We start from the raw sequence: 125,136 nt of genomic DNA, 5'->3' as shown, positions 1-125,136 counted from the left end.
GGAAAGGGCAGCGTGTGGAGCCTCCCTGGCCACCCCATGCACCTAGGGGCCGCAGGGACCTGGCGGCTGCTTCTGGGAGCCGCACGGGCCCTCACTGCGCCGCTACTCGGACTTTTAACGGCCCGGTCGGCGATGCTGACTGGAGCCACCAGGGTCCTTTTTCGAGTGGGCGGGTGGCACCCCTGGCAGACAGGCCTGCTGCAGGCTCTCTTCCCTTCCTGGACACCTGCGCGAGGTGCCAGCCGGGCAACCAGGAGGAAGAAATGGATGGGGGGGGGCCTTCAGACGGCCCTGGAATGGCCGTCCCAGCAGCTTGCAGTGTGTTTGGGAAACAAGAGGGGCCCTTGCCCGGGGAACGCGGGCCCCAGCAGCTGGGGTAAATTCCAGTCAGATCCCCGCAGCTCAGACACCCCAAGCAGCATTGGCGGACAAGGCTGTCAGAGACAACCCAGCCCCAACCCCTAACTCCCCCACACACACGTCTTGTCCCCCCTAACTTCTGTGCTGCCCTGAGGGGGAGGGAGGCTGATCCAGCGGCCAGGCCTCATCGAGCTCTCCGGAGCTGCAGCCAAATTCTGGGCCTGCCCCTCCCCGGGGGGCTAGTGCCTGGGATAAGATGAGATGCAGGGGGCAGAGAACTGACATTAAAATCCTCTCCACAGGCTGAGTCAGCAGCAAGATCAGCTCCACAGTTGCTTGGAACACAAAATGAAAGTGTGTGTGTGTGTGTGTGTGTGTGTGTGTGTGTGTGTGTGTGTGTGAAGGACAGTGGAAGTGTGTGCATGCATGTGTCTGCAGTGTGTGTGTGTACACACATGACTGCACTGTTTGTGTGCACGTGCGTGCATGCGTCTGCAGTGTGTGCACGTGTGTACGTGTCTGCAGAGTGTGTGTGTGTGTGTGTACACACGTGACTGCACTGTTTGTGTGCACATGCGTGCATGCGTCTGCAGTGTGTGCACGTGTGTACGTGTCTGCAGAGTCTGTGTGTGTGCGCGTGCACACGTCTGGGGTGTGCTAGGGTTGCCAGGTGTCCGGTCAGTACTACTGACCGGACACCAAAAGTCTAGTTACCGCAGTAACCGGCCTCTGCTGCCGAAGGGCGTAAAGAGCAGCGGCTGCTGGAGGCGCTCAGCTGAGGGAGAGAAGCTTGCTCTCAGGGACTGGCTCCGGGCTCTGGCGGAGAGATAGGTACCGGTGCCGCCAGGGGGACGGACCCTGACACACGCAGCTTTTGAGGAGCAGGGCTGGCAGCCGGGCTCGCTGCCCGTGATAGCCTGGCAGGGCTTCTCAGCCTCCCAGGGCCCCGACTCCCTCCAGCCCCTGGCTCCGGGGATCGACCCTGACCCCCCCTGCTCCCCACTGTGCCCCAATTGGGCAGGCGGGCTCCGTGTCAGCTCCTCCCAGCCTGACTCTTCAGGCAGCAGGTGAGTCCCGGGGGGAGAGGGGAGCGAGTGATGGAGCTGTGGGTTAGGGGCTGTAATGTCCGGTTTTGGCAAATTGGGAACCCTAGTGTGTGCTGTGTGGGAAGGCCCGTAGCACTGCACATGCATGTGTGTGAACACACATCTGTAGTGTGTGCACGTATGTTTGTAGCTGCAGAGTGTGTTTGTGTGTGTGCATGTCTGGGTGTGTGCTGTGTGGGAATGCCCATGGCACTGCACATGCATGTGTGTGAACACACATCTGTAGTGTGTGCACATGGGTATGTAGCTGCAGAGTGCGTGTGTGTGTGCACACATCTGGGTGTGTGCTTGTGACAAAGTGGGACTGGTCTTAATGTTTCCTCTGAATACTGTGTGGGTGCCTCAGGTTCCCCTAGGCATTTCTTAAGTCTCCTAGCAACAAATGGCCAGGGCCTTTCCCCCCTGCAAGGGGATAGCTAAAGGTGAACAAAGAGATCAGGTGACCTCCTGGCCCGGGAAAGAGACAAAGGCCAGAGAGGAGGGGCTGGAGGGCATTTCAGTTTGGAGCTGGCTGGGGACGGGAAGTGAGTGCAGACGGGGTTGTCTGGCTCGCTGGGCCCCAGAATGGACCCAGCTGAGGGGTCCTGTTCTCTGTACCTACAAGCTCTGTTTTAGACCGTGTTCCTGTCATCTAATAAACCTCTGTTTTACTGGCAGCTAAGAGTCACGTCTGACTGCAAAGTGGGGGTGCAAGACCCTCTGGCTTCCCCGCCTGGGCGGACTCGCTGTGGGAAGCACACGGAGGGGCAGAGGATGCTAAATGCTCCAAGGAGAGACCCAGGAAGGTGAAGCCATGTGAGTTTCTTGCCCTGAAGATAGTCTGCTCTGAGGGAGAGAAGGCTCCCCAGAGTCCTGACTGGGTTTGTGGGGAGCAGTTCCAGAGCATTGCCCGGGGGACTCCCTGACAGTGCTGTGTGGGAATCCCCGTGACATTGCACGGGCGTGCATGGGGTGAGCGTCGGCAGCAGAGAGCTGTGTGGCAGAGCATGAGCGTGCACATTTCTTCCAACACCTCAGCCAACTGATTCCGGCCCAGCCGTGCCGGGGCCAGCGGTTGGAATCTATGCAGCTGTTTCAAGGGGCCTCCCTCACTCTGCGGCAGAGAAGTACCGAGTTGGTTTCGGTGCCCGCCAGTGGCTGACCAGCGCAGCCCAGGGGACGCCAGGAGGGAAGCAGTGCACGGGAAAGATGACAGCTCTGGGGCCCAGACAGTGTTCTCAGGATTCAAACCGAAACCCAAACCAAAGTGGTCCCGTTTCCCAGCGCTGGTTCAGATGCAGCTGAGGAGCTCAGCCCATTTCCGGCCTGACTGGATAGTGAGGCATGATGGGGGCCGACTCCCACAGCCCTGGCTGAGAACCAAACCCAAACCTGCATCTGGCTCAGCTGTGCTCTGCTCTCCCGCAAACCTGGCCTCCTTGCCCAGCTGTCCACCAGGCAGCCAGGGCAGAACTGGGCAGCATAACCCCATACACGGTGCTCCAGTGTGGGGCAGGCCGGGGAGTGGGAGGGGTACCCTGCTCAGGTTGGCCTGGCTAATCCCAGGAAGAGTCCCCAACCACCCGCTCAAGTGCCCCAGATGGAGCCTTGTTGTTTTGAGGCCTGGGGATCCAACGGTCTTTGTGCCAAGCTTTATTGACCAAAATGTTCTCCCCAAGAGCGGATTTTGTTCCCCCAAACCCAACACGGTCACTGAGAATTGGGTGACACGTCACTTACATTTGCTGATTCTTTGACATTAAAACCATAAAACTAACGAAAGAGGGAGAATGGAGGGGGGGCAGGGAATGTTTAGCTTTCGCTTGATCTAAACCAGGGGCTCTCAAACTTTTGTCCTGGTGACCCCTTTCATGTAGCAAGCCTCTGAGTGCAACCCCCCTTATCCATTCAAAACACTTCTTAATATATTTAACACCATTGTAAATGCTGGAGGCAAAGCGGGATTTGGGGTGGAGGCTGACAGCTCGCGACCCCCCCATGTAATAACCTCGCGACCCCCTGAGGGGTCCTGACCCCCAGTTTGAGAACCCTTGCTCTAAACATTGGAAAAATCCACAAAGATTTCCAACCCCCCGTTTTGTATTTGTTTCTTTTCCCTTTTGGTGGGAAATGCACAGCATTTGCTGGGCCGCTCTGAGTGCAGGGGAGCCCGCCGCAGAGAGCAGCTGACTCTGGCCGGGCAGCACTGAGCCCACTGGCTAACTGGCCCTGGCCTCCCCTCCCCAGAGCCATGGGGAGTGTGTGGCAGTTCTCGGGGGTGCCTGGGCTTGGGAGCCACCTTGCTACCCCCAGCATGAAGGAGTCTTGCCGGGGTAAGCGGGTGGGAGTTAACACCACCAGCCTTTCAGCCGCTTGCCCTCTTCTGCGGGCTGTGCCACCTGCCTTTCCTTGCAGGTTAACGCTGGGTGCACCCTCATCCCCAAGGCCTTCTGTAGCATTCCCCTGTGATCCCCCTGACACTGGCTACTCACGGATGTCCAGAGCCTCTGCCCACAAAGGGAGCAGTTTGCCTCAGTTTTCTAGTGTCCCTGTAACCCCCCTGCTCCTGTACAACGCCCAGCACCTGGCACGAAACCAAAGCAGATGTATCTAGGAAAGAGCAGAGGGACCACTAGAAGCCAGAGAATGTGTTGGACACAAATGGTTAGCACACACAGCAGAATCACATATGGAGAACCAGGGCCTGCACTTGTGACCTGCTCCCTGTCCTATTGAACACAGTGGGTGTCCCCCCAGCTCCTGCCGCTTCAGAGCCGGCGTCACAGGAACCGGGAGCCACCCGTCCACGAATCTTCCGCCGAACACGCCATCTCCTCAGCGAGTGGGTGTGGAGTCTCTCCGGGTCCCAGGCAGGGCGACCCCCTGGCTGTTACACTGGTCCCGGTTTACCCCAGCGGTTTCGATAGTTTGCGGCTGTTTGGGGTGGGTTTCCATTGACTGTTCTGGGCTGGTGCAAGGGGGGAGAACTGAGCCGTGCATTACAGCGCTGGGTAACCGGGGAGGGCTGGCCGCTCCGGCATCGCTGTATCCTGTATCGCCGCCGGGCGCTGCTTTTAACCTTAACCCATATGGGCATAAGCTCCAGTGTGGTTACATTATTCCCACGCCGGGAGTCTGACCAGCACTAGGGCGCCAGCTTTCGAGAGAGCGCTCCCCCGCTCCCCTGTAGGGGGGTTGGTGTAACGAGTTTGTCCGGCCTGAGACGGGAGCCGCTTGTCGAGAGCAGTGAACCCTTCTGCCCTGGCACCGGCAGCCCAGCGCGGGCAGTGGGCACAGTGAAGCGCGGGTCGAGCGGCTCCTTCTCTGCCTGCCGGACGGTCTTGATCCCGGCTTTGGGCCTTGGTGGGCGGGAACCTGGCCTGAGCAGGCCCCTCTGCCGGGAAGTCTGAATCTGCTCGGCCCCACAGGCCCACGCTGGCAGCTGGAGCTGAGGGGCCAAGTTGCCCTGCCAGCCCCATGGAGCCACTGCCCCCTAGTGGACAGTGGAGGCCCCTCTACCCCTCTGAGGAGGCGAGACGGATGCTAAGTACTTTAGAGACCCCAATACCCCCAGCCTCGCATCCCCCCAGCTCCCCTCCGTCCCACTGTCCCCCTGGGTTTACGACGAGTCAATGGCCCAGCCAGGATCAGACTTGGGTGCCTTGGTCCCAGTGCCATCTGTAGGCAAAATCCTGCCCTTGCGTAGACAGTGAAAGCCCCAGGGGCCTGGCACTGCCCATTAGGCCTCGCTGCCATGGCAACAGCACTGAGATCAGCACAGAGCGAGCGGACCCAGAGGGGCCGTGGGGGGACTGTCAGCATAAGGGAGACAATGCGTGGGCCAGGCCCCCTTGGGGCCCCTATCCTCCCCATAGGGGAGCGGGGAAGGAGAGAGGGGCTGGACCTGGGAGCCAGGACTCAGCTCTTCTAGGGGGCCCAGCCCAGACCCCAGAGAGCACTGGCCCAGGGTGCGGGGATTGGAGTCCGGAGCCGGATCTGCCTTTTCCAGCTCACATCCCACCCTGGCTAAGGGGGCGTGTGCTATGGGCCCTGCTGCCACTGCCTCTGGCCCCCTCCTCGGCCTGCTGCCGGCAATCCCTGCTTCGCAAGCCCCAGAGCGTGCTCTGCCAACCCCAGCACCCACTCCACCAGCCCTTCTGCTCCCACTGCCCCCAGCACCCACTCTACCAGCCCCAGTGCTCACTCCGCCGGCCCCACTGCCCCCAGCGCTCGCTCCGCCAGCCCCAGTGCTCATTCTGCCGGCCCCACTGCCCCCAGCGCCCCCAGCGCCCACTCCGCCAGCCCCAGTGCCTGCTCTGCCAACCCCAGCACCCACTCCACCAGCATCCATTCCACCAGCCCTTCTGTCCCCATTGCCCCCAGCACCCCCTTTGCCAGCCCCAGTGCTCACTCTGCCGGCCCCACTACCCCCAGCGCCCCCAGTGCCTGCTTCGAGCTGCGCCTTAGAAGAACTTCTTCTGGTGAGAGTCTATGGAGGTGATGGAACTGCGGGGGGCGATGGGGGGCAGTGCCAGGGGGGCTTCCATCCCAGGCAGAGTGCAGGGAGCTTGGCAGCCCTGTCCCTCCATGGCAGTCTCCTCCTCTCGCCTCTCCTGCACCCCCATCGCTTTCCCCGCAGCAGCCCCCCCGCCGGCCTCCAGCTGCTCCTCTGGTTTCAGCCCAAAGGCCCAGTCTAAACACAGAGACAGAGAGATGAGATGGGGCATCGTCCTCCCCCTGCCCTGAAATAACGCCCAGGGCAGCCCAAGGGCCTGACCTGGAAATAGCCTGCGCGCTAGGCCGCCTTGTGGCTGGGCCCAGCCCGGGGTCCTGGGCAGCGGAGGCTGAGGGGTCACTGGGCCGCCCTGACACTTGTTCTCATGAAGGATCTCTGGGGCTTTTCCTAGCAGTGGATCTGGTAACCGCAGCGTCCTGCCTAAATTCCCCCAACAGCCCAGCCTCGTTCTGCCCTGCCCCAAACCGCTGCTCTTCGTAGCTCTGCACCGCTAACAGCAGCTCTGTCCCACCCCAGAGGGGGCTGCACCGCATTGGCGCTGGGTGCTGTCCGTTCAGAGCTGGGGCGTCAGCCAATGGGAGACGGGCTGGGAGCCAACCACGGTGGGTTGAGATCAGCTACCCCTGGCACCCCCTCCTCAACCACAGCAAGCCTGGCATTGGCACTGAGGCTACAAGCACAGGGATCAGTGAATGCAGCCTCATCCCTCAAGGCCCCCAATTCCCTGGGCAGAGGCTGCCTGGCAGCCACGAGACGGGAACAATGTCCAGCCAGTGCTGACGCAGGGTGGCTGGAGCAGCTGATCTCGAGCTGAGATGGTCCATGTCTCATTCACCATCTCTGAGCCACCCGATCCATGTCCCAGGCCCGGGTCCCTGCCACTGAATGCTCACACCCACCTGCCCCGTGGGCATTGCCCGGCGAGCCCTGCGCATCCCTGCCCGCTGACTACTCACACCCACCCACCCCGCCGTGGGCACTGCCCAGAGAGCCCTACGCATCCCTGCCACTGACTACTCACACCCACCCGCCCCGCCATGGGCACTGCCCAGAGAGCCCTACGCATCCCTGCCACTGACTGCTCACACTCACCCGCCCCGTGGGCACTGCCCAGAGAGCCCTGCGCATCCCTGCCCGCTGACTACTCACACCCACCCGCCCCGCCGTGGGCACTGCCCAGAGAGCCCTACGCATCCCTGCCACTGACTACTCACACCCACCCGCCCCGCCATGGGCACTGCCCAGAGAGCCCTACGCATCCCTGCCACTGACTGCTCACACTCACCCGCCCCGTGGGCACTGCCCAGAGAGCCCTGCGCATCCCTGCCCGCTGACTACTCACACCCACCCGCCCCGCCGTGGGCACTGCCCAGAGAGCCCTACGCGTCCCTGCCACTGACTGCTCACACTCACCCGCCCCGTGGGCACTGCCCAGAGAGCCCTGCGCATCCCTGCCCGCTGACTACTCACACCCACCCGCCCCGCCGTGGGCACTGCCCAGAGAGCCCTACGCGTCCCTGCCACTGACTGCTCACACCCACCTGCCCCGCCATGGGCACTGCCCAGTACATCTCTGCCACTGACTGCTCACACCCACCCACCCCGTGGGCACTTCCCAGTGAACCCTGCATGTCACTGTGTGACGAACTGGCACTGTTCTTAATGTGGTCTTTGAATGCTGAGTGGGGAGTGTTGGCCTGGGAAGGTGGCAGGGGAGTTTGGTTGGGACGGTCTGCATTGGGGGATGGGAGACTGGCCTTGAGGGAAGATACCTGAGCATGTAACATGAGAACCCAGGAAGGGGGCTGGAGCCAGGTGACAAAGGCTGGGGGAGGAGGCGGGGGAGGCTGGGTGAGAGGCGCTGGAGGGAGTGGGAGGTTTCAGGAGCTGGCTGATAATGGAGGGAGCCCAGACAGGGCTCTGCCCGCCCCCCCCCCCCCCCATGGGGCTGTGGTGCCACTGGGACTCCAAGATGGACCTAACTGAGGGGGTCCTGTTGTCTGTGCCTGCAAGACCTGTCTTGGACTGTGTTCCTGTTATCTAAATAAACCTTCTGCTTTACTGGCTGGCTGAGAGTCATGGTGAATTGCAGGAAATCGGGGGTGCAGGGCCCTGTGTCCCCCGCCACACTCCGTGACACCCTGCCACTGACTCTTCACACCCACCCGCCCCGTGGGCACTGCCCGGTGAACCCTGCATGTCCCTGCCACTGACTGGTCACACCCACCCGCCCCGTGGGCACTGCCCGGCGAGCCCTACGCATCCCTGCCACTGATTGCTCACACCCACCCGCCCCGTGGGCACTGCCCGGTGAACCCTGCATGTCCCTGCCACTGACAGTTCACACCTACCCGCCCCGTGGGCACTGCCCAGCGAGCCCTGTGCATCCCTGCCCTCTGATTGCTCACACCCACCCGCCCCATGGGCTCTGCCGGCACGTCCCAGGGACACTCACCAGCGAAGTCGTGCACCAGGTCCTTGATCAAGTGGCCCACGATGGCATAGGCAACGAGCCCCACGATCAGCGCTGCCATCAGCAGGTACAGGACGTAGCAGGGCAGGCGGATGGCATCCAGGGCTGGAGGCTTGTAGTCCGTGTACAGGGCCTCCTCCCGCTCCGGGGTGTCCTGCAGCAAGTGCCGCATCCCCAGCGTGCCACCAGCCGCGCTCCCGCTGCTGCCCGAAAAGGCCTTCTCCAGAAGAGCCTGGCGAGCCATGTCAGCCCCCATCTGCCCTCTGAGTCCGTGCAGCCCTCCGAGACGTCCCACACGGCCCGATGCTGCCAGCCCAGCTCCTGCTGGCTGGCCCCTGGGCCCAGTTCCAGAGGCAGTGCCAGGCAGTGGCTCTGCACTCGGTTCCTAGGTGCTGCTGCCCATGAGATCTTGCCAGGTGGAGATGAGCGTCCGTGAACAGCCTACGCCCGACTCCCCGGCCCCGTCACTAGGCCCGACAGGACTCACAGCTCTTGCGACGGGGCAGGCAGGCGAAGAGCCGCGGGGTGCAGCTGGAGCGTGGGGCGCGACCCCTGCTAGGTCAGTGGTGACTCAGATTCGGGGGCCCCAGTGTTGTGGAAGGAGGGGGTCCCATCTGCCCCCGGCACCCCAACTTCTGCTCAGCAAGCCCCATGCATGGAGGAAGAACAAAACTGGGGGGCATGAACCCCCCTCTCAGACAGGATCTGCAAGTTGTGCCCGGGCAGGGGGAGCCCAGGCCGGCTCCAGGGCCCTCCCAGGCCTTTCTCTGCCCCCCACAGGGTCCGGAGGGACCGGACGGCCGGGACCCAGCAGGCTAAGCTGAGTGTGGCCATACGAGGGAGGCAGTCAGGGGCACTGTCCAGATTGTACCGACCCTTCCCTCCTGGGTGCCAGGCATGTCCCAACACCCCCCAGCCCACAGGCCACTAGGGGACGAGGGGATGAGCTCCCCCCAGTGGCTCCCAGCACCCAGTTGGGGCAGGAAGAGGAGGATGTGCACGGAGAGCAGCTGGGCAGGATTGAGCCACGTCCCCGACCCCTTAGTCCGCCTCTGGCTGTGCCAGGCTAGGAACCGCTGGAAATCTTACCCCTGGGAGCGGCCGAGATGCTGCAGGGCTCCCAGGTGCCAGGCACATCTGCCCCGTTCCCTCGGGGGGCGGCTGCAGCAGGCTGGATGGGGGCTCTGCTGCTGCCCTGCGGGAGCTCACACAGCCAGCGACAAGCGCTTAGCGGCTGGGGTGGGCAGACTGGCCCTGGGCTGGCGGGTGAAAGCCAAGTGCCCACAGCTTTGGGGAGGGACGGCTCCCCCCAGGCGGAGCTAATCCCTCCCAGGCTGGAATTTCCTGGACAGATGGTCTGAGACCAGCAAGGGACGTCCCCACACAGGAGCCTGCAGCTCTGCTCCTGGCACTGGGCTGGTGGGGGAGCACAGGGGGCTCCTTTGGGGGGGTTGGGGAGGCAGCTCTGGGGCCAGCCCACCAGGTTTGGGGCCCTGGAACCAGCTGGTGTCCTGCTGTTGAGAAAACACACACACACACACACACACACCCCTCTCTCTCTCTGTTCCCAGCGCAGATGCTAGTTTCATGTCCAAGGCTGGCTCAGGACACTCACAGCAGGGGAGGGGGATCCATGATCTCCAATATCATTGGCTAACCATTAATACTCTAATTTGCATATGCATATTAATATGGCATTGCCCACTGTCCTCCCTGCCCATCCCACTTGGAGAAATCGCCCCACAAGCCTGCTGCGAGGTGGATGCCTGGGAGTCAGCCTGGCTAGTACAGGAGTGCAGCCACCTCTGGGGTGGAGCATGGCAGCTGTACGGTAAGGAGATACGTTGCCGCAGACCTCAACACCCCCCCATGGAAACCACTGGAGTTTAGGGAGCCAGGCTGGAGTTTGGCTGGGGCACAGGGCCGGCTCTTGCCCTGTCTTCCGGGGGTGGTAGCTTTACAGCTCAGCTGAAATGACACTAACTCAGGGTGTTTGGGAGGCAGCATTTGCCAAAGGGCCAGGACCCAGCCGGGCAGATAATAGGGGGTGGGTGGCTCTCCCAGGTTCTCTTCTAGGGCTTCAGTGTCTCTGCCCTGGGACTTCCGGCAGCAGCGGACTCTCCACTTCCCTCCCCCCACAAAAAGTTCAGCGGGCCAGGACTCCTGGGTTCTATTCCCAGCTCTGCCCTTGACTCACCCCGTGACCTTGAGTGAGTCACTGCCTCTTTGTGCCTCAGTTTCCCCCAGCTGTATGAGTCGATACTGAGAGCTCTAACAGCTAAACCATCCGAGTCGTATCAGCCTCCAGCACTAACGCAGGGAGCTACCAGCCCAGCTCAAGGGCTGCGCTGAACATTGCCAGCAAAGTGACGTTGCCAACATGTGCTCTGTGTCGAAGCCCAAACCATCCGTGGAGACGTGTTGTTTTCCCAGATGTGGGAGACCCAGGTTCAAGTCCCCAGGCCTTCCCTAGCCAGGCAGGGACCCAGCTCCCAGGGCAAGAGAGGGTCAGAATCTCCCCTCGCCCCCGGAAGCCAAAATGCTCAGCGACACAGTCTGGGTCACAGAAACAGTCAAAGGGTTTCGGCCCCATCCCCCTGCTGAACACCACCACGGACCCAAACTTGGAAATGGCCATAACAGAACTGTCCCCTTCAGCTGGCCCCCGAGCGCCCCAGGACCCTCGGCCCTACTGGACACCAGCTCCATCCAGCCCACCCCCAATATATGCCCTCCCACGCCCAATACCCAGCAACCTCCATGGCCACACCACATTCCTTTGCCAGTCTCTTGCCCATCCGCTGCATGGTACTGGCATGGCTCTCCCAGCCCCCCTCTGCCCACTCAGTGCATTGGCCCCTGGGGGTCACACGTCACCTCCCGGGAGCACAGACAGGAGCTGGGCTGGCTGCAGGTCTTTGCCCCCCTCCCACCCCAGCGAAAAGCTGCAGCCGCATAAGAGGGTTTAGGAAATAAGAGGATTGAGGGAGAGTGACTCAGAAAGGGCTTTTGCTGAGGAAAAAGCATCTGTGAACAAACCGGACACAGCTGCTGGCCTCCGGCCCCGGCTGGGAGCAGCCGGGAAAGAACAAGTGGAAAGCAAGGCCGAAGCCATCCCGGCTGCTGGGCCCTGCTGCCACACAAACCACCAGGCTCACATGTCCAAGAGTGGCTGGTGACCCCAGCGACCTGGCGTCACAGCCCAGCGCCCCTTCGGCCCCTGAAAGCAGAGTGCCCTGTGGAGCTGCTGGCCCGGCCTGGTGCCCCCAGTTCGAGGGCGTTGATAATTGGAGAGGGTCAGAGGGGAGCCGTGAGGATGTTAGAAAACCTGCCCTGTAGCGAGACTCAGAGCACGACCCATTTAGCTTAACCCAACACTCTCCTTCCTGGTGTCCCTCCCCCAAGCCCCCATGGCAGTAACATGCCCTTTGCCCCCTTGGTGCTGTTCACTCTGCTTGTGCCTTATAACACCTCCCCCGCACCTCGGCAAATCAAGGCAGGGATCCTCACTTACACTGATCAGTGCCCAGCACAGCAGAGCCCAGATCTCAGCTGGGGCTGCTAGGTGCTATTGTTATACCAGCCCAGAGCTGACTGGCACGGCTCCCGTGCCCAGGGTGAGTCCTCCCTCGCCACGCCAGAATAGTGTTCACACCTCCTTCTTTCCAAAAGCCACATGGTCCTTTGTGTCGGGGGGTGAGACAGCTTCGTGAACCTTGACCGCATGGCTGCTGGCCCGGGGCTTAGGCCCAGCGGATGAGGCAGCGGGAACCCTGGGCGGGGCGCTCAGGCCCAGCGGGAACCCCGGGCACGGGGCTGCTGGCCGGGGGCTAAGGCCCAGTGGGTGAGACAGCAGGAACCCAGCTGCAGGGCTGCTGGTGGGGGGCTAAGGCCCAGCGGGTGAGACAGCAGGAACCCTGGGTGCGGGGCTGCTAGCCAGGGGTTCAGGCCCAGCGGGTGAGGCAGCGGGAACCCTGGCCGCGGGGCTGCTGGCTGGGGGCTAAGGCCCAGCGGAGGCAGAGGCACCCCCGGTCCAGTGCTGAAAAGAGGCAGGTCGAGGCCAGACGTTCCACCATTCCATTTATTCCCCGCAAGCCCTTCCCAGCCCCAGTACAAGTGAACGGCTGTACCCGACAGGCCCCGTCTGCTGCAAGACGGCCCCATCCGCGCAGAGAGACTAGCCCAGCTCTGCCTTTGGCATTGCGCCCTGCCCGCTGCGAGGGCTCCCCCTACTCCAGCCCCATTGGATCCCATTCCTGTTGGGAACTCGCTGGCACACGGCTACAAAGCTCCCACCTCCAGCCCCTACACCCCTGCCCTCCGATGTGCCCACAGTGCTACAGGCCGGCTGTGACCCATGGGGAGGGAGACCCCAGAACAGTGCCACCAGAGCCCCCCCACTCCTCTGCCCACCGGCCAGCGCTCAGAGAAGGCAGCTGTGGCCAGGGTTTGTGTTGCCCTGGGAGGTCTGCTCCCTGGCTGGCACCAGAGGGGAGCTCTGGGGCAATGCGGCTTCCCTCTCTGCCATGACCCGGGCAAGAGGGAAATTGAAGGGCAGATTTTCAGAGCGGGCACCCAGCCTCACTGCATAGCAGCCACCCCCGGACAGCACTGGGAGTACAAAGCCAGGCCTGCAAAGACCGGGGGACAGGTTGAAAACCCAGGTGCTCTCCGGCTGTCTGAGCCGCACCCCTGGGACAGAGGCTCTCCCAACGGTGCTGTGGGCGAGGCTTTGGCTGGTGTTTGCTCCTGGTGCGAGGTGCAGGCTCTGCCGGGCTGCTGCAGCCCCCGCCACGAGGCACCACCCGGCTGCGTTGAGCAGCGCGTCGCCTCCTGAAACGCCTGCCCACGGCGCTGCAGAGCGCAGGGCTTTGCCCAACGCATTAGGCCCCGCAGCAGCAGTGAAGCTGGAGCACAGATGTGGACAAGGGAGCCTCTGTGGGCACAGCCCGAGCCGCTAAGTGACAGAACCTTGTGCCCACCCACAGCCCGTGATTTGAGAGACGAGCCCTGCTCTCCCGATGGGCTGACCCTGGCTCCCCGGCAGGCTCCCCCACGGAGAGCTGCTGGGTCACGCTCCAGCAGTTCAGCCTGTTTGAAACCTCTGCCCTGGGACCCCAGCACGGAGCCTGACCCCCAACCTCACAGGGGCTGGATCTAGGGTGCTGGCCCATCCCGGGGACTCAAAGAAACAAGCCAGCGCTAGAGGCGTGCTGCCATCCCCACGGGACACGGAGCGCACAGGACTATGCAGATCCGGCTTCCCACCCACTCAGCCCTGGTGCAAGCAGTCGTGCAGGGGTGAATCCGGCCTCGGCTCCCCTGCCTTGGGGCTGCCTCCGGCAGCCACCCAGCTCCCCGCAGAGGCCGGGGCAGGCTCCCTGCTCAGCCTGAGGCCTGCAGCTTGCTCAGCCCGTCGGCATACTGGAATTCGGGGCCGTTGGCGTAGTCGTACATGTCCAGGGCCACCTCACAGCTCTCCCTCACCACCCGCTCCCCATCCTGGGCGAACGCCCGCAGCGTCTCCAGGCAGGACTCCTTGGCGATGGAGCCCAGCGCCTCCGCACACTCGTGCCGCACCATGGGGTTCTCCGCCACGCTCTCCAGTGCCGCCGTCAGCTGGGGCACGCAGGCCTCGTGCTGCATCTGGCCTAGGACGAAGCCAATCTCATGGCGGAAGAGGGCGCTGCCGCACACCAGACCTGGGGGGAGCAGGGGGAGAGAAGGGTTGGAGCAGGCAGAGCGAGGAGGTGACCCAAAGCACTCTGGGATGTTGGGCCACAGATCTGAAGGGAGGGACCCCCACTGCTCTGCTGTGACTGCTCTTGGGCCGGCTGGGAGCGAGTTGCTGGGGGCTCAGACGCTCGGGGGTTTAATAGCAGCAGGTGCAGCCTGGGGGAATGAGTGGGGTCAGCCAGGGTCCGCCTGCACCCGACCCACCAGACGCCCTGTCGGCCACGGAGACTCAGCGGCCCCATAAGGGTCCCTCCGGGCAGGGCTGAGGCACCAGGGCTGGGGGTGGGAGGAGGCTCTTGCCCTGCCCCGTAGCTGTCTGCCCGACACAGGCCTGGGCCCTCTGCACTGAGCAGCACCCATCCAGCAGGGAGGCAGAAGACCCTATGGGGGCAGGGAAAGTGACTGTGAGCCCTGACGGACTTTGCAGTGGGGCTGGATTTTGCTCCAGATGGGCCCACACAGCTCTGCTCATCCCTAACTGGGTCAGACCTGCCTGGGGGCCAGAACCGGCCTGGCCCCAGGGGGTTCTCAGGCTCCGCAGGTCGGTCCCTCCCAAGGGGCTGGATCTGCAGAACCACCCACAGCACTGGAGCCGTTGCTCGCCCGCAGCCGGACTGGGGTGACCGGCCCCCTCTGGTGGGGGCAGCAGGATGCCCAGAGAGCGCAAATGGAAATGCTCTGAATGTCTCCAATTGCACCTCCCCCCTCCCACTCCGGGACAGGGGCTGGGCCAGGGGGCTCCGCGCTCAGCTGGGGGGCTGGGGGGACCCTCCCCCTAGAACAGTAGTTCTCAGTAAGGACCGCTCCAACACAGGAAGGGCACGGGGGTCCCCCACACACACACTGGGAGCCCCTGCTCTGGCCTGCCCCAGGGAATTCTCATGCCCACCAGAGGGGGCAGAGCACGAGCGGCTGGTCCCCTTTCAGGGAGCCGAGATTCCAGGTGATTCCTGGGGAGGGGGGGGGAGGGGGGGCTTGGCCCTGCCGAGGGCAGTAGGGCAGAGGCTCTGCTGTCTGCCCGCCCCCAGCTCTGGATTCCCGCGGCACAGGGCCAGCCCGTTGCCATGGAGGATCCTGAACTCGGGCATGACGCCCCGGAGGGTTCCTGGAGGGGGCGGGGGAGACACATGCTGTGGGCTCTCGCACCCAGCAGGCATGGGACGGGGCATGCTCGTCCCAGGGGGTAAGTGGATTACAAAACATGGGGGGGACACAGGGGGGCATGTCGTCCCATCCCTGGCCCAGGCTGGGGAGGAGGGTGCTGCTGAAACCGTGCCCTGTGCCCAGGTAGGTGAGGCACGCCCTAGGCTGACCCCTGGTGGAGGGTGCTGGGAATAGCAGGGATACAACCCAGCCGGGGAGCCCAGCTGCTCAGACAGGGATGGGTCCCAGGGACAGCACAGCAGTGGGGCCCCCCACTGGGGATCTCTGGACTCAGCTTGGGCCAGGGGAGAGGGCGAGGAGAAGCCACAGCATCGGCCATCCAGGGCTCTCTCACCGTCAGCCAGCGCCAGCGCCGCGGCCTCGCCCCCCACGTTCCTCAGGGCGAACATGGCGCGGTACCGATCGAACAGCGGGCGCGACTCATCCAGCAGGGTCTCCCGCAGCTTGGCGACGTCCTTCTCCTCGTCAGGGGGAGCCGGGTCCACAGACAGGTAGGGGCCGGCGCCAGGTGCTTCCTTGTTCTTCTGCAGCCATTCGAGCCTCTTGACCGCCAGTTGGCAGGTCTCGGCTACCTGCAGCAGAACGGGACAGAGACACCTTCACTGGGATCCCTTGGGGAGAGCAGGGTCCCACCAGCCAGGCAGCAGCGTCTAGTGGTCAGAACGTGGGACTGGGAGTCACAGCTCCTGGCTCCAGTCCCAGCTCTGCCACCGACGCACTGCGACACCACCAAGTCACGTCCACCTCTGTGACTCAGTTTCCCCATTGGCACAACAGGGCTCGTACCCAGTTCTGTCACGCCTCACCCGAAAGGAGATATGGACCGGCCAATAGTCAGACATGCAGCTCTGACATTCCACTTCTCGGGGTCCGGCTGTCCAGTGAGGTTTACAAGGGCAGGAAACTTTCTGTGCAGGGTGACTGGGCCTTCTGGGGTATAAATAACCCCCTTACTGGGACCAGTTCAGTTCCTGGTCAGCAGGAATCCCAAAGGCAGCAGGTATCAAATGGGGCTGCACAGACTGACTCCCCCAGACAGGGGACAGCATGGGGAAAAGTGGCACTGCCAGCAGGACTAGGGCTGTTATCTGCATGAGAAAAAACTCACAGACAAGAGGCGTGTAAGCCCATCAGCATAATATCCCCAACGACTGCCCTACTCACTGCCACCTGGGGACCCCTGCATCAGTGCCAGGGTTACAGCAGATCCTGCAGGTCCCAGCGGAGATCAGGCTCCCGCTGGGCCAGGCGCTGACCAGACAAATAGGAAGAGAGTCTCGTCTCAACAGACCAACCTGGGAGGGGAAACTGAGGCACAGAGCAGGGAAAGGATTTACCCAAGTCGCTCAGCAGGTGAGTGGCAGGGCTGGGAATAGAGCCCAGATCTCTGCAGTCCCAGTGCGGAGCTCTGCCCACTGGCCCAGGCTGCCGGGCGGTATGATCAGTGCTGATGGCTGCCCCTGGCAGGGGAATGCAGGGAAAGCTTTACCTCGATCACCGGGTCTTCCGAATAACGTCTCAGAACATCCAGCACCTGGGGGCTCCCGATCGCTCCCAAAGCTTCCCCTGGAACACAGACCGAAGGCACCGGTGCCAGTGAACAAACTGGAAGCTCCCATACTGCTGCCGTCACCTTTAATGAGGCCTAGCCCCTCCCCTGGGGCCAGGGGGACACAGCCCTGCCACACGCCTGGCTGCAACAGCCGAGCTACGGAAAGCGGGAGGGAAACGCAGCAAGTGGCACCGGGGCAGAGACGAGCTGGCATTTTGCGGGGACGGGAAGCAGCTTCGGCCTGGCGTTGAGGAGACGTCCGCAACATCACACCCCAGTGAGCTTGGATTCACTGTACACGCAGCACCACGTGGGGTCTGCTCCAGCAGCCCGGGAGCTCCGTCGGGGGGCTGTAGAGGGGAGTTAGGAGCCGCCTTGCTCCTCACATCGCCAGCCACTGCTCGGGGGGAGCCAGCAATGTGGAGTGGAGCACTGGCTCTGCCCCCTGAGGTGCCAGCCAGCACAGAGCTGGAAATAAGACACACCAGGAAAAGGTTGGCACATGTGCCTGCCCCCCAGGAACAAGCTACAATTCCATCCATCCCTGCCCTGCCCGGCTACGTCAACCCCTGGCAAGGGCTGGACTGGCAAGGGCCTCTGTGCCAGAGGGACCAGGACAGACCCCCGCTCAAGCACTGAGCTCTTGTACCTGCTTCATGGCGCACCATGGGCTCCTGGCTGGTGTCCTGCAGTACCCGGACCAGGCAGGGGATGGCACGCTCATCCTGCATCTGCCCCAGGCAGTACGCCAGCTCGTGTTTCAGAAGGGCAGACTCATCCCCGAACGCCTGGCTGATCCAGTCGATGGCGGCATGGCCGCCCACGTTGCGCAGGGTGAAGAGGGCTCGGAAACGAGCCTTCAGGGGCTGCATTGTGTCCACCAGCGTCCGGCCGATGGCCTCGACTTCCTCCTCAGTCACCATGGCGCCTGGGTGGAGAGAGCCGGGGGTCTCCAGATAGAGGCAGCTTCTCTTACTCTAAAGCCAGCAGCTCCCACAAACCAGGCACCGCAAGAACCTGGGCATGAGAAAGAGAGGTCAGGTCTCCGATACTCCGAGGTAGCTCCAACTCCACAGTCACGTTTTAACACACTCACTAACAGGATTGAAAATTCTGGTGTGGACAGGACACAACCGCTTGTTGCTAGTCATGTTTAACCCTAGTTTGTGTCTGGGGGCCTCTCTGTAGCATCCTCTGCAATTTACAGTCACGTTAGTTAACATGTGTTAAAGCCCAACCACAAATTCAAGAGCAGACCTAGGCCGTTTGGAGACACCTGACAGCAGGTGCCAGTCTGAGAGCTAAGGTAGAAAGCAAAGGTGTAGACCCGCAGCAAGTATAAATACAAGGTAGCTGTGGTCTTCATCTCCACATGCGAGAGTCACAGTTTGGTTCATGGGGAGGCATGCAGGGAAATCAGAAGGGGAACTTATTACACAGCTCGGGTGAGAGAGATTTTTTTCATACCCAGGCAGAGCACCAGGCACGGCTCAGCACTGCTCCAGCCACAACCACAAGGGCTCAGGATTACACGGACTCTTGGGCCTCGTCTTCCCTACCAACAACCCATTTTTAAAAACCTGGCCTCTGCTGGCGACAGGGGGCCAGAATTTCCAAAGAAGTCAGGGCCAGTTATTCTAGCGCTCCCTGTCCATCTCTGGAGCTCGATTTTCACCTCCCATTTAGGCCCCCAGCATGTGGAGCCCTGGCCCTGAGTGTCCACACTCGAATTTACAATCCTGCTAGCGAGTGTGTTAAACACGACTGAAAAGGGAAGCGCACACGTAGCAATTAGTGCTGGCCTGGACGAGCAGTCCGAGGGCCCGCGTGGGAAGCCCCTGGAGAGGAAAGATGCTCTCTGTATCTGTGAATGCCGCCTTGCCCCCTACGGCACCTTTCACCCAAGCATCTCAAAGCGCTTTACAACCGCTCAGCCTCCTACCTGCCTTATTAGCACCCTCCCCAGGACAAAGAGCTGAGCCCCTTGTAGCCCAGCTAGGGAGCTGATGCCTTTACTCGGGGGGGTCACTGGCTCAATTCCCAGGTGGTGGGTAAGCCAAGATGCAGGCTGGGCTGTCACCGTGGCCTGCTTTGGGATTCGGTTAGCAGCAGGAGCCCAATGAAAGCCCCCCAATGTTCACTAGCGAACAGTCCGTGCCCTCTCCTCGCTTTTCCCACCCCAGGAAGGGGACAACGCCTCTGTGGGGAAGGAGGTTCACTGCCCAAGGGCTTACAGCTGTAGCCCAGCCCTTACTGCCCCTTGCAGAAGTTGGGGAGCTCCTGCCCGGCATCGCATCCCCCGGGGATGGGGCCACATGCTGGGTCCAGGCAGGAACCTGTTTTCCCCCCCCATGTTCCCAGCAGGGCCAGGAACCAGCTCACGCACAAACACGAAACACCGATAGCTCGGGCCAAGCGCACACGTGGGAAGCTCCTGGCGTTCACTGGCAATCAAGCGGATCGGGGTGGGGAGGGAGGGACCCTCAGCCTGGCCCTGCCGCTCACAGGTCCCAACGCCGGACACTAGCGCGGCCCAGCCCCCGTCCCGGCTGCCCCACGGTCCGGGGACCGAACCAGCCACCTCCGGAGCTAAATGCACCGAGGGGCGCCTCGCTCCTCCCCGCTCCCGGCCCCGGCATGCAGCCGCCTCTGGGGTGGAGCCGGCCCCGCAGCGGCGCGGGACGGGGGCGCCGGGCAGGCTCTGGTCCCCGCAGGGCGCCGCCGGGCCCGACCCCGCACTCACCCGCCGGCTCAGGGCGCAGCCATCGCTCCACGGCCCCGCCCCCACCGCGCGACGGGCCCCGCCCGGGCGGATCGTACCACTCCCGACTCGTGCGGGGGGAGCCGCCTCTTCCCAGCAGCGCTTTGCAGGAGGCGGCCCTGACCCCCGGGACACCGGCTGCGGGGGGGCGGCCCAGCTCCCCGCCTCCCTCCCCCCCGCCGCTGCAGTGGAGGAGCCAGGCGGCCGCACGTGGCCTGTGTGCGGAGCAGGCTTGAGCCTGCCCGGACCGTGAGACTGGCGGGGATCGAGGTCGGGGGGGTCCTGAGCCCCGGCCAGCCACGCCTGGTACAGAGAGCAGCTGGGCTCTCCACTCCCTGGGACTTGGGGGCCACCCGCCTGGGCTCGGCCAGCTGATCCCAGGACTCCAGGAGCTGGAGATGTCCCAGGGGCCCCCAATATCCCGGGCAAGTCACTGGAGCTGGCAACGCCGAAAGAGGAAATTCAGCTTTAAACGTACGCAGAAAACAACGTGGGTCTCCCTGCCAGCTGCGGGGGGTCGCTCTTATCATGGGGGGACTGTCACTCCATCCCTCCCCAACCCCTCCCTTAGCCCTGCTCCAACACCCCAGTCTCCTTTACCCGCCCTCTCTGCACCTTCATATCCCACTGCACCCCCATATCCCACTCTGTACTCACATTCCCTCTGCACCCTCACATTCCCCCCTTCAACCCCATATCCCCCCTGCACCCTCACATTCCCCCTTCACCCCCATATCCCCCTGCACCCTCATATCCCACTGCATCCCTGTATGTTTGTGTCCCTCCTGCATCCTCACATTCCCCTGCACCCTCATATCCCACTGCACCCTCACATTCCCTTCTGCCTTCAGCAATCTCCTGTCATCACCTCCCCCTACATTTTCCTGCCCAGCTCCCTAATCATGGAGGGCAGAGGATGGCCATCTTCCCTAAGGGCAGCCTGGCTTCAGTCCCATTGGAAATGATGGAAGTTCCCTGCAACTGGAACAGGGAAATGGCAGCCATCTTAACTGAGGGCAGGCTGTGGCTTTGGGCCTACTGAAAGTAAAGGGAACTGGCCACTTTGACTAAATGCATAATTCATGGAGTTTGACGGAGGAAATCAGGGGGTCATGAGAAACTTAAAATATTCCGACCCTCACAGTGATATTGCAGGAGCTGGTAGTTCTGAGCTCGTCTGGGTGATTTCTGTGCCCTCGGCACGTCTGTAAACTGTTGGCCAAACCTATGGTCTGTAGAAATACGTCCTGATTTTTCATCTGTAATCCTCATAGAAACAGTTTTATTACAAACAAATAACCAATAAGAAGTAGCCTGCGAGCTCTGTGGGGCAGGACTTCTCTGTTACTCTGTCTGAACCACTCACCCCAACAATCCCTGATCCGGATCGGGGCCTGTGAGCACTGCTGGATCAAGCCCAAGGTAGACGATCCAGGGCTCTAGGCATACTCCACATAGCGTACCCCCTGTGCATACTGCCAGAGCAGCCAGTTTCAGAGTTAAGGTTAATGGGGTAGTGCAAAGGTCCCCAAACCGTGGGGCGAACTGCCCCCCCATGGGGGCCTGGAGGAACATTCGCGGGAGTGGGGCAGGGAGGGAGCTCCACCCAGCCCTGCTCCAAGTCTGGGCCCCTGACCACGGTTCCGCACCTGGCCCCAGTCCTACCCCCAGCTAGGGTTGCCAAGCGTCCGGTTTTCAAACACCCGGTCGAAAAGGGACCCTGGCGGCTCCTGTCAGCACCGCCGAGTGGGCTGTTAAAAGTCCGATCAGCGGCACAGCGGGGGCCCAGAGCTAAGGCAGGTTCCCTGGCTCCGTGTGGCTCCCAGAAGTGGCCGCCAGGTCCCTGCAGCCCCTAGGCGCGTGGGCAGCCAGGGAAGCGCTGCACGCTGCCCCCGCCCTGAGTGCCAGCCCCGCAGCTCCCATTGGCCAGGAACTGTGCCCAATGGGAGCTGCAGAGGCGGAGCCTGCGGGCGCGAGGGCAGCGCGTGGAGTCTCCCTGGCCGCCCATGTGCCTAGGGGCTGCAGGGACCTGGTGACCGCTTCCTCGGCGCTGTGGTAAGTGCCGCTGGGCCTCCGCACTCTGAACCCACAGCCCTGAGCTCCCTCCTGCACTCCAAACCCCTCATCCCGGGCCCCACCCTGGAGCCCACACCCCCAGCCAGAGCCCTCACCCCCCTACTGCACCCCAACCCCCTGCCTCAGCCCAGTGAAAATGAGTGAGGGTGTGGGAGAGCGAGCAATGGAGGGGGGATGGAGCGAGCAGGGGATGGGGCCTTGGGGAAAGGGCGAGGCAGGGGTGTTCGGTTTTGTGCGATTAGAAAGTTGGCAACCGTATCCCAACTGTGGCCCCTTCTGTGGCGATGCGTGGGGACGAAATGGGGGGTCAAGTCTCCCCCAGATTGGCCTGCCGGTGGCGGGGAGGGAGAGGGGCTCCACCTTCTCTCCCTGCGCCTGCCTACCCCCTACCTTTGGCTAAATTGGCTGCTCTTCGGGGCAGCCGGGCGGGGAGGAGGACCGAGCTCCATCTGCCTGAGAGAGCCTGGCTGGGAGGCAGTGGCGGCCTGCTCCCTGCCTGGGCTCGGCTGCAGGGGGAGAGGGGACTCCAGCTCACTCAGCCGCTGTCGCTGCAGCAGGTCCCGGGCGAGAGGGCAGCCTGCTGCCGCCCCAGCTGCCAGGGACGGGCTGAGCGAGCCAGAAACATGCTGGGGGTGGGGAGAGGAGACTCTGGCTCGCTCAGGCTCTCAGGCAGACGCGGAGTGACACATGCACACCCCGCCAAGCCTGGGGCTGCCGCCCCACGTTACCTGCGGGTTCTGTCCTTCTCCCCCTGTGCCTCCTCCCTCCCCCAAGCAAATTCGACCCACTCTCCCTGGCAGCTGGGCAGGGAGCGGGACAGAGCCGCTCTGCCTGAGAGAGACAGAGGCCTTGTCTCCCCTCCCGCGGCCGCTGAGCCCAGGCAGGGAGCAGGCCGCCCTGCCTCCCAGCCAACCTCTCTCAGGCAGATGAGACTCTGTCCTGCTCCCTCCCCGCCCAGCGTCCAGGGAGAGCAGCCAATTTAGTCAGAGGTACTGGGGGTGGGGGCGCAGGGAGAGAAGGTAGAACCCCTCTTCCTCCCCACCCCCGGCAGGCCAATCTGGGGGAGCACTTAACCCCCTTCCCCCCCCATTCACCAGTGGTTTTCAACCTCATTTCATTTGTGGACCCCTAAAAACGTTTGAATGGGCATGCGTACCCCTTTGGAAATCTTAGAATCACAGAATCATAGCATTAGAAGGTACCGCAAGGATCATCTAGTCTAACCCCCTGCCAAGAGGCAGGATTTGTTGTGTCTAAGGCCCCAGCTACGCTGGCAAGTTTGTGCGCAGTAAAGCAGCTTTGAGCGCTGTAACTCCTGAGGTTACACACTGCCCAGCCACTTAGTGTGCGGAAACTGCGCAGATGCAGCGCTCTAAAAAACCCACCCTGACGAGAGGCGTAGAGCTTTCTGCGCCGGGACTACTGCACTGGAGTGCCAGTGTAGACACCGTGGTGATTACAGCGCTGCCATTGTCCTCCGGGACGTGTCCCACAATGCCTGTTCTCGCCTCTCTGGCCATCGGTTTGAACTCTACTGCCCTGCCCTCAGGTGACCAACCAGCAGCCCCACCCCGTACATTCCTTTGCAAATTTGAAAGTCCCCTTCCTGTTTGCTAGGTGATGCATGCAGTGGTCTCAGCCTATCTTTCCAAGTGGCCATGCCTGTTCCATGCACCAGGCGATCCCCCGCTTGGAGCAATGCCGAGCTGCTGGACCTCATCGGCATTTGGGGAGAGGAGGCTGTCCAGTCCCCACTGTGCTCCAGCCATAGGAATTATGATACCTCCTGACAGATTTGACGATTCATGACAGAAAGGGGCCATGACCGGGACACACTGCAGTGCAGGGTCAAAGTGAAGCAGCTGCGGAACACCTACCACAAGGCGTGGGAGGTAAATTGCCGCTCCGGTGCTGCGCCCACGAGTTGCCGGTTTTACAAAGAGCTGGACGCAATACTCGGTGGTGACCCTACTTCCACTGCAAAGGCCCCGGTGGATACTTCGTTGGCTCGCGTGCCAGTCGAGAGTGGACCGAGCCAGGAGAAGGCAATCTTGGACGAAGAGGGGGAGGGGAACCCAGAGTCAGAGGATGACTGAGAGGCCAGAGACGCATGCGGTCAGGAGCTCTTTTCTACCCCGGAGGAGCCTACCCAGTCACAGCAGTCGGATCTTGGCGAAGTGCAAACAGGAGAGCAGGCCCCTGGTAAGTGGATCTGATTTTGGGAATTGCTGAAGCGCGTTGTTGGGGGCAGGAGGGTTGCAGAAATCAGGCTTGTCTCCCACCTCATGCCTAGCCTGAGCAGTGGAACAGGCTGTTGATACACTCCCTCACGTCACGGGAATCTCCCTCAGAGATCTCCAGGAAACTCGCCTGGAAATACTGGGCAATCCGCTGCCGCAGGTTCCTCCGCAGAGCTGCTTTGTTTCTTGACCCATTAAGGGTAACTTTCCCGCACCACTGTGCCGTCACAGCGGGGGGACCATTGCTGCACACAGGCGAGCCGCATAGGGGCCAGGGCAGAAGCTGCAGGCTTGGAGAAGACCCTCCCTTGATTCCCTGCTCACCCTCAGCAGTGAGGTATCTTCCATAATGATCACATCCTGTGGGAAGTGCAGGGACAGGAATGATTATCAGGCCCCCCCACAGTGCTGGCTGTCCCCAAGAGCCACGTGCCCAGTGTACAGCAGGGTCCGGGAACAGTGATTTACCCTGCCCCTGCGGCTACTCACCATTTTGGGGGTCTTGTGGCTCATGTGTGCTTGCCTGGGGTCAGCCACTTAGTGACAAGTGTGAGAGTACTGGCTGTGTATTAAATCACTCAATCAGTGTTCTCTATGTTGCAAACAATACTGCTTCTGTAAAATGTTGCATTTAAACTTCACAGAGATGACCTTGGGAGCCCAGCCTCCCTCTTTGTTATCGGCAGCAGAACGGTTGTGAAGAATTAGAAAGTGGCCACGAAGAACTAAGGAGGACTTTCTGCGTGAGGTTATGATGCACTCCGCCGCCGAGAAAAAGGAATCAAAGGAGTGGCGGGACAGCAAAAAGAGGGAACAAAAGGAGAACGCGGCACATCAGAAAGAAGCCATGGAGTGGCTCTTAACAGTTATGGAGCGCCAAGCGGACACACTCCAGGCAATACTAGCTCTTCAAACCGAGCAGCTCCACGCCCGCCTCCCCTGCAGCCGCTGTCGTAAACTTCTTTCCCATGCGCCACACACACACACACACACACTCTCTCTCTCTCTCTCATCAACCTCCTGGCTCCATTCTCTACCTGCAGCATTCCACTCCTCCCTCCTCACGGTCCAGCAGTGGGGACTCCCACTGCACTCAACACCCATCCCTCTGCAGTTTGGCCCTGCTGAAGTACAGCAAAGGAGAAGGTTGGGGATGATCCCTGGACATACACAAATCTGTAACCGTCCCAGGACCCCTCCTCCTCCTCTTGAGACCTTCCATTCCGCCATCCCCCTCCCTGCTGAGGACTTTTTTTCATTTGACTCTTTCCTCTGGTTGTTGTCTTTCAATAAAAGAATTGTTTGTTTGAAATCAGTCTTTATTCTATTAAGTGAAAGCAAAAAGAGCACTGCAAAGCAACATATAACTATGTTAAGGCCCCTTCTTGCATCATGTGCACCAGTCACCTCCTAGCATTACAAGCACTGCAATCCCGAGCATAGCAACAAATATTAGTGGCTTTCAGCTTCAAATTGCTGCCTCAAGGCATCCTTGATCCTTACGGCCCCGCGCTGCGCCCCTCTAATAGCCCTGGTCTCTGACTGTTCAAACTAAGCCACCTGGCACTGAGCCCCTGAGTGAAGCTTTCACCCTTCCCTTCACATATATTATGGAGCGTACAGCATGCGGCTATAAGCACAGGAATATTGTCATCGGCCAAGTCCAGCTTCCCATACAGGCATCACCAGCGGGCTTTTAAACGGCCAAATGCACACTCCACAGTCATTCTGCACTTCCTCAGCCTGTTGTTGAACCGCTTCTTGCTGCTGTGAAGTTGCCCCATGTATGGCTTCATGGGCCACGGCATTAAGGGGTAGACAGGGCCTCCCAGGATCACAATGGGCATTTCGACTTCCCCTAGGGTGATCTTCTGGTCTGGGAAGAAAGTCCTGGTTTGCAGCTTCTTGAACAGGCCAGTGTTCCGAAAGATGCGTGCATCATGCACCTTTCCGGACCAGCCTGTGTTTAATGTCTGTGAAACGCCCACGGTGATTCACAAGCGACTGGAGAACCATTGAGAAATACCCCTTGTGATTAATGTACTCGATGGCTAGGTTGTCTGGTGCCAGAATTGGAATGTGTGCGCCATCTATCGCTCCTCCGCAGTTAGGGAAGCCCATTTGTGCAAAGCCAACCACAATGTCATGCACGTTGCCCAGAGTCACGGTCTTTCAGAGCAGGATGCAATTAATGGCCCTGCACACTTCCATCAACACGACTCCAACAGTCGACTTTCCCACTCCAAACTGCTTAGTGACCGATCGGTAGCAGTCTGGAGTAGCCAGCTTCCACAGTGCAATCGCCACACACTTCTCCAGTGACAGGGCAGCTCTCATTTTCATGTCCTTGCGTCGCAGGGCTGGGGCAAGCTCATCACACTGTCCCATGAATGTGGCTTTCCTCATCCGAAAGTTCTGCAGCCCAGACGTGCATGACGATGTGATCCCACCACTCAGTGTTTGCTTCCCGAGCCCAAAAGCGGCGTTCCACTATGGTCAGCACCTCCGTGAATGCCACAAGCCATCTCATGTCGTAGCTACTATGTGTGGCGAGATCAATGTCGAACTCCTCTTGCCTTTGTAGCTTAAGGAATAAATCCACTGCCACTCGTGACGTGTTGGTCAGTGTGAGCAGCATTCTGGTCAGCAGTTCGGGATCCATTCCTGCAGCCAGAAAGAGGCAGGGCAGGGTGCGCTGTACACAAACCGTTGAAAGATGGCACCAAATGCGGACGGAAGCACAGGGACTGCTGGGATGCGAAGCAATGCATCACGGGGTATTGGGACAGGACCCAGGATGCCCCACGACCCCTTCCGCCTTCCCACAAGTCTTAGCGGCAAAAGAGAAAGAGGTGCTCTGTGAGATAGCTGCCCAGAGTGCACTGCTCCGAATATCGCCGTGAGTGCCGCAAGTGTGATCATGCTATTGCACAGGCAGCTCTCAGCGTGAACACACAACAGTGGTTTTCCTTCGGCGCTCTCTGAGCAGCGCTGTAACTTTGCAAGTGTAGACGTGCCCTAAACCATCCAAGACAGGTGGCTTAGACATAGACTGGGGGTCCAAGGGGTCCACAGACCACAGGTTATAAACCACAGCTCTAGAGGTTCCCAAAGGCAGCCTCATAGCCTGAGAGCCTGAAAGTGAAAACTGACCACAGACCCAAGTGAAACGGACTAATCTGTTTTCACTGCCCAAGCCAAGAGAAAAGGAAATAAACAGCAAGCAGTGCAAAGTAAATTGTTTAATGTTCAGTTTTAATACTCTGAGCTGTTGTTATTAACACAGGAAAAGAAATGTATTTTCATTATAATGTTTAACTCACTGGCATTTGTGAAACAAAGGCAATGTAACAAAAGAATAACAATCTTATTAAAGTTGCTCCTGGAGGATCCCAAAGCTACATACAGCATCTGCCACTGCAGTTCACCACACAGCAGTTTAAGACGGGAAGTGAAGAAAAGAGCAGCTGTAGACCCCAAATTGTTATGCACATACTTAACTTTAAGCACAAATTGTTCCACTGAAGTTAACTGACCTGCTCACCTACTTAAGTGTGTACGGACATATTTGCTGGATCAGGGCCAGAGCCCTACTGATATGATGAATTCTTCAGCTGCTTCAAATGAGGGGAAACAATCCAATTGTGCATTAGGGCCCCGATTCTGGTCTCGGTGACCCTGATTTTACATTGATGCAATTGACTTTAGTAGAATTAGTCCCGATTCCCACCAGCGTAATGGAGATCAGACTCCAGCTCTGTGAACTACAGTAACATATTGCAATCTATGTGGCATGCTCTGATATGGGCGGTATGTAAAGGGGATGCTTTTAATAGTCTCAGCCTTAAGGTGGAAATACCGTACTGGTACCTAACCTACCTGGCTGCAACCACAGCTTCAAATCCCTGCTGCTTTGACTCAGCCCTTTATCCCTCCCGAGGCAGTCACATCTGTTTCTACACAATTTACTGCACGTGTCTGTGTCTTTCAGAGACCTTACAAAATTAGGTCCTATCTGCTCTGTTTGGGCATTGGAGATCCCCTGGCACCATTTGCAAAATTAACAGCTATACTTACCTACATGCCTCCAGCTTTCATCCAGACCACATCACACGATCCATTGTCTACAGCCAAGCTCTAAGATACAACCGCATTTGCTCCAATCCCTCAGACAGAGACAAACACCTACAGAATCTCTATCGTGCGTTCTTAAATCTGCAATACCCACGTGGTGAAGTGAAGAAACAGATTGACAGAGCCAGAAGAGTACTCAGAAGTCACCTACTACAAGACAGGCCCAACAAAGAAAGTAACAGAACGCCACTAGCTGTCACCTAGAGCCCCCAACTAAAACCTCTCCAGCGCATCATCAGGGATCTACAACCTATCCTGAAGGACGATCCCTCACTCTCACAGATCTTGGGGGACAGGCCAGTCCTCACCTACAGACGCCCCCCCCAACCTGAAGCAAATACTCACGAGCAACTACACACCACACAACAAAAACATCAACCCAAGAACCAAACCCTGCTACAAACCCCGGTGCCATCTCTGTCTACATATCTATTCAAGGGACACCATCATAGGACCTAACCACATCAGCCACACCATCCGGGGCTCGTTCACCTGCACATCTACCAATGTGATCTATGCCATCACGTGCCAGCAATGCTCCTCTGCCTTGTACATTGGCCAAACCGGACAGTCTCTACGCAAAAGAATGGACACAAATCTGACATCAGGAATCATAACATTCAAAAACCAGTAGAACACTTCAGTCTCTCTGGTCACTCAATAACAGACCTCAAAGTGGCAATTCTTCAACAATAAAACTTCAAAAACAGACTCCAACATGAAGCTGCAGAACTGGAATTAATTTGCAAACTGGATACCATTAGATTAGGCCTGAATAAAGACTGGGAGTGGTTGGGTCATTACAAAACCTAAACTTAATTTCTCCCTACTGTTATTCACACCTTCTTGTCAACTGTCTGTAATGGGCCACTCTCATTACCACTTCAAAAGTTGTTTTTCCTCCCTTGGTATCCTGATGTTAATTGATTTATATCATTAGACTGAACCCACACTTGGTAAAGCAACCCCCATCTTTTCATGTATTTATACCTGCTCCTGTATTTTTCACTTCATTCATCTGATGAAGTGGGTTCTAGCCCACGAAAGCTTATGCCCAAATAAATTTGTTAGTGTCTAAGGTGTCACAAGGATTCCTTGTTGTTTTTCCCCTCCTCCAAGTGCTTCAAAATGGATTTCTTTAGGACCTGCTGCATGGTTTTTCTGGGGACAGAGGTGAGGCTGACTGGTCTGTAGTTCCCTGGCTTCTCCTTCTTCCCTTTCTTAAAGATGGGCACTATATTTGCCTTTTTTCAATCGTCTGGGACCTCCCCCGATTGCTATGAGTTTTCAAAGATAATGGCCAACGGCTCTGAAATCACATCAGCCAACTCCCTCAGCACCCTCGGAGCATTGCATCCGGCCCCATGGACTTGTACATATCCAGCTTTTCTAAACGGTCCTTAACTTGTTCTTTCACCACTGAGGGCTGCTCACTTCCTCCCCATACTGTGTTGCCCAGTGCAGCAGTCTAGGAGCTGACCTTGTCTCTTTAGACTGAGGCAAAAAAAGCATTGAGTACTTCAGCTTTTTCCACATCATCTGTCACTAGGTTGCCTCCCCCATTCAGTAAGGGGCCCACGCATTCCCTGACCACCTTCTTGTTGCTAACATACCTGTAGAAACCCTTCTTGTTGCCCTTCACAAGCTTATCTCCCACCGGGTGAGTCTTCCTGAGAATGTTACAGACAGCCTGAGTGACGGCTGCTATGTCTCTACAAGGACATGTGACCAGACCACATAATGCTGGACTCCATCTTGGGATGTCAGTATTTTTTCACCAAGCTTTGGAACAAAGGGTTCCCGCCCTACGCTAAAGCTATATAAGGCAGGAAGTGACGTCATCTATGGTTCTTCACTCCTCACACAAGAAGACTCTGGGAAACACCTGAGGAACAAAGACTGAACTGGGTGAAGTGCTGGACCGAGGCTAAAGGGATTTCTAGCCTGTGAATGAGATACCTGGGGATTGCAAGCTGTAAAGTAAGTGCAGCTTGCCCCTTAAGATCCAGCAACCTGTTTGTATCATCTCTTAGGGTGAGAATCTACTAATTCATGTCCAATCTATCTAGTATATTAAGCGTAGTTTGCATTTTTTGTTTATCTGCTAGGTAATCTGCTTTGCTCTGTTTGCTATCCCGTATAATCACTTAAAACCTATCTTTTGCAGTTAAACTTGTTTTTGTTTTAATCTAAACCAGTGAGCTTTGACTGGAGTGCTTGGGGAAATCTCAGCTTGGTTACCACAAGTGTGCATTGTTCTCTTCACATTGAGGGAGAGGCAGATCGGGTATCAAAGCCATATACTAGCCAGGTTTGACCAGGGCAGGACGGTACTGCTCTGGGGTGCAGAGCTGGTGGTTAGAGAGCCTGTGTGTAACTGCAGCTGGGTGTGTCCCTACCTGTGTGAATGCTGGTGAAAATGCAGGCTGGAGGGCTTTGCAGCTTGTCACAGCAGTACAGTGTGAGAGGGAGCCCAGGCTGGTGGGTCAGGGAGCTCAGAGGTACCCCAATTCCAGGTGGCACCCCAGGGGAAACCTGTCACACAGTGTATCTAAAGCACTCATGGGACAGGCAGGGCTTTGAGGAGACTTTAGGGAGCCATTCACCCAGCCCCAAGAGAAGTCCTCTCACCTGCTGACGCAGGGCTGGCAGGTTTAAGTGGAGGGTTAAAGCCGCTGAACCATCGCTGCTGTGCGACAGCCAGGAGCCTGGGGAAGGAAGTAAAGTGCGGAGGGAGTGCTGGAGTTTTCCCCAAACTGAACATTCCAGAGATTCGTAGAGTTAAAAGCCAAAGGGACCATTAGCTCATCTGAACTCCTGTACGTCACAGGCCGTGGAATTCCCTGTTACCCCTACATTGAACCCACTCATCTGTATTAAGCTAAAGCATCTCTTCCAGAGAGGCATCCAGTTAAGGCTTCTTTGATTCAAAGGCAGTAAGTTCCCAGGTTCATAAAGAACTGGTCAGACTCCTGGATTCTTCCACCCTACGTAACGCAAGGGCCAGACTTTGCTAACCACATCACCGGCCATTCTAATAGCGTGCACTTCAGTAACTCAGCCAGAGCTAAGGGGCCTATTTCAGGAGTGGGCGGGTGAGGTTCTGTGGCCTGAAATATGCAGGACATGGGACTAGATGATCTTGATGGTTCTTTCTGACCTTCAAGTCTATGAGCAGACAAATATCCGGCCATGTTTTAAAAATCAAAAAGACTCCAATCCTGGAGGCTTAAGGCTTGGACTCAGTGGGTCTGTCCATGCAGGTAGGGTTAAGCATATGTGTAACTCTTTGCAGGCTCAGGGCCACAGATAGGCAGAATGCAGTTACCTACATTGGAATTTGTCTGGATTCTCAGGTTAACGCCCCTGCTACATCCACAGCCCTTCAGACACAGATATTGCTAAAGTCCCAAATTCTTGTTTTCAGATTGTAGGAGTAAAACACTAGATTTCCACAAAACAAGTGAGTTCTGGACAGCAGGCACAAGCGTGGGGGTATGGAAACGACTGATTCTATTAGTGTGTCCCCAGGATTGATGATGCTAGGCAGCGTGACTGGCAAAACGGGAGAGGGGTGTCAGCAGAAGCAGAACCACAGATGTGTGCGGCTAAACTCAGCCCTGATGCAAATGGGAGTCACTCTGCTGAAGGCAATGAAGTCGTACTCGCTGGAGCCCCAATTGAATCTGGACCATGATGTTGAGTTTGTTGTTATTTCCTTCATCCCGTGATTTCACCTGGAGGCAGCATCTCTGAAGAGGTTCCGCCATGCCAGGCAGATACCTTTGTGGAAAACCACAGACCTCCTAAAGCAGGGGTAGGCAACCTATGGCACATGTGCCGAAGGCGGCACACAAGCTGATTTTCAGTGGCACTCACACTGCCCGGGACCTGGCCATCGGTCCGGGGGGCTCTGCATTTTAATTTAATTTTCAATGAAGCTTCTTAAACATTTCAAAAACCTTACTTACTTTACATACATTAATAGTTTAGTTATATATTATAGACTTAGAGAAAGTGACCTTCTAAAAATGTTAAAATGTAAGACTGGCACGCGAAACCTTAAATCAGAGTGAATAAATGAAGACTCGGCACACCACTTCTGAAAGGTTGCCCACCCCTGTCCTAAAGTGACCCCAGGGATTTTCCCACCCACCACTGTCTCAGCTTCTGTGCTCCTGAAAGGGGCCAGCCTGGAGAGCTGCAATGACTCACCGAGACACCACGTGCACAGGCAGCCCCAGCACAGCTCTGCCAACGTTCCTCAGCATTAGCCAGGAACTTCAGCCTCAGGCTGGAAAGGTAATTCAGCCACCTGAGGGACGTGGAGGTAGTGCAGTCTAGTGGGTAGGGTGCTAGCTGGGAATCCTTGACTCCTGGATTCTTATCCCAGCTCTGCTGCTGGCCTCAGGCAAGTCACTTCCCCTCCCACCTTGTGTGCATCTTGCCTGTTCAGACAGTGAGCTCATCAGGGCAGGGACTGGCATCTCTGGGTCAGGACCCAGCACAATGGGGCCCTGTCCTCGGCTGGGGCCTCCAGATGCTATTGTGAATCAGACAATAGTACCTATTCCATCCTTTGGCCTTTCTGCTGATGTGTTTCTGGAGCACCCATCACCGCGGCATCTAGGCACTTGCTGCTGAGGCTGCCCATGCAGGTGACACTGTGCCAACAGTAACAGTAGCACTGGGTGAAGGACACCTGTCTGCTGAACCGAGATCCACCCACCTTTTCCCACAGGCCACTGAGAACTCATCAGCTGGTAACTCACTGACTGCCAGCCTGCAGCCTAGGCTGGTTTCATACCAGGGACCAAGACATGACAGGCTCTGTGTCCCTTTTCCAATCGCCCTGAGCTACTGAGCCTTATTTATTCGTAAAGAAAGCAAAAAAAATATGCACTGCTCTTTTTGTCCAAACCTAGACCCCCTGTTTTATTTACATCTCACAGACCACGACACAAGATCGTCTAAACCCTGGCAGATTACAAAGGCATGAAATCCATCCCATTGCCTGACAGCACCAAGGCAAAGACTGCTTTAGCAAACACGGCCGACCTCCTCTGGACTGGAACTGGTGGCTGAGCTGGGAAGGGCTGACTCCTTACCAATCCCCCAAGCCACCTTTATTCCACGGAAAAGGCTTTGCAGTATGTGACAGCGCGCAGTCCCCATTCAGTAGCCTTTGATTGCTGGGGCAACGTTAGGTGTACTAGAGTTACTGAAAGTTTGAGAGCTGGAGAGCATGCGGCATTGCTTTGTAGCAATCAGCCTTCTCCGTAGCTTTCAAAGTATTCACACATCAGCTCTCGCACTTCCTCGGCGCTGCTGTCGTCCATGGACATGGGCGCAGGCTGGCAGGGCTTTGAGAACTCGGCGGGCTCTATCACCTCTAGCCACTCCTCATTGAAGGGGCTGTCATGGGCCTCACACACGTTGTGCAGGGTGCAACAGGCGAGTATGACCGTGGGCAGCAGGTCCAGGCTGCAGTCGTCACATTTCAGGAGGAACTGCCACCGGGCCTTGAGGCGCAGGAAGGCATTCTCGATCACGCTGTGGGCTCGCTTCAGGCGATAGTTGAACTGGAGCTGCTGTGGGGTGAGGGTGCCGTCTTCTGGGTAAGGCTTGAGGATCCATTCCCGCAGCGGGTAAGAGGCATCTCCCAACAGGACGTACTTTTGTGCCCTCCCCATGAAATGTTTCAGAGGGGTTGGGAAGAGGCGGCCCTCCCTGGCTAACACCCACAAGCTGGAGTTTTCCAGGACGGTGCTGTTCTCCATGCTGCCAGGGAAGCCGGCGCAGATGTCCCAGAACTGACCCAGCCCATCCACCGTCGCCTGCGTGAGGACAGAATGCCAGCCCTGGCTGTTGCAGTAGTCGGCACCGAGGTGCGCAGGGGCGTGGATGGGGACATGGAGGCTGTCCAAGGCACCGATGCAGTGTGGGAATCCCCAGCGGGCACTGAAGATCCGCACCATGTTCTCCAGCTCCTGCTCGCTGGGCAGCCGGAGGTAGAGCGGCTTCAGCAGCAGCACAATGGCATAGCTGACCTCCTTGACGCAGTTCTGCACAGTGGAGGGACCCACCCCAAAGAGGGGGCTGATTGTCTGGTACTCGACATTGGTGGCCAGGTGCCAAATGGCCACGGCTACCCGCTGCTCCAGAGGCAGCACTGGTTGGGGCTGGGTACTCGGGTGGGACAGCTTGGGTCGCAGCTGGTTGCAGACATAGAAGAACGTCTCCTTGGACATTCGGAATTTCTCCAGCCAGTCCCGAGGCTGGAAGTCTTTCAGGACCACCCGTTCCCACCAGTCAGCGTTCCGGAAGCTGGGCCATGCGCGTGGGTGGAAGTAACAGCTGGATCTCCTTCGACGGGCAATCAGGAGCTGAAATTGGACAATTCCAGGCATGAGGCAGCATTTCCTTCTAGACATGTAGGACACTGCTCGGCACTTCTACAGCCCTGCATCTCCAAACAACCAACGTGCTGCACAGACAATCCACTGGGGATTGGGTCAGCATCATCCTTATTGGACACAGGGGGAAAACTGACACAAAAAGGTGTTAAGTGACTTGCCCAAGGCCACCCAGTTAGTCACTGAGTTGGCTTTGGAGCTCAGTCATCCCTGGCACTCAGCCCAGCCCCCTGCATCAGGCTGTCTACATGAATGCCAAGCTAATACTGAATGGAATGAGTGTCTGGCCTAGTGGGTGGTGCATTGGTCTGGGACTCAGGACACCTGGGTTCTCTTCCTGGGTCTACCACTGACCTACTGGGTGACTTTGAGCAAGTCATTTTGCCGATTGGTGCCTCAGTTTCCCCACCTGTAAAATGAGGACGATACTGATCTCCTTTGTAAAGCACTTTGAGATCTATGGATGAGACGTGCTAGATAAGAGTGGGGTATTATTACAGCCTATACCAACTTTCACCCAATGAGTGTCGAAAGCCTATGAGATATTATACATACCCTGCCTCTTGAGTAACTCCCTTAGCCCTGCCCCCTTTGGGATGCACCACAGCCGCTGTTTACCAGCACACAGCAATAATACACACAGGTGAGGCCAGGGTGTGAAACACAACACTGCAGCCAACTGAGAGCTCTAGGCTGGCAGAATGTCATCGCTACAGCTGGGTGATGCTTGGAATTTCTCTTCTGCAGAAAATTCGAAAACATTTCATTCCGAATGGGGCTGAAAAGTCAAAGTGGCCCACAAAACGAACTTTCTGGGGCAAAAGCCCATTTCAGGTCAATTGCAATGTTCCAATTTCAACTTTTCCCACATTTTGTACCTTTTATTTTTGTTTTAACATTCAGGTTTAATCATTATTTTTAAATTGGATGATAAAACAAAACAATCATTGGTGATAGGGTGACCAGACAGCAAGTGTGAAAAATCGGGACAGGGGGTGGGGGGTAATAGGAGCCTATATAAGAAAAAGACCCAACAATTAGGACTGTCCCTATAAAATTGGGACATCTGGTCACCCTCATTGGTGATTGGTATGTTGGTTGGGTTGGTTTGCTCGTTGACGGTAACCAGCATTAGACCTGGCCTTTCCAACTGACAGCTGGGTTGGTGATTAGTAACAAAGGAGACAGAAAGTCTTTATTCAGCCCCATGGTCCTGGCTGAGTTTATGGATGGGAATGAAAGGAGAATTAAAGTAGACTATAACAATGAAGGGGCTTTATTTTGCCTGCAGTGGTTGGTCCCCTCAGCCCAAGATTTCTAGCTGGGGGTGGGGGTTTAAAAGTGTTAAATTATTACCCCCCTCCCAGCTTTTCCTCCATTCTCCCTGTGCCCGCTCTGCACCCCCATTTCCTTGCTCATAGCTTCGTACTCCCTGTCCCCCCCACTTCCACCCCCAATCCTTGTACAGCCCCTGGCCTGTTCTCCTTCCACCCCCCAGGGCCTGTCCGCGTGATCGGTCCAGCACTCAGTGCGAGCCCCGCCCCCCGCGCCAGATGCTGCACACCTGGATTCTCCCTGTTGCCGCGGGGCCCTGCGCCCTGGCACCCCGTCCCCGTCCCTCCGCCCAGGGGTTACCGTCATCAGCCGCTTCTGCCGCTGCGTGTAGTACTGCCGGAGCCAGGCTGCCCGCTGCGCCTCGTCCCCCCGGGCAGCCATCTCCCGCTGGGGGCCGGCCCTCCTTTTCCTCCCCAGGTACAACAGCAGCACCAACGACTCCTGCATTTTCAAATTCAGAGCCCGACCTCCGCAGGAAGTGAACTGGCGGAGCGGCTTGCGGGGTCACAGCGCCGGCGAGGGAAGGAAAAGGTGTCTCGCAAGCTGAGCTCCATCTGCTGGTTCTCGGTCACAGCCACCTCCCAGGGACCCGGGCAGCGCCGGCAGAAAGTCAAGGGACACTGTTCAGACACAAGGACTTTCCTTGCCTGGGCCCCTAGTCAGTTTCCCCTTCTGGTTTTCAGACACTCCGCTGCAATGTTGGGGTTGCAAAGGCTGCAGGGAAGTTGATTCCCCCCCCCCCCCATGTACAGACAAATATTTCTCCGGATGCTCCTTGGTAAATATATATTTACAAAACCTAACTGGAGGCCTGAGCTCTCTGACTGCTCCCAGTTTAACATGGAGGCGATTTGTTTTTAAAAATCTTAGGGCTGGAGAGATGGACTTTGCAAGGCCTCTCCCAGCACAGAAGCGAGAGCTCAGTTGTAAAGCACACTGGGGGGTTGCTCCTGGACCAGCTAGATGCAGACAGACCCTGTGGTTCTCTCTGACTTCCAAACTGACTCATACAGCCAGGGCTGCTTATAGACATTGGACAGGATTTACCTAAATCCTGGCCTGAACGTAGGACTAATGGAATGGATGGCTGACAACTCTACAGCCTCAGTCTTAGGCAGCGCTCCTGCAAAGGTTTATGCATGTGCTTAATTTTAAGCATGCAAGTAATCCTGACAACTATGGCAGTTGCCTGAAATATCTTTGGGAGATCTCACTGTATTGAGTATATGTACCATGGATGCCCGGAGACAGTATGTAATTTCATGGGGAAGGGTGACCAGAGCCCTCCAGGAACTAAGAACAGTTTTTGTGTGTGTGTGTGGGGGGGGGAGGCGGAGGGGGAGGGTTATTGATTAGCCAAATTCACTCAGGTTGTAACACCTCCAGAGAGGTCCCATCACCTGGAGAGGCTGCATGGACTGGTCCAAACTGGATTCTCCAGAGACCAACAGACAAAGAAAGGACTTTTGGATAAACAGCCTGAGTTTAAACTGACTCAGGACAGGACCTTTTGTACATGGGGGGCCCTAATCCTTCCTAGAAAGGGTTGGAAGGCCTTCCATGGTGATGTCTGGGAAGCTTATTAGCAGGTTTGGGGGTTCGTCTATTGTTTTAATGTTTTCTTTGTAATGCTTTCACCTTAAGAATAAATGTGCTTGCTTAGAAAGGGCTGAGTGAACCTTATAACTAACTGTGGGCAATTAGAACTGTTCACAGACTCTGAGAAGAAAGCAAAGTGCAAACTACCTGCCTAAGCAGCGTGGCTTGCTGGGGAACTCACAGTGAATGCAGGAAGTGTGCAGCCTGGAAAAACCCAGGTCAGGAGAGAGAGGCAGGTTTCTGCCCAACAGAGATGATGGCTGAGGAGCCAGGAGCCTCGAGTGGGTGCCCTTGCTGGACCATGGATTGGGAATACAAGTGCAGTTGCCCTGAACTGTGACGATCCCATTAAACTCAGTGGATCTGTTCTGAACTTCGTGGGTCTACTCATGTGCTTAAAGTTAATAACAAGAGTCTTTACAGGATTGGGGCTTAAGATGCCTGTCTTGTATATTTCTGTTTTACTTCACATCTGCACAACCAGCATCTGGATAAACTGTGAAATGCTAAAAACTGGTCATTGGCTGAATCCTGATTAACGGAAGGGTTTAATTTTCAGCACAGCCTGAGAGAATTGTGTAAAAGAGAACATGGCACGTTTTCATTAATATTAGTTTGGACAATGAACTTTTCCTCACCAGCCAATTCTGAATTCTAACAAATGAACAAGATCCAGTGTCTTGGAAGCGCGTATTTCTGGATGACCAGAAGAGCAAGTTGCAGTCCCAATTTTTTCCCCAGTGCAGCGTAATATAATGCAGTGTCCATGGACATAGTGTCCTTCCCAAGTGCTTCAGGGTATGTTGTAAACTACACATACTTTTATCATGTCTTTCATCTTCCAGGGGGTTTACAAAGATTAAAGCAAAACAGTCAATTTTTTAAAAATGTGAGTAAAAGTAGTTTCTAGTCTCATCCCTCCCAATGTGCGTGGCTTTGACATTTATTTTCCTCCCCCCATTCGCTTCACGTTTTTCTCTCCCCAGCTGCTTTGTGAAAACCTCACACAAATAAAAGGAGAATCTGACAAAGGCTCCAATTCTGCACGTGGATCCCCACCACGCTTATGCAGAACCCAGCTGATTTCAGCAGGACTTCTCCCATGCAGGGCCGGCTCCAGGCACCAGCTTACCAAGCAGGTGCTTGGGGTGGCCACTTTGGAGAGGGGCGGCACGTCCAGCTGTTCGGCAGCAATTCAGCGGACGGTCCCTCACTCCTGCTCGGAGCAAAGGACCTCCTGCCGAATTGCCGCCGCAGATCGCGATCGTGGCTTTTTTTTTTTTGGTTTGGCTGCTTGGGGCGGCCAAAACCCTGGAGCCGGTCCTGCTCCCATGTTTGAGAATGTATGTCCTGTGCACCTAAATCTCCTGCCTAATCAGTGGAAGTCAGGGCTTCCTTGCCGCCTACTCCTTCAAGGGACTGGGCTGGGCCACGCAAAGAGGAGGAAGGAATGCCTGTCTGATTTTTGATCTTCTGGCCCTTGCTGCTAAGCTCATTCACCTTTGTTTTCAGCTGGCCTCAGGGTGCCTAGGCAGCCAACGGGCCCTGCAGTGCTACCCAGGATAGAAGGAGATGAGAACACACTGCAACTGGAACTTAGATCCTGATTTCCCCCCCACCTCATCAACCAGAGCTCAGATAGCGATCCCTTTCCCTCCCCTGACCTGCACACAGAATGCACACCCTAAATTTCCTCTTGATCTGCACCGAGAATTCATATCCCAGATCCCCTTCGGCCTGTACCCAGAACTTGGATTTTGATTCCTCCCAACTGGCTTGCCTCCCCTGAAACGTACATGCAGAACCAGATCCAAATTACCTCCCACCTCATGGCTTGCACGGAACCCAGACCCTAATCCCCACTCAGAATTTGGATATCAACCTTCTCCACTCCTCTCTCTAATGCACCCAGAATTTGGGAAAGAGTGGGGTTGAGTGCGACAGCATCAGATCATGCAGCTGTACATATTAGGGACTGGAACATCATGGTGGTTCTAAGTCACATGAATTATTTTAAATGAATAAACATAGTTTTCTCTGATTTATTAACCATCAAGGCTGAGGCATTGGCTGGCTTTTGGGTCTTGAATAAGGATCTGAATTTGAGTAACTGCTAGAGCTTGGGTGTCAGTCCTTTATTAAATATGGAAACCATAATGGTTCAGTTTATTGATCAGAGCAATAAAAAGAACTCAAGCAAAACCAAAATGATTTCCAACGCATCTTCTGTAGTCAGTGTAATGCTAGCATATGGCAGAGACTATTGGCCAACAACAGCTACTCTGCTATAAAAGAATGTAGGTGTTACAGATATACATTGCTTGTGCATATAAAACATTTCACCTCTTTTCACTCACATACATTTTCCAAACCCAGCCTGAGCCATCTTGACACAACAGGTCACTGGCTCTTTTGATCCTGAAATTCATCACCTGGCTCACAGCTGGGAACTGTGAGGAATCCTGGCTGAGCTCAGCCCTGGACCTTGTGCATTGACTCCTGCTGGAAGAGGCTAATACTTGAGGAGCTAAGAGCTTTCACTACAGTCACTACTCTTATACCCTCCCTTTTAGCACCCACTGCTGGCAATGTCTGCAAACCACTGCTGTGAGTTCCCTCACAGGCAGCACTTTTACCGCATTCCCTACGAGGCCTCCTGCAGGAAAAGGATAGTGGTCCAGTAGCTGTCCCTCACTGCCTTCACACCAACTCCATCCCCATACGGTGCCTCTTGATGGGGGAGGTGGAGACAACTAATTGTGAGCTTCCCTAGCTGCCACCCTGCTCTGGGATCAGACCAGCAGCCTCTGCTGGCTACAGAATGTATGACAGAAAGCTAAGCCCAAATTCCCGAGCTGCAGGCTATTCCAGGTATGACTGGGAGCATCACGGGAAAGCAGCTAATAATCTCTTAAATTCACTATAAAATTGCCAGTGTTGGCAGTCCTGAAATTCTTATCGGATTCTGAGCCCTCAGGAAAACTTGCTTTGACACCAGAAGCCAAAACCGTGTCAATATGAACTTTCAGAGCACACGGCATGAAGATGCATGCACCATCCCTCTCATTTTAGATCATTAGATAGGCATTCACCATCTAATAAATTTGTTAGTCTCTAAGGTGCCACAAGTACTCAAAAACTTTTGCGGATACAGACTAACACGGCTGCTACTCTGAAACCTTAAAGAGAGACAGAGGTTTTCATGGATGTCATGCAGATGTGACTGGAGGGACTTTTTGCTACATTGCACTGAGCACCAACATGGGGTTTCCCCACAGATCGCATACAGCCAAAGAAGATGGCAGCATCTTGCAGAATTGCCAATCCCAAAGCATTCAAAAATCATGAGTCATGTCCCAACCCATCATGAGATTGGCTCAAAATTCATGAGATTTTAATAATAAATATAAATATTGGGTTCTTTTTATTTGTTTTCAGGTTTCTGAGTCTTTTAGGTTCACTCAGGTCACATCTCCCACTTTTTCCTCTATAACCCTGATCACTATAAACTTACTGCAAAAAAATAAATAAATACAGCTGAGATTTTCATGTAATCATGTGACTGCAGAAGCGGGCCCTTTAGGAAACAAATCAAATATTGGTGAGTTGCAATTAAATCATAAGAGCTGGTAACACTGGATATACCAAGCAAAGCTAGATCTTCTGGAGCCTCCCTGAACATATACATCAGGTACTGGTATATGCCATGGCTGGGCTGTAGAGTAACCATTACCCCAGGCTGTAGAGTAACCACTACCCTCAGGGAGCCATGCACCCACCAGTGCCAGCCGCTGTGAAAGGCCAGTTGACAATGCCAGGGAGGGAGACTGGGTGGTAGAATACAACCCCTGCTCTCAGACCTCTACTATGTCCACACGAGGCCTGGCTCTGCTTTTATAAATTGGGCCCAGCCAGCAACATGACCAGAGGACATCACCTGGCGGTACTCATTACTATCTTGCAGGCACTATGGCAACAGCGCCATGGAGATGATGACGAATTGTGTAATAGTTCTCAATGGGACACCCCCCATCCCTGCCAGGCCCCAAATCCAGTCATGGGCCCACAACCCCCCACCAGGCCCCAAAGCCCCTATCCCCCACCCTGCTGAACCCACCCCCCAGTCCCACAACACCCCAACCCCCCTCTAGCCCCCCAAACCCACCCCAGGGCACAAGAACTCCCTGCCAGCCCCCCAAATAAACCCCCAGTCCCCTGAACCCACCCCCGGCCCTACAACCCCCCAAACCCACCCTGGGGCCCACAACCTCCGCCAGCCCCCCAACTTCCCGCCAGGCCCCAAACCCAGGCCCGACCGACTCCCAGACTCCAGCCCAGGCCCGAACCCATCCCCCAGAAACTCCCCCGTCTCCTCCTGCCCCCGGACGGAAAGTCTTTAAATAGAGGCCCTGCCCCTGTCTCAGCCCGGCGCCGCTAGGCCTCCGTGGTTGCTATGGGCAACGAGCGTATCTCCTCCTTCCTGTATTGATTCGAATGGGGCGAGGAGGAGGAGGCTCCCGTGATGCACCGCGCGGGGAGGGGGCGGAGCCGTGGGGAGCGCAGGGGCCGGGCAGGAGCGGCCGCCATATTGGGGAGCGCTGAGGCCGGCGGAGAGTGACAGGAGGAGGCGGAGCAGGAGCCGGGCTGGCTGGGTAGGTAGGTGAGGGGCTGCGTCCGGCTGTCTCCGGGGGAGGCCTCTCTCCCAGGGCGGGGGGCTCAGGCCTTGGGGGGCGGAGGGGCACGGGCCCCCTTACCGTGGGGGCGAGGGGCTCAGGCCTTGGGGGGCGGAGGGGCCCGGGCCCCCTTACCGTGGGGGCGAGGGGCTCAGGCCTTGGGGGGCGGAGGGTGCAGGGCTCTTTGATCTGTGTGCTGGGGGGGTAGATCCAGGTTAGCCCCTCTCCCCACTTATATCACGGTTCAGCCTGGGGGGAGCGAAGGGGGTCACGAGCCAGTGCCCTGAGCTCAGGGGCCCCAGGAATGGCTGTAAGGGAGGTGAAATGGATGGAGTGGGGCCCCAGTAAACATGATGTAGGGGGCCCACACATTTATTTTAAGGGGCCTAGCCAACCCTCCCCTCGAGCTGACTCTGGGCACTGTTTGGCTGGCAGATGTGCACAGGGCCTCCTTATTCAGGTTGGCTTTACACAGATCTGCTCCAGCGGAGCTAATGCAGTGCCCTGTAGTACTTTGGGGATATTTTATTTAAGATTTAAAATTTACAGAAGCAGTTCTCATCTCTTTAAGGTAGGGCTGTCAAGCGATTAAAAAAAATTAATTGCGATTAAGTGTATTGTTAATAATAGAATACCATTATTTAAAATATTTTTGGATGTTTTCTACATTTTCAAATATTGATTTCTATTACAACACAGAATATAAAGTGTACAGTGTTCACTTTATATTTATTTTTGATTACGAATGTTTGTGCTGTAAAAAACTAAAGAAATAGTATTTTTAATTTACTTCATAAAAGTACTGTAGTGCAATCTCTTTATCGTGAAAGTTGAACTTACAAATGTAGAATTATGTACCAAAAAACTGCATTCAAAAATAAAACAATATAAAACTTTAGAGTCTACAAGTCCACTCAGTCCTACTTCTTGTTCAGCCAGTCAGACAAACAAGTTTGTTTACATTTGCAGGAGATAATGCTGCCCACTTCTTCTTTACAATGTCACCTGAAAGTGAGAACAGGCATTCGCATGGCACTGTTTTAGCTGGCGTTGCAAGATAATTATGTGCCAGATGTGCTAAAGCTTCATATGTCCCTTCATCTTCAGCCACCATTCCAGAGGACATGCGTCCATGCTGATGACAGGTTCTGCTCGATAACGATTCTGACGCATGTTCACTTTCATCATCTTGAGTCTGATGCCACCAGCAGAAGGTTGATTTTCTTTTTTGGCGGTTTGGATTCTGTAGTTTCTGTATCACAGTGTTGCTCTTTTAAGACTTCTGAAAGCATGCTCCACATCTCACCCCTCTCAGATTTTGAAAGGCACTTCAGATTCTTAAACCTTGGGTCGAGTGCTATAGCTATCTTTAGAAATCTCACATTGGTACCGTCTTTGCGTTTTGTCAAATCTGTGTGAAAGTGTTCTTAAAACGAACGGCATGTGCTGGGTCATCATCCGAGACTGCTATAACGTGAAATATATGGCAGAATGGGTGTAAAACAGAGCAGGAGACGTACTATTCTCCCCCGAGGAGTTCAGTCAAAATTTAATTAACGCTTTATTTTTTTTTTTTTTTAACAAGCCTCATCAGCATGGAAACATGTCCTGTGGAATGGTGGCCAAAGCATGAAGGGGCATATGAATGTTTATCATATCTGGCACATAAATACCTTGCAATACTGGCTACAAAAGTGCCTTGCAAACACCTGTTCTCACTTTCAGGTGACATTGTAAATAAGAAGCGGGCAGCATTATCTCCCATAAATGTAAACAAACTTGTTTGTCTTAGTGATTGGCTGAATAAAAAGTAGGACTGAGTGGACTTGTAGGCTCTGAAGTTGTACATTGTTTTGAGTGCAGTTATGTAACCAAAAAAATCTACATTTGTAAGTTGCACTTTCACCATAACGAGATTGCACTACAGTACTTGTATGAGGTGAATATACTATTTCTTTTGTTTGTCATTTTTACAGCGCAAATATTTGTAATAAAAATAATAATATAAAGTGAGCACTGTACACTTTGTATTCTGTATTGTAATTTAAATCCATATATTTGAAAATGTAGAAAAACATCCAAAATATTTAATAAATTTCAATTGGTATTCTGTTGTTTAACAGTGCGACTCAGACTGCGATTAATCGCACTCAATTTTTATAATCACCATTAATTTTTTTGAGTTAATCGCATGAGTTAACTGCGATTAATTGACATCCCTACTTAAAGGTAATCAACAAGACTTTTCTATAACGTTGCAGGATGTATCGGAATGTTTTCTTTAACTGCGCTTATTTCCTATACACATCAACTGCTTGTGAATGTGTTTTTGGAAGTGGTTTGGTGTCAATGGTAGTCAAACCGAGTTTAAGAAGGAGGTGATTTTGACTAGTGTGTCAACACTTTTCAAACACGGATCCTTCTGTATTGAGCCTGGGAGCCAAAAATCGCTTTCTTGCATTTTCAGTATCCTTTGTGAAATGAATTTGTCCAGGTGCTGGTGTGACAAGTGTCCCTGTTATGAAAAATATCAACACATTTGGCACCAGCTGTCAGTTCAGTTGGCCATCTTGGCAGAAAGACCAAGACTGGACTGGGCCATTGGGGACTGAATTTGCTCCTTAGACCTAGAGATGGGGCAGTGTGAGGGGAAACTTGTGTTACTGCTGCCTGTACTGTATCAATTCTACAAATAGAGGATTCTACTCTCCAAGAGTATCAAGCCAGCACCATTCAGTAACACAAAACTATTTCCTTTTTTATAGGGATGCTGTCAAAGTGGATGGATAGGCTCAAAATTTTTAATCTTGCTTAAAAACAGCTGTTAAAAATTGTCACACTCGAATATCTATTAGTCTCCATAACAAGAGCAGCACACTTAGGGTATGTCTTCACTAGCAACGTTAAAATGCTGCCGCAGCAGCGGTTTAACATGGCTGTGTAGTTGCGGCACCAGTGCTGGGAGAGAGCTCTCCCAGCGCTGTAAAAAACCCACTCCTATGAGGGGAATAGCTCCCAGCACTGGGAGCACGGCTCCCAGCACTGCTGCACTGTCTACACTACCACTTTATAGCACTGAAATTTGCAGCGCGCAGGGTTTTTGTTTTCTTTTTTTCACACCCCTGAGTGAGAAAGTTTCAGCGCTGGAATGTGGCAGTGTAGATGAGGCCTTAATGTGTTGGATTTGCTTGACTGCATGCATGTGTCTTCTGCTGTTCTCATTTCTACCCTAATCAGTCCTTGTGAACAATGGTGATGATCTTGAAACGTACTACAAGAATCCAGACAGATCCTTAAGCAGATGTATGGCTCATCCATGTTACTAAGGGAATGAAGTGTGGTATATGTACATCTAAACCAAAACAAAGCTGATAGACTTCTATTTTGAGACCTCCCTACTCAGCCAATGTACCTCAACCTGATTTGGAAAGAGTCACTGTTAGACGCGAAAAGGGTAATTCAGTTTCTGTGGCCTCTTCAATCCTTGGTTTCATTGCCAAAACTGCTAACAATGGTGGTAATTGTGATGGTGGTTTTCATGAGGTGAACACTTGTCAGCTGGGGACTAGACCCAAATTCAGTTCCCATAAACCACTGGACAGCCATCAGAAGACAACAACACGGTGTCATTAGCCCCTAGGCTGTATATAAACAAGCAACCTAGAGGTAAAAGGCTCTAGAGCTTTTCCAGAGCTGAAGAAGAGCTCTGTGTAAGTTTGACAGCTTGCCTCTTTCACCAGCGGAGGATATTACTTCACCCACCTGGTCTCTCCAGCTTATTGTCAGTCTCCTTACTAACCATTTTCCCCCTTTTCATTTGTTTTAAGATTAGAATGTCTTTTTTTTTTTTTTTTTTTTTTTTTTTAAAGGAGGTGGTGCACAAGTTCTGTAATTCATGGGTCTAGAAATCCTAAACCCAGCTTCTTTTCTTTTACAGTAGATGGAGAATCATCCTTTGGAATAGTCATTAAAACTAAATGAAACCTCTTAGATAGTTTTGGAGGAATTTGACAAAGCCCCAATCTTAACATTTTATCATTTAAATGAATTTTACTTGATCTGTAGCTCTCTGAAGGCACTGTGCTCATTTTCCTGGGGAGAAGTGCTGAATCTTATTGAAATAGTGTGTTTGATGCTAGCACAGTGCTTCATGCTTAAGAGTTCATCACTAATAGTAATTCCCATGCCGATAAGTTTCTCATATTTAAAAATAGTGTTTTATGTATAAATAGAATTTGGTGAAGTTGTGGGCTGGGGCTGGTGCATTTATATAAATGCTGTGATTTGTTTTTCTTTATGGCTGGGACTGGATTGTATTCTAAGTAGTTAAAACATCAGGTGTGTTCTGTTTTTTGTTTTGTTTAATGGCTTGCTTTTCAGCAAAATTCTACAAGAATTAGAGACTTAGTGCATTTTACAATTTTGGTTTAGATTTGCGGGTGTCTGGAAAGATTCAATTACAATACAGCAGACCTGGTTTCTTAGGTTAGCACTGTTAACAGTTCCATGTACTTTTTCTCATGAGGCTTTAGAAAACAATAAGTACAAAATAGAATTGTCTGAGTAAAAACTCTTGTAGCGCCTTCATGGAGCTCATCTTTTATAGTATCTGCGTGTGAGTATTTGGGATAACAGTACTATTAGACACATGGGGCTTGTACATAAAACTGCATGTGGGAGCTGTGGCGTAAAAGAAACATAGATCAGGGGAGAGTCCAATAAAGCAAGGTAATGTAGTCCTGGAATGTACAGGCCAGGAGATAATGTTTCCTTCAAAACATGGCATCTCTAGGATGCATGGTTATCCATGTAGTAACTGTTTTTTCCCGCAACCTCTGTCAAAGTGCTACTTGAGTATTAGTACACGCAATCAGCCAAATCCCCTTGGATAAATGGGATTCTACTGTATACAGTAGAACCTCAGAGTTACGAACACATCAGGAATGGAGGTCGTTTGTAACTCTGAACAAAATGTTATGGTCTTTTAAAAGTTTAGAACAGAAGAACGGCCATACTGGGTCAGACCAAAGGTCCATCTAGCCCAGTATCTTGTCTTCCGACAGTGGCCAATGCCAGGTGCCCCAGAGGGATGAACAGAACAGGTAATCACCAAGTGATCCATCCCCTGTCACCCATTCCCAGCTTCTGGCAAACAGAGACTAAGGACACCATCTGCCCATCCTGTCCTCCATGAATTTATCTAGTTCTTTTTTGAACCCTGTCATAGTCTTGGCCTTCACAACATCCGCTGTCAAGGAGTTCCACAGGTTGACTGTGCGTGGTGTGAAAAAATACTTCCTTTTGTTTGTTTTAAATCTGCTCCCTATTAGTTTCATTTGGTGTTATGAGATGAAGTAAATAACATTTCCTTATTTACTTTCTCCACACCAGTCATGATTTTATAGACCGTTATCACATCCCCCCTTAGTTGTCCCTTTTCCAAGCTGAAACGTCCCAGTCTTATTAATCTCTCCTCATACGGAAGCCATTCCATACCCCTAATCATTTTTGTTGCCCTCTTCTGAATCTTTTCCAAGTACAATATATCTTTTTTGAGATGGGGCGACCACATCTGCATGCAGTATTCAAGATGTGGGCGAACCATGGATTTATATAGAGGCGATATGATATTTTTTGTCTTATTATCCATCCCTTTCTTAATGATTCCCAACATTCTGTTCGCTTTTTTGACTGCTGCTGCACTGAACATTGACTTAATACAGCTTTGAAACTTTACTATGCAGAAGAAAAATGCTGCTTTTAACCATCTTAATTTAAATGAAAGAAATACAGAAACAGTTCCCTTACCTTGTCAAATCTTTTTTTTTAAATTTTCCCTTTATTTTTTTAGTAGTTTACGTTTAAGACTGTACAGTATTTGTAGTAGGTTTTTTTTTTTTTTTTTGTCTCTGCTGCCTGATTGAATACTTCCAGTTCCAAATGAGGTGTGTGGTTAACCAGTCAGTTTGTAAGTCTGGTGTTCGTAACTCTGAGTTTCTACTGTACAACAAACACAAATTCTGTAGAGTTTGGTGGTCTATGACCAAAAAAGAACCACATCATCAGTTTGTTTTTACTCGCCTTGTGTCATTACTCACAAAACTTTCGTTTCCTTTTTTCTGTCCAGTGGCTTATGCAAAATGTGTTTGTGTGGGAGGTATTTAAGTCCATTTCCTAGTGGATAGGTGTCAATATCAGTAAAAAACATTGCTGTCACGTTTGGCACCTCACTTCCTAGGCTGGCAGTCTCAACAAGGCCAAGGATTGAAGGGACATAGAAACTGCACTATAGAGGTACCGTGGTGGAGCAGCACAAGAGGTGCTTGGATTGTCATTGCCCATGTTTTATCTCTTTTATAGGACTTACCAGTCTGGCTGCATTTACTTATGACATGGGTGGAGAGGCATTTTTAGGTACTGATGCTACTTAGCTGAGCTTAGTGAGGAGTCAGACAGGACCCTGAGGCTCTATGCCACTTTGATGAATGGGGGCTGTGAGACTTCAACGGAAAGTGGAGACACTTGGCTAGTTCTTCGAGGTGTTTCCCCTTTCAGACCAGCATTGCTTTGATCTTTGCTGAGTTCAGCTTGAGCCAGCAGCTCATCATGTAAGAGGTGATTTCTTGTAGGCACTGCAGTGTTTTAGTGGTGGTTCATTCCTCAGTTGAGAATGAGATGTGTAGTTGAGTGTCATCTGTGTACTGTTGACACCTGAGCCCATGGCATCTCGCTCATGGATCTTGTGGGTAGAGCCCTGAAAATCTGCAAATATCCACTTTATATCCATGGACCATGTTTGCAGATCGCAGATTGGATGCGGATACAAATTTTGTATCCATGCAGGGCTCTACTTGTAGGACTCAGCAGGCGAGGGCCTTTGGAGAGGAGGAGCAGTTACCTATCCATGCTGAGCTCTGCTGGAGAGTGATGATTGGAATCATGGTAGTGCAGGACCACCTACTCCTGTTGTGTTCTGTAGGTGGGGTAGCTGTACCTTTTGGTGCAGTGTGTCAGAGGCTACAGAGAGCAGGGAAATATTGCCTGTGCCCATGGCTATAAAAAGGCTGTCTCTTCTGCCCCACTAGAGCTGTCTCTCTGCTGTGCCCTGGTTCTGAGGCATCCAGGATGTTAGCTGATGTCACATGTGGCTGAAGCTTGTTGTTATTACGTCTCTTTTCAAATATGCTGTTATAGATCATTTAATTTATGCTGAAGTCGGGGGTATTTCTTTAGAGCAGCATTTTTCAAACTTTGGGTTGGGTCGTGGCATGTCAGATGTTAAAAGTCCTGTTGGTGGTGCTGCCCGGCTAAGACAGGCTAGTGCCTACCTGTTCCGCCACCGCGCTGCACTCCGAAAGCAGCCAGCAGCAGGTCCGGCTTCTAGGCAGGAGGGCCATGGGGCCTGTGGGCGAGAGTCACGCGAAGCCGCTTGTGCACCTCCGCCCAGGAGCTGGACCTGCTGCTCGCCGCTTCCAGGGCGCAGCGCAGTCCGTGGCACCAGGCCAGGCGGGAAGCCTGCCTCTGCACCCCGGCTGCGCCACTGACCAGGAGCTGCCGGAGGTAACTCTGTGCCCCAATCCCCTGCCTCAGTCCTGAGCCCCCCAAACCTGGAACCCCTTCCTGCACCCCAAACCCTTCATCTCCAGCCCAGAGCCCTGACTCCTTCCCGCACTGCAGCCCTGAGCCCCCTCCCCCCCCAAACCTGGAGCCCCTCCTGCTCCCCAAACTCCTCATTCCCGGCCCCACCCCAGAGCCTGTACCCCCCCAGCCCAGAGCCTTGACTCCCGCCCTGTCCCAGCCCAGAGCCCCCTCCCACACCCTGAACCCCTCATCCCCAGCTCCGTTGGGTCGCAGGCATCAACAATTTTCTTCAACTGGGTCCCCAGGAAAAAAGTTTTAAAACCACTGCTTTAGAATATCAATTATTAAGACACACAAGTGTAATGAGCCAATTTCAGATTTAAGCCAGAATGATAAAAGAAGAATATCTCCATTAACTAGTGTAAATCCAATATATGTTGTTAGCAGAATTTCTCTTTTCTTATAAAACTTGGTTTTAACAATTTGGAGCCAGTTTTCAGTTAAACATAACTTTGTACCTTTATTATTAATAATATTTTATTAAATCACTTACTGGTTGAGATCTTGTTGGCTGTATCTAGCCTATGCTGACTTTTTATGTCCAGTTTCTAAAAATATAAGAGACAGGAGTCAGTAATGACCCGATACAATCTAACACCACTCTTACTAAAGTATGCAGTTTAGCCTAATTATTCCAGTTACTTTGCTACACCTTCTTTCATTTTGTTGTCTGGTAATAGTCTTGATTGTAATAGCATTGTCTAGTGATTTAAAACCTAGGATTGGGAGCCCGGAGACTTGAGTTGAACTCTGCTTTGCGTGACCTTGGGCAAATCACTTAACCTCTTTCTTACTCCATTTTCCTCAGTAAAATATGGGAATCATATTTTGTTGTAAAGCTCTTTGAGAGCTTCAGATGATATTTTGAATTTCTTACTATTATTCAAAGATTTATACTAAAATATAATTAAACACACTAATCCAAGCCAAGAGCAGCTTTTCTGATTTTTTTTTTTTTTTTTTTTTTAACTTTAAAAAAAGCTCTGTTTTTGTTATAAAAATTCTTAGGATGTAAATTGTAAAACATGTTTCACTTGAAGATTTAAAAGTGTAATCTGAAGAACAGTGCATGTTGGTATATACTCTAATGGGCTGGAGTATTTATTTTTACTAATTAAGCAACTGTTAACTTGTACCCAGGCTGACCAGCGCTGCATATGAAAAATAAGTATTGAATTCACTGGTGGCATTATTATAACTTTTTCTCTAGTGGCAAAAAGAAAGCATAAACTGAAGTTAAAACAGACAGCTTCAACTATTTGAAAAGGCTCTTTCTTAACCTAAAATCTGACTGCAATTTCATCTTCACTTTCTTCAGCAAGAAATATAATGTTTAATAATATGTTCTATAGTCAAAGACATTGAATTATGATCCTTTTTCATTAGTATGAAGATCACTTAAAAAATTCTAGATCAGGAAAGAGCATATCCATGCATTTAAAACTTTTTCCAGTGGTATTCTGAATGCCAGTTTAACTAGTTGACAAAATAATTGCATTTGTTTTAATGTTGTTCTAATTATAGTAGAACTTCAGAGTTACGAACACCTTGGGAATGGAGGTGGTTCATAATTCTGAACAAAGCATTATGGTTATTTTTTCAAAAGTTTGCAGCTGAACATTGACTTAATACAGCTTTTAAACTTTACTATGCAGAAGAAAAACACTGCTTTCCCTTTATATTTTTAGTAGCTTACTTTTAACACAGTACTGTATTTATTTATTTTTCTCTCTCTCTCTACTGCTGTCTGATTGTGTAGTTGCAGTTCCAAATGGGATGTGTGGTTGACTAGTTAGTTCATAACTCTGGTGTTCGTATCTACTGTACATGCCTTGCTGCCTTGTGGAATATATATCCTGACACATGGGTTGTATCTACCCTGGACTCTTTACTCCTGGAGGAATTCTGCGCCGCTGCATGTGCGCAGAATTCATGTCCCCCACTGATTTCTTTGCTTCCCTGCAGAAAAATGACTTTCTGACGGAAGCAAAGGGAAGCTGCAAGAGCAGTCACGCACCACTCCTAAGCAGTGCAGGGACATTGTTTAAGGCATCTGGAGCATCCAGCAGAGAGGTAAATCACTGTGTGGCTGGGGACACCCCAGCCAGTGGTTCTTACCCTGAGCCATGATCACCTGCTAGTCTCATCTGGGCTGGAGGCAGGAGAGGACGGGACTTTCTCTTCCCCTGCAAGAAGTTGCTGGGGCTATGTCAGATCCACCCCACCAGAAACCTCCACCAGCTGCAGGAAGCTCAGATCCTCCTGTTTCCTGTCCCTATTGCTCCTTAGCTGTGGGGGGAGGGGTCACTGGACGTGGAGCTGCTCCCCCATCCACCCAACCCCTGTGCATCCGGACCTCCCATGCTCAGACACCCCTGCCAAGCCTCTCCCGGTACATCCAGAACTCCCCATGCCCTCTACACCTGAACCCCAGCCAGTGACCCTCAACCCCCGCATCTGGAGCCCCCCTGCACCCAGGCTCCCCTTCCTCTGGACTCCCACTCCTGCACCCAGACCGCCTCCCACTTCCTGCACTCAAACCGTTACTCTGATGCCCCACCCCCTGCCCCACCCTGAGCACCCACATACAGATCCCCATGCCACTGACCCCCAACTAGCTGCACCCAGACCCCTCAGCTGAGCTCAAGCCCCTGTGGAGTCCCATTGCACCTGGAACTTCTCGCCCAACGAACCTCTATGCATCCAGATCGCCCTACACCTAGACCCCTCACCCTTGGATCCTGTCTGGTTGAGTCTGCTTGATCCACACCTGGTGTGCCTGGTGCAGAGGGGCAGGGCCCCAGGGTGTTTCTGGGGCAGGCCCAGGCCTTGTGCTGTGTCAGGGTTGGGTGCAGCCTCACCGCAGAGTCAGTGTCCCGGGGTGGAGGGTCTGCAGGGAGATCTCCCACTTTTGTGCAGCCATTAGCCTGTGCTCCCCACTGTCATGCTGCAGCCTCTGCATTTATTTACTGACAAATAAAACTTGTAGAATTTTAAAATATTGTGTGTAGAATTTTTAATTTTTTGGCGCAGAATTCCTTCAGGAGTAACTCTTTAGCAGTGTTGACATTGGGTATCAAACACAAGTTTCTCCACCCCCTCAACCACAGTTGAACTCTCTTGACCCTGATCACACCAGCAGGGCAAGAGAGTTGAACATTTGGCTTTAACAAACCCTGCCTATCCATTTCATTCATATAGAAGTTGGTGGTGATCCTTTTAAAATGGGTGCTAAACTGTTTATGTAGGTTCCAAACACAGGTTATAGTTATGCTATACTTGACACTAGGACTATCAAAGCCAGTGGAATTCATAAACTGCACAAGCAGTCTGTCTCTATTTATTGTTCTCTTCATAATTAAAAAAAATTCTAGACAATTAAATGCAAACATCTAGTGTTAAAATAATGTTATGGTTTTGGTTTCAAGCACACGCAAGCTGGCAAGTTAGATAGCTGATTGAGCACCATTAGCACTTCTTGCCCTGATGCTCCTGTGCAGTATTTTCTCTTCTCCCTTCCTTGTTAAATGGGTTAAAGCTACTCTTTTTGTTATTAAAAAGTATCATAAAATATACAAGATGCGAAGTGTGGATGAGGTACTGTTGTCACACAACCTTAATTTTGTGAACTTCTTCACTGAGGTCTTGCAAACTTAAGTTTACTTTTTGTATTTAACTTGTTATACAACTGACACATCTTGTGTGTAACAGTGATTTGGATTAAAATACTGAACAGTTTTAGTAGCATGATTAAAAGTAGATGCAGTATTCTTATGTTGGATTACTCTAATTTTATTGATACATATACAGATGAAAAGGAGTCTGGTGGCACCTTAAAGACTAACAGATTTATTTGGGCATAAGCTTTCGTGAGTAAAAACCTCACTTCTTCTTTACTCACGAAAGCTTATGCCCAAATAAATCTGTTAGTCTTTAAGGTGCCACCAGACTCCTTGTTTTTGTAGATACAGACTAACACGGCTACCCCCTGATACTTGATATACAGATGATGGTCTCCTGAGTAGTGTGGAAAAGTGAATGTTTTTCCTGAAATTCTGGTTTTGAGACTAGTGACTGTCATGGGTGTCACGTGGCTATCCTAGTGAAATGTTGGTACTTAGTAGCAGTAAGACGTTGTGGTTTTATTTTTTTAAAGCTTTCAGAAGTTGTTAGTGACTCTTAATTTTGCAAAACGTAGGGCCTCTTCCAAAGTTTTGTGAAGTCCATTGGAGTCTTTCCACTGACTTCAAAGGGTTTTGAATCAGGTCCTGAGGGTCATATTTTCAAGAGTTCAGCCCCAAGTTGCTGCCACTGAGAACAATGTACCATTTTACCTGCTTTTACTAAAATAAATTCCTTAAATTTCGGGAAGGTTAAAAAGAAATACACAAACTTCTTATTGCTACTGAAAGTAGCAACGCATTTTACGAGGCTAATGTTTTCTGGCGATTTTCTGGGATCACACAATCTTGAAATGAAAATTACTATAATGTTATGAATCTAATGCAATGCTTAGTTATGTGCTCAGAGAGTTACAATACATGCTGCTGAGTGAACTCAAAAATCCGGCTATATGTTTAAAGGTTTTGGTGTGTTCTGTTAGGCAAACTGTCTCGGTTTTAGAAAAACGATGTGTATCCATGATCAAAAATCTCTTCCCTTGAATAGCTTTTGTTTATATATGTTACAAGTTGAGCACTGTAAATTGGGACATTGCTGATTTCAACAGCAGTGATTGGTTTAAAGTTTTAAATTAACCATGTTGATGCACATGCATGAGGAAACATGGGTTTATATTCTCAGACCATTCTCATTTATATTACATTCACTTGACACCAATCTAGGAGTATTTTTTGATCTGTTTTAAGCAAAGGATAGTAAGTGTGTTAACATTCCCAAATGAAAACCTTCATCTTTCCGTGATTAACTGAAATCATGTTTTCTGCAAAACGTCAACATCTCAAAATCTGTATGTGATGAGATTTGTCAGTGTATATCGTGTACAAACAGGATTTCCAGTTTTTGCTTTGGTCAGGATTTAACCTAAAACAAGACACCCTGTATATTCCCAACAAACTGCTGTTGCCATTTTCTGTATATTGTAGCCACAGAGTCCTAAAATGCATCCTTTAGGAAGCTACATTAGAGTGACAATGCAGTAGATGAGAAAAGTTTGTCAGATGACTGATGTCTTTAGTTGTCCTTTCTCATGCCTGAAAGAAAAGGGAGTTCTGTTTAAAGTGTGATCTGGTAATCTAATGGTATAAGTTCTGTAAGTAGCTGAAAAGCTGTAAGACTGTGAGACTAGAACTTGAAAGATAATGTTTAATTATGTTTAATTTTGTATGACACATTTCCTAAAATCTTACCAACCCAATGTAAATGAATATCTGTTGTGAAATCACATCATCCTGGATCTTATAACTGAAAGATAATCAGGGCGTGGCTACTCTACTGCAGCTACAGCTGTAGCACTGTAGTGTAGATACTCCCTCATCGACAGGTGAGGTTTTTCCATCAATGTAGTTTAATACATTTCTCTGAGAGGTGGTAGCTAGATCGACTGAGAAGTTATTCCACTGACCTAGCTGTGTCTATACTGGGGATAAGGGTAACCTAACTGGTTTTCAGGGTGTGAAATTTTTCACAGCACTGAACAGCATAGCTAGGTAGATCGAATTTTTAAGCATAAACCAGGTCTCAGTGGAGACTAGGACCAACTGTCCACCCAGCACTGTAGCGCTGGGTGGTATCAGCAGCCATGAGGATAATAGTGTGGTGTAATATAATACATTCCATGGGTGGTGTACCCGAGTCCACTTATCCACTGATGCTTTAAAACTCCCACCCCCCAATCTGGGTCTATGCTGGTTATGTGATCTGTATGCATCTCGTGATCTTTGTAACCGATACCTATAATTCCTCATAACTCAAGCCTGACTCCGGATGTACAGTACCTTCCCTCTTAACTTGTGTATATTTAATTTTAAACATTAACTTTAATAAAATTCCTAACCAGCTAGTGCACTGACTCTGTGCTATGCTTTACCAATTGAAATTCTGAATACTGTGCGACAGAGAGGCAAAATGGTCCTGTGTCTAAAGCACAAGATTTGAGTTGGGACTTCTAGCTTCCATTTGTGATCCTGCTACTCACTTAGCCTCTCTGTGCTTCGCTTCACAGATTGTGGGAGAAATTTTGTGTACTTCTCATGCTGGTTGGGTGGCTTAATTCATTAATGTCTGTAAAGTGCTTTGAGCATCTCCCATGGGCAGTGGTATAGAAATGAAATTTGGTGGTGGCAGTGGGTTTGTATATGGGGCTGTGCACCATTTGTTGACTTTCTTCCTGTTTTGTTGCAGCAGACTGATTACTGGCTAGACTTCATGAATAGAAAGTCCTGGGACTGTTAGACTCCCCAGCCCCCACCCTTTCCACCATGGACCAGGATTATGAGAGACGTCTCCTGCGCCAGATCAACATCCAGAATGAAAACACAATGCCTTGTGTAAGTCAGCACATTTCCACTGTGCCTAATGATTCTCCTAGTGACTTACCCAGGTGCCCCTGCCCCTCCCCGCATCCCCAACAAAGAACAGACTTTATTCTGTGAGCTGTAATGTGCTTTCTCTACTGTCCTTCAGACAGGCTATCTAGCGTCCTATATGAGCTACTTACTAGCATAGAGGCCTTTAGTTATAAACTAAACCAAACCTTTGACTGAAATGCTCTACTGTCTAAGTTTCTGAATTGTCCTGGGAAACAATTACTCAAACAACTTCTTAACTTGGCCAGTTTTTATCCGCTAAAATTTGTTAAATCTCTGTATGTAGGTAATACTCAGAAGCCTAAGGGTGTTCTAACATCTTTATATAGTTTCCTGATGTCAAGTACTGAATAATAATCTCATTAGGTACTACTGGAATATAGACAGTTGAATTTTTTTAAGCTAGCAAATCTTCTGAATGTTGGGGGTATACGATAGGTGGACTTTAGATGCACACTGATCTTCCAGCTTTTTTGCGGTGTTTTACGTCATAAGAGCATAATAATGGCCATACTTGGTCAGATCAGTGGTCCCTCTAGCCCAGTATCCGGTCTTCTGAAGCATCTGGCCTTAGCCAGCATCAGAGGGAATAATCCGAACAGGGCAATTATCGAGTGATTCATCCCCAGTCAGAGGCTTACAGCCATATAGAACATAGGGTTGCATCCCTGACCAGCTTGGCTAATAGGTCCATTCTTGGCTATCTTCCATCAACGTATCTAATTGAACCCAGTTATAGTTTTGGGCTTCACAGCATCTCGTGACAGTGACTTCCACACGTTAACTGTGTGTTATGTGAAGTAATTCCCTTTTTTTAAAACAAACAAACAAACCTGCTGCCTATTAATTTTTGTCGGGTGACCCTTAGTTCTTGAATTATGTGAAAGGGTAAATAACGCTTCCGTATTCACTTTCTCCACACCAGTCATGATTTTATAGACCTCTAGCCTATCCCTCTTTAGTCATCTTTTCTAAGATAAACAGTCCCAGTCGTCTTAATCTCTCCTCATATGGAAACTGATCCATATCCGTAATCATTTGTATTGCTCTTCTCTGTACATTTTCCAGTTGTAATATATCTTTGAGCTAGGCCAACTAGAACCACACTCAGTATTCAAGGTGTGGGGGTACCATGGATTTATATAGTGGCATTATGATCTTATCGATCCCTTTCCTTAATGGTTCTGAACATTCTGTTAGCTTTTTTGACTGCCACTGCAAACTGAGCAGGTGTTTTCAGCGAACTATCAATGATTTGATTACTCCAAGATCTTTCTTGATTGGTAACAGCTAATTTAGACCCCATCGTTTTGTATGTATAGTTGGGATTGTTTTCCAGTGTGCATTACTTCTCATTTATCAACATTGAATTTCATCTGCCATTTTGTTGCCCCGTCACCCAGTTTTGTGAGGTCCCTTAGTTAAATCCAAAGAAAACTGTGAAGAATTACAATCTTGCGTAATTTTGTATAATCTGAAAACTTCGCCACCTCACTGTTTTGTTAAGATCATTTATGAATATGGTGATCAGCACTGATCCCAGTACGGTTCCTTGGGTGACCCCTCTGTTTACCTCTCTCCACTCTGAAAAGTGACCGTTTATTCCTACCCTCCGTTTCCTATATTTTAACCAGTTACTGAGCCATGAGAGCCTCTTGTCCCATGACAGCTTACTTTGCTTAAGAGCTTCTGGTGAGGGACCTTGTCAAAGGCTTTCTGAAAGTCCAAGTACACTATATCCATTGGTTCACCCTTGTCCACATGTTTGTTGACCCCCTCAAACAATTCTAATAGATTGGTGAGGCAAGTAAAATATTCTTCTGAAATCCTTTGGGAGAGACTGTGTTGTACCCCTTAGAGGCGTGGCCCAAGCACTGCATTCCAGTGGAAGGGGGTCAAAGGTTACTTTCATCCACCTTTGTGCGTCCCAGATTTGGGGTGCCTCTGGGGCCTAAAATGGCAGCTGGGGTAAGTTAGGCTCAGCAGCTGGACCCAAGGGGCACTGTAGGCTGTGGTGCCACCCTAGATCGCCATAGTGCTATGCCATGGTGCCCAGTATTGCCAGTTCTTGTAATTTTATTGTGAGACTTGTGATATTTGATGTGTTACTTAACACCCCTGCTCCTGGAGACAAGTGATTACATTAATCTTGGCTCATGTTTTTAAAAAGTAAGTTTCTCACTCTCGTGTTTGCAGAGAAAAGCTTGAACACATGTCTCAAATGCATCCAGAAGCACAAATTTTAATTTTATCAGATTTTTAAACCAATCTCATAACTTTTGGACAGTTGGGGTTGGCAATACTTCCCCCTGTGGTGGGTCTTACAGGGAGGCCTGTAGCTTCCTTACACAACACCTGTGCTGAGAGAATTGTCCTCCAGCTAGCCCCGAGTGTGTTAAGGTCCTTGTATACTGTGACATGGCCCTAAATTGCACCCGCTGTCTCTATGTGGATATGCCTTCAAATCGTTACAAGTCTGTGATACAGTCTAATCCAGGGATCGGCAACCTTTGGCCCTCTGCTCGCCAGGGTAAGCACCCTGGTGGGCCGGGCCGGTTTGTTTTCCTGCCGCGTCCACAGGTTCGGCTGATCGCAGCTCCCACTGGGCGCGGTTCACTGCTCCAGGCCAATGGGGGCTGCGGAAGCAGTGGCTAGCACATCCCTCGTCCCGCACCGCTTCCCGCAGCCCCTATTGGCCTGGAGCGATGAACCGCGGCCAGTGGGAGCCGCGATCGGCCGAACCTGAAGATATGGCAGGTAAACAAACCGGCCCAGCCCGCCTGGGTGCTTACCCTGGCGAGCCGCGTGCCAAAGGTTGCCGATCTCTGGTCTAATCCATGTCATCCACTTATGTTGGTATTTCACTGTTCTTGCTTTCTTTGCCTTAGGTAAAGTGTGTAAATAGTCTAAAGACCGTGGTCTCGATCTCCATATCTTACTGAGTCTTGGAACGTGTCCTCAGCTGACATGATGCACGTAAATGGCTTTTAACTGAAATAAAATTCCCACAGGAGGATTCGTATATTAGTTCAGGTCATATCTGCTACGAACTCCATAATATCTTTTGCCATTACTAAGATCTTAAAATACACACTTAACTGTAGTCCTGCAGAGATTCTACTTGATGTAATTGATTTAGGTTCAATGCTGAATTTAAATGACAGTTGATGCTGAATGCACACGATATCTCTAGTAAAACCAAGAAATATAAAAGAGGTCCCTTTATTCACCCCCTACAAGAACATTAGCATTATGGAGAAAACAAACAAATGTTAGAAAATTAGGAAGTAGTGTTAAGGTGACATTTTCCCACACAACACGGCAGCCATGACTCTGCTCCCATAGGAATGCCAAGAGGACTTGGAAGCGTTGCTGTACTTATCTGACCTTAATAAAACCTGCTGTCTTCAGTGCGCACACACCCACTCCAAACTCCTGTTCGTACGCTGCGGCGCCCTTGGCATACACGGCAGCAGCCTGGGTATGGCAGAGATCACACTGGCCAAAAGGCTTAGGGAGGAGCAAGGTACTGAAATCTCCCTGCGGGACTCTCAGGGGTCAACACCCTCCTGTTCTGGAAGGATAGAAAAAAGATCATGCTGAGTGCCTGCAACCTTCACTAGCACGTGTTTTGTGTGTGCGATATTCTTATAAGGTACAATACACTGTATGTTTATGTGAGGCCTGAATTGCTGCTAATTGGGTCTTTCAGACCAACAGGGGAAGGGATTCCAGTCATGCCAATACCTCACAGTGCCCTGCCTCCAGCTGCCCAGATTTCAAACCTCGGGACCATTGGCAAGAGCATACCAGCTGATCTCCACTGTTGAGAGGGAGCATGTGGAGAGACAGGTTCTTTAAGTGCTCCTGTTAGCACTTGTCAGTGGGAATTGTGCCTGTGTAAGGAGTGCTTACTAGGGTTGTAAGGTGATAAACTGTGTGTTCTGTCATTCCAGGTTTATTTGGCCCTAATGAAAGCAGATTTCTGGAGTCTGCCTTTCAGAGCCCACTGTGATCCAACATTTTTCCTGCCTGGTTCTTGCAGTGTCTCTCAATATGTAACTTTTTAAACTTCAGGTAGTTGAGATGAGACGAACACTGACACCTTCCAACTCTCCAATGTCCTCCCCCAGTAAACATGGAGACCGTTTCATTCCCTCAAGAGCTGGGGCCAACTGGAGCATTAACTTCCACAGAATAAATGTGAGTATTACCCCCGAGTTACACAGCACAAGGTATTTTTCTTAGCAGGATGGGGGAGTTTGCACAGAGTTAAAGAAGTTTGTTTGGCAGGAAAACTACTTCAGAGGACTAGTAGAGTATTACCTTCCCCCTCTGCTCCCCACTGCTTCACCTTCTGCTCTCCATCTCTTTTGCTGCTTCACTATTTGATGCCTCAGCATCACAATCGATTGCTGCAGATTTTTCAAGATGGTGGTGCTTTTCCCATTACTGGGGGGGGGGAAGAAAAGTGAATTTTGTGAGATCTTTGTTTGCAGTGACTGGAGTGTTTGTTAGCATATATTTTCCCCCCTCTAGGAAAACGAAAAGTCACCAAGTCAAAACAGAAAAGCAAAGGATGCTACCTCAGACAATGGCAAAGGTAGATGTGTTTTGTCCCACTTGTTCCTTTGTGTCTAGCTTTTGATTTGACACTGAAGTCCTAGCATGGGCATCGGCAGTGCAAGCATCTCGCTTGCTGCCCTAGCTATTGGGCCACAGCCCTGACCTGGAGGCATCATCACAGGGAATATAACTTGGTCTTCACAGCCCATTCAGATGCGTTGACGTACCCCCCTGCAAGACCACTGCGTACCCCGGTTGAGAACCACTAGCGTAGGAGACTCTGCTCAAGAGCTCGTTTGTATGTTCGTACAGATGGCCTTGCTTACTCAGCCTTGCTAAAGAACGAACTGCTGGGAGCAGGGATTGAGAAAGTGCAGGACCCGCAGACCGAGGACAGGAGACTGCAGCCATCCACGCCAGAGAAGAAGAGCCTCTTCACGGTAAGTTTGGCTAGCAATGCATCGGTCTGCATTGCTCATGCGAGAGGAGTTGGACACTCCTCAAATATGCTAGCAGGTGCATAGTGTAGTAGCTATATTAAGAAGTCTAGCCAAGGTTTAAAATGAGTCATCAATAGTATGGAATGACTAGTGTGGGTTGTATTAGTAACAAAATCCAGTGGACACTGTCCACAGACAGCATGAGGAACTGCTGCTTGCTGCAGAAATCCTTCTTTCCTGAATTATGACCGAGGGTTTGAAAGACTGTTTTGGAAAGGATGTGGGCAAGTTAACACATGGTCTTGATGTGTTCCCTAAATGAAGGAGAGGTTTTGAGATTCAACAGAAATTAGTTTCTCAGTATTGCTGTAGAGCAAGATTTAAAGGAATCTTTAAGGGAAGGAACTGTAAAGTAAAACACAGTGGGGCCACCACAATGCAGGGTTTTGGAGGGACCTCTGCCTAGGTAATGTATGTTAATTAATTACATTGTAGGTGATCTTGTAAACCTCTGGCACGTCAGGACCTGTACTGTGTGGGGTTTTTGTATCCAATGCTTTCTTCTTTGTGCAGTACTCGCTCAGCACCAAACGCTCCAGTCCAGATGATGGCAATGAGGTCTCCCCATATTCCCTGTCACCTGTCAGCAACAAAAGGTAATGCTGGCTACCTGTGGGTGGGGAAAAATGGGGGCTGGGGTTCTTAAGGAGCTCTCTGACTAATGTTATAATTGGTTGCTGTACAGCAGGGGTAGGCAACCTATGGCATGCGTGCCGAAGGCGGCATGCGAGCTGATTTTCAGTGGCACTCACACTGTCCGGGTCCTGGCCATCGGTCTGGGGGGGCTCTGCATTTTAATTTAATTTTAAATGAAACTTCTTAAACATTTTAAAAACCTTATTTACTTTTACATACAACAATAGTTTAGTTATATATTATAGACTTAGAGAAAGAAACCTTCTAAAAACGTTAAAATGTATGACTGGCACGCGAAACCTTAAATCAGAGTGACTAAATGAAGACTTGGCCCAGCACTTCTGAAAGGTTGCTGACCCCTGCTGTACAGCTATGGGATTTCAGGAGGGGAAGTATGCAGCAGGAGTACTCAGACACCTAAGGAGCAAGGATCTTGTCTCTGTGCAAACAGCCCTTGAAATACAGTAGATTCCACTTGTTAGCAATCTCTCAGTTCCCAGCAACTGCTGTTATTATCCAGAGGCTGCTGGTAAGCGAAAGGCAATGCCAGGGAAGGCAGTGCTGGGAGGGGAGGCTGTGGGCAGGGAATTGGGGGGGGGGGAGGTTTGGGAGGCTCTAGCCAGCACTGGGATATGCATTCCCATGCCGCAGCTCTCTAAACCTGCCTCTGGCTGGTGCTCAGCATGTCCCAGTGCTCTCTTCCCTGCCACATCCCTGAAGGCAGGTTTGCAGGGCTATAGCCAGGGAAGGAAGCACTGGGACGTGCCAAGCCTGGGCCTCTGGTACCAGGGCAGGGCACAGCCTGGAGAGCACAGTGGTACCGTGCAGCCCCTTGGACCCCCACGCTCCTGCTCCCATGAAAAGCCCGGCATCCTCCTCCCAAACAGGCAGGCAGATTGGCAGGGCTGCAGCCTGAAAAGCATGTCAAAAGGCTGTCGAAAAGCAGCATGCCTGTTAGTATCTGAATCCCATTAATGTTGTAGTCTAATGAGACAGGATTGGTTCCCAGCAAAATGTTGCTATTAACCAGAAGTTGTTAATATCAGGAGTGTTATTAAGTGGCCTCCCCTTTTTGGGCATGTGGCTATGGTCACTGGAGGGGCCACACGAAGATCGCCTCAGTCAGGGCAAACTGCAAAGGATGGGGCAGACGATCCCCAAAACTGATGGTTTATTCTTATAATTAGATTCTCCAAGCCAGTAACAAAATAGCTTCTGTAATACCACACTGATTACCCAGAAGCTGAAACACAGTTCCCCTTAAGCAATCCAGCTCTGGGCTCCCACGTGGACAGCCAAATCTAATATAGTGAGGATTACTTAAAATCTTATTCACTATATATAAAGTTCTACCAATCCCAAGAGACCAGACACATTACCCACCAGGTTAGTTAATACTTCAGATCTTACCCAAATACATTCTTACAGCCAATTCTTATTAATTAATTAAAGTTTTATCTTAAAAAAAAAGACAGAGTTGCTATGGTTAAAAGATCATTATACGTACCGGTATTACTCCTGGGGGAATTCTCCCCCAAATTAAAAATTATGCGCACAATATTTTAAAATTCTGCATATTTTATTTGTCAAAATAACACAATATAATCACACCAGTTTCAATTATTTTTGGTCATTTATTTCAAAATACCTGTCAGCAAGTATGTGTGTAACAATACAGAAAACAAAAAAGAGTCAGGAAATGTTTTTTGAAAAATAGATTCCTTATTAGGCATATTAATACAGAACTCTGAGTAGTAATTCATTTAAACTACAATACAGAACTGTATTTCCCGCACCCCTCCGAAGCAGTGCAAAGGCTTAGGGGAGTTAGGGATAACGGAGTAGCTAAGAGAGAGGCAGTAAATTGCTGGGAAGGAGCCTGGGTGTGAACTTAGAGGGTTGTTGGGTATGGGTGGGAAAAGTATGGAACAGGTTTTTTGTGGGGGGGGGGGGGGGGGCGCGGCGGCAAGGAGGGATTGTTAGCCAGGGTCTACATGGAGGAAGCTCCCTGACTCCTAGCCTCTCCTAGTCAGTCAGGCACATCTGCCCCTGTCCCATGTGTTCCTGCACCTCCTGTCCACGTGTCCCTCCACCCCCACTCAGACACCACCTCCCTCCATCCCCCTGCACCTCCCTCCCCAGTGGCCCTGTGCCTCCACTCCCATTCAGCCCCTGCCCCAGTCTGTCACCCACTAGCCCTTATGAGCCCCTGTCAGAACACCCCCAGCACCCATGCTGTCTGTCTCCCCATAGTCCCTGTCTCCTGACCTGACTTGACAGTCACTGTGAAGAAGGCAGGCTCTTTCTCTTCCCTAGCTAGCCAGGAGCTGCTGCTTTGGTCTATTGCCACAGTGCCCTCTGGTGGGAAACGGGTGGGACTGCAGCAACATTTCAGCAGAAGCTTTTTTTCTGCTAAAGCAATTAGAAACGTAGCTCATGAATTATGCACATGCGGAGTAGCACAGGATTCCCCTAGAGTAAGATATGAATAAAGTTCTCGGGTCAGTTTCATAGCAGAGATGGCGAGCTGCTCATTTGTAAAAGTCCTTTTAGAATCAGTTCAATAGTTTAGTCCATGTGTAGAACTTGTTCAAATTCTTCCATGAGAATTTGTAAGGATAGTCCAGGGCACACCTGGAGACCTCAGTCTTGTGACTTGAATGTCCCCTGACGAAGTTTGAGCAGATCTGAGATAAAAAGTTTCAGGCCCTAGAGTTTTTATAGTTTTCTAGCTGGCTACGGTAGCATCTTGACAGCAAACATCACAGCAGGCATTCTTGGATGAAGGATATGCAATACCTATTGTTGCTTTGAAGTAAATCTCTATTCCTTAGTCACACACTAGTAACTAGCTGCATTCATTAGCATAAGGTAATTAACGATTCAAGCAGTTCATAGACAGTCTGTCTACCTTTCTCTTTGAAGTTTGTAGTAATGATATTAGTACACCGCAATTTTCCTCTAAATGTTAACATTCCTTTTTGATCTCTGAATCAATAGAATATAGTAACAACCAGAACAGAAGTTTATTATCTACAAGCTAATTAGATCACATTGATAAAGTTAACAGATATAGGTAAACACAGACAAATACAGTTAGTATCTACTTCTAATTCTCTGACAATATAGGTTTACATTTCAAAAAATTAAGGCTATTTCCACACTCCTGACGGACAAAAGTGCTAGTGTAGACAAAGCCTAAGTCTACTTAACATGGCTTTGATCATGATCTACAAGAAATAGCCCTGTTTATCATTTCAATACTCCTCTAATGTAGTATTAAGGATTGATTTTGGGTCACTTAGCCTGCTGATTGCTTAACCCTCACTGGCTCAGTTCACAGGGTAGCTTTGCTATGGGCAGTGTCCTCTTTTTCATTTTGTGCCCATTACTTCCCTCTAGCTGCTCGCCTCAGGAGGGTGGAAGCACTGAAGGAACAGTGCTATCTCTTTCAATCTCTACAGTTCTGTAGAAAGGCAGTGATCAAAACAGTAGGAATTTCTCTAAATCTTTGTACCTTCAAAGCCTCATAAAACAATCCCGTCTCTCTTTGTGTGAACAGTCAGAAATTGCTAAGATCACCTCGAAAACCAACAAGAAAAATCTCCAAGATTCCTTTCAAAGTGCTGGATGCTCCAGAGCTGCAGGATGACTTCTACCTGAACCTAGTGGACTGGTCTTCTCTCAATGTTCTCAGTGTTGGCCTCGGTACCTGTGTTTACCTATGGAGTGCTTGCACTAGCCAGGTAAGGCCTGGCCCTTTCTTTGCTGCTATGGGAGAAAGTAAAATGGACTGCGGGTCAGTTGGATCAGCCTTTGTGTTTCATATTCTGCTGCAGTACTCTTTCCAGTACCCTGGAATGTACCATCTGTGCGGTGCAATGTACTAGTGCTCTTAGTTCCAAATACCTAATCTGCTAGGCAACTAATCTCCTAGTTTGCCTCTTTAGTCCTAATTTCCATCTTATTTCCTACTTTTCAAGGTGACCCGGTTGTGTGATCTGTCTGTGGAAGGCGATTCTGTGACATCAGTGGGCTGGTCAGAACGGGTCAGTATAATACTACCACACAGAGATGCTGAGCACCCAAAGCTCCTGTTAACTTCAGTTGCATTTGTAAGAACTCAACATTTCAGAACATCTGATCCTCCGTATGTCACTAGAGACACTCCTTAGCTGATAGGAATACACGTCTCACGCTGGAGTGAGAACCACCTAGATTGAGTTCAGTGAGCAACACATGACCTCAGTCGAGATACCGAAGAGCATTTCTCTCTACTTTTTTGTTAAAGCCTAAGATGTATTCACTTGAGGTGTGTTCCTCCAGACCCCCCACCCACTCCAAAAAAAGCACCTTGCCTACATAGCAGGATAGCAGGCCCACACCCACTCCAAAAAAAGCACCTTGCCTACATAGCAGGATAGCAGGCATGGACGTGGACTGGTCTGTGAGTGTAGAACTGCCTCCGACGTTGACCACAAATATATCTGTCTGTGAGCGAGCCGTGTTCTTGAACACCCTGTGCCACTGCTGCAGTGCAGCTCCCTGGCAGTGCTCTTAGAACGAGGTTACGGGCTACTGCTTGTTCTGGAGAGATGCCATGCATGAACTCATGTGCTTAGTGTCTTTGCTCTAATTCCTCTCCGTATTCCTATCCTGCCAGTTTTGTCTTCCTTGTTCCAGGGAAGGCTTGGGGTAAAAGAGCCCAGCATCCTGCTAAAAAAGCCTTCTGTGAGGCAGAACCCCCAGGTGCTCTGTTTGATGTTCTGTGTAGTGCCATGAAATCCTGCCTGGCTGGTTGGTCGAGGCCAAAGTGATGTATCCCATTGCAAAGGAATTCAGCAACATCCCCCATCCTGTTTAAACCAATAGCTAGTGGACAGGTATTCGCTGTCCCTTTAGCAAGCACTCACATGGAGTTTAGAGTGGAAAACAAGGAGTCAAGACTGCCTCCGGGGTTCTGTTTCCGACTCTGCCAATAGCTCACTGTATGATGTTGCCCAAGTCACTTAATGCATGTGCCTCAGTTTACCCTATCTGTTAAAACATCTTGAGGTCTGGGGGTGTGTAAAAAAGATGCAATTAGGTAATGATTATAAAAATCTTAGAGGGCCTAGGGAAAAAGGTGCTCTATAAAGAAGTGCCAATATTATCTATCTTTAAAAGGATCTATTGATACTTTTCAGTTTTCATTTCATTTCAAATTGCATCTTCATTCAACTCATTGCTGATTAACAGATGGAGTTCCTTTGAGTAGGACAGATCTTACAAGATGTGTAGTCTCCAGAGATGATACTCCTCCCCCTCCCTTTGCCTTCTTGGGACTGAGGGCTGGTCTTCACTATGGGGAGATTGACACTGCTGCAATTGATGCAGCGGGGATCGATTTAGAGGGTCTAGCGAAGACCTGCTAAATCGACAGCAGAGCGTTCTCCAGTCGATCCCGGGAGTAAGGGAAGTCAACCGGAGAGCGTCTCCTGTCGACACAGCACAGTGAAGACACCAGGGTAAGTCGACCTAAGGTACATCGACTCCAGCTACATTATTCATGTAGCTGGAGTAGCGTTACTTAGGTCAGCTTACCTCTGTAGTGAAGACAAGCCCTCGGAATCTGTTGTGCGGCTCTTGGATCTCTTTGTACGTTTACTTATTGACTTTATTGATTTCAAGTTTTCTTTTTGTGTATTTAGGGGAACCTGGTAGCAGTTGGAACTCACAAGGGCTTTGTACAGATCTGGGACGCAGCTGCAGGGAAGAAATTATCCATGCTTGAGGGTCACACAGCCAGAGTGGGTAAGGAAGAACAGTAAGCAAGAGGGCTGAAGTTTACCATTTGCTAATGTAGACGAGGGATCCCTTAAGGCCATGTTAATAGTGCAGTGTTGCTATCATTTATGATCCAAAAGGGAGTGTGGGAATGGTCACTCCACCCCCACACACCACTCCTTCCCCAAGCCTTCTATGAAATAGCTTTTTTTAAAGAGTCCTTTAAAATTGCACTGGCCTGCTCTTGGGAGTGGTGATACTATGAGTCATCGCCACATACAGTTGTGGAGGGTGTTGTGTGATGAGACATCCTAGGTGTGTCCTGTTAATGCACCTTGTTGAAACCAATGACATTCAACCCTCCAGGCTGGCTGCTTGAGGATTCCAGTTCATCCTGCTTTTCAGGGACTAGCTTTTACAAGTAGGCAGTGTGAATTGGTGACCATGTCAGGGGTTGGGACACCTCATGAGTTCTGATGACCTCACGCAAGTTGTTACACCACTCGTGCCTCAGTTTACCCAGCTGTAAAGTGGGTGTAATATGAACTCCCATGGGGTTTGTGTATGTAAAAAGCTTTTTGATCTTCCAACAAAAGTTGCTCAAGACGAGATTTGTTTAGTCATCCTCTGGTTATAGTGGCTTGATACTTACCCCCAGGAATCCTGCACTGACAGCTGCCTGGAATTCTCACTCTGTTCCTTTGCGTGCATTACAGGTGCTTTGGCATGGAATGCAGACCAGCTTTCTTCCGGCAGTCGGGACAGAATGATCCTTCAGAGAGACATCCGGACCCCCCCACTACAGTCTGAGCGACGGCTTCAGGGCCACAGGCAGGAGGTGTGTGGGCTGAAGTGGTCCACAGACCACCAACTCCTAGCGTCGGGTGGCAATGATAACAAGGTATAGTACTGATTACTGTGGGTGTGGGCCTTGGCCTTGTCTCTGAACCTGCACTCCCAATCTTAAAAGCTGCCTTCTTTCAAAGATATGTCAACTTTTAATTCCAGCCTTTCTGAAGATGCCTTTTTGTTACTAACGAGGCGATTGACAGACCATTCTCTTTCCCCCCCCGCCCCCTCCCCAAATGTGGCTAAACTAAACTATCCTACAACTTTCTAGTGTCCGTCTTAGGTAAAAATTAATAGGGCAGCTTAACTATGCTTTGGTGTTCCTAATGTGCTTGGGTATCTACACCTGTATGTTTGGCCTGAAAGATGTTAGATTTCAGTGAAGCTGGTTTAAATGGTCTCCACTTAAACATGAAGTTAGGCAGTGTGCAGTGAAGGAAATGTTCACAGTTTTAAATAACTTAGTTGACACTGAAATTCCCTTCTGCGCGTTTGTTTTGTTTTAACAGGCACAGCTCAGGTTTGCTATTTACCAGAGAACAAAGAATGGTTACATATGGTACCAAGAACAATTCTGAGAGCACCTTGGGATAGATTCCTGCACAATTAACTCCCCAGACATTGGTGTGGTGGAAGATAGTGTCCCAAGCTCTTGCAACTTCTACTCTCATTCACGGGGGGTGGGGGAGGAACAGATTTCCAAAGTTTTTGATTATGGCTGGATTATTCACAGTCTTTCATGTCAAGAGACCAGAGTTCAAGCACTGCACATAGCCCAAGTGACACGAGTTTGTAGATCTTACTCTAGCCCCAAATTGCAAAAGGACCCCTGAGTTGAGCAGGTTTGGCTGTCCCTGAGGGAGAGGCCCCAGTACAGGAATCGCTAAGATGGAGGTGCATTGGCTGAGCCGTGCAGGGCAAGCTTCACCAGGCTGGGCTTTAGCTGGTGCTGTCTCCTTGGTTTGGGGAGCAGAGGTTGGAGTTGTGTTAATTAGTCTTGTTTCTTCTCTCCACCAGCTCCTTGTGTGGAATCACTCCAGCTTGAGTCCTGTCCAGCAATATACAGAGCACCTAGCAGCAGTGAAAGCTATTGCGTGGTCTCCACACCAGCATGGTCTGTTGGCCTCGGGTGGTGGGACAGCTGACCGCTGCATTCGGTTCTGGAACACTCTAACCGGGCAGCCCTTGCAGTGCATTGATACTGGGTCACAAGTGTGCAATCTGGCTTGGTCCAAACATGCCAATGAACTAGTAAGTTGAACCAGGGGGTTGGAGTCCTCTGCTGAGCTTTCATGGATCAGGAACTGTCAGCACTGACTCTCTCTTGTAATTCTTGTGTCTTCCCCCTACAGGTGAGTACCCATGGATACTCGCAGAACCAGATTCTCGTCTGGAAATATCCCTCATTAACCCAAGTAGCAAAACTAACAGGGCATTCGTACAGAGTCTTATACCTGGTAAGCTATAACCCAGGGGTAGGCAACCTATGGCACTCGCACTGCCCGGGTCCTGGCCACCGGTCCAGGGGGCTTGGCATTTTAATTTAATTTTAAATGAAGTTTCTTAAACATTTTAAAAACCTTATTTACTTTACATACAATAGTTTAGTTCTATATTATAGACTTATAGAAAGAGATCGTCTAAAAACGTTAAAATGTCTGACTGGCACGCGAAACCTTAAATCAGAGTGAATAAATGAAGACTCGGCACACCACTTCTGAAAGGTTGCCGACTCCTGCTTAGTGATCTCCTATTGCTTCTGGTTCTGTGCACAGAGACAGAACCCACACTGGCTAGTACCGGGATCTCCTGGTTCCTAGCTACCCAGGGTTTGGTCAGTGAAACAAACAAGACTAAGTATCAGAGGGGTAGCCGTGTTAGTCTGAATCTGTAGAAAGCAACAGAGGGTCCTGTGGCACCTTTAAGACTAACAGAAGTATTGGGAGCATAAGCTTTCGTGGGTAAGAACCTCACTTCTTCAGATGCAAGCATAAGCTTATGCTCCCAATACTTCTGTTAGTCTTAAAGGTGCCACAGGACCCTCTGTTGCTTTAAACAAGACTAAGCGTCACTACACTCAACAGGAGCACAGGGATCTGTCTGTCCCTGCTTGCTGACACTGGCGTGAGGATTCTTCTGCACCACTTGACAAAAAGTGACACAAATTAACCTTTGGACAAGCCCCAGGTTGTCAAACTCCAACTCCTCTCACTTCTGAGGAGCACAGCTACCTGGTACAGCAAACCGAGCTCAAGGGAAATTTGTACAAGCCGACAGTTTCTTCAGAGTTAGAAAGTTTTTAATCCTCCCCCTTATTCCACCTGCTGTTTTCCCTCTTCATGATTGTGCATTAAAACATCCAGTCCTGTTTTAATCCAGTTCCATCTCTTGATCGCTGCGTCTCTTATCTGGTGGGGAAGCTTCAGCACAGAATGGGATCAGCTGAGCCTGTCTCACACTGTTCTAGACACTGTGGCTAGTTCATTTGTTAACCATGTGTAGGGTGATGTTGGCATCTTAACAGCTTACTTCTGGCTGTATAAAGAGAGGTGCGATTCCAGAGATAATGGGAAGGACCCGTATGTATCTGTAGCAGCATAAACTAAGCCTTGTTTCCAAAATGCTGCATCTTACCTGTGGCAGTGGTGACAAGGCAGGGGGAAGCAAAGGCAGCTAGGCCTGGTTTACCTCCATTAGTGAGCAGGTGAAGGGAACTGAACATTTGTATTCTGCTGGGGGGAGGCCTCCATTTTAAACTTCCGGTTAGCAACATTGGGACATGTATTTTGAAGCCTGTTTGTGCTTTTGTTTCCTCTCTTGCCTCAGGCAATGTCTCCTGATGGGGAGGCCATAGTTACAGGAGCAGGAGATGAAACCCTGCGGTTCTGGAATGTTTTCAGCAAAACCCGCTCAACCAAGGTAAGCTCGCTCGTTCGTTCCTCTTTGTGCGGCAGGCGCTGCCCAGTGCGGGAGAGGCCTCTAGGAGGGAGGCTGTGGATCTTCTATCCAGCTCTAGTCACTTGCTGTGTGACCTTGGACAGTCACTTCACTGCTTTTGTATTCCTCCACTTACCTGTGTGTACAGTGATCATACCCCCAATACTTCTCTCTTAGCAGCTGGGGGGATTGAGTCTTGATCAAAGGCTAAGGGGTTTGTGATCCTCACTTGAAAGTAGTGATTTATGAGGCCTTCTCTGTGCACAGAATAAGTAAAGTAACTAGTACAACTAAAAAAAGAACAGCAGTACTTGTGGCACCTTAGAGACTAACAAATTTATTAGAGCATAATAATATAGTACAACTAAAGGCCATCGGTCTCCATTTAAGGCTGGGTGTCGCATTCTTAAGATGGAACCATTGGTAGTTATGCTGGTGCCATGCCACACCATACCACTCGTTTTAAGTAGCAGTGATGTAGGGTGTCCACCTTTGCCTGTTCTTTCCTAGCATTTTAATACACTGTTGCAGTGTCATTTGTATACATATTCTTCAGTTCTGGCACACTGGCTTTAGGAGACCGGATCAAACTCCCTTAAGTCCCTGAGAACTGTCACCATTTTAGAGTTGACTTCTCAGTAGGGGTCAGCAAAAAGTTTCTGCGGGGCTTTTTTTTAAAAGTAGTCTCAAGGCATCTTGAGCAGATGTGGAGACACAGCAGAGGTGGCCAGGAACCAAGATATCATGCGGAGGGACCACGGAGAGACAGACCAGCAGTTAATGGATTGATTGGCAGTCTCTTCATCTGGTTTCTGGTGGCTCTACTGTAGGACATACGCAGTAGTCCCTGTTTCACAGAAACTTATACTGCAAAACTAGCCCATACCATCTTCTGCCATGCTCACAGTCCCCATGGACCCCGTATACATGCATGGGCACAGGAAGGTTGATCTCTGACCAACATCAAACTCGGGGATGCTTATGAAGCTTTGCCCTTTAATGTCACGCAAGCCCCAGACCATTTCCATAGGCCTGGTTTGCTTCGAGCCCTGGCTTCATGGCAGAAATGAATGTGTGTGGAGTAGGGCTGAGACAGTGTGGTGGAGCTGTCTGCGCTCAACTCATTTTCTCAGTGACTATTTAGAGTGGGGATCTTGGGTTCAAAACTTTTCTCTTCATTTTTTTTCAGGAGTCTGTGTCTGTTCTGAATCTCTTCACCAGGATACGGTAAACCCCGTACTTGCACACCAGGAGACCCCGGTACAAAGTGCCAGGAGAAAAACACAAACTTGGCGTGCATGGACCTTCTCGCCATCAACCAGAAGAGGGGAAGGGGAGTGCCAGTGGGTTTGGAGGATGGACTTTCAAGATTCTTCTTAAATACATGATTGCGAACCATATTGGACAGTATTTGGGGTGGGGCTGGGAGGGTGATGCAACTATCAAAGGGTTAAGAATTCATTCTTCATAAAGGGGAACAGGTGCAAGAGGGAAAAACTAAAGTATCTAATTTTATATATTGGGTAGAACTTGTGTGATATGGACCATGATAAGGAAGACTAGGCCAAGGGCATCCCAACTGCTGCTTTGTAACCTCTGTGAGAGATGAGTGGATTTGTTTGTGAGGAGGGGTTTGGAATGCTGCTCTGGGTTCTTCATCATTCTCTGATTTGACACACTTCTTCGGAAGCCAGAGTTAGCCAGACTTGATCAAATTTTACTGGTGGGAGAGGACAAAAGTTAGAGCTGGGAAGAGGCCTCTCGCATGTAGAATGGGTATTGTGTTTGCTTGGGACTAATATTCCAAGTAGAAAAAAGGAGAACTGCTTATTTTCCTCAGACACACAGTTTTCTCTTCCATTTAAAACCATGACTAATATTTGACATGGACGTTCACCTAAGAGTTTAATTTTCAGCACACTTAGTATCTGGCTAAAATAATGGAGCTGAGAATTTTTTTAAAAGATTTTAACAGCAGCTGCCTCTTCTGAAGGAAAGATTACTGCACAATCCAAAGAGATGATTATTTTTTTAAAAAGAATTATTGATATTACACATTCAAAGCTGGTCTAAGACTTTTAGTTTAATGGGGAAACGATGGCTTTTTTTTTTAAAGACCCAGGAGTATTTATTTAGAGTTTTATGCTGTGCCAATTATTGCAGACTGATTGCTGCAGTGTCTTTATGAGGACAAAAGCCGTTGAGATGGATTTAGAAAGAAAGACTATTGTGGATCTGTTTTTAAAGACAAAGGTTCTTTAAGATTGTTGCCTGTCTTCCACATGGGACGGAAGAAACATCATGTGTTTGTAAGTCTGTGTGCAAGGTATTTTAGACAAGGGCGAAGTGTTTCTTTTTTTTTTTTTTTTTAAACTTCAATTAGGTCAGAGCCAGAGGCCCATTTTTAAGTTTCAGGAAGAGAGAGATCCTGCCAGTTTGTTGGAATAATGCAGTGAGGTGTGATGCTAAGCACTTGTGTGTGTGTTTGTGTGTGTGGGTGTCTTGCTTTTAATTTAAAGAGAAGCTGTTATGCTTGCAGCAGCCAGTTCCTGTCTACTTTGTACATGTGCCAATGCTCACCTGCTGTGCATCTGGCCCCTCGCCTCCTTTTGTAAAATGTTTGGATATAAGTTCTGTCTCTTCTCTTGGCTATTGTGTATATAGACCTTGTCCTGTTGTACATAGTGTGTAAGCAGATACCTTCTTGCGAAACCAGCCTGCCCGGGGTGGGGGGGAGGTGGGAGGGAAGGTGTGGGAGACAGCTGCTTCTCTAGAGCAGCAGCGACCCCTTTAGAAAGGGCAAATTTCAGGTAGCAAGTCTGGCAAAGAGAATTGCTATGAACTCTGATTCCATTTCACTACAGCCTTGACCAAGTGTGCCATTTACAGCTAACGCGTGGATGTTGGTCTCTGGGTACTAGGAGTGCTTCTCAACATGGTGTTCCGTAGCAAAGCTGACGGCGTTGGAGCTCTTGAAGCCAAAAATGGGACCTGAATAGTCCCGCCGCCCCCTTCCCACGCTCCTCCAAAAAACCATTTCAGCACAGATCTGCTTTACTCTGGTTCTCTCCACAAAATTCCAAGGCACTGTAAACATGGTCTGCAATGGTGTCCTGATTCCTCTCTTGCTGCTTGTTCCATGTTTGACATCCTGATCCGTCGCCTCACTAAAGCACTAAGGAATTGTTAACCTGTCAGATCATTAAGTCAGGCAAGCATGTCTGAATTAAAGGCATCACTTGTAGTGAAATATGGTCTGTAATGGGTGCCTGTTCCACCCCTTGGGGCAATTATGATGGAGAAAGGACCAGAGGAAAGTAATGCATGTCTTGAGTCAGAGACTGGGAGGGGGAATATGGCCGCAAGTTAATTCTGTGGCTTAGTTTCTCATTTGCGATCTGTGCTTTGGGATAACTGTTCCCCAGTCCCCTAGCTCAGTGTCCAAACCACCCACAAAACATTTTCCTCCTGGAGAAAAATCTGTAAATGGAGGGAAACAAGGAAACCATCCCTGAAAGGGGAGTAAATTTGTCTCTGCTTAAGTTGTGTAAGTGTCCACCTAATGAGGAGGAAAACGTGGAAAGTGACTTGTGCAGAAGAAAGGTGGACAGTCTGATGGTGTGTGCAGGGATGGCCGGGAAGGAGTGGTACAGGCTAGGTTGTGCAGTGGTCCTGGTAACTATCCTGACAGTAATCCCCTCTGCCCGCCCCAATACCACAACAGCTTTCCTGTTTGTCAGGTGCGTGATCAGCCTAGGCGTGTGTGCCCTACATCAGAGAGCCCCCCTTGCTGAGGCAACTGGTAAAAGGAACATTCGAACTCAGGGTAAGACAAGCTTTGCTTTGGAAAGGAGAGGGGAACAGACAGTCCTCTTCCTTTAGACCTGCAGTGTTGGGTTTGGTTTTGAAGTAATCCCCAGAGTGGAGGGAGGAAATACCACAGAGAAATCTAGATGCTCTGGAGTCTGTGCTGCAGTTACGCATGGAGCTTTCTTGTGTGTTGCACTGAAATCTCAAGCAGAGAATTGCATTCGACAGAGCTCTCAGTCAAGAGGGACCATCCTTCTATACGCTCAGTTTGTCATTCTCTGCTTCTAACAGCATTATTTCTGTCGCACTGTTTCAGAACAATCCCGTTCCTAATCCTCCCTCTGCTCGGAAGGCTGGGCAGGACAGGTTACTTTGTGCTCCTACTGTTCTGCTTAGAAGGGATGAGTAGTTGATTCCTGATCCCATAGCTGGTTGAGTGTATTGGGTACCTGGCTGGAGGGGTGGTGGTAGAGCAATGTTAAAAACCGTCTTTAGTGGATATAAAAAAAATACCAGCACAAATTCCTTGTTTCCCATACAGTTGCCAAAGGAGGTAGTTTGCTGGGGCTAGTGGAGTGTCCTCAAAAGGTATCTTTCGGGGGGGGGGCGGAGGGGGTGCTGGGGGTGTTTGTGTCTAGAATCTCATGTATGCAACTCGTGTGAAGCGATTGGCTGTCTGGAGTGTGTTCAATAGTGTTGTAAATGGAAAAAGAAAAACTTGCGTACACTTATTTCAATGTATGAACCATAACATTTCTGACTTGTACAGTTCAGGCAGTTTGCAAGGTCTCCCCAGAGTTTATGCAGGTAAATTCTAAGAACTTGTGGCATTGTTACATATAAAGCATCATATGGTGAAAAAAACAAAAATAGAGACCATTGTAACTTTTCATGTAAAGCAATGTAACTGGCATTAAATACATTGTGAATTTAAGCCTGGTGTCGCTTTGTTTAAAGCTTCACGTGAAACTTGCGAGTAATGTTGTGCTTTAAAGTGCTGTGTGGATCCTGTGCTCAAGTACATGAGCGTGCCCTTCGCCCACACGGCCACGTTGACTTCACTGGGGCGAGGGTCTGATTTTGGAGAAGCAGGGCCAGAGGGAAAGTGACTGTGTAAATATGAAGCTCCAGGTCACTTTTCAAACTGTTCTATTCCAAACCATTTCATTAGTTTACAAATCAAGTGATGATTCATTCCTCTCCCCCCCCCCCCCCCCAAAAAAAAACCCACCCCAAACAAATAACAAAAAACCTCCCAATGCTGTGATCTGAAAATCTGAATGTCTTGCTCCATTCCTTTCTCCCATGGCTGTGATGGCTTCTGTTGCTCTAATAAGATTTCTCAGAGCATTGGGTTTGATTGAGCCAGTAAAGCCAGTTGATGCAAGTCACGTGGAGGGAACTGGTATGTTGACTAGCCTGCCAGTCTTAGTCTCTTGTTCTTACTATGAATGCTCTTATGCATGTAGACCTGGGACCCATCCATTTAGCATTTGTCAGCACTGTTAAGCAGATACAAACCTTGCCTCTTAGATCTGACCGCTAACTACACTGCTAATGAACTGGACTCTTATTGTACAGATCCCAATACAAATCCCAGATTGTTGGCTATCGCTGAAGATTAAACACGTTTCTCACAAAAGCATGGCTTTGGGATGCTAGAACAGAACATGAGACGTTATCGTCCCAGCCACGAAATGTGTGGCTGGGACAGCGGAAGCTATTTTACTGACTAAATGATGTCAGTAATGCTACCCTGAACATTGCCTGGGCCACTCCTTCCACTGGACACACTTCTGGCCTGGTGACTTCTGGCTCCCATGTTTTATTCCCCTGGAGAATCCAGGCCAGAGAATCTACAGCAGGGGTCTGAGGCTAAAGACTCAGGGTGGGTCATGTCTGTTCTTCTCTCCTCCTGCCTCCCCTAAATCTTCTTAAACAGCAACAAGTTTTTGAATAAAAAATGGGGCCAGGATGGCAAGGAGCATGTTCTGCAATTGGATCCCTGAGTGTGTGTCACGGACTCACAGATCGTGCCCACTCTTGGCCCCGTGCGGTCCGTGGGGGGTGCCCCTTTCAGTGAGACAACCCTTCTTGGGGGTCCACTCTCTCTTGGGGTCAGGCCCCTCTACCTCCTGGAGCCGCACCTCTCGGAGCCCTAGCACACCTGTTTCTCGCCATGGCCCCCCTCGGAGTCCACTTGCTCTGGACCCCCCGGGCCTGCACCCCCAAAGAGGTTGATGCAACCCTGTTCTCTAGACCGGAGTGACTCTCAGCCAGCATAAAACAGGAGGATTTATTGAGAGTTGAACACAGCACAGGAAACTCTCAGGCCTGGCCTCCCTCAGCCCAGCACATCCCAGTCTCTCTGCATCCAGGTGGGCTCTGCCTGCTCCCCCTCTCCAGCCCAGAGCCCCGCTGCTCCCACCTGGGCATCTGAGATCACCGGCCTCAGGCCCCGCCTCTGTCCATTGTCTTCTCTCCAGGTAAACAGGGTCGTAAAGCGGGGCCTCCTCTCCTTGTTTCTGTCCTCTGGCTGGAACCGGCTGGTTAGGTCACTGGGTCCTCACTCTGCAGCCCATTGTCCTCCCACTGGCCAGAACCGGCTGCGTCTCCTCAGCTGGGCCTCTGGGTCGCCAGGTCACCGGTCGCTGGGGTATCCATCCTCCCGGCCATCGGCTGGGTCCCCAAGTCCTCTCTCCAGTCCTCTACAAAACACACTCCCTCTCCCCTGACCTTGTTAAACCAGTAATACCCAGGAAAACTGAGTCCCACCCCCTCCGCATGCAAACCGTTGAAACTCCACAGAAAACAAGAAAACCCCCCACTTCGTCACAGTGTGCATCCCCAAGTAGCATGTGTATTGGAAGGTGTGCTGGGGCCAGCCCTTGGCCTGATTGAGCTCCTGCAATTGCTTGTGATCTCCGTAGAGCGGGGTAGTCAATTCTTTTTTGTCAAGATCCAAATTTCTTGGTCAAGATGTAGTCAAGTTCTGGACTCCCAGAGAAACACAAGTGCCCCTGTTCAACACATACAATGCTGTGAAATATACCCAGGGCCTATATTGCTTATATTTTTACTGCATTAAGTGTAAAATAAAATCAAACCACTATATAACCTAAAAATAACCTCCAAGAAAGATGTAATTTATCTGAGACTTTGAGAAAGTACTTAAGTAAAATGTCAAACATGCAAATATTAGCATTAAAAACTCTTTCAGACAACTGTTTCAAGTTTTGAATGAGTTTTGTCAAATACAATTATTGTAATGTAGACACATCTACATATAGATAAACATATTCAAAACTTTTCAGGCCTTTTGTGGTTTATTTAACATAAGTATCAGTTTTATTTGAAAGAAAATAACACTTAGTACACATGAACTCTTTATCTTTTATGATTCAAGTCTTTCCAATAACAAATCCACACCCACCTACATGTTTATTAAGCAAAAGAATCATGAATTAGTGCAAAATCCCTGTTAAAACTGTAGTATCACTACTGAAAATGTAATTTTATACAGCAACACACATTTAAAATGAAATGGGTTTGAATAATGTATAACGACTCTAGTGCTCGCCAGCAGTGGGAAAAGTGACAGGTCCTCTGCTGGCCAAGGGCCTTGAAGTTTGGAGTGAGTTCAGTCCAGGCGAGACGGAGGTGACTGCACAGATGATGATCAGTCAGAACAGAGCAATTACGAGATTTAATGTTATTCAGTGTTGCGACTCACACGCACATGTGCCAAACATAGCCAGAATGGTAAATGCCACCTTCCTCGAGTACGGATACGTGGAGTCCAGCACAAGGGTTGTCCAGAAAGTTTCAGATGTAGTTTCAGTGTGCTGCATCTTAATCACGTCATCCACTTGTAAATCAGTAAGCTCCAGCTGTAGTTTTGCTTTTTCAAATCTGGAAAGAATGCTTTTGCTTGATCACACCAAATACCATTTGCTTGTACCACAAATGGGTTCCTTACACACAAGACGATGTCTTTAACATCTTGAAATCTCAGCTGGAAGTTTTGAAGAAGCCTGGCCAGAGATGATGCCATCTGATTCACATCTGCAGTGTCCCGGCGGCTTAGCAACGTTGGGAAATGCAGCATCTCCCCAGTTGTCTGAGATTGGCAGCTTTCTGAAGGTGACAACACTGTCTTTCTTCTCTGTAAAAAGGGTTTCAGCTGTAGTAACCATACACTGCTTAATAACATCCGCATCTGTCAAAGGGTTTTGCCGTTACCCCCACACACCTTAATGAAGTTTCAGTTGCCTTTTCCTGAGCACAAGTAGCCTTTGAAATAATATTTATGCTCTGAAAAAATGCATCCTTTAATGAAGCAATCTTGTCTCATCTTAAACAGGAAGTCAGTGGGTATTTGTGGTCAAAATCTACATGCTTTGTTTTGTAGTGTCATTTGATGCACCTGGTTTTAACACCAGCCAGTCTCTGTACCAATTAAACACACTGGTCGACCCCTTTGGGGGTTGTGGGAAAATAAAACAGTCAGCGTCAGTCCCCTCTGCTTTAAATGAACAGTTTTCAGTGTCAACTTTCCTTTTTTTGCTGCCATTTTTAAACACGGTGCCATAACACGTCCTCGAAAGCACAGGCGGTGGGATTCCCTTGGGTCCCCTTTGCTCCTCCTGCAGTTCTTGGGACTCTTCACTGCTCTGAAGCCGCGATTTCCAGCGGGGCCGAAGGGGTGCAGGGAGGAAGAGAAGAGGGAGAGGCACAAGAGCCCTCTCCTTGTCCCAAGCGTAGAGGGAAGGGAAGAGCAGAGCTGCTGCAAGCCACTGAACTCTTTCCTCTCTCCTGTAAAAATGGCACCTGTGAGGGAGGGGCGGAGGGCACCGCCTGCTTCCTGCAGCAGCCCCGGTTAACAGCAAAGGAAACAAACAGACACTCAGAAGAGGTTTCTCCAAGACAGACAGGAAATGTGCAGCCTCAGACATTTGAACTGCAGGGTCTGTAACCCAGGGGGCCATTTTAGATTTTGATTGGGGCGGTGGGTAGCATTCCAGGGGCTGCTTGGCTGTCAGCCCGAGGCAGCCGGGCTCCCGCTTCCAGGCCTTAAATTCAGGTGCATGGACTGGAGCTGGATGAATGTTTGGGAACCCCCCTGTGTCTCCTGCCGGGTTGAAGTGCGAGTCCCTGAGAGCCTCCAATGGGGCTGAAGCTTGGAGTCCCAGCGGGCCTCAGGCAGGACTGAAGCCTGGAGTCCCACACGCTTCCGGTAGGGCTGCCTCCGGTCACAGCGCGCCTCAGGCTGCCTCCGGTCACAGCGCCTCAGGTGGGGCCTACTTCCATACCTCTTTGGTCTCACGTCTCCGGGCGGAGTTCCACTGGGCAGCGTCTGCTGGCTCCCTTGCCACCTTCGAGGAGCAGTGGGCGCTGTCTGGGGTTCTCTGCTCGGTGTCCCCATCCGGTTCCCTGATTTTGAACCTTTGACCGTCACCTCGCTCCCTGTTTTTTTTTATTAGTTGTCCCAAGTAATCATTTGGTACTGGGTCCAGTGGTCCCTCCCGCTAGGCTGGGGGAGGGGCCTTTAGTAGTGGGCGGGTGAGCCCGCCCACTTCCCGGTTTGCCAATACGGCCTCAGGCTGCCCCCCGGTCACAGCGCCTCAGGCTGCCCCCGGTCACAGCGCGCCTCAGGCTGCCCCCGGTCACAGCGCGCCTCAGGCTGCCCCCGGTCACAACGCCTCAGGCTGCCCCCGGTCACAGCGCGCCTCAGGCTGCCCCCGGTCACAACGCCTCAGGCTGCCCCCCGGTCACAGTGCCTCAGCCTGGCCCCTGGTCACAGCGCCTCAGGCTGCCCCGGTCACAACGCCTCAGGCTGCCCTCGGTCACAGCGCGCCTCAGCCTGGCCCCGTCACAGCGCGCCTCAGGCTGCCCCTGTCACAGCGCCTCAGGCTGCCCTCGGTCACAGCGCCTCAGCCTGGCCACTGGTCACAGCGCCTCAGGCTGCCCTCGGTCACAGCGCGCCTCAGGCTGCCCTCGGTCACAGCGCCTCAGGCTGCCCTCGGTCACAGCGCCTCAGGCTGGCCCCGGGTCACAGCGCCTCAGGCTGCCCCAGTCACAGCGCCTCAGACTGCCCCCCTCACACCGCCTCAGGCTGCCCCCGGGCACAGCGCCTCAGGCTGCCCCCCAGTCACAGCGCGCCTCAGGCTGCCCCCGTCACAGCGTGCCTCAGGCTGGCCCCGGTCACACCGCCTCAGGCTGCCCCCGGTCACAGCGCCTCAGGCTGCCCCTGGTCACAGCGCGCCTCAGACTGCCCCCCTCACAGCGCCTCAGGCTGCCCCGGTCACAGCGCCTCAGGCTGCCCCTGGTCACAGCGCCTCAGACTGCCCTCGGTCACAGCGCCTCAGGCTGGCCCCGGGTCACAGCGCCTCAGGCTGCCCTCGGTCACAGCAGCGTCTGCTGGCTCCCTTGCCACCTTCGAGGAGCAGTGGGCGCTGTCCGGGGTTCTCTGCTCGGTGTCCCCATCTGGTTCCCTGATTTTGAACCTATGACCGTCACCTCGCTCCCTGTTTTTTTATTAGTTGTCCCACGTAATCATTTGGTACTGGGTCCAGTGGTCCCTCCTGCTAGGCTGGGGGAGGGGCCTTTTGTAGTGGGCGGCTGAGCCCGCCCACTTCCCGGTTCGCCAATACGGCCTCAGGCTGCCCCAGTCACAGCGCCTCAGCCTGCCCCCCTCACACCGCCTCAGGCTGCCCCCGGGCACAGCGCCTCAGCCTGCCCCCGGTCACAGCGCCTCAGGCTGCCCCCCAGTCACAGCGCGCCTCAGCCTGGCCCCGTCTGTCACGGAGTATTGGGGGACTCAGGGCCCTGCACCCCTGGCCTCCTGCGATTCACCATGACTCTCAGCCAGCCAGTAAAGCAGAAGGTTTATTTGGATGACAGGAATACAGTCCAGGACAGGTCTTGCAGGCACAGACAACAGGGACCCCCTCAGTTAGGTCCATCTTGGGGTCCCAGGGCATCCCAGCCCCCCTTGGGAGGACAGAGCAATCTCTGCCTCCCCACCATCTCACCACCCAGCTTCCCCGACTCTGCCTTCAGCCACCCCTCCCACAGCCTTTGTTCAGTTTCCCGGGCCAAGGTGTCACCTGGCCTCCAACCCCTTCCTGGGTTCTCATGTTACACGCTCAGGTATGCGCCTTCGGGCAGACTATCCTCGCCACACTCCCCTGTCAGCATTCACACACCACAGTAAGAACAGTCCCAGTTCGTCACATCTCCCCCCTTCGAGACCGAACTGAGCAGGGTCACTTTAGCCAGTGACCCGGGGAAGTTCGAACCTACCCCCGTTCCCATGGATGCCCCCGCATCCCTCCCATTCCTTGGTGAGAATTACACCAGGCTTCTCCAGTTTCACGCCCCCCCTTAGGTCGGGGGTGCTCGATGGCACTTGCAGTTCGCATGTGGGAAGGTTTATGTGGCCTGTGCCCTTTTTCCACCCCCATACCTCTGGGGCTCCAATTGGGCTGGGGTCTTCTCCCAGCGCTCCAGTCTGGAGGTCTGTGCTTTGGGCTCTCTTGGTTTAGAGCCGCCCTTTTAACCTTGGCCACCCTCCGGAAAGGCTCCTCTATGCTGGGCAAGGGTCCTAAAGCTGTTTTCCCCTTGTCCCAGGCCTTCCTCCCCCTCTGACAGGGGTCACAGGATCCGCAGTACTGTCGGACAGTAACAAAGACCCCAGGCCAGTAAAAGCTCCGTAGCAGCCTCTGCTGGGTACGCCAGGTTCCCTGGTGCCCTGAGAGAGGAATGTCATGGGCCCGGCACAGCAGCTGGCGGCGATACTTCTGGGGTACCACCAGCTGCCTCCTGATCCCCCCTGACTCCATTTTCCCTGGGGGAGCCCATTCTCGGTACAGGAACCCCTTCTCCCACAGGAACCTTTTCCGGCCACCTCGTCCCATGGTCTGTACCGCATTGAGGTCGGCCAGGTCCCTTATCTTCCGCAAGGAGGGATCTCTCTGCAACTCGGCCTGGAACTCAGCAGCTGGGACCCTGCTCTTCAGGGACCCTTCTCACGAGCAACTTCTTATACAGGAGGTTTCCACGCTCCTTGCTATGGGGGCCATAGAGGAGGTTCCAGTAGAGTTAAGGGGCAGGGGATTTTATTCCCGTTACTTCCTGATCCCCAAGTCCAAAGGAGGTCTACGACCCATCTTGGACTTGCGCGGACTCAACAAATTCGTAGTAAAGTTGAAGTTCCGCATGGTCTCTTTGGGGGCCATTATCCCTTCCCTCGATCCTGGAGACTGGTTCGCCGCCCTCGACATGAAAGACGCATACTTTCATATCGCAATTTACCCGCCTCACAGACGCTTCCTGCGATTCATGGTAAGCAAGGTGCACTACCAATTTGCAGTCCTTCCCTTCGGCCTATCCTCGGCCCCAAGAGTGTTCACGAAATGTATGGCTGTCGTGGCAGCGTACCTTCGTCGGCAAGGGATACAGGTGTTCCCGTACCTAGACGACTGGCTGGTACGCGGTCGCACCAGAGAGCAAGTTCGAGCGCACGTCCACATAATAGTGCACACATTCAACGAGTTGGGCATCCTACTCAACAAGGACAAATCCACTCTAGAACCTACCCAGAGAATAGAATTCATCGGCGCAGTCCTAGACTCCAGACGTGCACAAGCCATCCTGCCAGACAACCGCTTTTGCACCATCACGAGCCTCATTCAAGGGCTCAACTACCACGGTGAGGTCGTGCCTTACCCTGTTGGGTCACATGGCTTCCTGCACATACGTAACCAGGCATGCCAGACTTCGGCTTCGCCCACTCCAGACCTGGGTGTCATCGATATACCGCCCACATCGGGACAGCCTGAACATGGTGGTCACGGTCCCGAACTCGGTCCTGACCTCCCTCACATGGTGGCTAGATCACAATGTGGTTTGCGAGGGGATGCCGTTTCACGCCCCACAACCCTCTCTGCACCTGGTCACAGACGCTTCATCTCTGGGTTGGGGCGCCCATCTCAACGAGCACCATACCCAGGGCCTGTGGACTGCACCTCAGCTAGCCCTGCACATCAATGTTCGGGAACTGATGGCGGTGCGCCTGGCGTGCCAGGCATTTCGCAATCTCCTACGTGGCCGCTGTGTGTTAGTTCTCATCGACAACACCACGGCCATGTTTTACATCAACAAGCAAGGAGGAGCACGTTCGTCAATTCTATGCCAAGAGGCCATTCGCCTGTGGGACTTCTGCATCACCCACTCAATCCATCTCACGGCATCGTTCCTCCCTGGAGTCCAGAACACTTTAGCGGACCGACTCAGCAGGTCCTTTCAAACGCATGAGTGGTCTATCCGGCCGGACATCATACATTCCGTCTTCCAGAAGTGGGGGTTTCCCCAGATAGACCTGTTTGCATCTCGAGACAACAGGAAGTGCCACGTGTTCTGCTCCCTGCAAGGTCGAGCTCCGGGCTCCCTCTCGGATGCGTTTCTCCTTCCCTGGAAAGACCACCTGTTTTATGCCTTCCCTCCGTTTCCTCTGGTCCACAAGGTACTGCTCAAATTGCGCAGAGACCAGGCACAGGTAATTCTGGTCGCCCCAGCGTGGCCGAGACAACATTGGTACACCACACTGTTGGAACTCTCGGTTCAGACACCGATCCCGCTTCCATTATGTCCAGATCTCATCTCGCAGGACCACGGCCGGCTGCGTCACCCCGACCTGCAATCACTCCACCTCACGGCGTGGTTGCTCCATGGTTCACCCAGGCAGAGCAACAATGCTCGCATTCGGTCCAACAGATTCTGCTGAGCAGTAGGAAGCCTTCAACACGGACCACATACTTGGCCAAGTGGAAGCGGTTCTCCTGTTGGTGCGAACAACGAGCCACGTCCCCGTTACAGACACCTATTCCTCTTATATTGGAATATCTCCTCTCCCTAAAACAGCAAGGGTTGGCGATATCTTCAATTAGAGTTCATCTGGCCGCTATATCAGCCTTTCACCCAGGAGAACTCGCGTCCTCGGTATTCTCTAACCCGATGGTCGTTAGATTCCTCAAGGGCTTAGACCGGATGTACCCACAACAACGTCAGCCCGTTCCGACGTGGGACCTCAACCTGGTTCTCTCCAAGCTCACAGGTCCTCCATTCGAGCCACTGGCCACCTGCTCACTTTTGTACCTATCCTGGAAGACAGCCTTCCTCGTAGCCATCACCTCAGCAAGGCGCGTTTCTGAACTCAGGGCGCTTACATCCGAGCCCCCTTACACGGTTTTCCATAAGGATAAAGTGCAGCTTCGTCCACATCCTGCCTTTCTCCCTAAGGTGGTTTCTCCTTTTCATATCAACCAGGATATATTTCTCCCGGTCTTTCATCCTAAACTACATGCTACTCGCCAGGATCAACGTTTGCATTCTCTGGACGTACGCAGGGCCCTGGCCTTTTATATTGACCGCACAAGGCACTTTAGAAAGACGACGCAACTCTTCGTTGCAGTGGCCGACCGAATGAAAGGCTCACCGGTCTCCTCACAACGCCTATCCTCCTGGATTACGTCTTGCATCCGGACTTGCTATGACCTGGCAGGTGTCTCAGCACCGCACCTCACCGCTCACTCCACGAGGGCCCAAGCTTCCTCGACGGCTTTCCTGGCGCAAGTTCCGATCCAGGACATTTGTAGAGCTGCGGTTTGGTCATCAGTCCACACATTTACAGCTCACTATGCACTAGTGCAGCAGTCCAGGGACGATGCTGCCTTCGGATCAGCGGTTTTGCACACAGCAATGTCTCACTCCGACCCCACCACCTAAGTTGGGCTTGGGAGTCACCTAATGGAATGGATATGAGCAAGCACTCGAAGAAGAAAAGACGGTTACTCACCGTTGTAACTGTTGTTCTTCGAGATGTGTTGCTCATATCCATTCCAAACCCGCCCCCCTTCCCCACTGTCGGAGTAGCCGGCAAGAAGGAACTGAGGGGGCGCCGGGTCGGCTGGGGTATATATTCAGCGCCATGAAGGCGCCACTCTAGGGGGCTCCACAGCCGACCCGCCGGTGTTGCTAGGGTAGAAAATTCTCCGACGATCGTGCACGCGGCGCGCGCACACCTAATGGAATGGATATGAGCAACACATCTCGAAGAACAACAGTTACAACGGTGAGTAACCGTCTTTTCTTTGGTGAGCCTCCCAATGCGCAGCCCCCTCTGCTTGCACAGCTCCACCAGGTCGCTCTTAAGCCGCTTGGCATACATCTTCCTGCTGGCCACTCACCGGCCTGTGTGCTCACAGCTCCCCACAGTTCCCAGGGGGACCCCTAGTGTGCCAGCCCTTCTCGAGGTCACCACCTCTCTGCCAGGGTCGAGCTGCAGACTCCTCCGCCCCTGGGACCACTCGCTGCGATCCCCCCGGGGGACCCTGTTACCGCAAAAGTCCTTCTCGCTGGTCACACACTCCCAGGGGTAATAACCGTCTCTCTCTCACTCTTCAGCACGCCTGGTCCCCGTCAATCCCCCTTCGTTTTACTGCTCCCCAGTCACTTACTGCAGGAAGCGCCGTCCATGGGGTGCAGTAGATCCCACCGCTGCCACCAGTTGTCACGGAGTATTGGGGGACTCAGGGCCCTGCACCCCCGGCCTCCTGCGATTCACCATGACTCTCAGCCAGCCAGTAAAGCAGAAGGTTTATTTGGATGACAGGAATACAGTCCAGGACAGGTCTTGCAGGCACAGACAACAGGGACCCCCTCAGTTAGGTCCATCTTGGGGTCCCAGGGCATCCCAGCCCCCCTTGGGAGGTCAGAGCAATCTCTGCCTCCCCACCATCTCACCACCCAGCTTCCCCGACTCTGCCTTCAGCCACCCCTCCCACAGCCTTTGTTCAGTTTCCCGGGCCAAGGTGTCACCTGGCCTCCAACCCCTCCCTGGGTTCTCATGTTACACACTCAGGTATTCGCCTTCGGGCAGACTCCTATCCCCCAGTGCAGACTATCCGAGCCACACTCCCCTGTCAGCATTCACAGACCACAGTAAGAACAGTCCCAGTTCGTCACACCGTCACACTGCCTCAGGCTGCCCTCGGTCACAGCGCCTCAGGCTGCCCCCGTCACAGCGCGCCTCAGGCTGCCCCGGTCACAACGCCTCAGGCTGCCCCCCAGTCACAGCGCGTCTCAGGCTGCCCCCGGTCACAGCGCCTCAGCCTGCCCCCGGTCACAACGCCTCAGGCTGCCCCCCAGTCACAGCGCGTCTCAGGCTGCCCCCGGTCACAGCGCCTCAGGCTGCCCCCGGTCACAGCGCCTCAGGCTGCCCCCGGTCACAGCGCGCCTCAGGCTGCCCCCGGTCACAGCGCCTCAGCCTGCCCCCGGTCACAGCGCCTCAGGCTGCCCCCGGTCACAGCGCGCCTCAGCCTGCCCCCGGTCACAGCGCGCCTCAGCCTGCCCCCGGTCACAGCGCCTCAGCCTGCCCCCGGTCACAGCGCGCCTCAGGCTGCCCCCGGTCACAGCGCCTCAGCCTGCCCCCGGTCACAGCGCGCCTCAGGCTGCCCCTGGTCACAGCGCGCCTCAGGCTGCCCCTGTCACAGCGCCTCAGGCTGCCCCCAGTCACAGCGCGCCTCAGGCTGCCCCTGTCACAGCGCCTCAGGCTGCCCCCGGTCACAGCGCCTCAGGCTGGCCTGCAGTCCCAGTGTGTTTCCCGGCGTGTTTCCAGGCGGGGCTGGAGCCCTGAGTCCTGGTGGGGCTGAAGTTCCAAGTCCCAGTGCGCCTCCCGTGGCGCTGCAGCCCCGTGGGAAGTGCGCCTGGACTTGGGGCTTCAGCTGCCAGGAATCCTAGCTGCAGCCCTGTGGGAAGCACCTCTGGACTGACGCACCCTTGCAGGGCTGAAGCCCTGAGCCCCCGTGAGCCCTGCGGTCTGCTGGAAAGGCTCTCACAGTCTGGATTTGGACCGTGGGCTACCTATTGACTACCCCCATGCAGGCAGCTGGAGCAGTCTCTGCAAAAGTCACACACAGCATTCATGCAAAACAGTAAGACTCGCATAGACTCTCATACAACATAACAAGGGAAAATCCCCACTTCGTCACACCTTGTCTCACTAAACAATCATAATCCATGCAGCTGTGTACACTAAGATGGGGACAACCAAATCCTCATGCTTCAGGACATAAACAGATCACAGGGGTCAGGAAGGAATCATTTTCCCATAGGTCAGGGGTAGGCAACCTATGGCACGTGTGCCGAACGCGGTACGCAAGCTGATTTTCAGTGGCACTCACACTGCCCGGGTCCTGGCCAGCGGTCCGGGGGGCTCTGCATTTTAATTTCATTTTAAATGAAGCTTCTTAAACATTTTAAAAACCTTATTTACTTTACATACAACAATAGTTTAGTTCTATAGTCTAGACTTATAGAAAGAGACCTTTTAAAAACCTTAAAATGTATGACTGGCCCATGAAACCTTAAATCAGAGTGACTAAATGAGGACTCGGCCCAGCACTTCTGAAAGGTGGTCGACCCCCGCCATAGGTGCTACTGGGCACACCAGGCTGGCACTGTGTGTAGACGGGCCGTTGTCTCCCTTTGAAGGAAGAAGTGCAGATTTCTGTTTGCCCGTTGAGAGCGCTAGAATGCCCTTTGTGGCGGAGGGAGGCTAAAGGAGGTTTCAGCTTCCCTCGTGAGTTGGTAACTGGCTCAAATACTTTGTGCTCACAAGACAGAATTTAGGGAGGTGATTGCTGTTGGAGTCCCCCTGTACCTCACTTTTCTCCTGTGCACTATCTCTGGTGGGCGCGATGCCATGCTGGGCGTCCTGTCTAGGTGGGTGGGGTGCTGCCGGGAGGCTTCTCTGCTGGAGGTAGAATCTGTACGGACATTGGCGTGAAAACTGAATTCCCTGCAGCCGGGCCAGAAGTGTACATGTTGGGGGTGGGAACTGAGCGAGTCAAACTGACGAGGGTCTGGCAGCCCAGGCTGGGGCGGCTGGAGTGCTGCTTGTAGCGAGAGAGTGGTGACAAAGCAGCCAGGGAGGGTCTCGGTGCTGGTGGTTGCTGCTGCCCCAAGCTGCGACCCTTTTCACGGGGTGGGTGGGTGTTAAAGCAGATTCCGGCCAGATCGGATCCTAGGGCACCCTGCCTCGTTGTACTGCAAGGACATACTGAGAGGAGCCAGAAGAAAACCTTCCCGTTCCCCCGGGGGGGGATGGTCCTGAATCCCGCTGCCCTGGGAGACAAAGTCTAGCTGCTTCCTGCTTTGCCAGCCAGCCTGCCTGGTTGCTAGGGGATGGTTGCCAGGCTTTGTGTTGGGCAACAGTAGCCCAGGAGGATGGCTGGCAGCAGCAGTGAGCTGGCAGCAGCCCGGGCAGGGGCAGCGTGGCCTGGAGGAGGCGGGCACGGAGGGCATGGATTTGGAGGCAGACCGACCATACGTCCCTCAGGGGACTCTGGAGACAGACTTCCCAACCCCGTTGTACAGGTGAGAGGCTCACTGGCGTCTGCCTGCAGGTCTCTGGCTCTTCTAATACCCGGAATCCCTCGCCGGCTGGGGGCAGCGAGAAGCGGGGCTGGGAGCCAGGCCCTCTTGAGTCCCAATCCCAGCTCTGTCACTTTGCCTCGCTGGGCCTCAGTTTCCCTGGTGGTAGAGTGGGGATGATGGTCTGCTCCCAGAATGCCATGGGGGGGGGGGGGGGCTGTGCCAGGCAGCCGAGGTGGCGGCCAAGAGGGAACAGAAATACCTCTTCAGCGGGGATGGGAAGCAACCCTGAAACCAACCCCTCATTGCCAGCTGTTCTCCTTCATTACCAGGTTCTCAAGGGACCCCCTGCCCCCAGTCCATGTAAATCTCAGGCTCCTGCATGTTGCATGTGGCTGGCAGGCAGCCTTCACCGCCTTTAGACAACAATTGGTTACTCGCTAGCATGTGCGTGTGCACTCTGACCCCTGGGTCAACCAAGGATACACGAGTGTGTGTTCTGACCCCTGGGTGAACCAAGGATACATGTATATGTGTATATGTGTGTGCGCGCTCTGACCCCTGGGTGAACCAAGGATACGTGTGTGTGTGTGTGTTCTGACCACTGGGTGAACCAAGGATACACACGTGTGTGTGTGTGTGTGTGTGTGTGTGTTCTGACCCCTGGGTGAAGCAAGGATGCATATGTGTGTGTGTGTGTATGTGTACATGTGTGTTCTGACCCCTGGCTGAGCCCATGTGGGTGTCCTAGGGATCCCCCATTCTCCACTGTGGGAACAGCTTTCTCTGAGCTCCTACCCCAGCTTGCTGAGGCCTGACCCCAGCAGCCTGGCTCTGAGCTCAGCCGCCATGCCCGAGGCGTGTGCTCCCTGGAGCAGGAGCCAGGTTGGCCCCACGTGTCTCCTCCCTGTCCCGCCGGCCGTGCAATCCCTCCTTCGGCGGGAGCTAGGGCAGTGACGGCTCCTTTCCCCTGCAGTGACGAGTACCTCACGCTGCACGGGCCCCGCAATGCCCCCGTCCTGAAGCAGGCCGTGCGCTGGAAGTGCACCCCCATGGGCCGAGACGCCATCCCCCAGACCTGGTACACGGGGCTGACCAACAGCGACAACCGAGACGTCTGGTACACGCTCACCAGCGGCCTGAGCCGCGAGGCCTACCACCGCTGGGCCCGCTCCCTTGCCGAGAGGGAGCGGAAAACCTTGCCCCCTGGTAAGGAGGTGAGGCTGGGAGTGGGGGCCGGGTGCGGAGATGGAGAGCATCGGTGTATGGAACTTGAAACCCGCCCTCCGTCTCGTGTCCTGCACCATGCCCGTCTACAGAGCGAGACTGTTCCCAGAGCCGGTCGGCACAGGGCGACCCAAGAGCCACTAAACCCTGCAGCTGCTATTGCCGCTGCGCCATGTCCACTTGCAGCCCGCGGGAGCCCCTTGCAAACCCCTGCGCTGCCTGCACAGGGCGACAAGCTGCTGCCAAAATGCCTCCCCTGGGGCAGGGCACCAGCCGCCTGTTTCCAAAGTCATCCTGTTGATACCAACAGCTGGCTCCTGGCATCGCCCGGACCGGTTCTGGGGAAGGTCTTGCTCTGCAGATGGGCCCGTGCTGAGCAAGGACAGGCGAGTTTTCCCACAATACATGGGACAGCTCAGTGCAGCGCCGAGAACCGTGGGGGTGACCCCAGTGTTCCTAGCACCTTGCCCGGGGGAATGCAGGGGGCGAATGTGCAGGGTGGCTGCTCACTTCTGGCACTGTGGCAGGAATCCTGGGTTCCATCTTAGCTCTGCCCCCAACTCGCTGTGGGACCGTCACCTAACCACTCTGCTTTCTGCTCTCTGACGCTCATTGGTGCTGCATTCCCTGAGGCATCGGGCTATTGATCTCAGCTTGCTGGCTGGCTACTCATCTGTATTGTCCTTAAGACACGTTTGTAGGATGCTGGGAAATAGAACATTGACTAATCGTCCTTTTCAAAAATCTCTGCTGAGGCTTGTGGCGGCCTCGTATTCTGTGTGTCCAGCCCCTAGCGCACAGAAACTGCAGTCACGGACCAGGACTCCAATGGCATGGCAACAAAACCTTGCAGCAGTGAGTCTCCGAGTCCAGGGCTTCAAACTCGGCCTCGTGCTCCGGGGCTGGAAACAGCTGTACAGACGCTCCCGTTTGCCTTCTGAGACCCACCCCTGCGCTGGGTCCCGGAGCTGGAGCGGGAACGTCTGCACAGCTGTTTCCAGCTGGGGAGCGCAAACCCTGGGGGAACAGGGCTGTAGTCCTGGCCTCTTACACTCACTGATGGGGGGCAGGGGTCTTGCAGTGCAGACGTGCCCCAGGCACTTTGCTAATTAAAAAAACGTGCTGAAAGAAACCTGACCGATTACCTTGCAGATTCTCCTCCTTTTGTTTGGCTAGATACGTGTTAAACACGTGATTGGAGCAGCCATTTAATAATAGCCCCAACCAATGCCCTAAAAGCTACTGGGGCCGACTGCCTGCTGCCCTGTGTCTGCACAACACCAGCTGCAGGGCAACGGTGCGTCAGCCCAGTTCTGCGCTCGCTCTACCCCGGCGTGAGTGCTGATGGGGTCAGACGGGGGAATCACGTCTGGCGTTTTATGGGCCCTGGGAGTCTCATCTCTCCAATGACTGCGGAGGTGATGTGGATCCAATGCAAATTCATGGCATGGGGCGTCTTTCCGTGCCAGGCTCCTTTAGGGAGGGAGCCGAGCGTGGCAATGTCAATCTGCCTAGATGATAAGTTTTTAGTCAGTGTGTGTTATCCTAATGCCTGGGACCCCACCGTGCTGGGCGCTGGGCAAGCACAGACCAAGGAGACGCTCCCTGCCCTGAAAAGCTGACTGGCCAAGACGAGACAATGGCTGGATACAGGCCGCCATGTGAGCCCACGGAAACACGGCGCTGATCAGCACGACCAGTGGCCTAATCGCTGTCAGGCTTTCTGTAAAGGAACTTCTTGAGCTGACCTTGATTCCCAGGCAGGGCCGATGGGACCCCCTCTAACCGTGCGTGTACGCGGGAGCCTGGCTAGCCGGCCCTCGGGGGAGCCGGGGCAGGGATTGCACCAGAGCTGCTGTAGTCAAGGCCAGGGGAAACGCAGGATTTCCACAGAGGCAGCGTCAAGGCCGTGCCGTATGCAAGCGACGCTGCAGGCAGTGGTCGGGGGAGGGAGGTCCAGGGCCGAGGGTGCCCCAAGGCTATGGGAAGTGGGAGCAAGTCGAGGCTCTGATGTTCCGCATGAGTCACGCACCCATCGCTGCTTCTGCGCATCTGCTCCTTGTGGGAATGTGCTAGGGCCCTTGGGGGCATGTCGGGGACTCAGGGCCGTGCTGCACACTGGGCACTCGGGGTTGGTACGAGGCACCAACAGTCCAGCAGGGGGAGCGCCCGTTCTTTGCACAGCAGCTGGAAGGACCGGGACAGCTGTGCCGGGAGTTTTGGCCCCTGTTTTGGAGGTGGCGAAGGAGCTCTCCTCTGGACTGCAGGGGGAGGCCCCGGGGCCGGTCACCACGGATCAGGGCGTTAGGCAAGTCAGCCTGGACGGCACCACGCTGACTGGGTGTGATGCAAAATTGCATCAGCTGGGCCTGAGTTTCTGCAATGCAGGGGCTGAGAACTCCCTCTGCTCCCTGCTGCTTCGCCCACGCCCCCCACCAGCCCATCTTTCCAGAGCCCCGTTCCTCCCTCTTCGGGGAACGCCGGCTCAGGGCCTGGCTGCTGCTTTGCCCACGCCCCGCACAGAGCCCCGTTCCTCCCTCTTCGGGGAACGCCGGCTCAGCTTTGAAATCTCTTGCGCTTCACGGGAGGTTGCGAGTCACAAAGTCCCTCGCTTGTGACCTCCTGGGAAAATCTCCGTTGGGGCTGAAATTGTCTGTGCCAGGCCCTGATTCCCAGTGACGCTTTGGGGAAATCAGTTTTCAAGTACCTGACTAGCTGAGGCGGTGGGGGGGAGGGGGCAGGGAAATGTATTTTCTAGGCATTTAAACCCAGTATTTTGCACATGGGTTTGACTGAGGTGTAAAATGTCACACTTGGCTAACCAGCCAGTGGAACGAACCCCTTGCCACAAGACATGAACGCGGCCCGGCATTTACATGGTTACAAGAACAGGCTCAGAGCTGTGGTTATTAAGACAGGCCAGAGTTGTGTTAAGCAGGATGGTAAATAGTTATAAGGCAGGTGAAGCGGCAGGTTTCAAGGCATTAGCCCCTGGCTAGCGGGCTGAGCTCAGCAGGAGTGTTCCCTGCTATGAAGATTACTCCCACACCGGCTGTCACGGGTGCTGGAGCACGCCTGGCATCTCCTCGATCCGCGCCTGGCTGGGCTCCCTCCCCAGTGACTCTGCTGTGCTTGTTTTGCTCCAACAGCCTATGCCCAGCACCTGCGGGAGGGATCGTGGTTTGACCCAGTGGTCCCTGCCCAGTACTTGGAGCCCAGCACCAGGTGGGGGGCCTTCCTGTGGAAAGACAAACCCGTCCTAGGGAAGGAGTATGGTAAGAGTTTGTGGCTTTGATCTCGAGGGCTGGGGGAGTGAGTGGGCAGAGCAGGTCACTGACTCTGACCCCGGAGGGACCTTTTGCTGCTTCTGAGTCTCCTCCCTCTCCCCCCCTCGCCATGTCCCGCCCCACACACACGCACACAGGGGGCCCAGAGGCAGTTTGCTGGGGGACTCCTGGTGTGAGACCTTGGGCAAATCGGGGCAGGGCTAGTGATCCGGCCCCTCCTTTGCCGGGTGCCCTGGGGGGCTGGGGGCGAGTCTCATGCCATTAGCCTGACAGCATGTTTGTAAAGGGGGAGGTGGGTTCGGGTGCAGCCTGGCCTCCCTGGCCTGTCCCCCCAGCCTCTCACACGTGGGGCGTGTCCCTTCTCCTGTCCTCCAGCCGCGAAGCAGGGACAAGGCCCGCAGCATCCCGAGTGCCCTGGGGAAGGCGTGTGAAGGGGCCAGCAGTGTTAAACTAGGGGCGAGGTCTGGCCGGGCAGGCCCCTGGGTCCCCTGGCTGCTCTCAACGTGGCTCTCAGAGTCTCTCCCCTGCCCCCCACTCACCTTCTCTCTCCTCCCCTCCAGTTGTCAACCGTAACCGCGCCAGCAGTGAGCTGAAGGGCCACGCTGGCTACGTCCCCTGCCTGGCTGCCCACACGCCCGCCTTCACCACCAGGGACTTCCGCACCTGGACGCTCTTCAGCCACCAGCCATCCACCAACCAGTAAACGCTGCTGTGCCGCAGGCTGCCTCCGTCGGGCTGGGGGGAGCGAGCGGGGTTGGGGCTGAGTCGCCCCCAGTGGCCTGAGTTGCTGGGCTGCCAGGGGCTCCCGGGTGTCCTGCTGCAAGGAGCCTGGCTCTGGGCCCGTGGCTGGCTGGAGTTGTGGCCAGTGGCCCTGGGTACCCACGGCAGGCCTGTGTAGGCTGAGCAGACCCTTCCCACCCATGCGCCTGCCTCAGCTGCTGTGCCACCCCCAGCGGGCTCCCCTCCGGGGAACACACAGCCTTGTCCAGCTGCCTTCCTAGCTCTGCCCAACCCCTGCCCCTCGGTCGAGCCTTGGGGCCGGAATGGGCAGCAGCCAGACGAGTTAACAGCCCCCCAGCCGTTCATTTCTGCCCGGGCAGGCACTGGCGCTGTGCGTGGGCAGGGCCAGAGGGCTCCTGGCAGGCTGTGCATCCAGCAGCCCCTCGGCTCCATGCCCCTTAGCTCGCTCCTTGGTGTGATGCTCCCTGCCCAGACTCACGTCTCTCCTGCGCTGGCCCGGCGTGGAGCTGCCTGGCTGTAGGGTCCTGGGCTGGGCCCAGGTGCCCCTTGACATGCACTTACTGGGGGTCCTCTAGGGCTCACCCACCGCCCCCAGTCCTCCCTTCCCCTGGCAGCAGAACCTGCTCTGGGCTCCTCCCCACACTGGCCTGGGGCCTTGTAGGGGACACAGTTGATGCTGGGGGCAGACGTTCAGGCCCCCCAGGGTTCGCTGCTCTGTTCTGCCTCGGTGGCACCACTGCTGCCCTGAGCTGGCCGTTCCCGGCAGGGCCCACCCAGCATCTCGCCACTGCTTTGTTCCCGCTGCAGGCAGCCCCAGAGGCTGGCAGCCGTTCTGCGCCAGCAGCTTCTTGAGACCATCTCCCAGGCCCTAGGACTGTCCTGCCTGGGCAGCTGGGCTTACCTGGCCCTATCCCCACCCCCCATCTCTCCAGGACCCACTCGCTCACCAGCGCCCCAGAGACTCATAGAATCTCAGGGTTGGAAGGGATCTCAGGAGGTCATCTAGTCCAACCCCCTGCTCAAAGCAGGACCAATCTCCAGACAGATTTTTGCCCCAGATCCCTAAGTGGCCTCCTCAAGGATTGAGCTCACAACCCTAGGTTTAGTAGGCCAATGCTCAAACCCCTGAGCTATCCCTCTGCCCAGTGCCAAGCTCCCCAGTACCTGGCTCTGATGGGTCCAGGCTGGAGGGTCCTCCTGCAGGGCAGGGGGATAGTACGGACTCAAGTGGCCCCCTCCACCCCCACCCAGTGGGATCCCTCTGTCCCGGGCTCCCAGCCCTCCCTGCAGGACTAGAGCTTTGCCGCAGACACACGGGCTGGAGGTGGAGTGTGGGGCTGGCTTGTCTTTATTAATAACAGAACCCAGCCCTTTACCCCAGACCCTCCCCTGGCACCACCTGAGCGCTGGCCTGCAGCACCAGGCACTGGAGGAAGGGCCTGTGCCAAGCCGAATGGAGAGCAGGGGAGGGGCCGGCTAGTCCGGCCCATGGGCACAGGGCGCGAGGCCGAGCTGGATTCTCACCCCAGCCTGGGGCGGTTGGCGCCAGCGGGTTGGTTCGGGCCCTTGTTCTGCTCTAGGCACCGGCTGGGCACCGGGGCGCTGGGCTTGGTTCCCGAACGAATGGGGCGGGGGCCGTACCCACTGGTTCAGTGCTATGACACGGACCCCCAGCCCCCTGCCTGTAACTGACCAGAGCCCGTGGCCCAAGCTTTGCCACGGTCCTCCCAACAGCTGCAGGGGACCCGCAACCCCCTAGGGGACCTAGCAGCCCCATCTCCCGCAGGCGGGACAGAGGTGAATTCCAGGCCTGGCTGGGGCCCCTGGAGGCTGACAGCAGCTGCCTCCCACAGCAGCCCGTGCCCGGAGGGAGCCCCGTCTCCCCAGGAGGGGCCCTGAGCACGCGCGAGCCCAGGGTGTCTCAGACAGCAGCAGGGGGTGACGCTCGGTGCTGGACAGGAGGTCAGCAGGAGGCTTGTGCCTTGCAGCGCCATTGCATTGCACAGCTGCTGTGAGAGCCAGGCAGCGTCGCTCACTCGGGCGGTGCTCCCCTCCCCACCCGGCTGGATATTCTCACGCTCTCCAGGGGCCAAGGGCCCCCGGCAGAAGCCGAAAACGCCCATTTCCTTTTTGGCACAAGGACCGAGTCCATCGAGTTTTGCTGCCTCAGCTGAAGGTTGCGTGAGAGTTGCTTGCTCAGGGCAGTCAGGCCCGGTGTCCGTTACAGCTGAGGTTGCAAACCCTGCGGCTGGGCAGGGATCAGCTGCAGCAGGGCTTGTGCAGGTTACCAAGGGGAAGCTGGTGCGCTATTGAACCCAGCACAGGGGCGCTTTAAGGCACACGGTTTAAGTGCCCGACTGCTCAGAAGGAGACGTTCAACTTGTCCTCTGCATCAGCACCAGCACTGCTGTGTCTGCATTTCATCCGCGAGGAGTTGTTCCTGGTCCAGGCCTTGTCGGTTCATTTCCCTCCCCTGGTCTCCTTAAAAATCAGCCCCAGCTCTGCTGAGGGCAAGACCCAGCTCAGGATGAGGGGGAAAGCCGTGGGATTCCAGCCCATTTGGCAGGGGTGGCATCTGCCAGCCGCAAGCCTGGTCCTTCGGGCACGAGGCTCCGGTGCTGAGTGCAGCCTGACTCCTCCCTGGTTTCAGGTCGTCTTGTATCTTTACATAAACAAAAGAAAACTGGTTAAGCAAATGAGTGGGGCAAATTACTGCAGCTGCGGGGGGCAGCAACAGCGTGAGAAGACAGGCTGGCTCAGGGATCCAGGGCTGGGCACCTGGCGTGGGTTCAGCCCCTCCCCTGTAAATGGAATCCCCCCTCAGTTCCTGGGGGGCCAAGATGTGAAGCCGCAGCTGACTCCCCCCTGCAGGGAATGGTAACGCCACCTTTTGTCCAGTTAACAAAGCCCCTGGCTGGTGTGTGCCGGGTCCTGGGGCTGCGGCGTGGGGAGTAACCCAAGGGCCGGCTGCAGACAGCCTCCCGCTAGCCCCAAGCAGGTCGGGAATCGAGCCCGGAGTGGGGGCCGCGGCTCTCTAGGAGGGGACTGGGAGGCAGAAAGCCAATTGCTCTGCGGCTGGGGCCTCCTCTTCCCCCCACGCGCCCCATGTGAAATGAGCGTAACGGGAAAAGGCCGAGCGGCTTCGCAGCCATGGGCCCAGAGCCAGGGGTTACACTCACTGCCGCCTGTTAGAGGAATAACCTGCCCTGCACAGCCCTGGCAGGAGGGATCGCTGAGCAGGACCGTGGCTGCCTGCTGCCCCTGGGCCATGGGGCTGGGAGCCCGGACTCCTGGGTTCCATGCCTGGATGTGCACCCGGCGCCTGCCCTCCGTAGGGCCAACAGCTGCAGGCTCCAGTGAGGCCTGCCCGCTTCGTACCCGGCGCCCAGGGGCGGTCGGAGACCGGGAGCAGCTCCCTGCCCGTTTGCCTTTGCTGAGCCTCTGCCAAGGGCAGCGGTTAGCACCCAGGGAAATCCTGCCTGCTGGCAAGGAGCCAGCGCCTCTGGGCCTCAGTTTCCTCATTCCCCCCTCCCTCGTGGTGCCTGGGCGGGGCTCGGGGCTGCGGGTGCTGGGGAGGAAGGGTGACCGACACGCAGGGTGACCACTGTTCCCTGCCAGGGCCAGGGACTGGGCTGGAGGCACCCGGAGGGGGACGTCTGGCAGGCTCTGGAGGTTTATCCTGAGGCAGCTCCAGCCCCTGCGCTCCCCTGTCAGCCGTCCCCTTTTCCTTGCTGGCTGCAGGGCGGCCCCTTTTCCTTGCTAGCTGCAGGGCGGCCCCTTTTCCTTGCTGGCAGGTGCTGGCCTGGGCGGGGAGGCCACGCTCGGAGCTGGGTCGGCACAGGGCCGCTGCAGCTGGGAGCAGGAGCCAGGCACGGGCAGGAGAGGCAGAGACGGGTTGGGCCGGGGGGAGGAATCACCCCCTGCTCCCCTGGGTCTCCCCAGCTCACCCCACTCCAGCCAGGGGCTCCTGTCCCTGGCAGCTGCTCCCCTCTCTGCCCCCGCTCCCCTGGGCCCGAAGATCCAAGTCCCCAGGTGAGTGTGGGGCACATTCAGCAGGGAACCGCAGCGGTGAGAGGAGCAGAATGTGGGGCAGCCGGTAACGTGGGTTGAGGAGGGGACGGGGAGAGCAGTGGGGCTCCAGGCTGGGGGCAGGGCAGGGAGAAGTCACATGGGGAGGTCACGTGCCCCCCTTTAGCTTGTGCCCCCTTTGTGTCCCGCTTACTTGGCTCGTCGGGGAATTGAGATTTGGCTGACGGACGTTCCCAGCCCGTGGCCCGATGTCAAACAGAGAAAATACACTGCAGCCACAGCCACAGCGGGGCTGTTCCTCGCCTGCCCCCGATTCCCGGCCCGTCGGCACGCCACTCCCCGGCAGACACCCAGCCCTGCTGGGGGCTTTCACCGAAGAGCCCTTCGGCCCCTCGGATCTGGGCATTGCCTTCTCCGGCCCCCAGCAAAGACCCTGCAAACGGAGCGGTGCCACCCCGGAGGGCCAAGCCCCCAAGCTGGGGTCCAGCTGCCGTGGCTCTCGGTGGGAGTCATTGAGTTAAGGGCCCTGTATTTTCCATCGGGGGGGCTGGGGGTCCCCCAATATGCCCGGCCAGCAAGGGCTGGCTGGCTGCTCGATCTCCCCTTCTGCCAGGCCCAGCACAGACACACGAGACAGCAGCCCGAGGAGGAGACGTGACCTGCCCAAGGGACCCAGGGTTTGGGGTCCCGCTGCTGCCCTGACCCCTGGACCATGGCTGGGAGTGGGGGCTGGGGCCCTTCCCGCTCGCTGGTTCCCTGCTCCCCCCACGGGGCCCTGCTACTCACTGCTGTAGGTCGAGCTCCGGCCAGGCCCCCATTGCCATCAGCTGCTGCTCCAGTGCCACGATCCGCAGGCCAATGTACCCAGAGGACAGCAGCAACACCACCACCCTGGGGGGAGGGCAGTGTGAGCAGAGAGAGCCGGGCCGGCCTGGCACGCCGGGCAGGGGCATTCACCCAGGCGGAGCCGGGCTGACGAATAGCTGCTTAGTGCCCGGAGCCCAGGGCAGGGTGCCCACGGGAGCTGGGCTTAGCCGGAGCAGAACCACAAACTCCAAGCTCTCATGTGACGGTGGTTAGCCCCACAGCGCTGGGAGCCGCCGAGCTCCCTCTGGGAGTGGCACAGCCTGGCGGGGAGCTAGGGAACGCAGCAGCCTGCTGCCCCCAGATGCCACCCAGATGCGAGAGGGACTGTCTATCCCGGTGCAAGGCACAGCAGGGGAGGGAGCCACGGGCAGGAGCCAGCGCAGGGGAAGAGCCGGCAGCCAGGACGCCAGCCGGCTGGGCTTCGGCACACAGAACCAGAGACCAGCACGTTCTGCCCCTGTGCCAGGAGCACCAGGCTGAGTCCGCAGGCACTGGAGCTAAGGGGAGTGGCACTGGCACACGGTGCCCTGCTATTAGCGCTGCCCGGTGCCACACTCGAATAGCCCCGTTGGTGCCCGCTGGCCCGACTGCCCCGGGACTCACAGCAGCAGGTAGATGAGGATGACGACGTTGAGGGTGCTCAGTTGCGCCCACCAGCCCCTGGGCTTCTTCTTCATCTGCCTGCCTGGCCACGTGCCCCCTGCCGGGAAAAGGACATCACTGATGGGGGGAAGGCAGGGCTGTGGCCCTTAGCTACCCTGGAAAGGATCGGGGGGACCTGCCACTGCCCAGCCCCCCAGGACTGCACAGTCCCCCCTAAACTCCCACTGCCCTGCCCCCTGAGCCCCAACTGCCCCCCCAGGGCCCCAATTGTCCTGCCCCCCAGAGTCCCCAGTGCCCCACTCCCTCCAGAACCCCCACTGCCCTGCCCCCCAGAGCCCCCACTGCCCCACTCCCACCAGAACCCCCATTGCCCAGCCCTCCCCAGAGCACCCACTGCCCAGCCCCCCTCATGAGCCTGCATAGCAGCCACCCTCTGCAGCCCCGAGGACGAAGGACTCTCCCTGCGGGGGCTGCCGAGCCCAGAGGCCGTACATCACCCCAGTCCCATAGGGATGCCACGGCGAGACCCCTCCAGGGACTGGCTCCCCTGCCTGGTGCCTGGGGTGTGTACCAGGTGGCAGCCAAGGTCCATGCCAAGCGCCTGCCCCCGGTGTCAGTCTGAGGTGACGGCATTGAGGCCAGCCAGGCTCCCACAGCCTGCTCAGACTGGCCCTGACCCTGCAGCAGGGCTGGCAAGGGGGTGATGTGCCAACGCCTGGCAGCAAACACCACAACAGCAGCTCTTTGCCCCATGGGCAGACGTGTAGCTGGGTGGCACATCTGGGGCTCAGCAGCAGGGGATGCCAGCTACCTCCCTGCCCAGCTGCCCAGAGCTGTCACAATGCCCAGAGAGGCGGTAGGCGGGTGCCCAGTGTCCTGTACCCGTGCCCACAGGAGAGCAGGCGCGGGGGGTCCTGCCTGGGCATCCCCACCCTGAGCCAAGCCAGCGAGCCTGGGCCTGAGGGATCCACTCACCTGTGCTCGGCGCTGCCGTCTCCTTGCCCTCATCCTCTCTGCTCTGCTTCGGGCCCAGCCCATCTGCACACACAACGGGATACCCAGTCACTGGCGCTGCCTGTGCCCAGCCAGGTGCCAGGCTCCCATGTGCTGCCCCCAGGGAGGTTGGGGGGGCATGGCTTGTGGGCTGGGCATGGCGTGTTCTGCCTGCCTTTGGGGGTCCTGCTGTCCCAGGCAGGGCAGGAGATCCAGCCGTCACCAGCTCCACCCCGCCATGGCGCTGGAAGGGGCTGAGTGGAGGCTGGTCAAACTCATTCCACCTAATACAAGCGACTGTCGGTGGAGCCAGGTTCCTGGCCGGACGCTGCGACGCTCAGACACAGGCCGAGGGCGCAGGATGCTGCCCGGAACGGAAGAGAAGGGAGGCCCCTAGGGCGCTCCTCGCTGCACTTGCACGCTCATTTGCACTTGGGCTGCTGAGTGTGCGAGGGCTGGGGGAGCCAGGCTCTGGGCAGGGGGCGCGGCTGAGAGCCCTGGCTCACCTTGCTGGTCCAGGAGGCCGTCAGACTCAGCGGGGTTCAGCTCCAGGTCCGACTGGCTTGAGGTCTGGAAGGGGAAAAGCTGCAGGTCACAAAAGGGGCCCCGTGCTCCCTCCCCACCGCTCGCTGGTCTCTGCCTCCTCCTGCCATCTCGCCCTGCTCTCCCTCCCCCTCCCGCGGCGCAGCACCGCTCAGGGCCGGCTGCTCAGAGCAGCTCGACACCCAAGTCCTAATTCTGGCCCCTCGGAGATGCACAAAACTCCTGCCTCTCCCTGCAGGTGCCTAACCTACCTCAGCGCCTCAACTTTCAGGACAAAATTCCCTCGGCACCTAAATTCCTGGGCCGGGGCACCGCTGCCTCCCTGTGGGTCCCTGGATACCCCCCTCCTGCCTGCACCCCGGAGCGAGTCCCAAACACGGGGGGACGGGCGCTTGGCGGGGCCCAGCCGATGGCATGTTCGGGGAGCCACTGACTGGACCAGGCCCCACTCAGAGCTGCTGCCACCCACCTTAACCGTTAGCCCGGGGCTCAGAGCACCCTGCTGGGATGCGGGGGAGCCCAGGTTCAGCTGGCCGAGGGGCAGACACAGGATGTGAGGAGGGGTCTCCCACCTCTCGGCAGGGCGCTCGACCCACTGAGCTACGGGACAGGCTGACGTGGGTCCTGGGCTCCACCAGCTGCTCCCTCCCAGCCCAGGGCGGCTTCTGAGCCACTCTCTCCACTCCAGGTGCCCGTGTCTGAGCCGGGCCCTGCCGCACCCTCAGGCAGGGGGCGCTAGTCCGATAACAAGCATGAGGCCAGCTCAAAGCTCCCTCGTGCCATCCGATCGGGCTGGGATGGCCAAGGGCTTTGTGGCGAAGGGCAGGGGTGCCAAAGCCCTGGGTTACACTGGACAGGGGACTTGAAAACAATGCCCTGCGCAGCGTGCTGGCCAGGGGGCCTGGCTCCCCAAGCGCTTTGCAAAGACACGGGCAGTGCCAACGGGTTTAAGTGGCAAAGGAGGGAGGGGCCACCGAGGAGCAGGGGGCCAGCTCGGGGGTCTGCCTCGGCCTGGGGCTTGGGTTCGGAGCCCCTCCCGCTCCTGGGAGTTTGGAACAGGGGTTGGGCTGTGCCCAGGGCTCACAGGCTGGGCTGCTCCTGCTGCCCCACAGGGTCTCTCTGACTGGGGCAGCTCAGCCGAGAGGGGCAGAAGGGGGCACAGAGAAGCCCCAGACAGCCAGGATTGCTGGCCGGCAAGCCACCTCCACCCGGACCGGACAACACCAGTTCTGGGAAAGCCCAAGCCCCCAGAGCCGGGCAGCAGCCGGGCAACCAAGGGCACGTCCAAGCCACCAGGGTGCCCAGGCAGGTGTGTTCCTGCACACATGGGGCTTAGAGAGTCACCCCCCTGCCCTGTGACCTGGCAGCCGGGCGCCGAGTGGGCACTGAGCTGCCTGGCAGTACAGGCCCAGCCTCGGAACGCACAGAGCGCCGGGCGCTCTCGGGGCCTGGGAGCAGGGCTGGCTCTCCCTTTTTTGCCTCCCCAAGCGACGAAGCAAAGGGGAAAAAATGAAAAAGCTGCCGCCGAACTGCCGCCGAAGAAGGGGAAGAAAAAAAGAGTCGGCGTGCCGCCCCAAGAGCAGACGGACTGCCGCCCCTTCAGATTTGCCGCCCCAGGCACCTGCTTCCTTAGCTGGTGCCTAGAGCTGGCCCTGCCAGGGAGCAGCTGGCCCAGCTCTCAGGAATCTCCATGGTTTGCTAACAGTGGCACCAGCCCCTCTGCCCTGCTGCCCACAGCCTGTGCCGCCAGCTAGGGGGTCGGGGAGCTTACCAGAGCCTTCTCGCAGAGCTCGGAGCTGGTGTTGGCGGGCGAGGCCAGGGGGCTGCTGCTCGTGCTCCCGTCCTGAACAACAAGAATGAGGACAGTGAGCCCAGGGCGGGCGGCAGAGCCCTCGAGCCGCTGGCCAGCCCAGCCCTGTGGTGCGCAGAGCACAGGAGACGGGGCTTTCCCTGACCTGGGGGACGGCTCCCAGGATGGGTCACCTCTGGGACCTTCTTCCTCACCGAGTACGTTAGCTTGACCCACTCCCTCTGGTCTGGAACACCGGGACCAGGAACGAGGGGCATCGGCCCAGTGCCTGTGTAGGGGGGGCTAGGGCTGGCATGGCTGTGGGGACTGAGGGGCATCGGCCCAGTGCCTGTGTAGGGGGGCCAGGGCTGGCATGGCTGTGGGGACTGAGGGGCATCGGCCCAGTGCCTGTGTAGGGGGGCGCAGGACTGTCATGGCAGTGGGGACTGAGGGGCATCGGCCCAGTGCCTGTGTAGGGGAGCACAGGGCTGTCATGGCAGTGGGGACTGAGGGGCGTCGGCCCAGTACCTGTGTAGGGGGGCGCAGGACTGTCATGGCAGTGGGGACTGAGGGGCGTCGGCCCAGTGCCTGTGTAGGGGAGCACAGGGCTGTCATGGCAGTGGGGACTGAGGGGCATCGGCCCAGTACCTGTGTAGGGGAGCACAGGGCTGTCATGGCCGAGGGAACTGAGGGGCATCGGCCCAGTACCTGTGTAGGGGGGCGCAGGGCTGTCATGGCAGTGGGGACTGAGGGGCGTCGGCCCAGTACCTGTGTAGAGGGGCGCAGGGCTGTCATGGCAGTGGGGACTGAGGGGCGCCGGCCCAGTGCCTGTGTAGAGGGGCGCAGGGCTGTCATGGCCGTGGGGACTGAGGGGCGTCGGCCCAGTGCCTGTGTAGGGGGGCGCAGGGCTGTCATGGCAGTGGGGACTGAGGGGCGTCGGCCCAGTGCCTGTGTAGGGGGGCGCAGGGCTGTCATGGCCGTGGGGACTGAGGGGCGTCGGCCCAGTGCCTGTGTAGGGGGCCAGGGCTGTCATGGCAGTGGGGACTGAGGGGCGTCGGCCCAGTGCCTGTGTAGGGGGGCGCAGGGCTGTCATGGCAGTGGGGACTGAGGGGCGTCAGCCCAGTGCCTGTGTGCGGGGGGCAGGGCTGGCATGGCCCTGGGGACTGAGGGGCATCGGCAGAGTTGTGAGCGTAAGGGGAGCCCAGGGGATTGGGAGGGGGGTGCATTAGCAGATGTGCCTTAGTATTTCAGCCCATCCTGCCCAGAAGTGTCCCAGCCCATGTAGCCAGAGACACAGGAGAACGGGCACACGAGCCCGCCTGGCACAGTCCCCACCTGCAGGTGTTTGCAGATCGATCGCAGCAGCTGGTACGTGGCCTCCCGGGTCCGCATGGAGACAAAGAGAAACTGCGGGAGGAGAGAGGGAGAAGGGATTGGCCTGATTCCTGGGGAACCCCCAGCCGCAGCCTCCACCCTCCACCACTCCCGTGCCCACCCCACCTCCGTCCCAGGCTGGTCAGAGGGGCTCTCTTGTCCATCCACTGCCCATCAGTTCATCCCTCCAGCCCCTCACCACTACCGACGCCTTTCACTGCACTCCCCCAGCCCCCAGTGTGGGGCTCCCTCTGCTCCCGGTGCCAAGGGGGGGTGTGTGTCACCACATGGGCTGCCCTGTGCTGCTCCCGGTGCCAAGGGGGGGCACAGCATGGGCTGCCCAGGGCTCCCTCTGCTTCCAGTGCCATGGGAGGGGGGCACCGCCTGGGCTGCCCCAGGCTCGCTCTGCTCCCGGTGCTGCGGGTGGGTGAATGCACCACGTGCCTTGCCCTCTGCTCGCACCTTCTCGCCCTCGGCGGTCCGAATGCTGAGGGCGTTGGGCACCAGCAGTGCCGTGTTCGCCTTCTTGAGGATGGCAACAGAGGAGACGGGGATTACCACCTGTGGAGCAAGAGGGGTGCAGCGGGTGATGGGACCATCGCTCATGGCATCACTCCTGCTCGGGGAGGGGCGAGGACCCCGAGGCCAGGGACAACCCCCGATCGCTTTCGTCCCCAGGACCCAGGGCGGGTGGGGGTGCCCGCCCACAACAACCACACATCCCGTCCACCTGTCCCCCAGCCAACCTCCCCTCCCCCACACAACCCACACATCCCACACCTGTCCCCCTGTGACGTTATTGACATAATCTGGGACCATATAGAACATGGGTGCAACCAAAGTCCTGTAGTGGCACCAAATCTTGTATAAAGGGGGTCAAATGAGGTGTCTAAGACAAGGTTATGGTTTACTGGTTATGATTATGCTGTCTATATGTGTGTATCAATTTTGTAGTTGAAGTTATGAATATTGGCTCTATACTGTCTGTATCTCAAACTTATGCTATGCTGCTGGGTGACATCCCAGACAAGCTGGTGTTAGCTCAGCCTAGCCTGATTGATGGCCCATTAAGGACCATCAGCTACACAACTGAGCCATTGAGAGAAGGCAGATATGCCTTGCAACTCAGCAAAGTATGCAGGAACTTGCCCATGTGACTCCAGATTCCATTTTGCTGTAATTTTTCACAGTAAGGACAAAGAGGTGTTCTTACACCTGGAAAAGACTATATAAGGCTGATGCCTCATCTAGGGTGACCAGACAGCAAGTGTGAAAAATCGGGACAGGGGGTAGGGGGTAATAGGAACCTATATAAGAAAAAGACCCAAAAATCAGGACTGTCCCTATAAAATCGGGACATCTGGTCACCCTAGCCTCATCTCCATCTGGTCTTCAGTCCTGCTTCTGACCTCTGGATGGACTTTGCTACGAATGGAAGCTCTGAACAAAGGACTGAGGACCCATCCCAGCGGAGGATGTTCCAGAGACTTGATTTGAACCTGCAGTTTATTCCATCATTGCTACAAGCCTGAACCAAGAACTTTGCCATTACTGTGTGTGTAATTGATTCCATTTAACCAATTCTAACTCTCATCTCTATCTTTATCCTTTTATGAATAAACCTTTAGATTTTAGATTCTAAAGGATTGGCAACAGCGTGATTTGTGGGTAAGATCTGATTTGTATATTGACCTGGGTCTGGGGCTTGGTCCTATGGGATCAGGAGAACCTTTTTTCTTTTACTGGGGTATTGGTTTTCATAACCATTTGTCCCCATAATGAGTGGCCCTGGTGGTGATACTGGGAAACTGGAGTGTCTAAGGGAATTGCTTGTGTGACTTGTGGTTAGCCAGTAGGGTGAGACCAAAGTCCTCTTAGTCTGGCTGGTTTGGTTTGCCTTAGAGGTGGAAAAACCCCAGCCTAGGGCTGTAACTGCCCTGTTTTAAGCAATTGATCCTGAATTGGCCCTCTCAGTTGGGTCCCGCCAGAATCGCATCGTTACACCCCCCATCCCCTTCCCCCCACACAACCCACACATCTCACGCCTGTCCCCCCCACCTCCTTCCCACTGCACAACCCCCCCCACACACACACATACATGCTACCAGCCCACGTAAGCAGCCGTGGGGCGCGGCGTGTGCCCCAGCGCAGGGGCCCTACCTTGACGTCCCGGAGCAGCATGCTGCAGTGGAAGCAGATGTAGTTCTGGGAGATGTAGAGGCGCCCGTGATAGGGGACTTCCCTTTGCCAGGCACAGGAGACACCTGCGGGCGAGGGGCAGAGGGACGGGTGAGTGGGCAAGGCGTGGGGGGGCAGGAGGGAGGCTGGGGGGAGCGGCACTCACTGTCCAGTAGGGACTCCTCCTCGGGCATCTCCTTGAAGGCCTTGTGGTAGCTCGCCAGGCGCTTGGCTAACTGGGGAGAGAGCAGGGGCAAGATCAGCCCTGGAGAATGAGCCCCTCCCCCCGACAGGCCCTGGGGTCTCTGCTGGGGCTGCCATCAGCCTGGGGCCAGCTCAGAGCCCCCCCACTGGGTCCCATCCCAAGGGCTATCAGCCAAGCTTGAGATGTGCCTTGACACTAGGACGGCCCCCCCGGATCCCATGGGGGCGGCGGGGGGCAGGGGAGGAGGCACCCGCAGGACCTGATGGAGGCTGTGGGCACACGGGGAGCTGTCCCAGATCTCCCCCTGGCTGGCTGGGGGGATGGATCCGCCGGGACCTGCCTGGCGCTGCCAACGCCGCTCCAGGAGAGCCGTCCCTCCAGCAGCTGGCACAGCCCAGTGCTAATGCCAGGTACCCTGGCAAATGGATGGTGCCAACCCCCCACCCAGCGACCCATCCTAATACCCCCCTTGCGGGCATCCCAACCCCCCCCCGCAGGTATCCCACCCCCTGCCCCAGCACCCCCTCCCAACTTCATGAGGTATCCCGAACCCACCCCCAGTACCCATCCCAACCCCCCCGAGACCCCCCCCAGCATCCATCCTAAACCCTGGTGTCCATCCCAACCCCCAACCCTCAATGTACATCCCCACCCCCCGTGCCCCATCCCAGTTTGGGGGGGACTTACAGCGGACGAGGTGGCCCTCTGCCTGCCCAGCGTCGGCTCCTGTTCAGTCTCTTTGGAGAAGGATGGGTCATAGGTCTTTGATCTGAAATGCACCAGATGCCAAAGGTGAGAGAGGCAGAGCCGCACGTGGGGGGGGTGGGGGTCCCCACAGGGCAGGGCTGGCCTCGGGGGGCAGGCAGGCAGCATGTAGGGTGACCAGGTGTCCGGTTTTGGACCAGAACGCCCAGTCGAAAAGGGACCCTGGTGGCTCTGATCAGCACCGCTGACTGGGCCGTTAAAAGTCCGGTCAGCGGTGCTGCAGGGCTAAGGCAGGCTCGTCCCTATCTGCCCTGGCTCTGTGCTGTGCCCCGGAAGTGGCCAGCAGGTCCAGCTCCTAGGCAGGGGGACCACAGGGCTCTGCGTGCACCAGCTCCGCACTCCCATTGGCTGGGAACCAGCCAATGGGAGCTGGGGGGACAGTGCCTGTGGGCGAGAGCCTCCTGTGTGGCGCCTCCTGCCCCCCCTCCCGCCTACTAGTGCTGGACCTACTGGCCGCGTCCGGCGCGAGTGCAGCGCGAGGCCAGGAGAGGTAGGGACTAGCCTGCCTTAGCCCTGCAGCACCGCCTCTGACCGGGATCCGCATGGGGTTAGCCTGCGCTCTAATCCCCTGCCCCAGCCCCCCCAAACCCAGAGCCCCCTCCTGCACCCCAAACCCCTCATCCCCAGCCCCACCTCAGAGCCAGCACCCCAGCCCAGAGCCCTCATCCCCCCGAACCCCAACCCTCTGCCCCAGCCCTGATCCCCCTCCTGCACCCCAAGCCCCTCATCCCCAGCCCTACCCCAGAGCCAGCACCCCAGCCCAGAGCCCTCACGCCCCCACCCCGCATCCCAACCCCCTGCCTCAACCCGCAGCCCCCTCCCGCACTCCGAATCCCTCATCCCCAGCCTGGGGCCCCGTCTTGCACCCCAAACTCCTCATCCCCACCCCCAGCCCAGAGCCCGCACCCCAAGCCCCTGCCCCAGCCTACTGAAAGTGAGTGAGGGTGGGGGATAGTGAGCCACCGAGGGAGGGAGAATGTAGTGTGTCGGGGGCAGTGAAGGGGCGGGGCCTCGGGGAAGGGGTGGGGCTACGGTGTTCGGTTTTGAGCGATTAGAAAGTTGGCAGCCCTAGCAGCGCGGGGAGGTGCTGAGGAGGGTCTGGGTGGGAGAGGGGGGTGCATTGTGACTGTGTGGCTTTCCAGGGCAGTGTAGCTCGCCTGGGCCCAGGTGTGAGGAGCCTGAGAAGGAATTGGGGCGGGGGGCTTGTTCTTGGGGAAGGTCCCTGCGGGAGGGACAGGGCCTCACCTGGAGAGGCTGGGACGTCTCCTTGGCTGGGGGGCATCGCTCCCCGTCTCCTCCAGGCTCTGCCACTTCTTCGGCTCCAGCATCTTCTTCTTGCTTTTCTTGAGTTTCCCGGAGCTGGCGGCAGGGTCAGCCAGGCAGCTGGGGAGGGCAGAGAGCAGGGTGGGGTGAAAGGCGCCCCCAGCAAGGAGCCTCCTTTCTGCCCCCCCATCTCCCCAAGGTGGAGGGGTGGGGGGGATTTCATTTTCCTGCTCACCTAGTGCCCCGGCTGGCAGCTACCAGGTGAGCGCAGAGCGCCCTGTGCAAGGGGCATCAGTGCAGACTGCCCACCCCCTGCCATCACTCCCAGGGTCCCTGCTGTCACATGCATGCAGTGGCCGTCCCCGCCCGCCCCAGCCAGCCCCGCTTTGATGTACAGGCTGTTTTCCCCCACGAGCAGCGGTGGAGCTACCCCAGGCCATGGAGAAACATGTGGGGCATCGGCGCGCAGGCGCCCATCGCAGCTGAGTGATGCCCACGGGCTCCCTGCCCTCTCTGCCCCCCACCCCCTGAGCCTGGCTGGGGGGTCTTTAGAGTTCAGACCCTGGGGAAGAGGTTCTGTGGCTGATCTTAATGGGGAGGGGGCAGGGCTCTCCTGGGGGGCTGCACTAGGGGGGTGGGTACCTGCTCTTCAGTACCCAGCTGCACCTCCTCTAGGAGTCTGACCTGTCCTGCCATGGACTGTGGCAAGGCCTGTCCATGGCCAGGTGCAGTACGCGGCCTGGTCCCATTTCTGATGTTCCCCCACCCACCCCTTGTTCCCAGACAGGCCGATCAGACGGGCCTGGGGACAGGCGGGGTGAGACGCACCCCTGCTGAAAAGCCGGATTCACAGACACAGCAGAGCAAAAGGGCCGACAAGCTGCGTGAAAATCCCACAGCCAAGAGAGGGCAGCATCAAATGGCCCCAATCCCAGTGCTGCTGCTGCACAACTGGGCCCAGCCGAGCCTCGCCTGGCCAATCTGCACAAGAGCCGTACGGGCTCCCCCATCTCCTGCTTCTCTGCAGAGGGAGGCTGTTGTGAGCTCTCACACAGCACATCAAATCAGCAGACCCCAAAGCGCTTTACATAGGAGAGCAGTATCATTATCCCCATTTTACAGATGAGGAAACTGAGGCACAGGGAGAGGTGGTGACCTAGCAGGCCAATGGCAGAGCTGGGAGTAGAACCCCGGTGTCCTGACGCCGACTCCACTTCCCTATCAGCCCAACCACACTGCATCAGCAGAATCCATCCCCCCCAGCACAGCACCAATTAGTGTCAGCGGTGATCACACCGCCAACTGGCGGAACAAAAGCACAAAGTCCATTTTTCTGCCTTTTCATTATTTTTTTTAAGGAGTTTATTCATTTACTTGCTAACTCACAACATTTAATCATTCACAACAAGCGTCCCTCCCATTAGGGGAATTAACGAGGTTTGGCTGTAATTAGCTGGAAGTTAATAATACTGTGTTGCTACAGCGCAAGTTCAGTTTCAGTTTGTGTAATATCCTGCATGTCAGATGGTAACAGCATCCGGGCACATTCTAAAGCCCTGACCCAGAGCAATGGAATTGGAGGGTGCTCAGTACGGGCTAGATTATGGTGCCTCTGATTTTCGCTTCCTAAGGCAAAAGAAGGGGGATAAACCCTCATGCTTCAGGGCATGGCATGACCTGACCTGAATCATGGGGGTCAGGAGGGAACATCCCCTGGGGGAAGGTTATCCCATCACTACAGGGATTCTTGCAACTTCCTCTAAAGCAGCTGGGGCCTGATAGAAACATCCCGGTGTCGTCAAACATGCAAAGGAAAAGAACTGCCCATTTCCCGTCCCAGTCAGAACTCTCCTCATCAAAGGCCCTGCCGGCGGAGTATTTATAGCTGTGTGTTAGCACAGGCCTCTTTGGACAGCGTGGGATTTTGTGGGGAAGAGCAGAGGACAGCGAGCCAGGACTCCTGGGTTCTGTTCCCAGCTCTGGCAGGGCGGCCTGTTAATTAGAGAGCGGACTTGGGAGACGGAGATTGACAGCTCTGGGAGGACAGGTTACCTAGTGGTTAGAGCGAACGGGGTGGCATGGGGAAAAGGACTCCCAGCCGCGACACTGGTTTGCCATATAGCCCGGGTGCCTACGGCTCAGCTTCCCCCATTGCTAACAAGCGCTCTGTGCGATCCCACGGCACGCGAGATGCTCTACTACAGGGGTAGGCAACGTATGGCACGTGTGCCGAAGGCGGCACGGGAGCTGATTTTCAGGGGCACTCACACTGCCCGGGTCCTGGCCACCGGTCCGGGGGTCTCTGCGTTTTAATTTCATTTTAAATGAAGCTTCTTAATCATTTTAAAAACCTTATTTACTTTACATACAACAATAGGTTAGTTATATATTATAGACTTATAGAAAGAGACCTTCTAAAAACGTTAAAATGTATTACTGGCACGCGAAACCTTAAATCAGAGTGACTAAATGAAGACTCGGCCCAGCACTTCTGAAAGGTTGTTGACCCCCGTTCTACTAAGAGCAAAGGGATTTTGAGTCTCTGTTGCTGAATGGGAGTTGGGAGCATGGGGGCGGGGGAGAACAGGAGACGAGCCTGAGCTGCAGAGTGGGGGGCTCAGAGCTGTGCCTTAGGGCCCCCAGTACCCCCTTCCCACCCCCTGTACGGATCCTGCATGTGGGCCAAAGCACCCCCACCGCAGCTGAGATCAGAGCCCATCGGAGCCAACACGCGCCCTGTACCTCATCACTGAGACAGCGGAAGGGTCGCGTCCCACCCCGGCTCCCCTGGGTTCCCACTCGCTCTGCTGGGCTCCGGATCCCTGCTGCGCTCCAGCCTGTCTGCCTCACACGCTCCTCTGCCTGGCGCCGATGCTCCTCCAGTCCCTGCCCCTCAGCCTGCAGCCTCCTCCCAGCTGGCTGGGAAGGGATGTCTTGTATACAGCTGGCCCAGCTTGCTGGGACCAGCCCAGTCGAGTTTGTAGAGAGGCGTTGCTCCCAAATACCATTTCCTTAAAGGGCCGGGCCCAGAGAACGAACACACTTACTGCCAGCACATGGCCCATTTGCCACCAGCACATTCCTCTCGCTTGAGTGTTGATCTCGCATCCCAGTCTCTGCCCAAGCAGATCCTGCTCTGAAAGCAGAGACCACGTGTGCCTTTAGTGAGCAACCACTGAATCAAACACTCCCCAGCCCAGGGCTACAGCATGGGGTGCAGTGCTGCCAGCCTTGCAAGACTGGCCATAACTGTTGTTTTGGTTAAAGCCCCAGCTCCTGGAGTCATGTGAATATGAGAGAATCACCGCTTGTAATAAAAAAAGAACAGTCATTTCTAGCCCTTGTGGTTGCAGAGAAACACTGGAAAGGTAACCCCTAATGAGGGTGGGCCCCAAGCAGTGCGCCGAATTGCTGCCGTGGACGGCGGGGGCAGTCCATGTGCCGGTAGGGCGGCATGCGTGTTTCCGCGGCGGCGGCAATTCAGCGGCAGCTTCCGTCTTAAGCTGGAGGCGGCTGCCGCAGGCAGCTGAAGACAGAAGCTGCCGCTGCCGAAACGCACGTGCCGCCCTAACGGCACACGGACTGCCCCCGCCGTCCACGGCGGCAATTCGGCGCGCTGCTTGGGGGGGGCAAAACCACACAGACCACCGCCCCTTGCAGATTGCCGCCCCAAGCACCTGCTTGGAACGCTGGTGCCTGGAGCCGGCCCTGCCCCAATGGCTCGAAAGCAAGTCAAAAACCGATTTCTTTAAAAGTCAATTTTTAAGCCAGTCTCATGATTTTTGAACATCTGGACTTGGCGGCTCTGATTTACCTGCACAATATTTCCACAGAATATGGTTGTTTTTCCAGAACGAGCAGACATTTTAATCAACATTTTTCATCACTGATCTAGTTTCAAAATAAGATTTTTTTTTTGAAGAGTTTTGGGGTTCTTTTAGGGCAGGATGTTTTGTTTTGTTTTGTTGTTGTTGTTGTTTTTGTTTCTCCCAGAAACACAAATTTTATTTTGAAACTTAAAAAACAACATTTTAAAATGTCTCATTTCAAAAAATGGAACCACAGGTAACGTTGTCGATCAAAAAGAATGAGGAAATATTTAGTCTGTGGTGCTATTTTGAAAAACCCCTATTTTGGGGGAAATGGTCCCCAAAAGGGCATTTTTCAAGGAAAAATTATTTAGTTCAAAAAATGTGGACCAAGCCCTTTACCTCACGATTCCTGGGTCGTTCATCCCCCGGCCCCCCGAGACCCTCCACATGCTAAAACTTCATCCTGCGAGGTCTCAGCTCCAGCTCTTGGGCAGATTATTGACAGATCCAGAGATTCCAAGGCCAAAAGGCACCACTGTGATCCTCCATCCTGACCTCCCCCATGACACGGGCCAGAGAACTTCCTCAGCGTAGTTCCTAGACACATTGCTTAGAAAAACATCTGAGCTGGATTTAAAAATGGTCAGGGATGGAGAATCCACCACAACCTTCGGTCAATTGTGCCAGTGGTTAATTAACCTCATCGTCAAAAATGGGTCTTCTTTCCAGTCTGAATTTGTCTAGCTTCAACTCCCAGCCATTGGACTGTGCTAGCCCTTTCCCTGCTAGACGGAAGCCTCCATTATTAAATATTTGTTCCCCAGCCTGTAAGCAAGTCACCCCTTAACCTTCTCTTTCTTAAGCTAAATAGATTGCGCTCCTTGAGTCTGTCATTATAGCGCGGGTTTTCCAGTCCTGTAGAGAGACAAGGTGGGTGAGGTAATATCTTTTGTTGGTGAGAGAGACAAGCTTTCAATGTTACCCAGAGCTCTTCTTCGGGGCTGGGAAATGTACCGGCCCAGCTAACTACAGATTGTTTAGCATAAGGAGTTAACACATATTTCAAGGGCCCGCTCAAGGTGATGTGGCCCGTAAACACCCCTGTAGCCATAGGACAAAAAGAAAGGTGGGTTGTGGTAATAAGCCATATACTGGTCCAATAAACGTTATTACCTCCAATATCCTGGGACTGACACAGTTACGACAACGCTGCCTACAACAGTGGAAGATATTGAAATCCTTTCATCATTCCCGTGGCTCTTCTCTGAACCTGCTCCGATTGACCAGTGTCCTTCGGTCGCAGGGACAGCTCAGTCATGCTGGATTGACAGCTCTGGACACGGGAGAAAGGGGCTTGGGAGGCAGGTTCTTTTTCACTGCCTCACTGCATTACCTAATTTCACGTCCTTTTTCTGCCCCTCGGTTTTCTTCCTGATGGGGATTCCCTCCCTGATACTTAACTCATTCCCGTCTCCAAAGAGCAGTTCGAGCGCCTTACAGATGGCAAAGGACGGTGAAGCATTATTGAGTCTATGGGAGTACTGTGTTTTCCCAGCACAACGTGCAGCCTCTGTCCGCGGTGGCTTTATCCCTCCACCAAGGGAAAAATCACAAGCAAGAGCCACAAGCGGAGCATACGCGTCTCCTCTCCAGTGCTGCAGTGACCCTGAGAGAATGTGACGGCCGTGCTCCGCAGGGAGCGCCCCTGGGGTGCAACAGGGCCGGGCACAGCCGCGCTGCTGGGAAACGGGGGGATTTCCCTCCGAAAATGTTGCCACACACCATACAACAAAAACATGAACCCAGGAACCTAGCCTTGCAACAATCCCCGCTGCCAACTCTGTCCACATATCTATTCAAGGGACACCATCATAGGACCTAATCACATCAGCCACACCATCAGGGGCTCATTCACCTGCACATCTACCAATGTGATCTATGCCATCATGTGCCAGCAATGCCCCCCTGCCATGTACATTGGCCAAACCGGACAGTCTCTATGCAAAAGAATAAACGGACACAAATCTGACATCAGGAATCATAACATTCAAAAACCAGTTGGAGAACACTTCAACCTCTCTAATCACTCAGTGACAGATGTTAAGGTGGCAATTTTGCAACAGAAAAGCTTCAAAAACAGACTCCAACGAGAAACTGCTGAACTGGAATTAATATGCAAACTAGATACCATTAACTTAGGTTTGAACAGAGACTGGGAATGGCTCGGTCATTACACTAATTGAATCTATTTCCCCATGTTAAAGTATCCTCACACCTTCGTGTCAACTGTCCGAAATGGGCCATCTTGATTATCACTTCAAAAGTTTTTCTCCTGACTGATAATCGCTTCCCTTAATTAATTAACCTCTTACAGTTGGTATGGGTACTTCCACCTTTTCATGTTCTCTGTATGTATAAATATCTTCTTATTTATTGCCACGCCCCCTAGCCACTCCCTCCCACTTCCCGCCCCCTGACAGCACCCCCAGAACCCCTGACCCATCTAACCCCCCCTGCTCCCTGTCCCTGACTGTCCCAACCCCTCCCCACACCCCTGCCCCCTGACAGCCCCCCCCCCGAACTCCCGACCCATCCAACCCCCCCCCACTCCCTGTCCCCTGACTGCCCCCCTTCTCCAACTCCCCGGCCCCCTTACCGGGCCACTCGGCTTAGAGCAGGTGTCTGGCTCCGTGCCCCGCCCCGCCCCACCCGAGCGCTGCCGAGCGGCGTGCTGAGGCTGTGGAGGAGGGGGGAAGCAGGAGAGGGGCTCTGGCCGCCGCTGCCAGCCCCACTGCGTTCCCTCACAGGCGCACAGCCCCGCCCCCAGCGCTGCCCGGTGGCGTGCTAAGGCTGCAGGGGATGGGGGGAGCCGGGAAGAGGCTTTGGCTGCCGAGGCCCCAATGCGAGCGGCACTTGGCTGCCCTGTCAGCCGCTTTTCGCTCTTAAATAGCTGATGGGGGAAATCCCGGCCATTTTTAGATTTTTAGAAATCCCCCCCGGACGGCTATTTAAAGAGCGAAAAGCTGGACATGTCCGGGGAAACCCGGACGGATGGTAGCCCTATGTATGTTCCATTCTATGCATCCAAAGAAGTGGGCTGTAGCCCACGAAAGCTTATGCTCTAATAAATGTGTTAGTCTCTAAGGTGCCACAAGTACTCCTGTTCTTTTTGCGGATACAGACTAACACAGCTGCTACTCTGAAACCTGAAAATAAATGTCATTTTCTCTGGGGCAGGGAGGCAGGGCATCCTGGGAGTCCCTGTCTCCAGTGCATCCTGGGAAATGAAGTCCAGTTGGGAAGCCCACCCCATAGAGGATAATAGCGACCAAGGCACCATGGAGGCATTTGGGGGTTTGCCCGTGAAAATGGCGCTTTCCCGGGGAAAGGGAACTCCCATCACGCAGAGAAGCCCTGAGTCGAACCCTCAAGCGCCGGTCGAACCGCAGTTGTGATGGGAAAGTTTGGACTGGCCCCGACACAGCAAAGAACGGCCTCGCTGTTTCCCAACTCCAGGCCCCATAGTGCTTGTGGGAGGGGCTCCAGGGCCGAGGGGGCAGCATTTCCCGGGGTGTCTCCAGCAGAGCGGGTGTCGCTCTCCCAGGGAGCTAGGGTTGCCGGTTTTGTTGGACGTATTCCTGGAGGTGTCATCACATGACATCATCTGTAATTAAAGATTCATCTTTCATTCCTGGAGACTCCCAGACATCCTGGAGGGTTGGCAACCCTACAGGGAGCTGGACAGTTCCCGTGGGGACAGGGGAGCACCGGGCTTTCTACAGGATCACACCAGCCGTCCAGCCAGCCTGCTAGCCTGACGCCGACTCTGGCCCACTAGGTTGGGAGACAGCCTCATCATAACCGGCCTTAGCCTTGTTTACACACGAACGTGGCTCTCTGGGGCTGTACTGGTATAGTTCAAGTGATACAACACCCTAATGTGGGCCCAGTTACACCAATACAAGAGAAGGGAAATCAGCTACACCAGTAACAGAAACCTTTATTCTAGTATTACTGTGTCCACACCCCCGAACCAAACCAGCAGGCCAGATTCGGCTCTTATTGACACAGGCATAAATTCAGAGTCACTCCACTGAAGTCAAGTGAAGTGACTCTGGATTCACACTGGTGTAACTGATTAGATGCCACCCACTGTATGGGCTCCCTGGGAGAAGGCAGCCTCAGAGATGCTTATCTGAGGACAGCACTTCATCTGAGCAGGGCGCTGAAGATTCTGCCTCCATCGGCCAGACTCTGGGAGTGAGCCATTTGGCGGTGCTGGTTACTGGGACACCCGGCACAGGCAGAAGAGCCAATGGAGTGAAAGGAGACACATACACAAGCTCTCCAGTCTGCTGAGTGTGGTTGGTGCACACTAGAAGATGGTGGTGCGTGTGGGAGGGGGCGGGGGGGGGAGGGTTAGGAGCCTTTTCCAATTTCTCATGCACAAGTAGAAGCTGCATCTACCCCTGGTGGCGGGCAGAAGGGGCTGGGAAAAGACATTGGTCTATGCCAGTTACTTGTGTGCACCTCATGCACTGGACAGAGATGAGGATGGCCAACTGTGCCAAGGATGATTAGCGCTTTCAGTGCCCGAGGTATACAGCCCAGCACCCACAGGAAGGGGGGCTATCCTGATTTGTGGAAATCAGTGCCACTGTCCGACAGCCTGTAGCATGGGGCTGGTGGCAAAGGCACCAGGGCAGTGACGTTAAATCCTTCATGCAGGGGAAGCAGCCGTGTCTGGAATTCCAGCTGCACTGCTCTGTTCCACCCCAGAGACGGCCACATTTCAGTGTGGGGAGAGCCCTATATATGGTAGCAAAGCTGTGGCCATATAGAGCTTATTCAGAGCTGTTTCTATAGTCACCACAGCTAGATGTCACAGCAGGAACAATGTCTGGCAAGCAGCTAAATATACCCCGTGTATTTTACACACGTCAGGTCAGAAATGACAGCTCATTTGCACTCAGAAAGCCTTTTGCTTTTGTAGCATCTGCTGGGTAGGAGCCGAATTCAGGCCCATTCTCTGTGCGTCACGTCCCTTTCCTGACATCAGCGGTCTATTTGGACTCCTGCCTTCCCTGGGGAGTTTCTATTTCTGGTGGTATGAGTGGGACGCACGGCGCATCTGGGCTTTGGGTTTTTAAATCTGAGCTTGCTGAGAAGAGAGGAGAACAACCTGTACTGCTCCGGGCCTCGTGCTCATCTCCTGGCTTCCAGCAGAGCTCGAATGGGATCAGGAAGGGCTAGAAATAGCCATTTGGGCCCATGCTGGCCAGCCTGTGCCGTTGTTATTTATTGTTGGCCCCAGCCAAGGACCAGGCCCCACTGCGCTGGTTGCTGTACAGCCGTAACAAAGCAGACAAGCCCAGGTCCTCAGAGGTATTGAGATGCCTAATTCCTATTGGACTCAGTGGGAATTAGGTGCCTTTGAGGTCCCAGCCCAGGGGGCTTGCAATCTCCACTCAGACAGGCCACGGGAGGGTGAGGTCACCAGCAGGCAGACAGCGTTAAGCAGCAAAGCGGAAGCCCCAGCGTGCCCCTGGCAGGAGGGTGTTACTGGCAGTGCTGGAAGGCGCTCAGAAGGGATATTGGCCACTCTATGTGTTTTGCTGGGGGGGGGTTGCCATGCATGGGTGGGGGCGGGCAGGGAGACCCTGTGGGAGACTTGGGCAGGCGAGGCTGCTGTCCCCAGGAGAGCGCAGGCCGGATCCACGGCTGCACAGCTCAGGGACGTGAGCTCAGGGATGGCGAAGAGCCTTAAAGCAGCTGGTGTGTCACAGGCTCAAAGCCCTCCCCAGCGTACCCCTGCCCTATAGATCCGCCTATTGCCAACCCACCCTCATGCTTCCCCTGCGAGCGGATGCGGGAACAGCTCCACAAAGCCACCACCTTGTCCTGCACGGCCCTCCTCAAAACTCCCCTCCTTGGTAACATGGAGGGGGAAGTTCAGCGTGAGAATAGCTACGCGGGGAGAGCTGGGATCGCTCTACTGACCGGCTAGGAATGATCCCCTTTCATTATTTATCACCCCAGCTTCTGTGTCTCACCCCACCTCTCTCACCCACCTCTGGCCTCTCGTTTTCTGGCGTGAGTTCTTTGGGGTAGGGGCTTCTAGCAACCAGCATGGAACTTGGAGGGAGGAGCACAGGCTGGAGGAAGGAGTTTGGGGGAGGCACCCGGAGTCAGTCTGGGTGCACAGGGCTGGAATGTCTGCTGCAGCTCCAATTCCTCTATACATGGTCCTCCTTAGAAAGAGCCCCTTTCGTTTTACAGGCATGGAGTCTTTTCCTGGTATTACCCAGCCCATGACCCATGAAACACGACTGTCCTTTGTTATATTCGTACAGCACCCAGCACAATGGGGCTCTGCCTGGCTGTGGCTTTTAGATGTTGCTGCAACATTCATGTTAAATAATGAAGAATATTAGGGCACAATGCCACGACACTGCAGTGCGAGAGAGACACCGAGAGAGAATCTCTTCTTAACTGGGGTTTGGTGCATAGTCTTTGGCTCAGGGGTTTGGCTGGCTTCCACTGAACAGTTCACTGACGCAGCCCACAGCTGTGAATTCAGGATGGATGAATATTACTGACCCCAGTCGATCTGTACGCGCTTCACAAAGGGGGTCAGGATCGTTATCCCCATTGTACAAGCGGGGAAACTGAGGCACAAAGAGACCAAATGGCTTGCTTAAAGCCACCCTGCAGGCCAGTGGCAGAGCCGAGAATAGAGCCCAGGGAGCACCCAGACCGGCCAGGGATTCTCTAGCCCAGCACTCTCCACCGGACCACAGTGTCTTTGAGCCTACGACACCCTGACAGAGCCCCCTTCTCATGCTTCGTGGCTGCCTGATGCTGCTTTTGAGTGGCTGGGCCCTGCTACGCATAGCAGCTAGTTCTTCAGCTTGTGTGGGGCGGGGGGGGGGGGCCCATCTCCCTGCTGTGTGGGGCGGGGATCATGTATATGGACGTAGGTAGGGTAAGAACGGGCCAGGACAGCGGGGCTGGGAGGTGAAAGGACAGCGCAAGGCTGGGGCTGAGCCGTGATTCAGAATCCACCTGCCAGTCTCACGCCCGACAAAACGTCCGACTTCTCCCAGCGTTCAAGGGAAAAGAAAAACAAGTCGGCCTCCATGGGGTCACCCACGATTGCCGCAAGGTTGTTTCTCTTTCCCCAGCTCAGCCTTGAGCTTTTATGGTGGTTTGCACCTTGCACCCTAACTCTCCGGCCCCTCCGAGATAAGGATTTGCCCAGCAGGGGCAGGCGATTATCTGGCAAGGCTCCAGAAAAAGCAGTTTCCTGCTAGGAGTGTGCTCACCACAGGGCCCATAAGCGTGTTCTGGGGGCCTGGATACCCTGCCTGGGTAACCGCACCTGTGGACTGGGGGGAGCAGATGAGAAACCCTCCCCCCCAGCGGAGGGAGGAAGAGCGGGTCTGATCCCAGGGTCGTTCAGTTGCCAAGCTTCCGCTGGGAGTTTTGCTGAGCACCAAGAGGACGCACAGACCCAGATGCTGACGAATTATCTGCCCTCTGCCATGGCAGTGTTGGCCAGTTCCTTTCCTGCGGATGGGGAGCTTTGCTTGTCCTGGGGGCCGCTGGCCTCTGCCCAAGGCCTGAATCCTGGATCCGCCTGGCCTTTCCGAGGGTTACCTGGCGGCTGTTTCCTTGGCCGGGGGGACGCGGTCAAAAGCGGGAAGGCCCAGCAAGGGAGTCCTTACACATAGCACTTTTCCTTGTGTGACCCCAAACTCTACAGTCTAGTGCCTAGAGCAAGGGGCCAGGACTCCGTTGCAGACTCAGTGGGTGACCTTGGGCAAGTCACGCCCCCTTCCATGCCTCAGTCTCCCCAGCTGGGATACAGGGAGATGATACTCCTGCCCCACTGCAAATCGCACAGGGCTGTATAAGTGCAATGATTTTCCTTTGCGCACACACCATCCCTTCCAGCAGCGGGTCCCTGATACGAGTCAATGGCTGCAGCCCTACAGTGTGCCCAGGGGTGGAGATATCGTTCTCCCTCCTTTACAGATGGGGAAACTGAGGCACGGGGTGGGGGCATCACTTGCCCAGGGTCATCCCGGGAGCATGTGGCAGAGCTGAGAACAGGCCCAGGTCCCAGGCCTCACCCACAGCGACGCCCAGGACCGAGCAGGCGTGATCCAGGCACAGGCAACGTCTCCAGGCCACCAGGGTCCCTACTCCGACCGGCTCGCTGATCTCCATGTGCCAGGCCAGGCCCTTTGATGCTGCCGGAAGGGACTGACTGGCTGTGTCTGGTGCCCTCCCCTCCTGGCTCTGTGCAGCAGCTGGCTAGATACCCCCGGCACAATGGGGTGATGCCAGTGGCGAGGCGGGTGGGGCAGGCAGACACTGCTGAATGTCTGGGGAGGAGAGAGCTGTGCTGTGTGTGTTACAGCTTAGCAGCCTGGGCCCGAAACGCCTCTGCATCGCACGGCCCCAGCACACAGAGGGGGGCAGTGCCCAGGCACATGTGGGGGACGTGCATAGCCCAGGGACACACCCAGTGCACACTCCCCCCCCCCCCCCAGGACACTCCACCTCTCAAACACCCCCTCCCACAGCCGCTCCCACAAACCACAGCCCCACTTGTACTCTGCCCCCCCGAACCATGCACCCCCCTTTTTCCCGACACCCCCACCTGCTGCAGCGCCAGGCAGCCACAGCCGTGGAAGCTGACACCGGCCCCAGGAACACGCTGCAGGCCCTGAGAGCAAGACAAATTCTCCAGGCCACACACCCCTGCCCTGCCGCCCCAGGGGCTCCAAAGAGCTTTCCAGCCATTATCAGATGGCACGGCACAGCCTTCCCAGGCAGGGGACTGGCCTTGCGAGCACCCCCACAGGAGGAAACTCAGGCATGGAGCATGTCAGAGATTTGCCCAAGGTTACCTAGGGAGTCTGTAGCCAAGACAGGAATTGAACCCAGGACATGAACACAGAGGAATCACACCCAACACACACCCGGACACCCCCCCCAGGGCAGGAGTCTGGATTAGTTTAGCCTGGAGAGGACAGACTGGACCAAGATGTCTCTCCACACATGCGTGTTCAGGGGCGCTGGAACTACAGGTGACAGCATCCGAACGCCTGCTTTTCCTCAGACACAGGTTTGTTCAGTGGCATTCAGCTCCCCCACTGCAAACGCTGTCCCAGTGCCCCTGGCGTGCAGTGCTTAATTCGTGCCAGGGCTGAGCCCGGCACCTCTGGTAGGCAGTTCAGAGCCCTGCACCTCTGGGCCTGGCAGTTCAGAGCCCTGCACCTCTGGGCCTGGCAGTTCAGAGCCCGGCACCTCTGGTTGGCAGTTCAGAGCCTGGCACCTCTGGTTCTGGCAGTTCAGAGCCCGGCACCTCTGGTTGGCAGTTCAGAGCCCGGCACCTCTGGGCTGGGCAGGGCTGAGCCCCGGCTGCCGTGTGCCCGTATGCTAGCAGTGCCGGCATGTGGGTGTCTGGGCACAGAGAGACACTGCAGCCCCCGTCCCGAAGGTGCTCCTCAGGGCCCGGGGGTGGGGCGGGGGGTGTCCCACAGGGGCAGGCTGACGGAAGGGCTGGGGCCAGCCCTAGGTAGGGTGACCAGACAGCAAGTGTGAAAAATCGGGACGGGGGTGGGGGGTAATAGGCGCCTATAGAAGAAAATGCCCCAAATATCCCCCTAGCCCTAGGGCCCCGGGGAAAGCCCGCTCCTCAATGCCTGGAAGGAGAAATCCACTTACGGCTCCCCCGCCTCGCCCAGGGCATTGTCCGCTCCGCTGAGCTGGGGCTCCATCTGACACGCTTCCCTGGTCCCCCGGCCGCGCTCCTGTCTGTCCGGCTGCAACTCCGCTGCGCGCTCCCAGCCGCTGCTTTATCAGCTGGCAGCAGGGCAGGCAGAGGGCGAGTTCAAAGCTCAGACTCCGGTGCCTGTTGGGACTGAGCCGGCCCGGGAGACGTGCCCCAGGGAGCCTGCGCTGATGTGGATGCACCAAGGCCTGCTCGTTCCTAGCCGCAGCGACTCCGGACTCTCCCTCGTGATGGTTTCCCCGGCGACCGGCCAGCAGGTGTTTTCCTCCTTCAAGGAAATCCAAGCATGGCAAGGCTTCCTCTGCACCGCCGCCGGCTCTGAGCTCATCTTTATATCCCTGCCTCCCCTCGCCCACAGCCGTGCACAGACACACCTGGCACACGCCAGCACACGCCACAGCCAGGCTGCTAGTCACACGCCCCTGCCATCCCAGGCGCTGCCAGACATTCCTGACAGCCCTCGGCACAGCCACTGCACACCCGTCTCTCTGTTGCACACCCAGAACCCCACAGCCATGCTGGGGCCAGAACCCAGAGTCCCTGTGTACAAAAGCAAGGATTGAAAGGAGAATCTCTGCTAGCAGAGTTGGGCCTATGACACACAGCTGAGCCACTCAGATTCCAGCCAGCAGGGGGCAGTAGCAGTGGCAGAGGGGTCTTGGGAATGGGAAGGAGCAGGGCAGGAGGGGGCAGGAATTAGGCGGATGGGGGGGTGCGGCTAGTGCCTCGCTGGGTGACCTCAGTCGAGTCACTGCCTTGCTCGGTGCCTCAGTTTCTCCTTTGGGGATGATACTTTGCTCCCTCCCCAGGGTGTGAGGCTTAGTGGATGTCTGGGAAGTGCTTTGAGATCCCCATCTGGGAGGTGCCAGGTTACTTGTGTTGTCCTCCCTTCCCCCGCTTCCTCTTGACTCCTCCATACGCTGTAACCATGGCAGCAGCACCCACGGTTACCCATCGTTACCATGTCCCTGAAGGGGTGTGCGGGGGCGTCAGACCCAGCCCCGGGGGGGTGGTTACCCCGGTGGTAGTGTTGTGATGCCCACGTGAGCAGCTGGGGAGCTGTGAAACCTCCTGTCCTTGAAGGGAAGGGAAGGGGGGGGGTGCGGAGCGGAACCGGGGCCCCTCATCCACAGAGCCCCTCCCCAGAGTTCAGGGCCCCTCCCGTTCTACTTTCCCTGCCTAGTTGTTCCCCCCCTGCCTGGCCCCCCGAGGTCCCCTTACCCCTCACCCAGTGCCCACCAGCGCAGGCTGCTCCCCGCTGCCTGGGGCACCCTCCCTCCTTCCCCAGCCACAGGGACATAACAGCTGCTTGCTCCGCACTTTCCAGAGGGCGGCGAGTAGCCGCCAGCCATTGCCAGGAGACGCTGTATCCAACAAGCCCCCGGGCCTCCTGCCACCAGTGCCCCCATCAGCCAGTCGCTGGCACCTGGACGCCTCTCCCGGGAATGGGGCTGGCTGTGGGGAACCTCAGGTCCTGCAGCCCTAGCTGCTCCCAGCAGGAGGGTCACCCCCAGTCCCAGCCTCTCCTCTCCCAGCCGGGGTGCTGTGAGGTATGGGGCAGGAGTGCTGGCTGTGGGGAACCCCCCAACTCCCCCAGTCCCAGCCAGGGTGCTGTGAGGTATGGGGCAGGAGTGCTGGCTGTGGGGAACCCCCCAACTCCCCCAGTCCCAGCCAGGGTGCTGTGAGGTATGGGGCAGGAGTGCTGGCTGTGGGGGAGCCAGTCCCAGCAGGGATGCTGGGGTGGAGCGCTGGCTGTGGGGGACCCCCCAGCTTCCCCAGTCCCAGCAGGGGTGCTGTGGAGTAAAACCTGTTGCCATTGTATTCACTGGACACTTAGTGGAGGGCC

General features: G+C 54.4%; 5 protein-coding genes and 1 long non-coding RNA gene across 14 annotated transcripts; 3 read left to right on the top strand and 3 right to left on the bottom strand.

Annotated features, from left to right (window-relative positions):
• Positions 1–12,501: 12,501 nt before the first annotated feature.
• On the bottom strand, positions 12,502–19,768 carry DOHH (deoxyhypusine hydroxylase). 2 transcript variants are annotated; one of them, XM_008171310.4, is made up of 5 exons: positions 19,630–19,768; positions 17,536–17,903; positions 16,824–16,900; positions 15,669–15,906; positions 12,502–14,136 (listed from the first exon to the last, which is right to left on the bottom strand). In XM_008171310.4, the coding sequence occupies exons 2-5, from the start codon at positions 17,807–17,809 to the stop codon at positions 13,820–13,822; spliced, it is 906 nt and encodes a 301-aa protein (XP_008169532.1). In that variant the 5' UTR covers positions 17,810–17,903; positions 19,630–19,768; the 3' UTR covers positions 12,502–13,819. The 2 variants fall into 2 exon arrangements, with proteins under 2 accessions (XP_008169532.1, XP_023963669.1); XM_024107901.3 differs by lacking the exon at positions 19,630–19,768 and adding an exon at positions 19,273–19,404.
• Positions 19,769–19,876: 108 nt separating this feature from the next.
• LOC122172289 (uncharacterized) lies at positions 19,877–25,275 on the top strand. The gene is made up of 3 exons (XR_006172443.2): positions 19,877–20,121; positions 23,341–23,925; positions 24,608–25,275. It is a non-coding gene; the product is annotated as an uncharacterized LOC122172289 (long non-coding RNA).
• A 7,730-nt stretch (positions 25,276–33,005) lies between these two features.
• LOC101937316 (uncharacterized) lies at positions 33,006–36,837 on the bottom strand. Its single transcript, XM_005283815.4, has 2 exons — positions 36,149–36,837; positions 33,006–34,483 (listed from the first exon to the last, which is right to left on the bottom strand). The coding sequence occupies exons 1-2, from the start codon at positions 36,293–36,295 to the stop codon at positions 33,365–33,367; spliced, it is 1,266 nt and encodes a 421-aa protein (XP_005283872.1). The 5' UTR covers positions 36,296–36,837; the 3' UTR covers positions 33,006–33,364.
• A 5,133-nt stretch (positions 36,838–41,970) lies between these two features.
• On the top strand, positions 41,971–76,307 carry FZR1 (fizzy and cell division cycle 20 related 1). Of its 5 annotated transcripts, none has more exons than XM_005283810.5 (14): positions 41,971–42,099; positions 56,125–56,270; positions 60,387–60,512; positions 60,849–60,912; positions 61,188–61,315; positions 61,889–61,971; positions 65,574–65,757; positions 65,995–66,060; positions 67,702–67,804; positions 68,494–68,678; positions 69,644–69,877; positions 69,979–70,083; positions 71,453–71,545; positions 72,753–76,307. In XM_005283810.5, exons 2-14 carry the CDS (start codon positions 56,202–56,204, stop codon positions 72,792–72,794), a joined length of 1,482 nt encoding a protein of 493 aa, XP_005283867.1. In that variant the 5' UTR covers positions 41,971–42,099; positions 56,125–56,201; the 3' UTR covers positions 72,795–76,307. The 5 variants fall into 5 exon arrangements, with proteins under 5 accessions (XP_005283867.1, XP_042697348.1, XP_005283868.1 ...); XM_005283811.5 differs by having other exon boundaries at positions 41,976–42,103; XM_005283812.5 differs by having other exon boundaries at positions 41,984–42,099; positions 56,128–56,270.
• Positions 76,308–89,410: 13,103 nt separating this feature from the next.
• On the top strand, positions 89,411–97,362 carry TEKTIP1 (tektin bundle interacting protein 1). The gene is made up of 4 exons (XM_005313812.4): positions 89,411–89,812; positions 90,786–91,018; positions 94,186–94,311; positions 94,884–97,362. Exons 1-4 carry the CDS (start codon positions 89,739–89,741, stop codon positions 95,024–95,026), a joined length of 576 nt encoding a protein of 191 aa, XP_005313869.1. The 5' UTR covers positions 89,411–89,738; the 3' UTR covers positions 95,027–97,362.
• Positions 96,395–123,600, bottom strand: LOC101947202 (GRAM domain-containing protein 2B-like). Of its 4 annotated transcripts, none has more exons than XM_005313809.4 (13): positions 123,224–123,600; positions 109,656–109,793; positions 108,333–108,414; positions 107,607–107,676; positions 107,423–107,526; positions 105,707–105,823; positions 105,224–105,295; positions 103,871–103,942; positions 102,063–102,126; positions 101,539–101,601; positions 100,564–100,660; positions 99,880–99,984; positions 96,395–97,726 (listed from the first exon to the last, which is right to left on the bottom strand). In XM_005313809.4, exons 1-13 carry the CDS (start codon positions 123,274–123,276, stop codon positions 97,711–97,713), a joined length of 1,053 nt encoding a protein of 350 aa, XP_005313866.2. In that variant the 5' UTR covers positions 123,277–123,600; the 3' UTR covers positions 96,395–97,710. The 4 variants fall into 4 exon arrangements, with proteins under 4 accessions (XP_005313866.2, XP_005313867.2, XP_005313868.2 ...); XM_005313810.4 differs by having other exon boundaries at positions 105,725–105,823; positions 123,224–123,585; XM_005313811.4 differs by lacking the exon at positions 123,224–123,600 and adding an exon at positions 112,416–112,664.
• Positions 123,601–125,136: the final 1,536 nt, after the last annotated feature.

The sequence above is a fragment of the Chrysemys picta genome, chromosome 25 (assembly GCF_011386835.1).
Source record: "Chrysemys picta bellii isolate R12L10 chromosome 25, ASM1138683v2, whole genome shotgun sequence".
NCBI lineage: Eukaryota > Metazoa > Chordata > Testudines > Emydidae > Chrysemys > Chrysemys picta.
The sequence above is the reverse complement of the archived record's forward strand: the minus strand, read 5'-3'. Positions and strand labels throughout refer to the sequence as shown.

What these genes read in the sequence shown, in the direction of transcription:
- DOHH (XM_008171310.4), bottom strand. Translation starts at nt 17,809, where the DNA reads ATGGTGACTGAGGAGGAAGTCGAGGCCATCGGCCGGACGCTGGTGGAC. An exon ending in CGGAAGACCCGGTGATCGAG is followed by an intron (nt 15,907 to 16,823) that starts GTAAAGCTTTCC and finishes GTTCTGCTGCAG; the next exon opens with GTAGCCGAGACCTGCCAACT. An exon ending in GGCGCTGGCGCTGGCTGACG is followed by an intron (nt 14,137 to 15,668) that starts GTGAGAGAGCCC and finishes TGCTCCCCCCAG; the next exon opens with GTCTGGTGTGCGGCAGCGCC.
- FZR1 (XM_005283810.5), top strand. Translation starts at nt 56,202, where the DNA reads ATGGACCAGGATTATGAGAGACGTCTCCTGCGCCAGATCAACATCCAG. An exon ending in TTAACTTCCACAGAATAAAT is followed by an intron (nt 60,513 to 60,848) that starts GTGAGTATTACC and finishes TCCCCCCTCTAG; the next exon opens with GAAAACGAAAAGTCACCAAG. An exon ending in TCACCTGTCAGCAACAAAAG is followed by an intron (nt 61,972 to 65,573) that starts GTAATGCTGGCT and finishes TTGTGTGAACAG; the next exon opens with TCAGAAATTGCTAAGATCAC.
- LOC101947202 (XM_005313809.4), bottom strand. Translation starts at nt 123,276, where the DNA reads ATGGAGCCCCAGCTCAGCGGAGCGGACAATGCCCTGGGCGAGGCGGGG. An exon ending in AGAGGGCCACCTCGTCCGCT is followed by an intron (nt 107,677 to 108,332) that starts GTAAGTCCCCCC and finishes CTCTCTCCCCAG; the next exon opens with TTAGCCAAGCGCCTGGCGAG. An exon ending in CGATCTGCAAACACCTGCAG is followed by an intron (nt 103,943 to 105,223) that starts GTGGGGACTGTG and finishes CTTGTTGTTCAG; the next exon opens with GACGGGAGCACGAGCAGCAG.
- TEKTIP1 (XM_005313812.4), top strand. Translation starts at nt 89,739, where the DNA reads ATGGATTTGGAGGCAGACCGACCATACGTCCCTCAGGGGACTCTGGAG. An exon ending in TTCCCAACCCCGTTGTACAG is followed by an intron (nt 89,813 to 90,785) that starts GTGAGAGGCTCA and finishes TTTCCCCTGCAG; the next exon opens with TGACGAGTACCTCACGCTGC. An exon ending in GCGGAAAACCTTGCCCCCTG is followed by an intron (nt 91,019 to 94,185) that starts GTAAGGAGGTGA and finishes TTGCTCCAACAG; the next exon opens with CCTATGCCCAGCACCTGCGG.
- LOC101937316 (XM_005283815.4), bottom strand. Translation starts at nt 36,295, where the DNA reads ATGCAGGAGTCGTTGGTGCTGCTGTTGTACCTGGGGAGGAAAAGGAGG. An exon ending in GGCAGAAGCGGCTGATGACG is followed by an intron (nt 34,484 to 36,148) that starts GTAACCCCTGGG and finishes GTCCAATTTCAG; the next exon opens with CTCCTGATTGCCCGTCGAAG.